Source organism: Hesperophylax consimilis, chromosome 30, assembly GCF_061612785.1.
Source record: "Hesperophylax consimilis isolate HC1 chromosome 30, BYU_Hcon_1.0, whole genome shotgun sequence".
Taxonomy (NCBI): domain Eukaryota; kingdom Metazoa; phylum Arthropoda; class Insecta; order Trichoptera; family Limnephilidae; genus Hesperophylax; species Hesperophylax consimilis.
This window is the reverse complement of record NC_142865.1, coordinates 2,606,371-2,715,955: the sequence shown is the minus strand read 5'-3', so window position 1 is coordinate 2,715,955 and position 109,585 is coordinate 2,606,371. Positions and strand designations below refer to the sequence as shown.

At 35.7% G+C, this 109,585-nt stretch overlaps 1 protein-coding gene across 2 annotated transcripts; it reads left to right on the top strand.

Annotated features, from left to right (window-relative positions):
- Nucleotides 1-14,885: 14,885 nt before the first annotated feature.
- On the top strand, nucleotides 14,886-94,966 carry hppy (MAP4K3-like protein hppy). 2 transcript variants are annotated; one of them, XM_089649628.1, is made up of 21 exons: nucleotides 14,886-15,107; nucleotides 36,011-36,211; nucleotides 38,003-38,109; nucleotides 40,392-40,530; nucleotides 43,306-43,378; nucleotides 44,723-44,913; nucleotides 48,950-49,060; nucleotides 50,508-50,778; nucleotides 51,534-51,645; nucleotides 63,810-63,848; nucleotides 77,282-78,429; nucleotides 79,168-79,319; nucleotides 80,749-80,830; nucleotides 82,134-82,256; nucleotides 84,972-85,115; nucleotides 85,875-85,999; nucleotides 86,939-87,071; nucleotides 88,023-88,138; nucleotides 88,721-88,874; nucleotides 89,585-89,711; nucleotides 90,665-94,966. In XM_089649628.1, exons 1-21 carry the CDS (start codon nucleotides 14,997-14,999, stop codon nucleotides 90,762-90,764), a joined length of 3,759 nt encoding a protein of 1,252 aa, XP_089505754.1. In that variant the 5' UTR covers nucleotides 14,886-14,996; the 3' UTR covers nucleotides 90,765-94,966. The 2 variants fall into 2 exon arrangements, with proteins under 2 accessions (XP_089505754.1, XP_089505755.1); XM_089649629.1 differs by lacking the exon at nucleotides 63,810-63,848.
- The last annotated feature ends 14,619 nt before the right edge of the window (nucleotides 94,967-109,585 follow it).

Sequence of the window (109,585 nt, the reverse complement as noted above, 5' to 3'; positions counted from 1 at the left end):
GGATTGTCTAGGTCATGGCAGCGGGAGCGGGTCAGATCGCGAGAGACACGTTGAGAAAACCTTTAGACCTCTCAAGCCGGACTCTCTCACCTTGCGCCGCAGTGGGAGGGATGGATTCGTTCGTTCGTCACCCACCTGTTTCCTTCGCAGAACTTCCTCTCCTACCTTTTCCTAAAAACATGACTTAAAGGAGCTTGGCAATATCGTGAGGGTGGTATTTGGCTATTCACATCAGGTCACCAAACACGGTTAAAGCCATTTAAAGCAACCTTTCTATTCTGAATAGTGGTTTATTGCTAGGGTGATTCTGAGAGCAACTAACACTTTTTTATGACACTGATACGCTCCTGTATAATACTGTTGGAATACAAAACATCGCGCGTGTGAAATATACATTGTTTTTCCTTATCCGGCGTATAAAGGATCTTCGACTTGTGGTGTAGATTTAGGTCACATAAGTTTTTTGAGCAATGCTTTATTGTTTGTTCAATCCAAGGCCTAATAAAAAGCTTAACGGAGGGAACTGCAAAGTAAGTAGATAGTAGGTAAATGGGGGAGACTAATGGGGTATGTAAATAGCAGCTGACACGCGATTGGAACACGATTCTGTGCCAGCCGCGAGTCGACCCATCCTCCCCGCTTTACTCAATATTCTACTCCTACAGACTCTAACTAACAACCGACATCTTTCAACGTTGGCATAATTTAGGTATAAGCCGAAGGGAATGCAGTGCAATCCCGGGAATGGAATGCAATCCCGGAATTCGGAATCCCGAATCCTGTGCAGGACTTCCGACATGCCGAAGAGCCAAGGATCCAAGGCGCTGATAATAACCTAACACGGCGCCCTTGAGGTTTAACTGGCGCCAAGCGCCGTTTGTTTGACTCAGGGTCGGCACTGATTAAACCGGTTCGCAGCCGAGGGTCTAAAGAGTCGGGTTCGCACACGATCGTCGCGAGTTTAATCCCCTGCTAGCTATGTCTTCCTGCCCGGTGGCATCATATTTGTAAAAACAACATTTACAACTTTTTTTAACGGGAGTGAAAGCAACACTCAAATGTATTGACAGATTATTTTTCAGCTGGGAATATTTTCCTTTCCCGGTATTTTTCAGGATTTCATACAAGTAGATAGATAGATGCCGAGAAACTGACTGATATAAAATATTGTTAATTTATTAATAATCTATTCAAATTATTTGTAATCCGGTTAAAAAAGGACTGCAGGCCCTTAACGAATGAATTGATAAGTTTCCCATTAAACTTTTAGTAAAATACCTGTCTTTAATAATCACATTAATACCATTGAAAGAGTCCAGCGCAAATTTAATAATTTTATGCTTGGAATTCCTTTAGAAACAACAGATTATGATTTCTTATTACATTCATTAAAATTGCTTAAGTTAAGTGATAGAAGAAAAAATTTTGATCTTATATTTTTTGATTCAATTCCATGTACCTACCATTAGATCAAGGTCCTCTAGTATGTATTATTGTGACAATTATACCACAGTCTCAGGATATAACTCAGTTATAAATAGATTGCACACACTTGGGAACTTTTATGCTAAAATCGCAGATACTTTTCATATTCCCCTTGTAAAGTATAAAGATGCACTAATAACACATTTTAACGCCGCTTATTTTAATGAGGTCACTACAAAACAGGCTATTGTCATTGCTTCTTTCTTTGCTGTTATTTTATTTGTTATGTTTTAACTTAATTTAATTCTTTAATTTTTCTCATCAAAATTTAATACTGCACTATGTATATGTAAAAAAATAAAATAAAAACTTTGTATGTAAAATGTACTTGTCCCGTAAATTCTAAATAAATAAAATACGAATGTATCATGTAACATTGTCGGAACACGTGTCCATAAAGATCCGAATATTTCCGCATTTCGTCGTTGTATATTATTAAGGCAAACGCAGGTGCATGAACGCATGTTTCGATATATTGAGAATGTACTAAAATCCGGTTTTGAACCGGATGCTCATTTATGTGCCAAGAAATAGACAAAAAATCTTCAATCCTTAGCGATTCACAAACTGTCCAAGAAAAATATGTTAAAAGGGCTGTTTTTATGATATGTAGGTAGTGGGAAGAGGAAGGAGATGGGGGAGAGGATGGTTGGAAAGTACCTGGCTATTCAGATCTGGTCATCAAACACGGCCAAAGCCATTTCAAGCAACGTTCAATTCTGAATGGTTGCCTTTTTCTAGGGTGTGCTTAGAGTATCTTTCACTCTGGAACGTGCCGCAAATATACTAAACATATATTTTTTAAATAAGTAATTTGTGAAATAACAAAAAAATCAAATAAAATTTACTTGCGCACGCCAGGATTCGAACCCGCACCCTCCAGCTAGTTAGTCGAGAGCCTTACCCCCCGGCAACGGAGGCCGTTAATCCTGTATCCATATTTAGTTTATAAATCCCGGGATGCAAGAGCATTCCCGGGAATGCATTTCCTAATCATGGGGTAGTCTATCTTTCTCAAGGGGTTACGATGTTACAAGTTACCGTAGTCGTAAAAATAAGAATTGAATAACCTCTCTAAATATCTCGAGAATCGATGTCACAAATCAGAAACCATAATTAAAAAAAATAATAATCAAAAACGTGGTAATTTATTGACCACTGACCAAGCCATGGTTTAACTTGCTTGCCCTGGAGTATTATTATTAATTTTCGAGTGATGTGTTTTTTTTTTAGAAATTTAGAAAAAAAAACTTTTAGTAAATATACGAGTATATATTTTTTGTAATAATTTAATGAGTAAATTCTCAAATTTAATAGGGGAATGGAATATAATGGAATTAGCTCAGTGGCAATTAGAGCAAAACCCCGGTTTTCTTTTTCAATTTTTTGTTTGAGAGTCGCTGTCTGTTTGTTCGCTTAGTTCTTCTAAACTACGCAACGAATTTTGATATGGTTTTCACTATCATTTAGAGAATTTCTTTCGGAAGGTTTATATATATAATAAATGCATGTTATATTTATAGAAAGTGGAGAAAAGTCGATTTATTTTAGATTTTCTGGATTCTTAATTCACAACCATACAAATTCTGCCAATTCAAACACAGGCTAGCCTAGTGAGGCGGTATTTGAGAAATCTCAACTAACTGTACTTTTATTTTCTTTTTTACGTTCATCGTATTATTTTTGTATTTTCTGTTAATTTTGTAACCTTAAAAAAAAGTTACAAATTAATGTACATCATAATATGCATTTTTTGTTGTAATGTGCAAACTTTCTATAAAGATATATATTATTATTATTAAACATTGATGTACAGGGTATTCCAATAAGATTTTTTTTTTTTTATAGTGAATACCTCACAAGAGTCCCAACTGCTCCCGTCTGGAGCCAGTGAGACTATGGCATCCCCAATTGGGGGATGTTGTGAGGCTGAAGGTAAGTGGGGAAGGGAAAGAGGAAGGTGGGGAAGTACCTGGCTATTCAGATCTAGTCACTAAACACGGCTAAAGCCATTTGGAGCAACGTTTCAATTCTGAATGGTGGTCTTACACCAGGGCGATACTGGTAGTATCTTCCACTCTGGAACGTGCCGCAAATATACTATATATTATTTTAATTAATTAATTGTGAAATAACACAAATTAATCAAATAAAATTTATTTGCGCACGCCGGGTTCGAACCCGCGACCTTCGGAATGGCAGTCCAATGCGTTACCACTAGACTATGCCGGCCGTCTAAGATGTGTTATTTTGATATTCAATCGTAAAATATCAATGGTTTCGTTGCTTGTGTGGCACGTAGCGCCGTCTTGTTGAAAGTAAACGTTGTCCAGATCAATACCATCCAATTCCGGCCATAAAAAATCATTAATCATCTCTCGATAGCGCAATCCATTCACCGTAACTGTTGCTCTAGCCTCATTTTCTAAAAAGTAAGGTCCAATGACTCCGCCGGATCATAAACCGCACCAAACAGTCACACGTTGAGGATAGAGAGGCTTTTCAACAATAACTCTTGGGTTTTCCGAGCCCCAGATGCGACAATTTTGCTTGTTGACGAAGCCACCGAGGTGGAAATGGGCCTCATCACTCAAGATGATTTGCATTTGATTCACTCAAGTGAATTTTAACAATTTCAATGCGTTGTTGAAGCGTGTATCGTTCCATTTTTATTAATGACGTAGTTTCTACTTGTCAAATGTCAAAAAATTACAGCTTCAAAAGTAACATCTACTGAAATAGCGGACTGTTCAAAATAACACCTTTGGAGTCATTGGACCTTACTTTTTCGAAAATGAGGCTGGAGCAACAGTTACGATGAATGGATTGCGCTATCGTGAGATGATTAATGATTTTTTATGGCCGGAATTGATATATAAAATATAAGTGTAAGTACTTACATAAGTGTCAAAACTCTATGATTCTCTTTGTCCTTACCTCCAGCTCTCTCTTTTTCTGATGGCTCCTCCCACTGGAAGATTGCTGCAGAAGGGTATAACTCTGATCGAAAATTGGAACTGAAATATTGTGACCTCATATGATTACCTAACTATATCGACCAATGAAAAACTCTTAAAGTCTATGGAATAAACTTTCAGAGTTTTTCATTGGTGTATAGTATAATAAGTAGACTCCGAATGAGAATTTTACTGTCTATATATTGGCATATCTATGCTTTTTTCTGACCAATTTTTTTCATACAAAACGCCGAGGATATCGATCTAGTAAGTGGTTTATTTATGGATTGCTGGCTGGTGTGATTGTAGGACGGGAAGGATGGGAATTCAATAATAAAGATCAATGTTACAAAAAACTATATTTATTGTTATATTTAACTATAAACTTAACAATAAGATATACAGGGTGTATCGGCACTAACCCGACAAACTTTAACCAGCTATTCCTTAGCACATTTGGAGTAAAAAATGTTATGTACACTTTGCTGTCCGGTAACATTTTTTTTCTTTTAAAAACAAAAAATAAATAAAATTTCCACACTCCGCTACTGCCCACAGTATAGGGGTAAAATAATTGGCAACGCCGCGCTACTGTCATCTCTTTCACACATATTCTGTCTCAAGTCCCGTGTGGTTCCCGCCACCCCGTCTCGTATCAGTGGTCAGTGCTGTTTTGGGAGTTCGCATGTCATCAAGTTTCTAGTTTCGTTTTTGTTTTGTTATCTAAGTTTTTACTGTTGAAATATGCCCCTCAATTATCCACCTGCCGAGCAAGCAGATATTGTTTTTGTTTATGGATTTTGCAATGGAAATTCACGAGCAGCCGTAAGGGAGTATCGCATGAGGTTTCCTGGAAGACGCGTCCCACACCATGCTACCTTTGTCCAGGTTTGTACCCTATCAATTGTTTATTGAAACTATTTACATTCATTGATAATGCCAAAAAGCGCTTTTGAAATTTAAACTGGGAACATTAAAAACATAACAAGGGGCCACCAACTTTAAAAATGTAAATTGTACTTTAGGTGATTTGTGTTCAGTGGTCACTAAACGGCGTTTTAAAAAGTTAATTAATTTTAATCTCTAATAAATGCATCATTCACTGCAATTGAATTCACTCCCTTTCTCACCATGGGATTATTTAAATTACTTGAATTCAATTTCACCCCTGTGAATCCAAGATATCAACCGTACCTAGTTAAGAAAATTATAATTTAAAACACTTTGTTATACATTTTACTATAAAAAAATGAAATAAATGAAGAGAAAACGTAAGTTTTCTGATATGTGCCTAAAATAAGTGTTCTTTAAAAATAAAATGAGTGAAAAAGCCCGCGATTGTTTATTTGACATTATTACTGAGCTGAATAATAAAAGCAGTTGTTATTTGTTGTTTTGTTTCAGATGTATCAACAATTGCGTGACTGTGGCATCGGACGGATTGAAGGCGCCGGCGGAGGACACAACATCGTTCCTGTGGCAGTTGAGGAGAGAATCCTGAACTTAATTACCGAAGACCCCACGCTGTCCGTGCGTCGGGTCGCTCTGATGATAGGACACAGGGAACACATGGCGGTATGGAGAGTTCTGAAGAAGCACGGGCTCAAACCTTTTCACTATAGGCGCTGCCAAGGCCTCATGGAGAATGACCACTTTTCCAGAGTCGTGTACTGCAGAAGAATGCTGCATAATGTCATAAGAGATGCAGACTTCATGAAAAACATATTGTTTACCGACGAAGCACAGTTCACTAAAACAGGAGTGCTAAATGTGCACAACTTGCACCATTGGGCTGAACAAAACCCCAAGCTTGTTCGGGAGTCGTCGAGCCAGGACAGATTTTCCATCAACATGTGGGCAGGAATCCTGGGAAATCAAATACTCGGTCCAATCGAGTTGCCTCCCAGACTAAATGGACCGATGTATTTGGAGTTCTTACAAGTGCAACTGGGCGAGATTCTGGAAGATGTGAACCTCGAATTACTACGGAGAATGTGGTTCCAGCACGATGGAGCCCCACCACACTATTCGATTGCCGTGCGGAACTACTTGGATGTCGAGTTTCCTGGTCGTTGGATAGGCCGTGGAAGTCCGGCCATTGCTTGGCCACCAAGATCACCCGACCTGACCCCCCTGGATTACTACCTGTGGGGGGCTCTCAAGGAAAAAGTGTATGCTAAGCCAATAGCCTCAAGAGAGCAACTGCTCGAACGAGTGATGGAAGCCGCTGCAGAAATTAAAGCAAATCCTGCAAACTTAAATAATCAAAATATAACAAGACTACACGCTTGCATCGAAAATAATGGTAGTCACTTCGAACAAATGCTCCAATAAAAAAATTAACATAAACTACATGTCCGCATTTTCATTTATTATTTATTGGTAAAATTCTCACAATGTCATTCATTTACACATCAATATTACCTACATATCAATATTTAATAAAATCTGTAGAAGAGTATGCCCGTCGGCATTCAACAAGTTTTTCGACAAGTGTGTCGAAAAGCGTCTTCTCTCTTTCCTACACACTAAATATTAATGGTTAAAAATGAGACGACTGATGCTTGTAAGCGCGCCAATACGTAAAAACAACGAAACTCGAATAAGAATTGCCAGGTGGGTTTTTTAATCGCTTTAATCTGACTTTAAACAATAATTAAACACGTAAAAATTATTTAATATAATATTACAGTACAGTACTTTGAACCTTCGCAATAAATTTATTTGATTTTAAGTTTAGTTTGTAGAACTCCATTTCAATTTAGAGATTTTTTTTATTTTAACAGTCTTATTAAAAAATTTATAAAAACAGTGTGTTTATAAACAAGTTCTGCTAGTTGTAATTATTATTACGCGTGACAGCTGTTTCACCTTCTGACGGCATTATCAAACTTTGGTAAAGCCACTTACAGACGACGTAAGTGATAACTTTCTTTTTTTATTATTCTGGCTTTATTGATTTCCGAGTAAATTGTCGTAAATTATTATTTGCTAATCCCAATATTATTTGCTAATGCTAATAATTAAGTGAAATTTTAAACAATGCAATAATAGGATTATTGCATTGTTAATTTCACTTAATGTCGTTGGTATTTCCAACTGATGACTCAGGGGTTTATTTCCCTGAATAATTAAGTATTTTGGGGTCTAATTATTATGCATTTCATTACATCCGATAATTTAAACAATTTTTATGTTGAATTGGGGTAAGTTTTATGGCTAAGGGAAGGAGTGGAAGGTGAGGAAGTACCTGGATATTCAGATCTGGTCACCAAATACGGCTAGTCATTTCAAGCAACGTTTAAATTCTAAACCTGGATATTCAGATCTGGTCACCAAATACGGCTAGTCATTTCAAGCAACGTTTAAATTCTGAACCTGGATATTCAGATCTGGTCACCAAATACGGCTAGTCATTTCAAGTAACGTTTAAATTCTAAACCTGGATATTCAGATCTGGTCACCAAATACGGCTAGTCATTTCAAGCAACGTTTAAATTCTGAACCTGGATATTCAGATCTGGTCACCAAATACGGCTAGTCATTTCAAGCAACGTTTAAATTCTAAACCTGGATATTCAGATCTGGTCACCAAATACGGCTAGTCATTTCAAGCAACGTTTAAATTCTGAACCTGGATATTCAGATCTGGTCACCAAATACGGCTAGTCATTTCAAGCAACGTTTAAATTCTAAACCTGGATATTCAGATCTGGTCACCAAATACGGCTAGTCATTTCAAGCAACGTTTAAATTCTGAACCTGGATATTCAGATCTGGTCACCAAATACGGCTAGTCATTTCAAGCAACGTTTAAATTCTGAATTAATTAATCAATTACGAAAAAGCGTGGGGTTAAGAATATTTTTTTTAAATTATAGTTGTAATTTATTGTCGATTTTTTAAAAAAATTGCGATATTTTAAATAAAATTTAATAATTATTGTTTAAATAAATTAGCAATCTGGCAGCATTCATTTGCAGGTGGTCAATCCAATGCAGTCATGACGTTTGTGTGAGTGCTTTCCTTTGTCTCAGTGTGTTGCGCAGCAGTTTTATATGAACCGTTTTTTGATTCATCGGGATTGTTTTTAAAACTATACATTCTTTGTACCTTCAAATTAGTGGAAATAAACTTAAGTGTGTCAAGCTGCTCGTTATATTCCGGTAATTCTGGAAGGCTTTTAACATAAGCAATAATATTCATAAATCACATTCCGCGAAGTTGTAAATAACTAAATTTATTAAAAAATATACGTTGTAGGATAGCCTAGCAAGTAACATTTTGACAGAGCACTTACGGTGATTTAAAAAACAACGGCGCTGTTCAAATAATCCAATTATTATTATTGATAAGTACCTAAGTGAGGAAAATTGTTTTTAAAAGTGCTCAGAATTATTGGACTTCGATTATAAATTCAGGAAATCTACTAATTAGTTTCTTAGTTTCAAAATTAGACTATTTAATACGTGAAACGCGTAAGAGGTGAAACCAAAGCATTCCAGAGGTGAAACAATTTAGATACAAAAATAAAACTGATGTGTACAATACAAGAAGACAATCAGTGATTCGCATACGAAAAATGTGAATAATCATTATTGTTAAATAAAATATTTCTTTTCTGGTACTGGATTATGTAATACGGGCTTCGTTCGCAGCAACACGCGAGAGTTGCGATGTTGCTTTCAAATTTTGACAAAGGATAAAACAGTGGTGACATGTGGTGAAAATATGTTTAATTAATTTTTTATTAAAAAAAAACGTTACCGGACAGCAAAGTGCACATAACATTTTTTACTCCAAATGTGCTAAGGAATAGCTGGTTAAAGTTTGTCGGGTTAGTGCCGATACACCCTGTATAATGATTATCTTCAGTCCCTCGTGTCTAGGATGAACGAAGTATGCATGAAGAATGAGTTAATGATGAATGTAAGTAAGTCTAAAGTAATGATGTTTGAAAGAGAGAGTACGAAAACAGTGTGCAATATAGCTGTGAATGAGGAATACTTGGAGCAGGTGGATGAGTTTGTGTATTTAGGAAGCATGTTTACGAGAGATGGGAAGGCTGACAGAGATATTGAAAGAAGGGTAAATGCAGGTAACTCCATTAATGGAGGACTGAACGCAGTTGGCGCTAACAAAACATTGTCCAAAGAAGCGAAGCTAGCAGTCCACAATGGAGTTCTGGTACCTACCCTTATGTATGGAAGTGAGGCATGGAAATGGCAAAGAAAGGATGAAAGTAGATTGAATGCTGTTGAAATGAGATCCCTGAGGCGTATGTGTGGTAAAACCATGTATGATCGTGTGACGAATGTTGAGATCCACAAAGAGTGCAAGGCTGATGTAAGCATAATGAGTAAGATCAAGAAAGGGACGCTTAGATGGTTTGGGCATGTAGAGCGAATGAACGAAGAAAGGAGTGTAAGGAGAATATACAATGCAAATGTGAATGGTAGCAGAAGTCGGGGACGCCCGAGGAAGACATGGCACGACCAAATGAATCAGATACTTGAGTCGGGTCATGTCAAGAGTCAGAATAATAGAAGAGTATGTATGAGACGATGTATGAATGTGAATGAGGCAAGGAGTGTGTGTCAAGACCAAGTTGTCTGGCGGTCTGTCCTCTCTGCCTACCCCTGCGGGAAGCGGCGTGATGGTTAGTTAATTAGTTAACTATAATTACTCGCCTGAAATATCCATACAAATTGAAAATATCTAACGAGTAAATATTGCTTGCGACTAATTATTGCTTATAATAATTTGTTATCCTTTGTGCTATGCATAAAAACCTTGTCTTATAAACGTTAGTTTATCATTAAAAAAATAATAAGTAATAAGATTTATTTTTTTAATTAGCGAGTATCAGATTGAACGCCATGGACTTAATGAGCCTTATTACCTTGTGTGCAACGTCCCCACTAATTTTTTCATTGTGCGTGCGACACATCAACTTATCTGTGCAAGGTATTAAAGAAAGAAAGAGGCCTGTGCCATGAAATAATAAATTACATTTTTATAATATAAATATGTACGATATCTTTATAATATATAAAATTCAGTTTGTGTTTGTTTGCGCTCGCAAAACTCGAATAGTAGTCGATCCGATGGATTCAAAGGTTTGTTTTTATTAGTGTCAGGTGGGTTTAGAGAGGTGGTTTGAATGGTAGGAGAAGTCGGGGACGCCCAAGGAATACTTAACGCAACATATCTGCACTTGAATGAGATATGGAGTTGAATTTAAGTCTATGTAATGTAGTTTTTTAACAGTAACATTGCGGTATACAGTAATGAATAATGGAAGATGTCGGAGACGTAAGAGAAAGACATTAGCAATTGCAAAGCATTGCAATATCCACTTGTGATTTTATAACTAACATATCATCCGAACCCTGACAAACTTCCACAAAACATTGGTTATTTATGAGTGTATTTGCATAAAACAAAAATTTGAGATATGTCTGGAAAATGAAAACATGTGTGAGGACAATTTTTAACAAATGTGCAGCCACACACGTGCACTCCTTAGAGGGAACATTGCTTGCGTGTACCTACGCGTGAGATAATACTGAATGCTCTCTATAATGTTACAAAGGGTGACAGGATAACTCATCAAAATGACAATTCAACACACCTATAAAAAGTGTTATAAGGTTATGAAAAGTGATGAAACAAAAACTAGGTTACATATGTAACTATTTAACCTAGTTTTTGTTTCATCACTTTTAACCCATCGGTGTACCTGCCGCCAAGATTGGGGGGCTGCACTTTTTTTGTATCGGCATATTGCCCGCCCCATTGGGGCGACTAAAACTTTTCCCAAATACTAAGATAGTTAAATAAAATTAAAATCTATCTAAAAGCATTAAAATTGTTTAATTTATTTATTTTATTTATATATTTTTATTTAAGTACATAAAACAGGCATGGTGCCCAAAAATTTACATACATGGATGTTTAAATACATAATAATAACAAATATAGTAACAAAATGAATAAGCTAAATATGCAGAAGTAAATAACAAATAAGAATGGGTAAATGGTAAATACAAATATGTTCATAACGATTTGTTATTGTCACACCTGTACTGGTGAGACATTGATTAAAATGAATAAGCTAAATATGCAGAAGTAAATAACAAATAAGAATGGGTAAATGGTAAATACAAATATGTTCATAACGATTTGTTATTGTCACACCTGTACTGGTGAGACATTGATTAAAATGAATAAGCTAAATATGCAGAAGTAAATAACAAATAAGAATGGGTAAATGGTAAATACAAATATGTTCATAACGATTTGTTATTGTCACACCTGTACTGGTGAGACACTGATTAGGTAGGTACAATGTTGCTTCTCTTTAAATAAAGGGCTTCATCACAATATCAAATACGTTTTTTTTGAAGTGTTTAAATTGGTCATTAAAAATGTCTATTTCATTATTAGAGCCATGTATAATGTTATAATTTCTTAATGTTCGCGGTACAGGGGAAAAATATCCTGTATTTGTGTGGTAGGCTTTAATATAGAAAATGTCTTTCATCCTCCTTGTTGATTTTCTTGATGGTATATTGATGTTAATTGTTTGGTGTATCAACTGATGCATGTATAATTTTGTGTAGAAGCAGTACGTCAGAAAGTTTACGCCTGACCGTCAGTGGGTGTAGTTTATTGTGCAAAATTCGGTCATTATATGTTCCAAATTGACCAGATAAACCTTCACGATAAGCAATTACACGGGTTAGTTTCCTTTGTATGGATTCAATCCTATAATTATGAATCTCATAATTGGGAGACCAAATTGTTGTTGCATATTCGGGGAAATTTGGGGAAATATGGGGTGCAATACTGTACAATCCTTATTAAGTACACACAGATGTCACTAATAAAAATTAGAATTCCGATGGGTTAATGATTTAATATCACCTTTTAAGGTGTGTTGAATTGTCATTTTGAGGAGTTATCATGGAACCGTTACAAACTCTGCTAATAATTATTTCGAAAATTCGCCAATTCAAAGGCTACACAGACTTGGAAATAAGTATACTTCAATCGATATTTACCGCCACCACTAAATAACCAAACTAAAACTCAGTGTATTAGAATATTTGTAACAGATCTATAATCTTCCTGGGGCGTACCAGACTTCTGCTACCATTCACTAACTAAAAAACTAACTAACCATCACGACGGTTCGCCACAGGGGTATGCAGAGAGGACGGACTGCCAAACAACTCGGTCTTGGCACACACTTCTTGTTTCATCCACATTCATACATCGCCTCATACATACTCTTCTATTATTCTGACTCTTTACATGGTCTGACTCAAATATCTGATTCACTTGGTCGTCGTACCATGTCTTCCTCGGGTGTCCCCGACTTCTGCTACGATACATATTTGCATTGTATATTTTCCTTACACTCCTTTCTTCGCTCATTCGCTCTACATACCCAAACCATCTAAGCGACCTTTTCTTGATCTTACTCACTACGCTTACATCAGCCTTGCACTCTTTGCGGATCTGCACATTTATCACACGATCATACATGGTTTTACCTCACATACGCCTCAGGGATCTCATTTCAACAGCATTCAGTCTAATTTCATCCTTTCTTTGCCATTTCCATGCCTCACTTCCATACATCAGGGTAGGTACCAGAACTCCATTATGAACTGCTAGCTTCGCTTCTTTGGACAATTTCTTGTTAGCGCCAACTGCATTCAGTCCTCCATTAATGGAGTTACCTGCATTTACCCTTCTTTCAATATCTCTGTCAGCCTTCCCATCTCTCGTAAACATACTTCCTAAATACACAAACTCATTCACATTAAGTTACTACACATTGCTCTGTAACTACTTTCATACTCGTATTTATCTCACTAGATCGAACCAAAATGATATAAAAAAAACATTCCAAGTCATAAAACCGCATTAGGACAAAGAAACTTAACTTAACATGCAAAAAAACTTCACAACATCCTCCTCACAGATATAAAACGAATAGAGAAGTTTGATTAGTATAAATCAAGAATAAAAATCTGGCTGAAAGAAATTAATGAAGAGACTCTTAAAAAAACACTAACACTAATCGGTAACGATTCGAATTTTGTTTTATTTATAAATCCCCTGATCGCTGGAGTTTCTTTCTAATTTCCCACCATATTTTCCGCGATACTGACAGAATTTCTGGTGTGAGAAGTTGTGAATGGTACATAAACAAACCAATCTCACGAATGGTGGCTTCTCAACTACTCCACTCAAATACAAACTGAACAATGAATTTAGTAATTGAGATTTAAACCTCTGTTTTGCCAAATATAAAATAATAAACACCGAACGCGATCGAAACCAAATAAATCCACTGAAGTTTGACATTTTACGTTTGACGTTTGTAAATAAAAACAATAGGAAGTGTTGCCATATCTTCTAACTATATATATGTAGTTATATTATGACACGAATAAAAATGTTAATATTCGTCTGTTCAAACTCTTAAATCTCCGAAAGTTCTTCGCCGATTGCTTTGAAATTTTGACACAACTTTGCATTTAAAATATTGATTTGTTTTAATATACCAATATAGTATAGATAAGACAGATGAAAACATGCTTTTTGAAAAACAGCGCCATCCGTTGGACGTAAAAGCAACACCATTTTTTTTCTAACTGCACAGACAGACTGAACCACAGAAACGCGTGGCGGGGTACAGCTAGTTTAAAATAAAAATGATGAAAGTAGTTCTTAAGTCTCTTAGTACCTACGCAACTCGTTAAGTAAAACATTTTTTTAAATCTATCAATAACAATTTTTGGCACTATGGGAATTATTTTTTATCCACGAAATTTATTTTTCTCAAATTTTTGTTTTTACCATTTATATCAGATTTTATTTCTTATCTTTGAACGAAATGGAACAATGCCTTCTAACAATTCATAATTTGAGATTGTTTCGAGGCAAAAAGGAATAAAAAAGGAAGAAGAAGTAACATATTTCAGAATAATATGCGGTTAACGCTTGTATAATTATACTGCTATCGTTTTTTATTCTTTTATTTATAAAAAAGACGTGCAAAGCCTCATGGCGCGATTTTTGTTAATATTAATTATTTTTTTCACTGCCTACATTCGTTCCAAAAAAATAAAAACAAATATATTTAATTAACAAAAAATAAGGAGCTGTTTAAATAATACATTGTAATAGTTTTTTAATTAATAATTAAAATTCATGTCTGTCCCTATTTCTGTATATTTACCAGAAATAATACTAATATTAAAAGAATCATAATCATTTTGCAGGCGGCCTCACTTTACAAAATATGTTTTAGGTAGTTACTTATTTTGCAGAAATAAAACGTTAATATCGTTAAGTTGTCTGTCATCTCGATAGCCAACCCGAGAGCGGTATATTTATGTGCCAACCTGACAGGGTGTAAATTATGTCGCGGATGTGGGGCCACTCGTTCTTGTTTTCCTATGTTTCTCGTTCGTTTTGCGCGCAGATAGCCGTCATATTGTGTGTTTAAATGTGTCGTGGGTGAATTGTGTAAATATGGCGCAGAATGCCAGCGTGCTCAGCTCGGACATATCCCGGCGCAATCCACAGGACGAGTATGAACTCATCCAGAGGATTGGCTCAGGCACCTACGGGGATGTTTACAAGGTAAGATGCGACACGGATAACTGTGGCTATCTCATTATCAGGCCCTGACTAAATTAAACAGATCACCATTAATTAGACAACTGGTTGTGGTTCGATTGTCTCAGAGATTTGACATCTTTTTGTTGGGAGTGTCCTATAGGTTCTGCCATGACAGTTTTGTCCTGTTTGACGTTTCGACAACAATTTTGTCTGCCAGTTTTCTGGGTAATTGATATTCCTACAGTGTAACTTTGTAAAGAAATATGACACATTAATCCTTGAGAATACGAGACATGTAATTTGGTTGTAAATTAATTTCACAAAATTTTATGGCAATATAGTCTACATGTTGTCTTCTGGAAGATTTATACTTGCTTGCTTGCTTATAAGATTTATACTTGCAAGTAACATGACCACTAAATACGTAGATACTCTCAGTATAGATGGAATACCATAATTCAAAATCGAAAAAAATTGTGCAATATTTACATAAAAAACTATTATTTTTTTGTGTAACTCCTCACAAGAGCACCCCTGACTTCGCAGTGTAAAGACAAGAGAACTATATCGCCACCCGGTTGGGAAGCGTTGTGAGGCGGGTTAAAGTAGGGGCAGTAGTAAGGGATTTATCAATGCGGGGTTTGGAAGAGGCCCGGATTATATGAAGGAGCAAAAACAGATGCCGGTAGCACATTCCACACGCAAGCCAACATAAACAAAAACAAGTCAAAGAAGTCTACTCAGTTTGTATTCATGTGCACCATTACACAGGGAATCAATGCTGCTAGCTCCTTCAAGCAGGCTCCATTGAAATACCTGTAGAAAACTCAACATGCCCACATTGCATCTGTGCATTAGAGATGGCATTCGGTCTGTTAACAATGGATTGTCAATCAGACAGACCGCTCTTTTTTGCACAGAATCCCATACATCAGGTATTTTGGGGCTCCAGCCCAGAGGTGGCTCCCATATTCAATTTTTGGATATACTTAAGATTTATACAAGACGCCAATTTTTTTATAAGCCCCGTCAATCAGACAGACCGCTCTTTTTTGCACAGAATCCCATACATCAGGTATTTTGGGGCTCCAGCCCAGAGGTGGCTCCCATATTCAATTTTTGGATATACTTAAGATTTATACAAGACGCCAATTTTTTTATAAGCCCCGATACTTGAGCCGATGATGCCAGGGGTAATAACAGAAGAGTATGTATCAGACAATGTATGAATGTAAAAGAAGCAAGGAGGACATCTGACGTAGGCAGAGAGTTAATTATTTTGAAAATAAACAATACTTTATATTTGTATTGTTTTTTAAACAGTCATAATTCTCATTTTGGAAATATTATACTGTACAGTTCGTTGTAAATAATTAATTTTTACATTTTTTTATATACCAGCCCAGGCCTGTGAAAAATCACAGGATATTTTGAAAATGACTTAAATAATTTTAAAATTTTATATTATCAATAGGTGCTTTATCACTGTTTAAATTCTTCGAACAGTTCCTAATTCGAAAATTATACTTAAATTCAAAGCAAATCTGAGGTTTAGTTCATTGAACCAGAGTTATGCAGGCAGACAACTGAAAGGTATTTTTGACTTGCGAATTGAAACAATCTGTCCATTGACACATTTGATAATAACCTGTGAAAATCACAGGATATTATAATTTCAATTTTGAAAAGAGAATTAAAATAATTTTCTATTCAAATATTATTGTATAGGTAGGTACCTACTTTATCGCTTATCTGAATCCTTCACATAATGAGTTCATTAAACCATATTTACGCAGGACAGACACACAACTGAAATTAGTAATTATGTACCCTTCCACCCGTTGCTTGTGTGTGTGTATTTTTTTTAAAAGCATGTTTTATCGTGTCACAGGTGACATCTATATTAATATAGGTATATAAAAACACATGCGTATTCTAATGCAACATTATGTCAAAATTTCAAAGCAATCAATGAAGAAATATGGAGATTTAAGATTGTTAACGAATTAACAATAACATTTTTATTTAAAAAGATTTATGATTTTATCTCATTGTTAAAATAAACATATTTGGCTGATTAGTAGCCGAATGTTCAAATTCTAAGAGTTCCCAGTTCAGCTTCGTGGATTTATTTTACTGCTGGCTAAGTCCTTCATCATTGCACAACATTCTGCTTATAATGATGGTAGTCGAAGGATTTTTTTTTTTTTAAATGTGCAGAGACGGTCTACACATAGTTTCCGTGAGCACTTAGGCCGTAGGCCCATTTTGCTATCTCCCATTTTACCTCAATCCTTTAACAACAACCCAGTCCCTTTAATAAAGTTCACCAGGGTTGTCATTGGGTATGTGGCTATGTCTTCTGGTTCTACTGTATGTTTCCCCAGGTATCTGAGCCTAGTTCCCACCAGGGCAGGACATTGGCACCATAGCTGAATTGGAGTCTCTTCATCCTCTTCACATTTCCTGCATCTATTGGTGTTGTCCACTCCCAATATCTGCATGTGTCTCCTGAGATGGCAGTGTCCCGTTAGTAGTCCTACCAGTTCCCTCAGCGAGTGCACGGTCCATACCGAGTAGTTTCTTGGTTCGTCTAGGGTCTGGTCCTTTGGATTGTCTCATTCCAGGTGCCTTCTCCCATTCTTTGCGGTGCTGGGATTTGACCCACCTATCAATATGTAATTTAGTGTGGCAAGCTGCTACTCCTACGGCCGGCTCGGATCCTACAAGTGGTGCTTTCGCCCCTTTCCTTGCTAGTTCGTCAGCCCGCTCGTTGCCCTCAATACCTCTATATCCTGGTACCCAATTTAGGGTTATTTTATTGATGGTAGCGAGTTCTGTAAGAACAGTCCTGCATTCAAATTCAAATACTGTCAGGTTATTCGTAATCCGAGAATGTTTGTCTTTCTTTAAAAACATAATGTTTTTTAAATGAGCAAGCAGCATTCTGCTGATGCGCTCATGTCTGATTTCACAATGAGTTGAACAGTAATTGAGTTGTTTTAAATTTAAAAATAAGTTAATCCTTTCTTCTCTCCAAACAAGAATCCAATGGAGGTTTGATGTGGTTTATATTAGTAGAATGGATGACATGTTGTGGAAGTTTGTTCCATGCTTCCACTACTCTATATTAGTAGAATGGATGACATGTTGTGGAAGTTTGTTCCATGCATCCACTACTCTATTTACAAGGAAGTGTTTCCTAGGATTGGATGCAAAAGTTTCCACGGAGATTTATATTTTTGTTAGCGGTGAAGATTTCTTGGATGCCTTGAGAACTATAATGTCTATATCAGTAAAATTATAAATGTTTGTTTGTTCAAGATCTTAAATCTCCGAAAGTTCTTCACCTATTGCTTTGGAATTTGACACAACGTTGCATTCCAATACTCGTGTGTTTTTATATACCTATATTATGTTGATGTCACCTGTGAGAGGTAAAAACATGTTTTTTTTTTAAACAGCGTAATACGTTAGACAAACATAGTTTTTTAAAGAAAAGAAAAAAACGCCATCTTTTGGATGTAAAAACAACAGGCGCTTTTTTATAGCTAGTAATAAATAAAAATTTGAAAGTCTCAATTAAGTCCATCTTCATATTGCCGGTCTTTCCAAGCTCTTGGTATTTTTGTAAATCGCTTCTCTCTCTCTCTAATAAATATATAAATTTGGCAAAAGATGGACTCCATATTTGAAAAGCATAAGCCAGGGGAAGGTAGCACATATTTTATAATTATAGTCCGGTGTTAGGTCAAGGAAATTTAATGTTTTAAAGACCCAATCCTGTCTGATTACGTCTAAAAGGGATCCAAATGATAATCTAGTCTCCTTCAACGGAAGCAATCTTCCGAACAGGCCTTCCATTGATATGCTTGGTGTAACTATAAGTGACCAGCTCAGGTAGGGGGGCTCCATCGAAGCCAGAGTAAAGTTGGCCTCTCAGAAGCTGGGCGTACTGTACAGGGCCCGCAGATACTTTAATAGTACACAACTGCTGACCCTGTACAAATCGCAAGTGCGCCCTACTGTCGAATTTGGCAGCCATCTCTGGTCCGGAGCCCCTAAATACCTGAAAAAAACCCTTGACTCTGTGCAGAAACGGGCGGTCCGTTTGATAGATTCCCCAATCTTAACAAACGGACTGCAATCTTTAGAGCACAGGCGTCAGGTAGGTATGCTGTCCTTGTTCTATCGGTATTACAATGGAAGATGCTCTGAGGAACTAGCGTCATTGATCCCTTCGGCACCGGTGCGTAGTCGGGATACACGCCAAACGCGCGCCCAACATTTGTACACGGTTGAAATTTGTCACATGAGAACGGGTCGCTTCTACGATTCGTTCTTAAGTTCAACAGCTCGGCTGTGAAACGAGCTGCCGACCTCTGTGTTTCCTCCCTCCTACAACATGAGACTCTTCAAGACCCATGTTCACTCCTTCCTCTCCACAAAAAGACCCTCCACACAGCATCCCCAAAGATGACATAGGCCCTGAGGGAAATTATTTTCTTCAGGGCCTCCTGTGTGGAGTTAATATAAAAATAAAAAAATTAAAAAAAAAGGAAGGCTCTCCTAATTAAATATGTTATGGAATTAGATCTTTTGAAAATCCCGGCGATTTTTTTATATTGTAAAATGTTTCTAATGAAATTGATACTTTTCTTCAATAGAAACATTTAAAAATATATATTTTATTAAATTTTAAAATGTTTCTTATGAAATTGATACTTTTTTTCATTTACAATAAATATTTTATTATATTGTAAAATGTTTGTAATGAAATAGATTTTTTTTAATAAAACAAACAAGGTTGTGTCAGTTTACAGAAATAAAAATGCCAAATTTGTCATGTCACTAAGAATTTAGACGGATATGATATATTTTTGCAACATGTGCATGTTTATTTGTATAGAAACTTGGGAACACTCATCTTACAAAAGCTGTTAGTATAAATAACTTTCAAATTTGTTTTATAAATATTTTTCATCGAGACCGGTGGTAATAAGTCGTGCAAATTCGCTTTGTGGTGTCATTTTAATTATTTGATAATAAAAAACTTTAACGTCGGCTAAAGAAGGAGTTAGCGCAACACGGCATAACACCCCAAAAACAAACAACAAAAATGCTTTTGGCCGTGAGAATCTAAAAAAAAAAAAAAAACTTTATTATTATTTTTGTGTTAATACCGCACAAAAGTCCCAACTGCTCCCAACCAGTGAGACTATGGCATCCCCAATTTGGGTATGTTGTGAGTTTGAAGGTATTGGTGAGGGGAAGAGGAAGGTGGGGGAGGCTACCATACCTGGCTATTCAGATCTGTTCACCAAATATGGCTAAAGCCATTTACAGCAACGTCTCAATTCTGAATGGTGATCTTACACCAGGGCGATACTAAGAGTATCTTCCACTCTGAAATCCACAAATATACTACATATTATTTTAAATGAATAAATTGCGCGCGCCGGGCTTCGAACCCGCGACCTTCAGATTGCTAGTCTAGAGCCTTACCTCTATTAATTATATTAACATAAACTACTATTTAATCAAAATAATCGACATGTTTTGAAACCGAACGGTTTCTTCGTCAGGATAAAGATGTGCAGTCGATTGCGCTTTATAATAATAATAATATTTGGAAGATTTGTATTGCGCCGTTTTTGTGCAAAATCACCTCAAGGGCAATGATCTATGTTATGACCAACTATATATGGAGATAATATACAGTACCATACTTATCTGGTAGGTTAATTAACATTAACAATTTGTCCCAAATAAGCATTTAACAATGTTTAAGGTACCTAGGTAATTTTTATTTTATTAGTAGAACTTTTTTATATAACGTATGTACGTAACGTATTATATATATTTTCAAGTTCGAATTTAAAAAAATAAATAAATAAATCATAATTTGTTATATTACCTTTAAGTACTCTCGAATTTATTTTGAAACTTTATTAAAATTTCGGGCTGCTGGTTCTCCACCCCTGGTCTATGGGATAAAAGAGAAAAACTTACTATCCGTTTCTGTATCTATCCTTTGTTCTTAACAGGAATATTTTTTGGCAATCATTTTTTTAAACTAATCTCTTCAACTATACTCAATCCATTTATATTTAAGGATGTTTACTTATATGTGCCTAACAATTATACTTTTGAAAGATCCTGTGCACTTTTTTTATATTTAGAAAGCGAGGACTTCTGCCAGACGTTCTATCAGAACTCGCCAATCAACAGAGCGACTCAACTGCATTTTTAACGTCACTTACAGACAGTTCTGCAACTATCTTTTGACATACGTCACATAAAATTAAACAGCCCCCATGATCTTTTACACTTACATTTTATTTATTTATTATTGGATAATTTGTATAGCGCCGCTTTTGTGAGATATCACCTCAGGGGCGCTTACCAGAAGCGGCCCGTGACTGTAATTACCAGCAGTGCATTTCACTTTTAAAATATACCTAGTCTGTAATTTAGGTGGAGCATTTAATGAATGGGAACACCTACTGCAATTCATTCTATCTTCTAAGTTATATTTGTAAAATAACTGATTAAATAATACAAAATTATCTCGAAAATAAAGGACTCTCAATTCATCGTTGAAAATATAGCGAAACCGTTTGATTTCACCGCGAACGAGTTCCAATGTGTTAATGTTGTTGCGTTAACATTGAACATTAGTATTTCTAAGCGAATCCATTCCAAACGCATTGGATTACGCATGATCAAAGTGATGCAAAATTCACTCACCGTCAAAACACTTCGATAATGCACGGATGGGTTATGTATCTGCACTGCTCTAACACGTAATTTGACGTTAAGAGTGTAATCTGTCTCGCTCATGTCACCGTTTCGGCTACTTCGGGCTGTCTCGATACTGCCCGACGCTGTTTTAGTAGTATGGTAAAAGTTGGTTTTGTGCATATCTGGGTATGCACGACCGCTTGCTCTTGGACGGGATTTTTTTACTAGAAGATAGCTCAAATAATGACCTGACGGGAATTACGAATTTCTTATATCGATCACTGGGGCACAGATGTCGTTGTAATTTGTTATGTGGAGATTGAAGACAAGCAGTGCAATGCACAAATGCACGTACCAAGGAACCGCCTCTGGCGCTTACATGTACCTCAAACATGAGAACTTCTCTTAATGTTGTACTACCTACTTGTAAAAGCCCTCTGGGCTCAATAAATAAATAAAAGTAATATATTGGTGCATTTTATTTTTATTTTATTTTATTTTTTTATTTATTTTTATTTTTTTTTTTTTTATAAATTTAATTTAGATTAAATTTGATAATATTATTATTAAGTTCTGCAAGTGTTTTAGTTTTTTATTATTGTGACAGCTGTTTCGGCTTACAAGGCCATTTTCAAACTGTGGTTAGTCCACATTGAGACGACGTTTTTATACTATTTCAAATGTAAATTTTGAAGGTGCATATTTACATTTGAAATAGTATAAAAACGTCGTCTCAATGTGGACTAACCACAGTTTGAAAATGGCCTTGTAAGCCGAAACAGCTGTCACAATAATAAAAAACTAAAACACTTGCAGAACTTAATAATAATATTATCAAATTTAATCTAAATTAAATTTATAAAAAAATTAAATGGAGTTCTACGAATTAAACACAAAAACAATAAAAAAAAAAAAAAATATATTGGTGCATAACCGTTATGGAGAACATGAATAAATGTGAGCACTCCGCATGGAGAACATGAATAAGTGTGAGTACTCCGTATCGAGAACATGAATAAATATGAGCATTCCGCATGGAGAACATGAATAAATGTGAGCACTCCGCAGGTGTAATTCAGCCATCAGGGGTAATGGCATTAGTTTACCAACTGCCCAGAGCCAGTGAAACTATGTCACTCCCGTTAGAATAGAGAATCTTTTGAGGTTGAAGAAAGTGATAGAGGAGGATAAGAAGTGAAAGAGAAAGGTTTAGAATTTGGAATTACCTGGACAAGCAATATGTTGGAATTTTTAACAGTTTAACCTTGGATGTTTGATTTATTTAATACTAACTATCGTTTATCCGGCGTTGCTGGGGGTTATCCTTAAGAGATAGACATATACCATTTTGAACTTTCCTGTAGTCCTTTTTAAGATATACAATTCCGTAGTACATTATTTTGATGTATCTCATGAGGTTTAGCCAGCTTTAGCAATGTAGTGCCCGAAAATATATTTTTACTAGCCGACGTTGCTCGGGATTATCCTTAGGAGATAGACATATACGATTGTAGACTTTTCTGTAGGCCTTTTTAAGATATACAATTCCGTAGTACATTATTTTGATGTATCTCATAAGGTTTAGCCAGCGTTAGCAATGTAAGCACCCGAAAATATTATTTTTACGACTTGATTACAAAACATCGACTTTTCTCTACTTTCTTTAAATATAATCTACATGGATTATATATATAAACCTTCAAAAAGAAATTCTCTAAATGATAGCGAAAACTTTATCAAAATACTTTGCGTAGTTTAGAAGACCTAAGCGTACAAACAGACAGCCGCGAATAGCGACTTTATTTTACGAGATATTATAACTTTTAAAGGTTGCGGGGTGTAGGGGTTGGGTTGAGTTGCTGTGAAATTAAGCAAAATGAAGTCACATCTGAATGAGGCTCTGAACAATATGTAACACTATTGCAGAAACTTTTCACACCAGAGTGCACAAATGCTTGATATACATTTGATGTGTGCTCGCGTGTGAAGTTATGGACTACATAACATCATAGGCCTTGACTGCATTTAGCTGCGTAATATTGTACCCGATGAATATTTCATATTTGAATAATAATATAAGTATTTTCCTTATTATCAGATTAAGATTTTTATTTTTTTTTATTTAAAGAAAGCAAGACAAAAAATACATATTACAGTAAATAATAAAAATAAAAATACAGAAAAAAATAGAAAAGTTCCGATAAACTACTTTTCAGTAGTTTGTCGATGGCAACTTTTCACATAAAAAATATTTAAAAAAGATAAAAACTTATTTTACTTAATGACAACAGTGATAACAATAAAAATAACAATTTGTTTTAAAAATATAAAAACATATACACAACAGTGATAGTATCTACCTATAGTTTGTATTAGACTCTAATACAAACTATTTCTTTCAGCGAGCCAATTTTTCAACATAATATTTGTTTTTACATTTGTACATTTTTTTATTTCAGCAGGTAACATATTTAAGCACCTAGGTATCATGTAGTCCAGTGTTCTTTGTCCATATTTGTTTAAATGCTTAGGTACAATTAGTCCTTCATTTAACGTAAAACGAGTATTGTAAGTGTGGTCCAGTCTATTTATGTATATAGGGCTATTCATATGCTGAAATATAATTTTATACCACAGAATTGATCTTACTGAGAAAATTTTAAGATTCTGATAAAGGTATGGAACATTATGCCTTTGTTCGTATAAACTTTTATGAGCTAATAATTTAACTAGTGAATTTTGAACTGATTGAACATGGTTTATATTTGTTTTACATGAAAGCCCCCAAGCTGTGATTCCATACCTTATAATAGATTCAGCTAGTGATAAATAAATTATTCTAAGTGTACGTATTGGAACATAGAATTTTAATTTATATAATCTATTAACAATAGATCTCAGACGTTCACATACTTTATTTATTTGTAAGTCCCATTTGAAAAAACAATCAATAATAATACCTAAATATACATACTCTGTGACCAGTTCAATATTTTCACATGTACATATTGCAGGAATACCAACATGTAAGCAATTTGAAGTGTGTGTCTTTATTTCAGGTGTAATAATATTTGCCTTAGCATTGATTGGGTGATCTAATATGTATCAATTTAGTTTTTTTGGCATTTATAATTAAACCAGAGTCGTGAGACCATTTCAAAAGTTCAATGTAATCTTTTTGTAATAGTTCAATACATAATTGCAAATCACTGCGAGAAATCACAATTGAATACGACACTTGAATGTTTTGGGCATGAAGATCTGATTTAGAAGTTTTTACTAACCCTTTTAGTGCCATAAATATTTTGTCAAAATATGCTGAAAAAGCCAGTAATAAAGTGCATTTTTATAGATAATTATAGGAGTATCTGGGTCGAAGGCTTGGAATAAACTCCCTCCGGAGCTAAGATCCATAACAAGTCCAACAGAATTCAGGTCTAAACTAAAAACTTACCTTTTTAAGCTGTCATACCCTTAAATTAAATATAACATTCCTGAGAGAAAGTCCAGTTATATTCAATTTTCCAATTATGTCCTAAATCCTGTATCTAAATTTTGCTAATAAACAATTAGATAATGTTAATTAAGTGTTAATCTCAAGTGACCTACCAGGTAAGTATTGTACGGTATATTATCTCCATAAATAGTTATTAATAACATAGATCACTGTATAAATGTATTATAAATTTGTACAGCGCTCTTGAGGTGATTTTGCACAAAAACGGCGCTATACAAGTCATCCAATTATTATTATTATTTAAATTTATATAAAAAAAGTAAAACACTTGCCATTTCTGTTACAATACACTAATTTTCATTAATTTTTCAAAATTATCTTCAGAAGGTTTTCAAACTATGATAAAAAAGCACAGAAATTGAATGCTACATATTTATTGACAAGAAAATTGCAGAAAATATATGGAAAATGTACAAGATTTATTTATAAGAGTGTTTTCCTACACAAACACCGTCCAGTCTTTTTTACACAATGAACAAATCATCTTAGATCATTTCACAGAGCTACTGTCCTTACTGCTGCACCTTGTTACGTAACAGATCTCTCAGACACATTTTAAAATCCCTGCGAAACTAAAAATCAACGCAGAACGAGGCGACGCAGAACGGCGCGCATGCATACTGCGCACCAACGCAAAAGCCCAACGGTTTTATGATCGTCAGCTTACCCTCAGTCTTGAACGCTGCGAATTCGGCTCCGGCCCCCCATCATCGCCCGAGCCTAGCACGCGCACGTTTTGCACGTGTAGACGATTACTACCTTTGTTTCCACTCTACAATGTCTGGAAGTAACACCTCCTAGCAACTCCTGCATTCCCGGGACATCTCATGTAAGCGTGCACCAAACGTTTGCCCTATTATCTGCCTATTTAGAAGCCTGTTACAGACGTCTGCCAGACGAAGCCAATATGAGAAATAGATTTGTTCAATTCAAACAGCCAGGATTAATTTAGGATGTATATTGTGTGCCCTTTTGTGTTATACTATGTGTGTGCTTGTTGACCTGTAAATACACTCATTAATCATTCCCATTTAGGTGTTTCATTTGACGAGAGAGTAGAGTCTTAAATTGTCGAATGTCCCCCGTGTAAAGGCATAATCTGCCAACCCTACCTGAGCTAATAACTAGAGTCCCATGATTCTACCCCTGAAGCTGTACAGCCGGCTCCAAACCCTACGTGGCTCCGTCCATAACACTGGCACATAACGTGGGGCTCCAAACTATTACAACGGTGACCGGGTATGTCATCAAAATGAAAGTTATAACGCAATTTAATGAATAAAAATATAAACGCGAGAACACGACCGTCGTTGACGCGCGCCAATTTGAACTGTCGAAAAGAGCGCTACCGTGTCGCTGGCATTTTTCGCACATCTACCTGTCACAAAGAAGACACTATATACTTGTGAATGATGAATACTTGGAGCAGGTGGATGAGTTTGTGTATTTAGGAAGTATGTTCTAGAGAGATAGGAAGGCTGACAGAGATATTGAAAGAAGGATAAATGCAGAAAACTCCATTAATGGAGGACTGAATGTGGTTGCTGCTAACTAAAAAATTGTCCAAAGAAGCTAACAGTCCATAATGGAGTGCTGGTACCTACTCTGATGTTTGCCAGTGAGGCATGGAACTGGCAGAGGAGGGACGAAAGCTGAAAGAATGCTGTAGAAATGAGATCCCTTAGAGATATGTGTGTGTGGTAAATCACGTGTGAGAAATGTGGAGATTCGCGAAGAATGCAAGGCTGATGTAAGCTTAATGAGTAAGATTAAGAAAAGGACGCTTGGATGGTTTGCGCGTGTAGATCGGATGAACGAGGAAAGGAGTCCAAGGAGAATATATAGTCTGAAACACCCGTGAACGACATGACATGATCAATTGAAACATATGAAACTATTACACGTACACTGGAGTGGTGTGGTTTAATCAACTAACGACAGAGATGAGATTAGAACTGGACTATATAATAAATTTAAAAATAAAATAAACTTCACTACCTTAAATAATTTAGCGAATTAGAATGACGATGACATCTCACTATATTATTTTATATATTATTGTATAAAAAAACTAAAATCTCTTCACTTTATATGTTTTTATGAATTTTTTTATTCTATTTACATATGTATGTTAAGTTTTTATTTTTTTCCTTTTACGCACGAGTTTTAGACTCTTGTAAAGGTAAACATGTTAATTTTTTTTTTAAATATGTTCTTTATGTAAATTTAAACAATTATACTGTATTTTATAAAATAAATAAAACTATAAAAAAAAATATATACATGAGTATGGTCATATCAAGAGTTAGAATAACAGAAGAGTATGTATGAGACGATAATAGTATATATAAATGTGAATGAAGCAGGAGTGCGTGTCGAGACAGATTTGTGTCCTATTTAGCCTACCCCAGCGGAGAAACGGTTTGATCGTTAGCTAATTATGTACTTTCAATGCATTTCATTGGGTATGTATCAAAACAAGTAAAAAAATATCTTTAATTAATTCAAACATTTTGTTTTTAACCACGAGTTTTCATTATTTATCACATAAATAATATTTTAAGTTATCTAAGCGAAACCGGTAGATGTGAAAAATAATAAACACTTGTGGTTAAAAACAAATTGTTTGATTTGATTAAAAATATAACGTATAAACACAAAGTAATCGCTTCCTACGAAAAAAAACAAATCTATTTAAATAAAGAAGAGGCCTGGCTTAAACAAACATTCCTGGGTTACAAATAACCTGACAATATTTGAAAATCTCCACTACCACCACAGTAAGCGGAAAATGTTGCTTGTGTTGTGATGGAGGACTTGGCCAGCCGAGGAATTGAATTTACGCCTGGGTGGGAACCAAATGCGATGTTAACTCAGCCACTGACCGGTTTTATATACAAATCTACAGTTTTATTCCTAGATTGACGAAATTTTGCACACTTGACCTTTAAATAGGAAAATTACTGTCTATATCAGATTTCTAAAAATGCTGGGGACTTCAGCCAGTAACTTATAATGAACAGTTTAACATTTCTCTTAACATGGGATTTAGTAAAACTGCCCGCATCCCCTTCTCATTACGTAACCTTTCCCTTACTGTGCTAATAAAATCCACGCATTCTGGTACTGTGTAGTAAATACACATCTCAAAATAAGCGATTTAATATGGGAAAAATATGAATATTCATAGTTAATCACTTATGTTTATTATATTTTATATCAAAAGTGATGATAATTGTAATTTAATTGCTGAAAACATGAAAAAACCATTGGCAGATGCTAAAAAAATGTGCGAGGAGTCCTTATCTAATGACGGCCCGCGACTGATTGGCGCTCGATGCTATGCGGTCGTAGGTATCGACGGTCTAAATTGAATACAACTGCGGACGTGTGGATTTCTCATATTCCCGCATAGCGAACTAAAGCGGGACATCAATAGCGTGACATTTCCTCCCACACTCTTCACGTAGCAGTGTCACACGGTTGATTGCATTGGTGTATTTGATCCCGATTTTTGACAAAAATCTCTGATTTTTTAATTGAATTTGAAAACTATGTAAAATATTGTTTTTTAATTCAGTGCATAAATGTATAACGGAGGAATACCTAAAATCTGAACCCAGAATTTATTATATTTATAGAGTTAATTAAGTTATTAGAAGCAATGTGTAGTAAATACACACCACCGATAAGGAAAGGTTAAAGCAGAATTTTGATATTACGACCTTTGGAACATTTGACATTCAAAATTAAACGAAAATTATTGAAAATCTGATCTGTAAAACCCAATCAACGTCGGGGACTTCAGCTAGTATCAACCCACTTCTGGCGGGAAGCGTAGTTCTAACTTTTCCATCGGTCCTTCTTGAATGGCGGAAAATGCTTCGCTGTCCAATAATTCTATATGAATATTGTATACCAATCTTTTTGTGCAGGTCCCAACTATAAATATGTATATGTATAAACAATGTGATATAAGTATCCCATTTTCTTATCTTGTCTCGCGTGTCGAAGAATATTCAATCAAAAAGAAACTTGTAGAATGGGTAATAAATCCTCAAACTTTTGCCACTGAATCAATTAATCAAAAGTCAAAACTAATTTTTTTGTAATAAAACATACAGTTTTCACTCATAAAACATCACTAAATGGCCCAAAACTGACTTAAGGCGATGCCATACGTAGTAATGCAAAATCATGTGTTTTTGGTTTGAAAATTTGGTCGCCTAGAAATGTTTCAGATGCTTTAATTAAATACTGCGAGTAGAATACATCTTGGCCTTTGAAATAATTGAGTATTTTTTAGATAAGTCTTTTTATAAGCCCAGAAAAAATAATGTATAAGGCCTATGAAAACTGCTTAAAAGTTCAAAATCTCCTACTTACGAACCCATTTTCGGTTATGATTTTATTGTATAATGTGGCAAATTAAGTTATTTATAAAATTATCGAAAAAAAATTTAATATTTATGCCTGAACATCTACAAAATAAAAAAGGCACTTTTTGGCCATGTTTTTTTCTAGCATAAATCAAAACAGGCAGATGGTGTTAACAGGAATTTAAACCTTATCGCCATCTACGTAAGGGTTGTTATTGATAGCGGCTCAATTTTAAATATTACACTACGTAGTGCATCGCCTTAACTTCAGTTTCTGGAGTTGTATTAGAGTAGTCTTTATTTTCACACAATACTTTTATAGTTGGGGAGTGGTGACTACTACATATATATGTATTTTATAGTTGGGATATGGTGACTACTACATATAATATATATATTTTATAGTTGGGATATGGTGACTACTGCGTATATGTATTATTTATAGTTGGGGTGTGGTGACTACTACATATATATGTATTATATATAGTTGGGGTGTGGTGACTACTATGTATATGTATTATTTATAGTTGGGGTGTGGTGACTACTACATATATATGTATTATATATAGTTGGGGTGTGGTGACTACTATGTATATGTATTATTTATAGTTGGGGTGTGGTGACTACTACGTATATGTATTATTTATAGTTGGGGTGTGGTGACTACTACGTATATGTATTATTTATAGTTGGGGTGTGGTGACTACTACGTATATGTATTATATATAGTTGGTGACTACTACGTATATGTATTATTTATAGTTGGGGTGTTGTGACTACTACGTATATGTATTATTTATAGTTGGGGTGTAGTGTCTATTACGTATATGTATTATTTTCAAAGATATAGCGGTTTAAATCCGTTTTTTTCGAATTGGTCCTAATTTTCGCCCGCTTGAAAATGTGTTATATAAATGTTTCTTTCGTCAAACAATATACACATAAATAGTGTCCACGTTTGGCCCAGAAACAGATATTATTCTGCTTACACAGCTTCTAATTGATGTTTGTAAAGGTGCTTGAATAAAAATTAAATAAATTGTTATTTATCGGCATAAACAATCAACCAATCTACTAAACAATCTTACAGTTGAACGTCACCGAGAACAAATGCATGAACAGATACAAAAAAAAAAAAACAGATTGGAAAAAGAGTTTTGATTAGGTAGTCAGATCTGAACAACTGGGTACTTTACAGCATTTAACATTCCCTCCACACCCTCTGCATCTTTACCTCATACCCCAATTGGGGGTGTCAAAGTCCCACTGGTTCTGGGCAGTTGGATGCCTTATTGACAAGACCTAGGAGTTACCATATCACAAGACTTGAAATAGGAATCGCATATCGATGAGATTGTCAAAAGTGCAATTTTATATAACCAATATCCTGACAATATTTTAAAATCTCCTACTACCACCACAGTAAGCGGAAAATGTTGCTTGTGTTGTGATGGAGGACTACTTAGCCAGCCGAGGAATTGAACACACTACGCCTGAGTGGGACCCAAGCGCGATGTCAACTCGGCCACTGACTGGTCGATAACATATTTAATTAGGACAGATTTCCTTGTCCTAACACTGGATTTGATGTTAAAAATATACAAGAACTAACTAACCATCACGCCGTTTCCACGCAGGGGTAGGCAGAGAGGACGGACCGCCAAACAACTCGGTCTTTGCACACGCTCCTTGCCTCATTCACATTCATACATCGTCTCATACATACTCTTCTATTATTCTGACTCTTGACATGGCCCGACACAAGTATCTGATTCACTTGATCGTGCCATGTCTTCCTCGGGCGTCCCCGACTTCTGCTACCATTCGCATTTGCATCATATATCCTTCTTACACTCCTTTCTTTGCTTATTCGCTCTACATGCCCAAACCATCTAAGTGTCCCTTTCTTAATCTTACTCATTACGCTTACATCCGCCTTGCACTCTTTGCGGATCTCCACATTCCTCACACGATCATACATGATTTACCACACATACGCCTCAGGGATCTCATTTCAACAGCATTCAATCTACTTTCATCCTTTCTCTGCCAGTTCCATGCCTCACTTCCATACATCAGGGTAGGTACCAGCACTCCATTGTGGACTGCTAACTTCGCTTCTTTGGACAATTTTTTGTTAGCGCCAAATGCGTTCAGTCCTCCATTAATGGAGTTACCTGCATTTACCCTTCTTTCAATATCTCTGTCAGCCTTCCCATCTCTCGTAAACATGCTTCCTAAATACACAAACTCATCCACCTGCCCCAAGTATTCCTCATTCACAGCTATATTGCACACTGTTTCCGTACCCTCTCTTTCAAACACCATGACTTTAGACTTACTTACATTCATCATTAACTCATTCTTCATGCATACTTCGTTCATCCTAGACGTTCATGTAGATCATCTATACTATTAGCAATCAGCACCGCATCATCAGCATACAACAGGCAACATACTTTCAGATTACTTAAAAAATATACAATGTAAAGAAATAACAAATCATATGTACGACTTCTCCTGGAATATGCTTTCCAAATGTGGAGTCAATATTTTGCAAAAGATATAGACCTTATAGAGATAGTACAGAGACGATTTACAAAAATACCAAGAGCTTTGAGAGGCCGGTAATATGAAGATAGATTCGAGGAACTAAGATTACCAACATTAAAAGAAAGAAGAAAAACGGGTGCTTGATTGAGACTTCCAAAATTTTATAATAATAATGATATTTGGATGATTTTTATAGTGCCGTTTTTGTGCAAAATCACCTCAAGGGCGCTGTACAAATATATAATACATTTCTACAATGATCTATCTTATTACTGACTATATTTGGAGATAATATACAGTACCGTACTTACCTGGTAGGTCACTTGAGATTAACACTTAATTAACATTAACTAATTGTTTATTAGCGAAATTTAGATACAGCATTTAGGACATAATTGGATAATGGGATTTATTAATTTATTTTACTTATTTATATATGATAATACATTACAACATTTCTTTATATATGGTACATTAAATCACCATACTAGGCGACTGCCTGTTTCATGGTGACCAATGGAATATAGTTATGTGAGGTCTAGTGTGAACATATCAACTAAATATATAAACGTGTTGAAAATAGGAAGGATCGCAGTAGAAAATTTATAATGGAAATAGAGTATATAAAATAGAAAACAGAAAAACGAAAATAAAAAAGAATAAAGAAGAATAAGACATGCTATTATAAAATAACAGAACAGAAAAACGAGAAAAAAAATATATATAAAAAAATAATAAAGAAGAATAAGACAAATACACGGTGTTCGGAAACTCGTAGTACAAGCGGGAAACTGGAGAATCTACACCACATGGGGAACCCAAATAAACATAAAGTTTTTTGATTTGAGCATTTTCATCAAAAAAAAAAAATATTTTTAGGCTATTTCAGGGTTAAAATTTTTTTGTCATTCGATCTGAGACGCCGACGCAACGGATAGGAATTATTATTAGCATAGGTAGGTACTCACAATATGTAGCGATGTTCCGATCTCCAATTCAAACACACAAACACGTCACATAAATTATTTTAAATGTTCACCGTTAACTTCCAAGCACAGTTGGGTCCGTCTGATGATTGATTATTGCACTATTTGAACCATGTCGGAGTTAATTTTTACCTCGTCGAAGGCATCGATGATAAGTCTCAAAATCAAAACATTAAAAACGTACAACTGTTTTCAAACACGTCGAACGCATCGATGATAAATCTTAAAGTATCACTATCAAAACAATAATAACGCGTATTAAAACAGAAAAAAATTTCGACCACAATTCACTTTTATGTTTAAATTAACGAGAAAACTTCTTAAAGCAAAATGCAATGTAAACAATGACATGAATACGGCCACGTGCGGCGACCCATAAACCAAAACTGACCTACCTACTTATGATTTAACAGAAATGTGACATCTGCTTATCGTGGGTCTCTTTCCTTCATCTGTTAGTTGATCCCAGAATACTAGAGAAAGCTATATTTTGCGAATATGTCAGAGATAGGTATGAATTTTAGAACAACAGATGTTTTAACCCTGCAGAGCAGAAATATTTTATGATTACACCGGATTAAATGAAGGGTGATTTCAAAATAATGCTTTAAATCTGGGTTTCTTTATTTGTTTTACTTTTAAAGAGTTTTAATTAGTTGGGTACTTTGATCTTCAGTAATAATTTATAAGAATTTGATCAAAAAAAAAATCAACTTCTGACTCTTTTTTGTTGTTTGTTTTTGGGGTGTTATGCCGTGTTGCGCTAACTCCTTCTTTAGCCGACGTTTCGGACAGCGTTGCAGTGTCCATCATCAGGGCAGATCCGGTAGATCCGAAGATGTGTTGCACTCCACTGCAACGCTGTCCGAAACGTCGGCTAAAGAAGGAGTTAGCGCAACACGGCATAACACCCCAAAAACAAACAACAAAAATGCTTTTGGCCGTGAGAATCTAAAAACTTAACTTCTGACTCGATTTACTCGAAAACGAAAGCTCAAATAAAAAAAATTATACTACAAAATCGGCTCCAAATGTGATGTAGATTCACCAGTTTCCCGCTTGTACCAAGAGTTTCCGGACACCGTGTATAATTGGACTTTCTCTCAGGAATGGTATATTTAATTTAAGGGTATGACAGCTTAATCCCACTGGTTACAGAGCAGTCAGGACTATTGTCAATGACATAAAAATAGATAATTTTTCAGTAAAATTTATTTCTAATACATTTACGATTAATTATTCTCTGTCCACGATAAGAACGACCTGTTGGAGTACCAAATTAGGTTCGTTCTGCGCATACCACCCCCCCGCTCCTTTCCTTCGCCATCGCTCGGCTATCTCCGGCAATCTTCGCTGACAATTCGTTAGTCGTTAGTGCCCGCGCTTAGAGAAATTAACCCATTCAGACTCTGCTATAAAATGGATGTTCAGCCGATATGTCCGAATTCATTATCACCAATTACTAAAAACAAAAAAGGACAGGTAAACATTATTTATGTGTTATTTGTATGACTATTCGATTTACAACAATGCATTTTTATAATTCGAGGATATGGATAGGTAATATATGTATAAAATTTGTGAATGCTGGTGTTGATCGGTTTTTTTATGTTTATAGGTGGTGCACAAACCTCAACGGACAATGATAATAAATATGTATGAAAATATTTTATCTGGTGACCCTGATATCTCACAAACATGTGCCATTCACTTAATTTCTGAGCAAACGGGTATTGGGCTACACACCATCAAATATACGTTATTGCGGTATACAAGAACCGGTCAAAGTTAACAATACCTCCTTGAAAATAAGTGACGTAAGACGACTCATTCAAGAAGGTATGGAAAAAGTTACACCGGAACATTGGAGTTACTTTGTTCGACATATTGTTGTTATCAAAAAAAAATTTGGAATATCGATCACATTGTTGATGAACTCGAGGACAATAATGATAATTCGTTAGCTTTTGAAATTTCAAATAAATCATCTGATGAAATTTTTTTTTTTTTAATGGCATTTTTTTATTTTCAACTTTGGATTGATTTCTTAGCCGATTTGATAAATCTGAGGCCTAATAAAGTACAATATGTATTGTAATACTATCATCATCATTATTTGAATGTATTAAAATGTTTTAATTTTTTATTTTATTTATCGGTAGGAAAATAAATTAAATAATTAATTTGTTAAAAAAGTGGGTCTAAATGTGTTAACGCTCGTCCTTTTAGGAGTGGGGCGAAGGGGCGGAGACATGCGCGTCCACGGGTTGTTCTAATGTTGGACCGAGTATAGATAGTGAAATTACCATCATGAATACAAAGGCTTATCTATTTTTTTTTTGCAATTAAATATAAATCATTAACCTTGACATGTTATATTCTAATTTGTTGTTAAAAGATGCTAGTAAATAATAATTAAGTGTAATATATTTCTATGTACATTATTATGAATTGTAATTCTATTTATATTTTAAGTAATGTATGACTTTGATAAGAACTAAACTCAGTACACAGCTTATCGACCAATCCTTCTAATATTTTTTAATTACTTTATTTATTTACGGCAAATATTTGGTTGCCATTTATGACTGATTAATTTTATGACCCTGTGGCCCAGGGGTAAGTGGACCCATTATTTGTGGCCCAAATCCAGACAAATCAATGGCAAACTAATAAAATTGATTTGATAGTTTATAATGTATGTTTAAATAAATAAAAATAAAAAAAACTTTGCTTTGTTTGCAGGCCAAAAGGTTGCAGTCGAGCGAGCTGGCCGCCATCAAGGTGATAAAGCTGGAGCCGGGTGATGACTTCGCCATCATCCAGCAGGAGATCCTGATGATGAAGGACTGCCGCCACCCCAACGTGATAGCCTACTATGGATCCTATCTGCGACGCGACAAACTCTGGATCTCCATGGAGTACTGCGGTGGGGGCAGTCTGCAGGTAACCTAACCTTACCTAACCTTGCCTAACCCAACCTTACCCAATCCAATCAACAAGCATCCTGGTACTTTATTTTATTTAAAGTGGAGACAGTTTACGGATAGTTCCCGTGAGCACTTTACCTCAATCCTTTAACAACAACCCAGTCCCTTTGATAAAGTTCACCAGGGTTGTCATTGGGTATGTGGCTATGTCTTCTGGTTCTACTGTATGTTTCCCCAGGTATCTGAGCCTAGTTCCCACCTGGGCAGGACATTAGCACTATAGGTGAACTGGAGTCTCTTCATCCTCTTCACATTTCCTGTAACAATTGGTGTTTTCTGCTCCCTACAGCTGCATGTGTCTCCTGAGGTGGCAGTGTCCCATTAATAGTCCTATCAGTTCCCTGAGTTAGTGCACTGTCCATATTGAGTAGTTGCCTGATTCGTCCAGGTTTTGGTCTGTTTATAAGTACATCCTTTGGTTTGTCTCATTCCGGGTGCCCTCTCTCATTCCTTCCAGTGTTATAATGGGAAATATAATGTACAGAAAAGCATACCCTATTATGAATTAGATTCAAAGTTTGGCTTGAATAACTGAAGCTAATTTATTGAAATACTGGGGCTGTACCCTGTTACTCGTTGCTGTGGCTGAGTCTGTCTGTGCAGATAGAGAAACGACAGCGCATGTTGCCTTTACGTCCAACCGATAGCGCTGTTTAAAAAAAAGCATGTTTTTACCTGTCACAGGTGACATCTATATAATATAGGTATATAAAAACACATGCGCATTCTAATGCAACGTTGTGTCAAAATTTCAAAGCAATCCGTGAAGTTTTGAAGCGAACTTTTGGAGATTTAAGATTTTGACAAACGAATATCTACATTTTTATTTATGGGGATTTATAGTGCTAATTTGATATACTATTTTGTCAGTAAATGCATCTTGTTCGTGGTCTAGTCGATAGAATTTGTATATTTGATAGTAAGCAAGTACATATTATCCAGTATCTCTTCTATAAAAATTCAATTCAATTAGTTTATTCCTTTAAAAACATTACAAAATTACATTTTATTTAGTTTTTAAGTACATTTGTAAAATGGTATTACATAATAAATAAGCGGTGTATAAACTATACCAGCATCAATAGAGATTGCCTTTTAAAGGCAGCTTCACCTTCAGCTAAACATGTCGATATCCGAATTAATTCTGTTCAACAGCAAGACTGCTCTCCCCACCGGCATGACCTGCAGGCAAGTTGGTCCTGCAGGCCGGGAGATAAAACAGTCTATGCTGTCGGTGACGGAGATAACCATCAGGAACATAGAGACTAATACTCTCCATGGTAGTCGGATTTACTAACCATCCACGAATCATTTTTGTTGTTTGTTTTTGGGGTGTTATGCCGTGTTGCGCTAACTCCTTCTTTAGCCGACGTTTCGGACAGCGTTGCAGTGTCCATCATCAGGGCAGATCCGGTAGATCCGAAGATCTAAAAACTTACCATCCACGAATCAGTTTGAAGAAGTGGGATACAATATGCACATCTCTTCTGACCCGTAGATGGTTCATACCGAGCATGCCCAAGAGAAAGTCAGTAGGATAGAGCCACGGGTAGTAGCCATACTCCCTCAGGTAGAGGAATCTCAGAAATTTCTTCTGCACTCTCTCCAACATGAGGGAATACTTCACCTAAAAAGTCACCGACCGACCGCCAGTGCAAAATACATACTAATTGTAACACAAATTTTAAACATAATCTTTCACTGACTGAAAGCCAACGTAATTTCATGTTCTGTTGTTTGATTTCAGGATATCTACCACATCACGGGTCCCCTCAGTGAGGTGCAGATAGCCTATATGTGCAGAGAGACCTTGACTGGCCTTTCCTACCTGCATAGTATGGGCAAAATGCACAGGTAAATATATTACATCAACTGAAAATCATGCTAAGTTACATTCTCTGTGACTTGACACTCATCTTGGCTAAAGGCTTACCATTCCATAAGCTCATTCTGGCAAACAGACATGAATCGTAGATTTATTTTATTATTTTATTTATTGGATAATTTGTATAGCGCCGCTTTTGTGAGATACACCTCACGGGCGCTTTACAGGTGATGCAGGTATTAAAACAATATAAATATTACAAAAATAAAGTGAAGTTAAGTTAAGCAAAATGAAGTATAGGAACAGGTGACACGAAGATAGAAGATGGAGACTCTGCAGCAAGAGTCTTAGGTGGTGAAGAAACTGGACCAGCTGCTGCTGCGAGAGAGTCCACCGCGTCCACCAACCGTGCCAGCACGAAGTTCGTCATCCGTCCAGGTATCTGTCTGCTGCTAATAAAGCGCTGACACACTATCCTCTCACAGATACCAGACCAGATATCAAGAAAGAGATGGACAGGCCATAATGAAAATACAGACAAGACCGCTGTACTTCCAAAAATAATTTATCTCCCGTCATACCTCTCACCGCTCGTTCGTATCAGTTCACTCACCGCTTTCTTCAAGATTACTTCCTACTGCGCAACGATGCAACAAACTAATGGCAAATTAAGTTCGCCGCCAGTTTTTTTTTAATGCTTTGAGTGTCATTTTACATAGTGAACCACTAAGTTGCTGAAGAATTAACTGGATGATGCAGAGAATTTTGATCCAAATATATCCATATTTTCTCCTTCGCGCAGTGGTCATTTGTACACACACTTTCATAATCAACGGTCCTTCGATTACACACATAATTACACAATACACACATCACCGTGTGACAATCATTTTGGCGCCATCAGGGTTCGTGCATTTCCTGAATAAACCATAAAATTGGCTGTTTTCGGACTGCCAACGAGAGCTCGCCGAATAACCAGACGCTGCTCAGAAATGCGAAGTTTGCTAAAGTAAGGTAAAGGTTTGCAGTGCAGTCCATTGTGGGACTTTTCTGCGCAGGTTCTAAATGTAAATTTTTTAACCAAACCGCCTACAAATCAGGTTGTGTAGCGATGCAAAAATGAGTGAGGTGGGAAAATTATATCACATTTCTAAAAGTGTCGAACTAAATTTTATTATTTTTTTTTATAATGAGAAACTAATGTTTATAAGACAAGATTTTTTATGCATAGCACAAAGGATAACAAATTATTATAAGCAATAATTAGTCGCCTGAAATATCCATGTAAATTGAAACTATCTCCCGAGTAAAAATAAATGCCGCTGACGGGAATTGAACCCGCACTTTCCGATGTCCGGTCAGGTGCTCTGAACCACTGAGCTATGTCGGCTTATTTCCAACACGCCAAATAATACAATATGTACTAGTACCTCAATCAACAATTACTGCTTATTATATTTTTTCCACCTGTAAACAGCCAACTTTATTTTTGTAGGAAAGGCTTTGTTAGTGCTAAATTTCCCACTAGATGGCGTCGAGACATATTATATCTACATTTGTTGGTGAAATATTTTGACTTGTCAAATACAGGGTTTTCCAATAAGAGGTGTTATTTTGATATTCAATCGTAAAAGATCAATGATTTCGTTGCTTGTGTGGCACGTAGCGCCGTCTTGTTGAAAGTAAACGTTGTCCAGATACCAATACCATCCAATTCCGGCCATGAAAAATCATTAATCATCTCTCGATAGCGCAATCAATAAGGTCCAATGACTCCGCCGGACCATAAACCGCACCAAACAGTCACACGTTGAGGATACAGAGGCTTTTCAACAATAACTCATTGGGTTTTCCGAGCCCCAGATGCGACAATTTTGCTTGTTGACGAAGCCACCGAGGTGGAAATGGGCCTCATCACTCAAGATGATTTGCATTTGATTCACTCAAGTGAATTTTAATAATTTCAATGCGTTGTTGAAGCGTGTATCGTTCCATTTTTATTAATGGCGTAGTTTCTACTTGTCAAATGTCAAAAAATGACAGCTTCAAAAGTAACATCTACCGAAATAGCGGGCTATTCAAAATAACACCTCTTATTGGAAAACCCTGTATTATTATTTTTTTTATAATGATAAACTAACCGCAGAAAGGGAGGGAGTCACGCCTCTTCCTCGCACCGCGAACTTGGCTTATACCCCTTTCACTGGTGGGCTGGTCTATCAATTTTTATGTCTATGCATAGAACGTTGATAGCGGAATTAAAATTTCATTGGAAAGTATATTTGAATGGATTATGTATGTGTATTTGCAGGGATATCAAAGGAGCCAACATTTTGCTGACCGAGTGTGGGGACGTAAAATTGGCCGACTTTGGAGTTTCGGCTCAAATCACCGCCACCATCAACAAGAGGAAATCGTTCATTGGCACTCCCTATTGGATGGCTCCCGAGGTACCCTTTTTATATTTATGAATGATTTAAATGAGTTCCGTTAATTCATAATTCACTGCATCTCAGAAATTCAAATTTTCCTCGTAAATAGAAATTTTCCACCCATCAAATTCAGATTAACGATGTGAATTCGTAGTAATACGTTATATTCTGTTGTGCATCTAAATTTCGCATTGTTTTACCGGTGTGGTCGGCCTGTCAGGTACAGTTGTATGATATTACTCTCTGAAGTCGCCGACGTTGCTCGGACTTTACGCAGAGTATTTCGAAATCAGATGTAATTTTAGACAGTAATTTTCCTCTTGTATTGAACGTTGAGTGTGCAAAATTCATCAAAAAGTTTCGAAATTCTGCTTTAACCCTAGATAATTAAACTGTTTTCATTGTTTCATTGTAACTACACTTTAGTCTAGTGGACTATGCGATAAAAAACTAGAAATAAATCAAAAATATTTAATTAAGACAGGAACTTGTTACATGGCACAAAAGTAAGGTTTATAATGAACAAATTAATATCAAAATATCAGTCTACACAGTGACCACACATGTCAACATTATGTGGACCACAAATAGCCTTTCTAAATCTGGTGCAACGATGTTTGGTCATCCTCCGGTCCTTGGATGGACACAGGTAGCTAATTTTAGGCATGTTTGACGTAGATGGAACTGGAGCTTCTATTGTAGAAGATTCGCCAACATTAACAATAAATATAAGAATGTATGAATGGACGTACCATAAAAATAAAAATTGTTGTTATAACTAAACTTTCGTCCAGCAGACGACGAGACGGTAATAGGGCACGTCCTAGTATGCGTGTGGCCGCAATCGCGTCACGTGCTGCACTGTTTACTCAAATTAGGAAGGTAATGAAAGAGTCAAGGTCGGGGAGCGGGGGGAAGTAGGTGATTTCGAATTTCATCGAGTAGCGCGTCGTCACCTCGACGAGCGATTAGTTATCTAGGGTTAACATCTCCGCATTTTGCACACGGTCATATGTGGTTTTACCAAACGTAGACCTCAGGGATCTCATCTCTGCAGCATTCAGTTTACTTTCATATGTCCTCTGCGTGATTCATGCCTCACTACCATACATCAGTGTTGGTTTCAACACTTCATTGTGGATTGCTAGCTTCGCCTCTTTGGACAATTTTTTTATTTGCGCAAATCGCAATCAATCCTCTATTAACCTTTAGTATGCCGGGGGTAAAATGCTAACCGCCGCCGAACACCGGTTGATACTGTTTTCGAAATACCCGTGTAGTTCCTAGGATAGCTACTTATAACCACTGGAGCGATGGGTGTTCGGTTTTCGAATTGGTCAGTCGATTTAATTAATATGGAAACATATGAATTGCTTACTGTGGTTTATATTAATATCACCATTTATCCCATATTTTTTGGTCCTATATAAATTTAGCACATTATGGCAAGCGATCTCTCAAGACGTTTTACAAACATGCCATAATATGCCAAAAATCATTTGAGTGGATATTCAGAGAAATGTTTTTTTTTTCTCTAATATAATGAAATGTGATGAAGACATACGAAAATATTCTTGAAAGTTATCATATTATTCAACTTAAGAATCATTATTTACAATAAAAATAAGTCATATAAGGCTTTCCTGGAAATAAATACAGTATTGACATGGAAGTCTTGTAACATGAATCATTTGCATAGCTATAAATTAACTGAAAATGACATGTTGGGGCCATTGGAACATGAATTATTTTACAAATGTCCAACTACCACGTTGGCGCCAATTGTAACACAATCAGGTAAACTCATATTCAAATCAAACCACGCTAGGGCGCCATTGTAACGCTAAGAGGTTTAGTGACAGAAAGGATTGCTTTGATATTGAATAAAAAGAAAAACGATGATTAATTACATTTATTCAAATCAAATAGAACAAGAGACTCTCAAATTGACACGATTAACATATTCTCAAGGGGTGTGTGGCAGTCAAAGATTGCAGGCACGGAAGGAATTTTAATGGTAGCAATAAACAGTTAAATATGTGACATTGTGTACAAGATTAATGTCTGACCTGATTCACAGAGATGGGCGCCGTACAGTTCTTAGGAAAGAACTGTAAAATTTGTTAAGATAGACGTGATGACCAGCGATTACTTCAAACTAGCTAAATCTGACATCAGCATCTCCCGTAAATTTTGTCGTCTGGAGCAGTTGCCCAAATCCTTCCCGTTGACTCGACCTCGTTCCAAGGCTGTCCGATTGGTACTGGCGCTCTGGAAAGCGTCAGCCGCGATCCTTCTCAACCAACCATAGACCAAGAGTGCTATAGATTTAGGCGGTCTTTGGATAGAGTTTCGTGAAGTATTCTTAAACAGTAGCGGGGCAAAAGTGAACTGCTATGGTCTGTGATGCACTTTTTTACATAGATAAAATAAACATGTTTGCAGGTGACGAAACGACAAGCTAGAATAATATTAAGATGCATTATTTCCAATTACATTGGAAACAATTACATTTTATTCTAGGAGCATTTTTTAAGGTTCAAAATACCATAACATGGAGGCAAGTGCGGTAAGCTTCTAGGAAATTCCCAGAGGATGTCTTGCACACAAAGGATTGATGGAGTACTGTTCCTGCACTTGCCCTTCTTTCAATATCTGCCTTTCCATCTTTTGTAAACATACTTCCTAAATACACAAACTTATCAACCTGCGCCAAGTAGTCATAAAATATATATTTCTGATAATCTGATGTAAGTAGTAATTCGATTAAAGTGATGTATACAATTGTTTCAGGTTGCAGCTGTAGAAAGGAAAGGTGGCTACAATCAGTTGTGTGATATTTGGGCTTGTGGGATTACTGCTATTGGTGAGTTTGCCTTCATCATTTCCTTGGAACTTCTTTCTTTTATAAATTTATTTTTATTTTATGTTACATCTCACGAGAGCGCTCCATTGGGCAGCATTGTAAGGTGGGTTAAGGTTGTTGGCTGTAACAAGGGATTTATTAATGCCGTTAGCTTGTTCCACGTGAAAGCTGACTTACACAAAAAACAGTCAAAGCAACGACCCATTCTTATGAAGCCAACATCTACTATGATTGAGTGTTCGTTTGTGTCTGTCGAGTTTGACGTGGGTGCTCCGGTGCACAGGGGATCGATAATATTGAAATACGTATAGAACCAATTCAACACGCCTACACTGAGTCTGTGCATTAGACTTCAATCTAACCTAGCAATTGGTCTGTTAACAACGCCCTGATTTGCATAGAATCATATAGATTTATTAGATATTTTGGCTCCAACTCAGAAGTGGCTTTCAAATTCAATTGTTGGACGTACTTGCGATTTGAACAGGATTAGGCATAAGCAATAATTAGTGGCCTGAAATAACCATACAAATTGAAAATATCTCCCTAGTAAAAATAAATGCCGCCGACGGGAATTGAACCCGCATCTTCTGATGTCCGGTCAGGTGCTCTGGACCACTGAACTACGTTGACTTATTCCCAACACGCCAAATAATTCAATATGTACTAGTACTTCATTCAACAATTACTGCTTATTATATTTTTTCACCTGTAAACAACCAACTTTATTTTTGTAGGAAAGGCTTTGTTAGTGCTAAATTTCCCGCTAGATGGCGTCGAGACATTATATCTACATTTGTTGGTGAAATATTTTGACTTGTCAAATATTATTATTTTTTTAATGAAAAACTAATGTTTATAAGAGGTGAGGGTTCAATTCCCATCGGCGGCTTTTAATGTTACTTGGGAAATATTTTCAATTTGTATGGATATTTCAGGTGACTGATATTTTGTGCTATGCATAAAAAATAAACATTGTCTTACAAACATTAGTTTATCATTAAAAAAAAAGGATTAGGCAGTTGGTCACTATTGAAGAACTACTAGCCCTATACAAGATGCCTAGAGTTTTTTGGAAGCCAGATTAACTTCCTCCACAAAAAAACCCTTTTCCATATAATGATTTTGCTTATGAAGTGTTCAAAGTGACCTTAAAATATGATGTAGAATGATTTCCTTTCGTAAAGTAGGTACTAATTTCTGAACCCCATGTGTAAACTAGTTAAAGTAAAAAATAATTTCGGCACTCTTTATATTGTGTTTTTGGACAATTATATGCATTTACAAGAGTTCCACAAGGATCTGATTCAGTACCACCATTATTTTTTACCCGTTGTATTGCAGAACTTGCTGAGCTGCAACCGCCCATGTTTGACTTGCATCCGATGCGTGCGCTATTTCTCATGTCCAAGTCGGGCTTCAAGCCGCCCACGCTGCGCGAGAAGGAGCGTTGGAGCGCCACCTTCCACGCCTTCCTCAAGACGGCGCTCACCAAGAACCCCAAGAAGAGGCCGACGGCTGATAAACTGCTCATGGTTTGTCAACTCCGTTACTTCCTTTGTCTTCTGAACACCTCAACTATGGGTCGAATGAGGAAGAGATCTTGAAGAATGAAGAAGCTAAGATATTGGCGCATTCCTGTTATTCTTAACATTCTATCTAACCACTTGAGCGATAGCTACCCGTATTTGGGTAGACGATTTTTATGAATTACAATGAATATATACGCAATCAGCCAAAATGTTTAGTCACTAGCTTGATTGAGCTTCTATCGAATATCAAAAGATGTCACTAATGTTCTTCGCATGTAATATTCCCAGATAATGTTTTGCACCGTGGCAAATAGCAAATTTAAAATGGCATCTAAATGCCATTTTAAATTCTTTTTATTTTTTAAAATTAAACAATAACTTTGTAAACATCACTTATAGGTAAATACTTAATGTCGACCGGGTTTCACTACAACCGTAGCTTCATCAGGACTGTATAATACTAAACCTAGACATCTAAAATATAAATTAACATGCGTTAATATCACGGTAAGTAGACGGTCTGAGCTACAGTGGAAGAGGTAGGGATAGGTGGGAGATTGAGATGCGAGTGCTCTTTGTCAATAGGGAACAATCTGAGTATAGGGCTTTTATTTAGGTTTATTTGGTTGTTGATGACTTTGCTATTGACGTTTTTGGCTTTCCTTAACTCTAACGCCTCTAAGTTATCCAACCTAAGGCCTATTCCGTTTTTATGCAATAGACTGACGCCAGTGTTTTTGTCAAACGTATGGTTGGTTGATATGAGATGATTTGCGAATTCGGAGAACCCATTACTATTTAAGCATCTCAGGTGTTCTTTGATTCGCGTGTTGATATTACGTGCTGTTTTGCCTATGTAAAACGCGGGACAGTCACTACATTGCAGTGAGTAAATACCTGAATGATTTTTTTTTATTTTTTATTATTTATTGAGTTAGTTTATACATTTGAATATAAACTAATATAAACAAGATCATATTTCATTTTGTAATTTTACATATTTTTACAGTAAATATAACATTTATTTTTAAATACATTCATTCTTCCTTCATTCTTCAGACTTTCAGGCATTTCATCATACATTTTTAGTCCTTTGTACATTAGGCAGTTCTGTGATTTTGTTTTTTTCATATGTGGCAATCTAATCCTATTTACATTTCTGGTTTCGTAATTATGAACATCTCTATTAAAAACAATTTCATCCTTAAAATATTTTGGCATTTGGTTGTTCATGATTTTATGTACAAAAATTAACACATTATATAATAGTCTCTTTTTTATAGAAATCCAATTTAGCTGTTCTCTCATTTGATCTATGCTTGCGTATTTTCCTTTTCCTAGTATACATCTCATAGCTCTATTCTGTATAACATCTAGCTTGTTCAAGTTTCCTTCATTGGCCAAATACAACATAGTAGAGCAATAATCTAAATGTGGAGCAACTATAGTTTTATAAATCAGCTCTGTAGTGTTTCCATTTAGTTTATTTCTTAATCTTCTAAGAAAATTGACTTTTTTAGATACCTTCTTTAGCACATATTCAAAATTTGCTGCGAAAGTTAGTTTTGAATCTAGTATCACACCTAGGTACTTAATTTCATTTACTTTTTCAATTTTTTCGTCATTAATTGTCAATTTTAACTCTGTGTTATGCGTTTTGTTGCCTATTTCCATATATTTTGTTTTGTTGACATTCAGTTTTAATTTGTTTAATTTCAGCCATTTCGCTATATTTTGTAGGTCTTCATTTAATTTATTGATTGCATCTATGTACTCTTTACATGAAATATAGATTAATGTATCGTCTGCAAATAATCTAATTTTGAAATGTTTTATGGTTTTAATTATATCATTAATGTAAATAATGAATAGAATTGGACCTAATACCGACCCTTGTGGAACACCGAGGTTGTTTTCTATCGGTTCTGATTCTGAGCTTTCCACTTTTGTTACCTGTTTTCTTTCATGGAGATATTCTTTGAAAAGATTTAGAGCTACTTAACGGATTTAACGAATTTAACGGATGTTCTTTGTCCTTAACGTTGGTGTAACTGCCCCCATGACCTTTTATGTGACACATGTACTGCAAAATAGTATAACTGCCCCCATGACCTTTTATGTGTCACATGTACCGCAAAATAGTATAACTGCCCCCATGACCTTTTATGTGTCACATGTACTGCAAAATAGTATAACTGCCCCCATGACCTTTTATGTGACACATGTACTGCAAAATAGTATAACTGCCCCCATGACCTTTTATGTGTCACATGTACTGCAAAATGGTATAACTGCCCCCATGACGTTTTATGAGTCACATATACCTCAAATTTATGATCTTCCCCCTTAATATATTGGTGCGTAACCGTTTTATGGAGAACATGAATCTATATGAGATTCGAGACCTTGGCGTAATTTTTGAAGCAAATCTCTCTTTCAAATCCCATATATCTGATATTGTCTCCCGTGCCAACAAAATGCTTGGATTTGTTCTTCGTAATTCAAGATCATTTACCAACGGAATCGCAATCCGAAGAACGTATGAAGCACTTGTTCGCAGTATCTTGGAATATAGCTCCATTATTTGGGCCCCTTCTGAGCAAAACCATATTCTCGAAATAGAAAAAGTACAAAAGAGATTCATGCGTTACCTATATATGAGGGAATATATGTACTACCCTTTCCTGTATCCATCCTTATTCTTAGCAGGAATGCTCGATCTTAATACATTAGAAGCCCGCCGAAAAATATTTTTAGGAAAACATTTTTTTAAGATAATCTCTGGAACTATACATAATCCACCTATTTTGAAAGAGATTAACTTATATGTCCCAGACAAGTATACTCGTGGAAGGTCCCATACCCTTTTTTATGCTCCAAAAGCGAGGACTTCTGCCTATCAGAACGCCCCAGTCAACAGAGCGACTGAACTGCTCAACGAGTCTGCATTGACCATCGACATTTTTAACGTAACCTACAGGCAGTTTAACAATTATCTTTTGACGTATGTCACAAAGTAGTGAAACTGACCTTTTTATGTGTTTTGCTATACTTTTTGTCTAATTTGTAATCTTCTCCATAATGTATTGGTGAATAACCGTTTTACGGAGAACATGAAAAATAAATAAATAAAATAAAATAAAATAAAATATAAATAAAAATAAAAATGTCAATGTTTGTTTGTTGAACATCAGAAATCTCGGAAAGTACTTCACCGATTGCTTTGAAATTTTGACACAACTTTGCATTTGAATAATGTATTTTTATATACCTATATTATATATGTGACCCGTGACAGGTAAAATATTATTTTTTTAAAAACAGCACAATCTGTTGGACGTAAAAGCAACTCGCGCTATTGTTTCTCTTTCTGCACCGACAGACTGAACCACAGCAATGCATGGCGAGGTACAGCTAGTAAATAAATAAATATTATTTATTTTTTGGAATAACTTTATTGAGTAAAACCTCAAATTGTAATATTTAATTATTGAAGACAATATTAGCGATTTTTAAACGAAAATCTGAAACAGAAAAATCAGAAAAGGATACGGTCTTAATATTACAATTTGAGGTTTTACTCAATAAAGTTATTCCAAAAATAAATATTCATCCTAGACTTGCAGAAAAGTCAATAGATGTCGCACATTAAAAATAAAAAGATAGGTTTATCTAAAAAAGACGCTGTCTAGATTGCATTTAGTTCGGGTTGAATCTTGCGATCATACATAAAGATAGTTGCCAATAAATAATGTGCGGTGAAAAAATGAAGACAATGTTGGTAGTTCTTATTCGAAGTATAATACAGTTAAAAGTGACCGAAGCGGATAGGGTCTCATTAGCTCAGTGGTAGAGCGGTGCCCCGGCAAGGCGAGGGTCCTGGGTTCGAGTCCTAGATGTGACCGTATCCTTTTCTGATTTTTCTGTTTCAGATTTTCGTTTAAAAATCGCTAATGTTGTCTTCAATAATGAAATAAATATTATTTATTTTTTAGTATTATTAACTGATGTTATGTTTGTTTTGCTTGTATGTATTCAGCACGCGTTCTTCCAATCAGACATGACCAAGAGGCTGGCCATAGAGTTGCTGCAGAAGGTGTCCAACCCCAGCAGTGTCTTTAACTTCAACGCCGATCCTGACGAAGATGGAGTAAGTCATATTTTCTTCTACTGAATTGATTTCATTCATTCATCTTTTTGCTACCTCTTCAAAATTACCTACGTTTCTATGAGAAGACTCTATCGGTCTATTAGACGCTTCGGCCTTGGCGTACCTAAGTGTGAGTTGCTTGTGAGTAAGATTGTCCCTCACGCAGCTATTTCAAAAATGGATTGCATTTATTGTTATTTAATGAGCAGGCGGTATTCGGCTGATGCATTCATATCTAATTTCCTAAATCAAAACATCACAAATTAAAACATTAATGAGATATATTATAGACATAGACAAATCACACACTTACTTTCACATAATTTGGTTCCTTGGAACGGGCAATTTGCCTAGTTAGGAACCAATAATTTCGACCTGATAAGGTACAATAATCAATAATCACTAAAAATATTTTAATTATATCTTGTATCATATTGTACTGTGTGTAAATCTAAAGAAATAAATAAAATAAAATAATAAATAAATAAAACAATCAGTCTAATTTTGCAATAAGTCAATTCTTTCTTCACAATAAGTCTAATTTCGCAATAAGTCAATCCTTCCTTCACAATAAGTCTATTCGCAATAAGTCAATCCTTTCTTCTCTCCAAATAAGAACCCAATGGATCTTTAAATAGGTTTATACAAGTAGAATGGATGACATGTTGTGGAAGTTTGTTCCATGCTTCCACTACTCTATTTGCAAGGATTGTTTCCTAGGATTAATAATAATAATAATTGGATAATTTGTAGAGCGCCGTTTTTGTGAAAAATCACCTCAAGGGCGCTGTGATTGATTGGATGCAAAAGGTGTTTTGTTCAATTTTGTATTTGTGTCCACAGATATTTGCATTTGTTTTGGTGAACAATTTAAATAACTGCACACAGGAGATCCTGACGGAAATAATTTACATCAGGGCCCATGTCATATTTGGGGATGCTGTGTGGAGGGTCTTTTTGAGGTGAAGAAGAAAGGAAAAAGATGGTCTCGTTTACGGTGACCGGGTATGTCATCAAAATGACAATTCAACACACCTCCAAAAAGTGATATAAAGTAATGAAAAGTGATGAAATTAAATAGGTTACATAGGTAACTATTAAACCTAGTTTTTGTTTCATCACTTTCAATGACTCTATATCACTTTTTAAAGGTGTGTGGAATTTTAGATTTGATGAAATATCATTGAACTCTTGTTTACCATAGTCTTGAAGAGTCCCGTGTTGTAGGAGGGAGGAATCACAGAGGCCGGCAAATCAATCCACAGCCCAGCTGTTGAACTCAAGAACGAGCCGTAAAAACAACCTGTTCATTGAAATGTTGCAACAAGATTCTCAATTATATAAAATTATGATTAAGACATATCTGTGTCCTTTCCATCCTTTACAATTTCCAACAACTTAAACAGTTAAAAATGAGATCATTAATAATTTTTTTCTCTTTTTCCAGACTGTGCCCAATGTCCCCCACCGCATCGCCTCCAAGCTGACGGTAAAATCCCGCGCCGCCGCTGCGTCGTCACAACCGACACCCGCCGGCCAGCAAGCGCGGCCGCGCAGCTTGCACGGCGAGGGGGCCGCCGGTCAGGACGACCCGGCCGGCGCCAGTCGGCCGTCCGGCGTGTTTGACGACTCTCCCATCATCGACCTGGACGCTGATGACGAACTGGAGGAGCAGTGCAGGATCAACGCGGGGGATTCAGATACCATGAAGCGTGCAGGTATTGATTATTATTTTATTTATTAAAGCGGTGATGAAGTATAATTCCCGTGAGCACTCAGGCCATTGGCCCATTGTGCTATCTCCCATTTTACCTCGTTTCTTTGAGTTTGTTTCCTGGTCCCGTGAGGGTCCCTGATTTCCCGTTTATGGATCCTCCAGGGGATTAACTGTAGCACTAAGGGTTTTCCCTGAAGGCTTGGGTTTGCCGAAAGCCCCAAGAGGGAAGAGTCCACCGAGGTAGCCTCAGCTGTCCTCTCCACTCCCTCTAGGTTCCCCAAAGGCCTCTATTTTTTTCTGTTTGAGTGATCCATTTTTGGTCCCACGAATCTAGGGAAATAGAAGGTTCACCCAGCAGAGCCCCGAGTAAATACTCGGAGATGTGACCCTGTACTCGGAGGCATCGTTCGTGACTCTTCCGTCGTTTAGTATTTTCAGTTCCCCAGCATCATTCAAACACCTTGCCTTGGGATGGCTATTGCAAGTCGTGTTTCCACCCCCTGAGCGATGGGTTCGCCACACTCCCTACTCTACAGATTGATTGATGTCAAATAATGTCCGCCATCTTAATATGTACCAACATAAAACACACCCTTTTAAAAAAATCATTGTGTAAAATCGCCCTTAATGATGGTTTGGTCTATTTTCCAAGCAAGCGACTAAGCATAAATTTTTGGTTTTAATTAAAAATTCTGACTGAAAAATTTCTGGCCCCGAACTATTATACATTAGTGCTCTTCATTATTGTGCTTCCAGTGAAGTCCTGCTGTCCGCGGCGCGTCGAGGACACTGGCTGGGACATGCTGGACCTGCTCAGCGACGTGCAGAACACGTGCCCGGTGCCCGCAGACAAACTTCCCAAGGAAAAGTGAGTACCACTAACAGCCTGGGAACATACAATCACATAAACAAACAAACAAGTAAATACCTTCAGCTACGTATACGTACGCGAGCCGAACTGCCGAACTGAAGCTCAACTTATGAGAAAGGAACGAAGCAACAGCAATGGCGCGAACGTCGCTTCCAACTGTTTCGTTCCTTTCGCATAATTCGTGGTTCGACTCGTGTTTCAGTTTGCAAATGTATGTGTAGCATAACACACTTCACAGAACACACACAACACTCCGTAAGGCGACGTGACATTATATAGGATTGTCTATGTGGCATTATTTTCTAATTTATTTAACGGTTTTTTCATTCGCTTTTTCTAAAGCCATTTATTTAAACTCAAAAAAATTATTTTATATATCTGTTTGTTCCCAAAACTGAAAAAATTATCTTGAGGGGTTAAATTAATGCCACGATGCCTAAATGCTTGCCTTTCATCAATGCATTTTCAGTGGAATTAATTAATCTTGAAGATTATGCGCTTTTTTCACTGGACGATTCTGCTTTCATATTTAATACCATTTCGTCTTATCCACATTACCAATATTGGCACACACATACAAGAATTGGGCACACAAGATTACAATTTGTTGCTTTAGCTTAAGGTTAGAAAGACTTGAGGAAACAGTGATAACGGTACAGAGAGGTTCATTTCAATAAAACAAACACAAAAATTATTAATATATTATTTTATTTACTATATACATATATATTTTCACTGTCAAACATATTAAAACTTTTACTCGTGGTATAAATTTAACACTCTCGTTCACTCCCTGTTCACCCGGAATGCGCTGTAAGTCTCAAAGTAATGGTCTATCATGGCAAACTTTCTTATTATTCACTGGCTAACGTGTACCCGGCATTACTCGACTTTTCTCTACTTTCTATAAATATAATACGCATGTATTATATTTATATAAACCTTCCGGAAGACATTCTATAAATGATATTGAAAATCAAAATTCGTTGCGTAGTTAAGAAGAACTAAGTGCACAAACAGACAGAGACAGATAGTGACTTTATTTTAGTATAATAGAGATATCGTATTATATGCTCAGTAGAACCCCGTTGGTTTGAAATCCACGGATCTTCGATAAACAAATTTTGACTTCCCATGTAATTTGACCTTTTGACCGATCACCGTCGCCGCCCTACGTTCATTATTCAGATAATCAAAGTAGTTTCGTAAATATACGACGTGTATTAGTTTATATCGATAAATCGAGGCTGATTACCGGCGCGGCTGGCCTGTCAGAAGAAATTAAGAAGAAACGAATTACGACAGTCAGATTTGTGAAATACGAATAGAGACAATGTATAACCACGTATTTTACGGTGTTTTGTCTCCACATTCATCCTTTCAGATTTTTTCGCACAAATCGAAGTTCACAGACCGAAATAAATTTATATAGAAGATGACATAGGATCACCGAGCTTATAATATTACAATCTGTAAAAGTGTTATCTACACTGATTTGATAGAAAACGGATGTTGAATTGAATCAACGAGGCCGTTTAACGGGAACGGGAACGTTTCAAATGTCAAAATAACAATATATGGCATTGATTGAAAATCAGTAAAAAAAACTGTGACATTATCATTATGGCACTAGCTTAGTCTATTAGGTTATACATAGATGGCACTAACTTTGTCTATTGGGCTACCCATAGATGGCGTTAGCTGTCGAGAATAATGGGATCATAAATAAGGTGAGAAGCTCAAGGTCGGGGTCTGGATTATTCCAACCGCTTGCTAGTCTATTAGGTTACCCGTAGATGGCACTAACTTTGTAAATTAGGTTATTTTACCCATAGATGGCGTTAGCTGTCGAGATTAATAGGATAATAAATAAGGTGAGAAGCTCAAGGTCGGGGTCCGGATTATTCCAACCGCTAGAAGTGTCTAGACAAAGGGTCTAGGCATAATCCAACACTGCAGAAACTACTAGAAGAATCTAGTTCCAGCTAGTGCCCGTAGTTTACCAGCGGTCTCACACAGCTACTACGACCGCCGTCCTAACTATATAAATTGGCCCGACGCAGCGAGTAGTCAGTCTTCAGTCAATTACCTCGCGCGCTTGTAACCTTGACCTAGATATCGCCTGCATTCCACGCTAAATAATATAGTGCCTACTCGTATTTATCCCATAAAATAAACGCGTTATTATTGTGAAGTAATTGCTATTGTGCATTCTTAAATAAACGCTCCAACTGAGTAAAATGAGACTTTTATTTTAGTACACCAAGATAACCACACTTTGATTTTTATTACTATGCGTCCGGTACTTCGTACAGTTCATTTTGCCTTACACTCATTTGCAACTAGATTTATACAAAATGCCGTAATACAATCAATTCCACAAGGACGTATGTGACCATAAACTTATACAGACTGATATACAATTTGATGATTTCAATATGCATGCATACGGTGTGTTTTCCCCTGACATTGCAGAGTACACTTTTCAGACTTTTATGTTTAGTTAATCAATCCATTGAAAAATGTTTTCACAGTAAAATAGTTTATTTTAGGTTATGTTACATCTTTTATCACTTTTTCTCCAAGTCTTTATTATTGTTAGTTTCATCCAGTCATATTTACATCATTTTTGCTTTTTGGTTTGCTTGGGCATCTAATATTATGTATAGTTTTGACAATATCATATTTTCATTTCCTAAAATGTTCTTAACACCAATCATTTTGATTTAATTTTTTTAAATAGGATATTTAAAAAAATTAATTATGTTATACTGCACAGCCAGGTTCTTCTTAACCTTTCTCTATCCCATCTCCTTCCCACGCCCATTTTCTTCAGCATCACAACATACATAGGGTAATTTCACTGTTTTTTTTATTTTCAAAAAAATGTTAAAAAAATATTACGGTAATAAAGGTATTTTTATTTTTACGAATACATTTTATAAAACGATTTAAAATGTGTCATTTTCGATTTGCTGCCAAAACGACTCGTTCGTTTTTATTAGTGAATTCAGTGGCGTTGACGTCACACCTGGCGACGTTGGTGACAGCTGTCTTATCAGAAATTGGCACTTTCTATGTCGTAATGACATTGTAGCCAGTTGGAACTGTTTCGGAATGTGCAGTTTTAGATTGTTTTTGTAATTAATAATTAATCAAGAATGAAAATTTTAAAAATAAATATTTTTTGTTCGATAATCATAAAAATAAACTTTCTATCTTCCACACATTTTTGATGGTATTCATTTTTTATGAAAATACCCCATTGGAGATGCCATAGTCCCACAGGCTTCAGGCCAATTGTTGGCCCTGGGACGCCATGGCTAGAATTGAACAAAAGATTCATTTAAGGATTCGTTATTCGTAATTGCAACATTGCTTGAAACGGCTTTAGAAAATTATAGTGATTTGTTTTTGTGGTATTATGCCGTGTTACGTTAACTCCTTCTTTAGCCAACGTTTCAGACAGCATTGCAGTGTTCATCATCAGGGCAGATGTGTAATCAAGTAATATTTAGCCATGTTTGGTGACCAGATCAGCATCTCAAAGAAGGGAAGTGTATACATTAAAAATTAACGAATATATTAATGTCAATCGGGGAGAGATGAGGCCCTCGTGGGACCTTTAGGTAACCAAGAAAGAGTGGAGAGGAGAGAAGAGGTCACCTCCGTGAACTCTTCCCTTGTGAGGCCTTCAGGGAACCAAAGGGGATTGGAGAGGAGAGATGAGAGCTGGGAAGACACATTGTGGAACCAGAAGATATAGCCGCATATCCAATGACAACCCTGGTGAACTTTATAAAAGGGACCGGGTGACTGTTAATGGAATGAGTTAAAATGGGAGATGAGAGCACAATGGGCCTATGGCCTAAGTGCTCACGGGAACTATATGTAAACCGTCTCCGCTCTGTAAATAAATAAATGTCAACCGGAAATATTTCTAAATAAATCATGAATCTGATCGTTAGAAATAACTCGATGACATAATCTCAGAATACCCCAGGGTTTAAAGAGGTTCTCGTTTGTGTAGCGGTGACTATTGGACTATTGCGGGGTAAGATGAGGCTGCGAGCGTGTGTTTCAAACTATTCCAAACCACTATACCCCCTCCCACTATCCCTCCTGCCTCACAATATTCCCTAACATGGGGATGTCATAATCCCACTGGCTTTGGACCGTTAAAAACTCGTGCACTATCTTTCACTTAACATTTTATGAATATTTTAAGGGCACTTTAGGAATATGTAATACAATTTTGTCATAGAATTCCTGTAGTTTTCTATAATATTGTCTATGTATCCGCCCCATTTGTGTACTAGGTTATAATAGCTTGACACACATAACCCCGCAGTTCGTGGTTTTAGAAAATATGCATTGTTTGTCGGTTCGTTCTTTGGACGACTGCAAAGTTATGTGTGTCAAATTGTATATTGTTATTATTATCTAATTTTATCGATGTCGAATGTTCCAGTATATTATACACATTTAATTGTTTGTTTATAATTGAGAATTTTCGATTGCCTTGAAGTTATAAGAACATTTTTTTTGTTCAATTATTGAAGACAATATTGAAGAATCGCTAATATTGTCTTCAATAATTAAATATTACAATTTGAGGTTTTACTCATTAACTTATTTATAAAAAAATAGAAATATTTTTGTTACTTATAAAAATCAACTTATTGAACAACTTTAAATTTTTTAGAAATATCTATATGTTTATTTCAAGTACATCAAATAATAATTTTTTTCAATAAACTCGCTACGACAATATGATCTAGGGTATTTTCCAATGGATATTTCAAAGCGTAAATTGTTGAAAATAGTTGCGTTAATGCAGAAAATACATTTAGAATAGTTTTACAAATTTCTTAATGCCAGAGCTAAGAGCTTGCTGAGACAAGCCCAGACACATTTAGAAGTATATCAAATAATAAACAATAATACGACGTCTTATCTTTTGAAAGTTGAATGGATATTTAACACCTCCATAAGCCCGTGATTGTAATAATTGTGTTAACCTAGAAATTCCAGACATGAAAGTTGTGCAAAATTTCATGTTGCCAGAGCTCACACCGATAAGCAGATAAAGATGATGAGAAAGGTTAATAAAGAACAATCGAAAATTCTCAGAAAATTAATTTAAATAAAAGTTTTTTCCATTTATTATTTATTCTATAAAAAATAACAAATCTAATAATTATTATAACTTTTTCTGTACATCCTCTGTCCCACTTCAACCCATTGTCTTGTATTATTTTAGAGTGAGACTCCGTGTGAGAGAGTGTGCCATTACCGGCGAACAAATTATGAAAATGAGCCTAAGGTATTCTTGTCATAAAGGTCAATTTTGCTCGATCTCGTATGACCATGAGTTTGATAGTTTTCGTAAGACAACTAATAATAGATTGAATGTAAAAAAAATAATGTATTGTGTTTTGTTTTTGTATGATGAAATAACACTTTTCCTAAGTTGATTGAATTTGTACGATGTAATAAGACTTTTCCCAAGTCGTTTGTTTTTGTTTGAAGTAACACTTTTCCCAATATGATTGTTTTGTATGATGAAATAACAATTTTCTCAAGTTGATGTTTTTTGTATGATGTAATAATACTTTTCCCAAGTTGATTGTTTGTATGACGAAATAACTCTTTTTCCCAAGTTTATTGTTTGTATGACGAAATAACAAGTTTCCCAACTTCTTTATTTTTGTGTGATGAAATAACAATTTTCCCAAGTTGATTGAATTTGTATGATGTAATAAGACTTTTCCGAAGTCGTTTGTTTTTGTTTGAAGTAACACTTTTCCCAATATGATTGTTGTGTATGATGAAATAAAAAAATTTTCAAGTTGATGTTTTTTGTATGATGTAATTATACTTTTCCCAACTTGATTGTTTGTATGACGAAATAACTCTTTTCCCAAGTTTATTGTTTGTATAACGAAGTTACAAGTTTCCCAACTTCTTTATTTTTGTGTGATGAAATAACACTTTTCCCAAATTGATTGAATTTGTATGATGAAATAACACTTTCCCAAGTTGATTGTTATTGTATGATGAAATGACAATTTCCCAAGTTGATTGTTGGTGTGAAGAAATAATACTTTTCCGAAGTAGTTTATTTTTGTGTGATGAAATAACACTTTCCCAAGTTGATAGTTTTTGTATGATGAAATAACACTTTTCCCAAGTTGATTGTTTTTTGTGAAACGAAATAACATTTTTCCCAAGTTGATTGGTTTTTGTAATGAAATAACACTATTCCCAAGTTGATTGATTGTTTTTGTGTGATGAAATAACACTTTTCTTGAGTTTTTTTTGTAAGATGAAATAATGTTATTTTTGTTTGATGAGAAATATCATTTTTTAAAAGATGATTATCTTATTGTAATAATTTTGCAGTACCTACCTATTTAGTTTGACGATTTATTAGTTGGTCGAATCTATTGTTTTTTGTGACAAATTACAGCATGTTTTTATAAAACAAGTTATATAATTTATAACATGTTTTCAGTTGATTGTTTTATATGAAAATTTGAATGTTTGAAGTTGATGGTTTTGTATGACAAATTATAACATGTGTGCCAAGTTATTAGTTTTAACTGTTGTGTCCCAGATTGTTTCTGTTTGCCAGAATGGGTTGTTTTGTTGTTAAATCGTTTAATAATGCGATGATTATTTTTTCTATATATAAAAGAGTGTGATTATGATTAACAACAATTATTTTTGTCCAATTATTTCCAATAACCATAAAGGACTCTGCCCTACAACTTATTATTCCACGACTGTAACCGTATCGACACACGTAAAATAATATTCTCTCTATGAATGAATATGAAACAACGGCCACAAGACCGTTCCGTCACCGACCGACACCGTAGCGTGCCATAACCGGACGGCTAGAATATTTAGCCGGTGGCGATACGCTTCGTGCATTCATAAATACGGGCGTAGAACGCTGTCGATCCGTTGCAGTGGGCATAGTAGCGAGTGTCGTGTTTCTTTTCGTGCCTGATACGTTCATAGCACGGTCGTGGCTTGCTCCGGTTATGTGGGCAGACTCCTTGAGCAATTATTATAATACAGGGTTTTCCAATAAGAGGTGTTATTTTAAATAGCCCGCTATTTCGGTAGATGTTACTTTTGAAGCTGTCATTTTTTGACTTTTGACAAGTAGAAACTACGCCATTAATAAAAATGGAACGATACACGCTTCAACAACGCATTTAAATTATTAAAATTCACTTGAGTGAATCAAATGCAAATCATCTTGAGTGATGAGGCCCATTTCCACCTCGGTGGCTTCGTCAACAAGCAAAATTGTCGCATCTGGGGCTCAAAACCCAAGAGTTATTGTTGAAAAGCCTCTCTATCCTCAACGTGTGACTGTTTGGTGCGGTTTAAATGAGGCTGGAGTAACAGTTACGGTGAATGGATTGCGCTATCGAGAGATGATTAATGATTTTTTATGGCCGGAATTGGATGGATTGATCTGGACAACGTTTACTTTCAACAAGACGGCGCTACGTGCCACACAAGCAACGAAACCATTGATCTTTTACGATTGAATATAAAAATAACACCTCTTATTGGAAAACCCTGTATAATAGCGCAGACCTGAGAAAAATCATGGGATAATTTGAATTCTTTTCAAAGCAGTTCCAATTTTGAAAATTTCAATTAAAATATTAAATTAAAGGTAGGTAATTAATCGCTTGTCTGAATTCTTCACACCATCAGTGCCAATTTTGAAAATGACTCAAATTCAAAAATCCAAATTTATTGAACCCGAGTTACACAAATAGTTACCCAACCGAAATAAGTATTTTTAATTATGTTTGCTTTTGTCCGACAGATTCAGTTTTTATAATGGTTTTTGTCTGATTAACAATTTGATTTTTTTTGTCTGACAAACAATGAATTTAGAAAAAAAAAATTATGTATGTAATTATTAGTGAGCATGTTGCATATATTGTTTTGAATTATTTAATAAATTATAAAAATTTTCCCTTTTTTTTTGCCGTAGCTTTTTTAAAAGTATTATATTGAAAATTTTGTACCCTGTAAGTAGTTTCTGTATATAATTTTGATTATGTTTTTTTATTTACTTTTTGTGTGAATTTCATGTAAGACCAAATAATAATATAACAAAAGTTCATGATGATTTATCCCTGTTGAGACACGATCTGAATAGCTAGGCATTCCATTCTTTCCCTTCCCTGATGAATAATTTACCCACTTCTGTCCTAACTATATATTTGTGGGTAATGGTTAATGCTTGGGGTTCCAGAATAGACAAATTGAAATTAAATACATAGTCAATACTTTAACTATTCCACCAATTGGGTAGTACGCAAAATTACTATCCTCCTTATGTTAGCTTAAATACTTGACATATTATTTTAGTATTTTGCGTATTCCTGCGCAAATACATAAGTTATCATTAATAATTGACTGAATAATTGGGATTTATATTGTTGACGCTCAGTTTTATTTGGTGAAATCCACTGTCTGATATGAGTGAATCCTTTAAATCACTTAACACGCTTAGATGGTTTGGGCATGTAGAGCGAATGAGCGAAGAAAGGAGTGTAAGGAGAATATATTATCCAAATGTGAATGGTAGCAGAAGTCAGGGACGCCCGAGGAAGACATGGCACGACCAAGTGAATCAGATACTCGAGTCGGGCCATGTCAAGAGTCAGAACAATAGAAGAGTATGTATGAGACGATGTATGAATGTGAATGAGGCAAGAAGTGTGTGGTGTGACTGAGTTGTTTGGTGGTCTGTCCTCTCTGCCTACCCCTGCGGAAAACGGCGTGATGGTTAGTTAGTTAGTTAGTTTCTTAGTTAACACACTTACACTGACAAGAATAATAAGACACAACTGAATGAAAGAAGCGAAGCTTGCAGTCCACAATGGAATGTTGGTACTTACCCTGAAGGATGACAATGAGGCATGGAACTGGCAGAGGAAAGATGAAATTCGACTGGATGCTGTATAAATGAGATTCCTGAGGCAGATGTGTGTTAAAATTATGTATGATAAATCATGTTAGGTGAAATGTAGAGGTTTGCAAAGAGTGTAAGGCGTAATAAATTAGAATGAAAAGGGACAATTAGATGGTTTGGGCATGTAGAGCGAATGAACGAAGAAAGGAGTCTAGGAAAATATATGACCCAAATGGGAATGGCAGAAGAAGTCTGGGACACCCGTAAACGACATGACACGATCAAGTGAACCAAATACTTGAGTCGGGACATGTCAAGAGTCAGAATAACAGAACAGTATGTGCCAAGACCGAGTTTTTTTGGCGGTCCGTCATCTCTGCCTACCCTTAAAAGTATAAAAGCTTAAACTAATTCTCAGGGTTGATATTATTTGAGGCGCTGTAATTTCCACAGCAATACCCTCTTGAATTTTTTTTTACTCCAAACTAAATTATTGCTCAATATGAGGAAATGCGGAGAAAATTATGACGCTTTACCGAATCCTGAAGCATGTGCGTAATTATTAGGATTACAATAATTTTAGTATTTTTTGTTTTTACGTTAGAAAAGGTTAATATTTATGCTTATTTTTTACTGCTTCTAATTTTTATTAAGTTTTTGTCTGACGGTTAAAAAGTTTACATGATTGTAGATCAGCGCCATTTTATTTAATTTAATTTGATTGGTCCCTGTTGAACGCTAATTATTGTCCCGTTTCAGCTTTTGATCAGCTGCCAAGCATAACACTGTGACTGTAAAGCTCGACGGTTGATCAGAATTTGATCAAACGATGAAACAGATAGAGAATTGGTGTTTAACAATGCCAATTTTCATGTTTGAATGGTTCCCCTGTTGAACTCTAATTCTCGGCCCGTTTCAGCTTTTGATCAAATTGTAATAATTTTATCAAATGCTGATACAGACCGAGAATCGGCATTTAACGGGCACTGTTAAAATGTAAAAAAAAAAATTATTGATGCCGATCGTCACAAAAATGTAACGGAAGTTGCAATACCCTAACCTTAACCGTTAGATTTTAATTTTTTGTTTTTTGAAAAATTTTTACTAAAACGTAGTTTATGCCGTTTATTTTTGCTTAAGCTTATATAATATTTTTTATTTCATTCTTTGCGATATCGTTCGTTAAACTTTACAATCAACATCACGACGTCCAGACCTAAAAACTGAATCGAAAACCTCCCGAATCAAAGTTAATTATTTTTACCATTATGCTACATTACATCTGTTCATTCTTTAGCAAACATTTCAGACAGTCAGACAGGGTTGTCCATCCTCAGTGCTAAAACAATATTTTCTTCAATCTATAATCTCGTGACTCAAAAGTCAATTGTTTTTATCACTATGCTACAGAGTCTGCTCATTCTTTAGCTAACATTTCAGACAGCCTTTCGTTGTCCATCCTCAGAGCATAACAAAACCTTCCGGGCTACTGAGATTTGCTGCTTGATTCCCATATTATTGAACCTATAACCTTCTGATTTAATGTCTATTATTTTTACCACTGTGCTGCAGAGTATTTATTCTTTAGCAAACATTGGCCCAAGGAAGACATGGTATAAGAGTGGTAGATACTTTTAGTATCACCCCGGTGAAAGACAACCATTCCCAATCGAAATGTTGCTTTAAATGGCTTTTGTCATGTTTTGTGGCCGGATCTGAATATCCAGATGCCTCGCCCACCTTCCTTTTCCTCGTCTCCTTACTCTTCCCACAACCTTCAGCCTCACAATATAAGCCAATTGGGGGTGCCATAGTCTCACTGGCGGTTGACATCAGTTGGACTTTTGTGCTGTACTCACATTAAAAAAGACGATGCATGCATGTAAATGAAGCTAGGAGTGTGTGTCGAGATGGAGTTGTGTCGTTGTCTATCCTCTGCCTACCCCTCCAAGAAAACTGCCTGATGTTTAGTTAGTTAGCTAATATTTCAGACAGCCTTGCAGCATCCGTCTCTGTAGCAGAAAAAATAAAAAATTTAATTATTTATTTATTTATTTGTAAGAAACAAACAGCTTTTACATAATATACAATGACAGATATAAATATACAAGTTAACTGAAGTCAAGCCACAGAAGTTTCTAATACTAAAGTTCATTGGAAATGAAGTTTTAATATCTTAAAATTAATTTTGTGTTAAAGGAAGGGGAGAGGAAGAGGAAAATAGGAAGAGGATAGGAGATGCTCCCGAAACATTCCATACTCTCATATTAATAATCGATCGTACGCATTGCTTCATATCGATATTTCTTTAGGTTATTACCAAAAATGTCAATGCTGTAAAATTTTTTATTATATTGTGCTCATATACGAGAAATGTAATTATTAAATTTAATAATGTATACTACATTTTTAAACTTTCAAGAAGCACTTCACAACAGTATCTGTTAAAATATATCTTTAAACTACAGTGAGATACTGGCACAAACTGTATTTTTTTTTGTAAATTCCGCATTAGAGTCCTAACTGCTGGAGCCAGTGAGATTATGGCATCCCCAATTGGGGTATGTTGTGATGTTGAATGTGGCAGGTTGGGGAAGGATATGAGAAATCGGAAGGTTGGGAATAACCTGGCTAATCAGTTCATTTCAAGCAATATTTCAATTCTCGTTTGTGGTCTTTCACCAGAGCGATACTAAAAGTATGTACCACTCTCATGCCGCAAACACACTATAGATTATTTTGAATTTACAAATTGTGAAATTAACTGAAAATAATCAAATAAAATTTACCTTTGCACGCCGGGATTTAAACACGCTAATTCCGTATTCGTAGCCAAGGATCGTAATCCCTCAACCATGGAGGCCTTTTATAAAGACGCATCAAGTAAAATAAAAATAAAATAAAATAGTTATTTTCGCCACTCAGTTAGCTTTTTTTCGCTCATTAAAATTTTGGCAGGAGTTCATTTATTTTTGTATTTTGTTTGCAAATTTTTTCCAAAATGAATAATGTTAAATTGAGGCGTAGAACTATAACTATTAATCCCAGTTTTAATATCCCAGCGCTATTAATTACTAACATAGTAGCTACTTAATGTAAGATGTATTATATTATTATTGTTTTATTATCTATGGTCTGTCATGTTGTGTTTGAAACATATATGGTCGTTCGATGATTGTCACCTGTGGTTTTTTGTATTTTTTAGGAGTCTGTTACAATATATAGACGAAGAGTTAACTCTAAGGTAATTACTGACTGTTTTTGCGTATTTATTATTATTCTCATTATTTTTTGTTTTTTATCATTTTGTATTTTATGATTTATTTAATCTGTTATTTTGCTGCATGATAGTTAATATTGCCGCATGTCATAAATTTTATGTAAGCATGCATTAAAAAAATTGTTGGATTTTAGCTTGTTTTAAAAATTATGGTCCTTCGAGCCGGATTATAATAAGTTGAAGATATTTGTATGAATAATTTACACCTACAAAAGCAATCATTTGCCTGTGAAGAGGTGGGTACAAATGTAAGCTCCACACATTACTGACATTACAAGATTTGTTTCTTCCACACATTTGAGCACTATCTTATTGTGTTGATGTTCAAAATTTGCTTTTTCGAAATTTTTGCACAATGTTTTATCAATTTTCTTTACGGTTATTGTAAAGTCACTTTTGTAAGGTACACTGATCCAAAAATTCACATTACAACACTCGGACAAAGCACATATATACATATAAAATATATTATAGTGTTTTTTTTTTTGCGCTGCGGTTAAAATTGATCTTGCGAATTCGTATTTAAAGTAAAATTCATCGACAGGTCGTATTTACGTTGTTTTTGATTTTGAGCCAAAATAGATAAAGTTTAGTTGTAAAAATAGGTTAAATGTTAACTGAATGATACTAATTAAATATATGAAAAATGTAAAAAAATAAACAAAAGGAAATAGGTTGAATGTTGTCAACTAAGTGAATAATATAAGTAAAATAGGTTTAACGTCAATTAAATTAAACTAGGTAATATGGGTTTTTTGTCAAATAAATCACAATATATTATCCACTCGAGCGATTTTTGGCAAGTTTGCAAAAACGTTTGAGCGATTGATTGTCATAATGTGCCAAATTTATAGAATATAAAAATATGGGATAGACGGCGAAATCTAGGTGGATTCATTGGCTTTAAACCGCAGTAAGCAGTTCATATGTTTCCATATTAATATTTTGAGGAATAGTATTAATTAAATAATATAATAAATGTATATATATATACCAACAATCGCTCAATATATATATATATAAACAACTCAATAGGGCTGAGAGAAATATATTACATTATGCCAACTAAATGGAGGTAAGAGAAATAGATAAGTCAACTAAATGAAGATAAGTCAAAGGATTAAATATAAATCGAATGAACAAAAGGGGGAGTGGGTTAGACGTCACTTGAAACCAAGGAAAATAGCTCAAATGTTAATTAAATGAAACTAAGGGAAATGTATGTAAATGGAGCCAGGGAGATAAGTTAAATGTCAACTATATACTAGGGTAAATATCAAATAAATGGAGCTAAGGAAATAGGTTCAATGTCAAATAAATGAATCCCGGGAAATGTCAAATAAATGCTGCTAGAGAAATAAGTTAAATGTCAACTAAATGGACCTAGGGAAGTTAGTTAAATGTCAACTAAATGGAGCTAGGGAAATAGGTTAAATGTCAAATAAAAGGAGCTAAGGAAATAGGTTAAATGTCAAGTAAATGGATCTAGGGAAATAGGTTCAATGTCAAATAAATTAATCCTGGGATATGTCAAATAAATGCAGCTAGAGAAATAAGTTAAATGTCAACTATATGGAGCTGGGGAAATGGGTTAAATTTCAACTAAAAGGAGCAAGGGAAATAGGTTAAATGTCAAGTAAATGGAGCTAGGGAAATAGGTTAAATTTCAACTAAATGATGTTGTTAATAACCATAAATCTTTTTTTAAATATATTATCATTTTTGTGTACACATTGAATATACGGGCATTTTGGTGGTATGTATAACAAAGTGGTATATTTAATTGGTTTGGGAACAAATATTGGTTGCATGCAATGTACAAATCATAAATAAACTGTATGACCTAACTAAGTATAGAAATTATGACGTATTGTGTAACTTACCGTGCCATTGAGATAATTTGTAATATTGTATTTTTGAACAGTAGATACATTATATGAGCCATAATTATTGTACGTACTTAGGTAAAATAATGTATCACAGTATTCTCTCAGTTATCCGTCGCTTGATTATCTGACAACTGCTACTATAATCCGCCGTTATTTTTACTAGTTGAAAGCGCAAAATCAAGATCTATAATTTGGCGGTACTCGTATATCAAATTTAGTAGTCCGCCGCGTGCCTGCACTCGAGTGCCAAACTTTCTACATCGACGGGTTTGGTTAACTTACTCTTACACACTCAGTTTAATTTCTCGTCGAATTTAATGTTTCAAAGACCCAATCCTGTCTGATTACGTCTAAAAGGGATCCAAATGATAATCTAGTCTCCTTCAACGGAAGCAATCTTCCAAACAGGCCTTCCATTGATATGCTTGGTGTAACTATAAGTGACCAGCTCAGGTACGGGGGCTCCATCGAAGCCAGAGTAAAGTTGGCCTCTCAGAAGCTGGGCGTACTGTACAGGGCCTGCAGATACTTTAATAGTACACAACTGCTGACCCTGTACAAATCGCAAGTGCGCCCTACTGTCGAATTTGGCAGCCATCTCTGGTCCGGAGCCCCAAAATACCTGAAAAAAACCCTTGACTCTGTGCAAAAACGGGCGGTCCGTTTGATAGATTCCCCAATCTTAACAAACGGACTGCAATCTTTAGAGCACAGGCGTCAGGTAGGTATGCTGTCCTTGTTCTATCGGTATTACAATGGAAGATGCTCTGAGGAACTAGCGTCATTGATCCCTTCAGCACCGGTGCGTAGTCGGGATACACGCCAAACGCGCGCCCATTATTTGTACACGCTTGACATTTGTCACATGAGAACGGGTCGCTTCTACGATTCGTTCTTAAGTTCAACAGCTCGGCTGTGGAACGAACTGCCGGCCTCTGTGTTTCCTCCCTCCTACAACATGGGACTCTTCAAGACCCATGCTCATTCCTTCCTCTCCACAAAAAGACTCTCCACACAGCATCCCCAAAGATGACATAGATATGGCCTCCTGTGTGGAGTTAATATAAAATAAAATAAAACTATTCATTTGGGAGGTTTTGATTTATTGGATAACCAACACCTCTGCCGCAGGTCACCTCAAGTGGTTTGATATGCTTAATGATTTAACAGAAGTGCACAGGTTCATGGGGTGAGGTTTGCCTAGGTCTTGGCAGCTGATGCGTTTGCCTACCTAATGCGTTGCCGGTTGGGTCAGAAGAGACTGGTTGAGAGAGACCTTTTGACGTCTCTAGTCGGATGCTCTTGACCCATCTCCAGTCGTAGAGATGGTTTCATACGTCTCTCACTCCTGGACGCATTAACCCTCAGATTCCTAGCCACCCCTCAAACCTTTTTCCTTCCAGAACATCCTCTCCTTTCTTTCAATAAATAGACCCTCTCCATGGCAACCACGTAAGCCCTGAGAGAATTGTTTTTCCTCAGGGCCTCTTGTGTGAAGCTAATGCAAATGAAGTTATTATACTGCCGTCTAGCCTGCTAGAACTGACCATCTTACCGGTCACCAGTGTTCATTATTGTTGTTTCAAGACATTTCCGTTAGACCCGTGTGTATTCCAGCAACCGTTACCGTTTCTGCCATGTTTCTTATTTGAAAAAGTTAACGAAATGGAGTCTTCTTGCAAGCGTAAACATGACACCTGACTTTAAACAAATGAATTTAAATTTTACGAAAGATCGATCGTGGTTTTTGTTATTTTTATGTAATACCTGTTTAAATTTTTTGCATTTTTTTTGTATTTACACTATAATCCGCCGCTTTCACTAATTGAACGCTTGCCTGTTTTTTCTAGAGGCCGAATAGCGAGAGAGTACTGTTTTTGTACATTAAATAAAGTTTTAGACTCCCGTAGCTTATTTTGAAATTGTAAAGACCATTTTGGTTTTAGTTAGCGGGTGAATTTGACTCGTCGAACAATAGATTAATTAATAAAGTAAATTGTATTTTTTTCACCAGTACAACAGATTCCCCAGTAGATTATAGATGAAAGATTAAAATTACATCTCATTTACCAATTTCCAGGTCACATTTTTAGTAAGGGTATACTTAAAAGAATTCATTTTTAGTAAAGGTATACTTAAATTAATTCATTTTTAGTAAGGGTATACTTAAAAGAATTCATTTTTAGTAAAGGTATACTTAAATTAATTCATTTTTAGTAAGGGTATACTTAAAAGAATTCATAATGTGCTCTTTCATAGATGGCGTTAATTTAATTATTTTAGGAAAAAAAATTTTTTTCAAGTTATGCTTCAAAATAATAATATGAATTATTTGTTTATGCATATACATACGCAATATGAATATGAATAAATGGCCGCACAAAAAATCAATTCTTTCAAGAGAGACATACAAATACAATATTGGATTTAATCACTGATACATTACTGTATCTGCATGCCTTTCTTGAAAGAATTGAGTTTTAATTCAGATAAAACTATTTATTCATATTGCATATGTACATGCGCAAACAAATAATTCATCTTCATATTTTAAAGCATAACTTTAAAAATATTTTTTTTTCCTAAAATAATTAAATTAGCACCATCTATAAAAGAGCAGATTATGAATTCTTTTGAGTGGTAACCGGATAAATCATCACAATGATAATTCATCACATCTTTAAAAAGTTATATAAAGTCATGGAAAGTGATGAAGCAAAAACTTTATTAACTGGGTTACGTAGGTTAGGTTAGGGTAAAAAAAAAAAAAATTCATCGTTTCTAATGACTTCTTTTTAAAAGTGTGTTGAATTGTCACTGTGTTGAGTTATCATGGAACCCTTTTACCCTTAAAGAAAAAACAAAAAATTCTGTCCCAACCGCTCTGTGCCAGTGAGACTATGGCATCCCCAATTTTGGCGTGTTGTAAGACTGAAGGGAGTGGGGATAGAAGGAGATGGGGAGAGTAAGGTTGAGCCGTTAGTATTTCGAAGTAGGTATTGCTAATAATTATGTTTTTCAGTTTAAAAAAAATCAGGTCAGTAAGCAATCGACATATAAACCGAGTGCCGTAAGACCCTGTGCAGAAAATTAAGTTCGCTATAGTATGGTAATGATCTGCAGCGCTGTTCAGTGTAGAACTTTTCTGTACAGGGTCTTAGGGCGTTTAGTTTATGTCGATTGCTTACCGACCCATGGAACGACACGCTAATATCATTTTCTACCATTAATTTGGTGCTCGATTAAATAATGCAAAAAAATATTTAAACTATGATTTCGATTATATGCGAATGAATATAGGTTGATTATTTTACAATTCTATCTCTTCTGAATAATAATGCTTTAGACTTCCGAGGTATATGTTATAATACCTTCTATCCTCTCCCCCAACTCTGCTCAGAAATAAGTAGTTAATGCTATGATTTTTAGTAGTCCAAATACCGTTCATTGGTCATGGATAATGTCTCTTCAATTGGCCAGTGGTTCTCAAATGTATGTTATTTCGAATGATTTGTATAAATACATTACAGTTAACTCTTGACAGGCCAAGATGCCAAACAAAACGTATGTAATCAAGTGGGTCTTCTGACAACCCCATGCAATTTTCTGTCTTATGGGCTTTTAAACTATAAAAATCCCAATTATTAATGGTAACTTATGTATTTGCGCAGAAATACGTAAAATACTAACATAATATGTTAAGTATTTAAGCTAATATAAGGAGGATAGTAATTTTGGGTACTACCTACTCCACTTTGCTGCGGGATAGTTAAAAATGTTACCAGATTAAAATAAGTTTAAAAAAAACTATCTAAATGAGCAGTACTGGTCACCAATGAGTAACAGAATACAACTGTTGAAAAACTCCACACAGACATCTTTGGGGATGCTGTGTGGAGGGTCTTTTTGAGGAAACTAAGCTGTGGACCTAGATCTTGAAGTGACCCACGTTGTAGGAGGGAGGAAACAAAGAAGCCGGCAAATTATTCCACAGCCAAGCCGTTTACACTTGAGTCGAACGAGTCGTAGAAACGACCCGTTATTGGGCACACGTTTGACGTGTTTCTCGACTGTGTCGAAGGAATCAATGGTGCTAGTTCTTCGGAGCATCTTCCATTGAAATAACGGTAGAATAAAAAAATAAATGCTGTAATTTATTTATTAACTAGCTGTCACCCGCCATGGGTAGCTGTGGCTCAGTCTGTCTATGCAGATAGAGAAACAATAGCGCGTGTTGCTTTTACGTGCAACAGATGGCGCTGTGTTTCAAAAAAGCATGTTTTACCTGTAACAGGCCACATCTATAAAATATAGATACCTAAAAACACATGTGTGTTCGAAGGCAACGTTGTGTCAAAATTTCAAAGCAATCAGTGAATCAGAAATTCCATAGATTAAGATTTTGAACAAACATTTTTATTTATATAGATGTTATTATCAGTTCACCTCAATATTGTCAGAAAAATAATGTGTGAATGTGGATGAAGCAAAGTGTGTCAGGATAGAGTTGTGCAACTTTTCATTCTCTGCCTACTCGTGGAAATTGAATATTCTTTTTTTTATTAGACAAATTTTGATTATGCTCATTGAGAAACAATTAAAATTACTTTTTTTCCCCGTAGCAAACAACTGAAGAGAAAAAAAAAATTCATTCATTGAATATTTTCTGCTATAAAATACCAACCATTTTTTTTCATTCATCCATAATCAAAATAAATTTACCAATTAAATCTTTAATGCTTCAAAAATTGAGAGATATCTCTATACATGGTGTCCTGACATCGTGGTACAAGCGGGAAACTGGCAAATCTACATCAAATTTGGAGATATAATTATAAGATATAACTTTTTTGTTTTGCGCTTTCGTTTATTAGTAAATCGAGTTAAAAATTGGTCGCCACGGGGTTAATATAAGCTGTTTAATGTTTTTTTTAAGTATTTTTAGACCCAGTTGTTTCGCAGAAATACATGTGTGACAAAGTAATCAAATGGTCATTTTGCGCCATTTTGTTTTTTTTTTACAGTTGAGAGGTTCCCGTTTAATGCCAATTCTAAGTCAATTGTCGGTTGTTACAATTTGATAGAAAGCTAAATGAAATTAATGAAAGGTACCTTTCAAATGTAAAAAAAAAACATAATGGCGATGACAGAATGGCCATTTGAATTTTTGCAACAATTTAAAAAATATATATTGGTTCTTCATAACTTTATTTGATGTAGATTCACTAGTTTCCCGCTTGTACTGCGAATTTCCAGACACCGTGTATGTTACATAATATGTACGTCTCTCTAGTAGTTAATTTAATAATAAATAAATTATTTAATAGTTCCTCGCAATAACCATTTGAGAACCATTCCAATTCACAAGACACAATTAATTCCAATTTAAATAATATTGTCCTCGCTATAAGAATATTGTAATGTGTACAAGTTGTTATGTCATCGCGGATAGCATTCGAGTTTGTTCCTCTTCCCAAACACATCTCCCGACTTCATCCGTCCAGTCAAATTTATTTGTAAATAATACGGTTCAACGATAAAACAGATCAGTGAAAAAACGGAAGATTGAAGAAAAGAACAAATAAGTAATGCACCTAACCTATTCGTTTATCATGTTCTATTTTTGGGGTATTATGCCGTGTGGCACTTGCTTCTTCTTTAGCCAAAGTTTCGGACAGCGTCACAATGTCCATCATCACGGCAGTTGTGTAGATTGTGTTGAAGTGTGTGTTTATCTATGTTAATAGAAGTGATACCGCTTTGCGCATATTTAGTTAAATTAATGTGGTTTTCGGGTTTCTTTCTTAATTTGACGTGAATACCGCACAAGAGTCCCAACAGCTCCCAACCTTTTGAAGCCAGTGAGACTATGGCATCCCCAATTGGGGTATGTTGTGCGAATTAATGCAGTGGGGAGGGGAAATAGATGGGGAAGTACCTGGCTATTCAGATGTGATCACCAAACACGGCTAAAGCCATTTTAAGCAACGATTCAATTCTGAATAGTGGTCTTACACCAGGGCGATACTGAGGGTATTATCCGCTCTCGAACGTCCAGCAAATATACTATGTATATTGTGAAATAACACAAATTAATCAAATAACATTTATCTGCGCACGCCGATATTTGAACCCATGACCTCTGGATTGCCAGTTGAAAGTCTTACCCCTCGACCATGGTGGCTTTTTACTTTTGATGTAGCCGTCAAGTACTGGATACCAAGAACCTTTTAAACGCCAACATATCCGTAAGGATACCATTATTAAAAAATAATGAGTTTGTGTATTTAGGAAGCAGTTTACGAGAGATGGGAAGGCTCACAGAGATATTGAAAGAAGAGTAAATGCAGGTAACTCCATTAATGGAGGACTGAACGCAGTTGGCGCTGACAAAAAATTGTCCAAAGAAGCGAAGTTAACAGTCCACAATGGAGTGCTGGTACCTACCTTGATTTATGGAAGTGAGGCATGGAACTGGCAAAGAAAGGATGAAAGGAGATTGAATGCTGTTGAAATGAGATCCCTGAGGCGTATGTGTGGTAAAACCATGTTTGATCGTGTGAGGAATGTGGAGATCCGCAAAGAGTGCAAGGCTGATGTAAGCGTAATGAGTAAGATCAAGAAAGGGACGCTTAGATGGTTTGGGCATGTAGAGCGAATGAGCGAAGAAAGGAGTGTAAGGAGAATATACGATGCAAATGTGAATGGTAGCAGAAGTCGGGAACGCCCGAGGAAGACATGGCACGACCAAGTGAATCAGATACTTGAGTCGGGCCATGTCAAGAGTCAGAATAATGGAAGAGTATGTATGAATGTGAATGGGGCAAGAAGTGTGTGCCAAGACCGAGTAGTTTGGCGGTCCGTCCTCTCTACCTACCCCTGCGGGGAAACGGCGTGATGGTTAGTTAGTTTCTCTGAATATAACTAGCTATTCTGGGGTAATTATTTCATAAGTAGTTATGGAAGATAATATACTATTTTTACAAATATACATGGTGTCCGGAAACTCGTAGTACAAGCCGGAAACTGGAGAATGTATACCACACGGGGAACCCAAATAAACATAAAGTTTTTTGATTTTAACATTTTTATAAAAAAAAAAAAAAAAAAAATTTCGGCTATTTCGGGGTTCAAATTTTTTCGTCATTATTTGTTTTACTTTTAAATTTTTAAATAGTTTTAATTAGTTGGGTACTTTGATCTTCAGTAATAATTTATAAGAATTTGATCAAAAAAAAAATCTACTTCTGACTCGATTTACTCGAAAACGAAAGCTCAAATCAAAAAAAATTATACTACAAAATCGACTCCAAATGTGATGTAGATTCACCAGTTTCCCGCTTGTACTACGAGTTTCCGGACACCATGTATAAATGCATTATCTGTAAGTTTGTACAAATTACAAAATCAAAATTGCAAAAAACAAGTTATGAACATAAAATCAGTTGGCACGCAGTGAAAATTTAGCATTGGCGTTCGAGAATTTAATATTATGTATGGGGTTTTTGTGGATTTCAATTGCCTCCCTAATTATTCGTGCTCGGTGCGTTTTGGGTCTTCCCAATGTTCTGTTTTGTCACTGTCATGTTTTATCTAAATACATAATAAACATATTAATACAACTGCAAACATTATTCCTCAGTATTATAGTGGGCTTATTTTTGGGGTATTATGCCGTGTTGCGCTACCTCCTTATTTAGCCAACGTGTCGGACAGCATTGCAGTGTCCATTATCGGAGCAGATGTGGTGAAGAGTGTGTTTATGCATGCTACAATCATAAACACACATCTACATGTGGTATTACTGTCAATTTTAAAATGGTTTTCTGCACATAGTTTCGGTGTAGCCGTCAAATAATATTTATTTATTTTATTGATACATGATTTAGAGCAGAGGTTCCCAAAGTTTTCTATATGGACCCCCAGGGGTCGATATCGTCACGCTGGGGGTCTATGTCAGATAGAAAAAAAATTCCACGAGATTCAAATGGGGGTACATACCCATTAACTCAAGTCAACATTTAGGAGTTCCGTAAATGACACAATAGGCCTAACACAAATATAATAGACTGAGAAATTACTTATTTGATATTTGCATTTTTATATTTCGTAAAGTTGTTAATTGAGGTATATAAATAGAGTCTACGTTCCTTTTCTTGTCAGAATTAATATATTCAAGCAAAACATTGCACATTGGACGATGCGAATTTTCCTAGATCCCCAACTTGTTTTTGAAAAACGTCCAGGGTAATAATGACGTTCAACATTTAAATGCACTTCACACAGGACATTTTGACTGTGGAAATGGAAAGTTCAAGAATCGGATATCATATGACAAGAAGAACTGATCGGAATAATAGCTAACAAAGAACTTAAGGGGCAGTTCTGTAGGGCTAGCTACAGAAAGAAATTCCCGTTGCTTATCCTGCTTCATTTTCATTTGGTGTAATACCTCACAAGGGTGCCCCTGTCTGCACAATGTAAAGACAGAGCAACTATACCGCCACCCGGTTGTTGGGCAGGCAAGGGAAGGGAATATTTTTATTTAAAAAATAAATGATTATCACATGGGACGTTAATAGTTTTAGGAAAATTCAATATTCGGCAGGCAGGGGGTCTACGGAAAAAAATATATTTGGCAAGTGGTCTACGGGGCAAAAAAGTTTGGGAACCTCTGATTTAGAGAGTACATGTGGTTTTTTGTGATATTTCACCCTCCATGCTAGGGATGACCCTGTGTGTTATGGCGGGTGAATTTTACAGTTTGCGGACATAGAAATCTATACATTACTATAATATTAAAAAAATGATGTATTGTATTGGGTTGCAAGAAGAGAATGGAGAAGTTAGAGAATTATAAGAAGATGAAAAATTTGAGAAATTATTAGTAAATAGATCACACTAATTAATTTTGTACATACTATACCGCTAAGTTAGGGAATAAGGATTTATTATGTTTTGTCTGAAAGGTGATTAAATTGATAGAGTGTAGAATGAATGGGTATTGTAGTTGTAATGTATTCCATGTGTAAGGATCCATTTCGTAATTTGTGTTTTAAAGGAATGGGGTTGACTCACGGTTTTTAGGTTTTCAGCACAGACATATGAATATTAATAGACTAGAAATTAAGGATGAGGGGTAAAATCAACTGTTGAAGAACGAAGAGGGTAAAGCTGACTGTGATTCGTCAATAAATCAATCTGATAGTATATAGGCATCTCGCCTTATAATATCACCATTTAGTTCTTAAAAGTAAAATCTGCTTTTGAATGAATAGACATTTTTACATGTGAGCGCAAATTACTCGCCACGTTATGAACAAATTTGCGAAGTCCAAATTCGGCAAAATAAATTTCTTCTTTTTTCAGAGTCGAATATTTCGTTTATGTATTTAGTTAAGACACTTTTATAAATGTTCATAATTTACTTCCCAGCAACCAACCAGCTTTGTGTTTCACGTCGATAGTATATGTTTCTACAACTGATCCATATATGGAATTATATATGGAATGTAATACGACAATTGGGTTTATTCTCTTTTTCACATCTATTTTTACAAGTTTTCATAGCACAAGTCACCATTTTGCCGTGTTATTTCGTAAAATGAACCGATGATGCCTCGACCATAGTTCGCACAAGAATGATGACGTCACATTTTCTAAATTCACTTGAGGCCATACGCGAGCACAGCCGGCTCCAATGGAACCGTTATGGGGAGTGGGGAATAATACGCTTTTAATCACTTAGGGCAGGTCTACTAATATTCATATGTCTATGGTTTTCAGGGATAAGGTTAAAGATTTTAGGAGCTAGGATGAAAAATTGTATTTGAGCTGACGTGGTATGTAGTGAAGGTACTTTGTAGTGACAAGCCAATGATTAACAATGAGAGTCGGTAATTGACTGCTACACCGAAACTAAATGCAGAACACTATTTTAAATTTGACTGTAATATCAGCTTTTGTTTTTTTTTTTACAGTATTACCGCACAAGAGTCCCAACTGCTCCCGTCTGGAGCCAGTGAGACTATGGCATCCCCAATTGGGGTATGTTGTGAGGCTGAGGGTATTGGGGAGAGGAGGGAGATGGGGAAGAGGAAGGTGGGGAAGTACCTGGCTATTCAGATCTGGTCACCAAACACGGCTAAAGCCATTTCAAGCAACGTTTCAATTCTGAATGGTGGTCTTACACCAGGGCGATACTGAGAGTATCTTCCACTCTGGAACGTGCCGCAAATATACTATATATTATTTTAAATTAATTAATTGTGAAATAACACAAATTAATCAAATAAAATTTATTTGCGCACGCCGGGTTCGAACCCGCGACCTTCGGATCTGTAGTCAAAAGCGTATACCACTAGACCACGCCGGCCGTCAGAGGACAAAATCTTTACACATCCGCCCTGATGATTGAACACTGTAATGGTGTCCGAAACATTGGCTAAGGAAGGAGGTAGTGCAACGTGGCATAATACCCCAAAAATAAATCACCATAATACTTTTGGCTGTGTAAATCCCAAATCATACCACCATTCCTCAGTTTTTGCATTTACCACGTTCATGCACTTTTTTGATAATTACATCCTGACAATTTGTGTGTGTTTTTATAACAAGTGTTCATTTCATTCATTATTTAAAACCTTGTTTATTTCACCTACAATAAGTTTTAAAATCCAAATCAAAGTGATTTTATTAAATTTAATAATACATAAAAAAATAAACTAGTAAGTTTGTTAAACACATTTATTTAAAATAAACTAGTAAGTTTGTTAAACACATTTATTTATTCATTTTTTTATGCCGATTAGTGCTTGTTATACCAAGTTTTATTGGACAAATTTCGTTAATGGTGGGGCAAAAGTAATCACCCGATGTTCTTTTGCTGTAATTTTTTTTTAATGATAAGCTTTGGTACTGCTTGTTATTCCGCATTCTTGCGGAGTAAACCGATTTATGTCTTGTCGATTTGTATTCTGCGTTTGTTTACTTCACAAATGTCAAAACCGAATTGACATTTGGCGCCATTTGCAAAAGTTATAGCGTTTTCCAATAGGGTGATTACTTTTGCCCCACCCTGTATTAAGTAATTATTAAATAAATTTAGTTAATATAAAATCATTATTAAATATTAAGTCGGTATTCACAAAATTTTGGTTAATTGTTGATTAAATTTCATGAACTTTAATTAACTATCAAATAAATTTAATTAGTATAAAATAATTTTTATTAAATAAGGACTCCAGTCGGCATAAAAATATGAATAAAACAATAGTTATGTAAATTTTTTTTTTTTTTGTTGAGTTTTGCTTTATTTTTATATTGTTACACCATACAGAGTTTGCTTCCTACAAAAATACAATATAAATGTGGTCGGGGAATTTGTTGTTCAAACGTCTAACAGTTTTCACATTACCACAAGTTTCCTAGCACTGTACACTTTTATCTGCTTAATTAACAGATTTTTTATAACTTCAGTGTTCTGACGATTGTTTTATTTTATTCCAGGGCCACGTTACCACTCACAAACGACTCGGCGCCCATCAAGAGTGATCAACAGTCTGTCAACAGTCTGTTTGATCGCCACCTCTCCCAGTGCATCAAGCTCAAGCACGATTACTTGCACTCTAGTCCCGTCGAGCAGCTGACAACGGCCGGCGATAAATGCAATAGCGCTCGAAACAATGGCTGCAGTAGCGCCTCGCAAATACCCAGAGACGCTTCTAAGTCATCCATATCTAGTGGCGATCGCTTGGCTTCGAGGATGACAAATTATGCCAACGATATCATGTTTGCCGATTCCGGAAGCGATGTTTTAAATTCCCCTTCTGTTTCAAAAGTTAAAACCGTCGAGAATGGCTGTAACTGCGGACAGTGTCCGATCAAAGATCCCAATTCGAATCAAGCTTTCCCGCGTCATTTCGGCGGGGCGGTCCTCAGCGATTTGCAACAATCTGTCTCGGCTAGTGACAAGCGGTGTTCGTGCATCGGATGCAAGCCGTCGCAACCCGTGCGAAGCATCAGTCAAACCGACGAAAACACTTCATCTGGCATTATATTCTGTGATATTTGCAAAAAGCAGAAGATTTCCGTGTCGAATTTCCGTGCGTTGCAGATTGCAAATAGTTTGAATATGTCAGACGGTAAGACGCGGAACAACGAAGCCAATCACAATGATAGTCCGCTTTTCGAAGACGAATTGTGCAAAAGAATAGATCTTTCGTTAAACATGGATAGCGAGATCGATCGAAGGATCCGCAGCGCTTATTCCGTTACAGGATTGCACGGAACTCGAGAAGAAAACGAACGTAGAATCCCGTCGAAGAAGTCGCACAATCGTCACAGTTCCGATTCGGCGTTTGATCGGAATCACTCAAACGGCGATTCCGCGAAGAATTCCGCGTGCATAGATCTCAGTCAGTTTTGCACGTGCGAGTTGGACGGGGACCTGAAGGAGAAAGAGAAGGTGCGGCGGAAGACAGTTTCCTCATCGGTGGATGAGATCTTCAACCTGTCGGATGTGGGGACGGCTGGCAGTCGGGCTTCTAACCCTGCGGAGATCCACGGGAGAGGTCGGGAACGGCTGGAGGGCAGCGGACAGAGGCAGCGGAGCTTGTCCGACAGTCAGAGGGACAAAGCTAAGACTGATAGCAATGGTGAGTTTATTATTGGATCTTTGAGCCCCGGGAACCACTTATTGGATAACACCTCTGCCATAGACCACTCCAAGTGGCAAACTACTTTTTGTGATTTAGCAGGGGTGACCTATTTCATAGGGTGAAGTTTGACCAGGTCTTGGCGGTGGATGCGTTTCTCCAAACTGCTGCTTGGCGGAACAGGTTGGGAGAGGCCAGTTGAGGGAATCCATTTGACTTCTCCAGCTCGATTCTCAACCCATCGCCATTCATTCGTCCGTCACTCCTGGACACACTGATCTCTAGGTTCCTACCCACCCCTCGTACCTTTTTCCTTCCCACCTCCCTTTCCTTAAAAAACCCCTACAAAGCATCCCCAAAGATACGTAGACCCTGAGGGGAAATTATTTTCCTCGGGGCCTCTTGTGAGGATGTAAAAAAAATCTCTTTGCATAACATTTGTTAAGAGTCCTGCATGACAATCTCTCACCAAACCTTACTTAAGAACTCTGACTTCTAATTTTTTTAGTGTAAATACTGCAGGTAAGAAGCGGGACTACGGCATCCTCAATTTAAGTATGTTGTAGAGGATCACCGGACAAATGAACACACGGTAACAAATTATTATAAACATTAATTACTCGCCTGGAATATCCATACAAATTGAAAATATCTCCCCGAGTAAAAATAAATGCCGCCGACTGGAATTGAATTACTCTCAAATGATACTGTAATGAATGTGTAATTTGTTATTGGCAGGAGGAGCAAGCGCCCCCGACGTGGTGTCGCCCCCGGTTCCCCCGCGCAGGTCTCACCGGGGGCACAGGACCCGCGCGCTCACGCCCCCCCGACCCAACACCAACGGCCTGCCCCCCACGCCCAAGGTGCACATGGGGGCGTGCTTCTCCAAGGTAGCTAACACAATCCCTTCTCAAGGTTCACTGTAGAAGCAAGGAAAGCAAAATGCTGAATAGTCCAGTGTTTTTTTTGCAGGTAAGACAAGACAGTAGCTTACTGCTAGCTTCGCATAATGGAGTTCTGGTACCTACCCTCGTGTATGGGCAGTGAGGCCTGAAACTGGCAGAGGAAACTGAATGATGTAGATATGAAATCCCTGAAGCGTATATTTGGTAAAACCATGTACAGGGTGCGGCAGAGAGGACGGACGGTTTTAAAAAAATCATAAAATAGTTAATTTTTACTCAAAAACAAATTTATTGATGGAATCAGGTTCGCGAGGAAATAGCATTTGAGACAGTCAAGTGTGGAAAATCACATCAGGCATGTGGTGGCCGAAATCGTTGATGCAATGCTGGAGGCGTTCTTGGAAGTTCGCGTAGACTCTCTCCAACATCGTTCAACATTTTCAGGAGTTCGAACTGTTCGCGGAGCTCCTCTTGGTCTTCTGTTGATCAGTTCACCACGCCTGCAAAGTGATTCAACCCAATGAAGGATGGTGTTTCGAGAGGGAACAGCTCTATTCCGATGAATGTTGAAGTGGCGACGAAACTCACGCTGTACGACGGTGACTGACTCATTATTTCGGACGGAACAATCATAGGCGAAAACGCGGTGCTCCACCGTCCACGGCTCCATGACGACTACTGGTAAAACAATGCTAGGAACTAACGAGTCAAGCGGCACCCCCCCCCACCTCTCTCGTAGACGGAGGGGGAGAGTACTACCCATCTCAAAAACGTCCGTCCTCTCTGCCGCACCCTGTATGATTGTGTGAGAAATGTGGAGATCCGCAAATAATGCAAGTCTGATATAAGCGTAAGATGTAAGATTAAGAAATGGACGCTCAGATGGTTTGGGCATGTAGAGAGAACAATACAACGCAAATGTGAATGGTACAAGAAGTCAGGGACTCCCGAGAAAGACATGACACAATCAAGTGAATCAGATACTGGATTAGGGCCATATCAAGAGTCGGAAAAATAGAAGAGTATGTATGTGAATATGAGACAAGGAGTGTGTGTCACGACAGAGTTGTTTGGCGGTCCGTCCTCTCTGCCTACTCCTGCGGAAAAGGCGTGATGGTTAGTTAGTTGGATAATATTTGAATTCCTTCGACTAGCATTACTGTTAATGCCAATGACGATAAATGAATGGAGCGTAAAAAACTAAGATATTTGACTAAGGGTATTTGATCTAGCTTAGGAAGGAAATAGAGTTGGAGTTACCTTGGAATTTCGCCTCATGTGAAATCCACAGCTGATCGTTGAAAGTTTCTGGGTTAATTTCTTACATCTTGCTGGGGAGAAAGACAGGCCAAGAATGGAGTTGGCGAGCCAGCTTTTAGAATTTGTAATTTTAAAGAATGTGTAATATTTGCAGGTGTTCAATGGCTGTCCCCTGCGAATACACTGCACTGCCTCCTGGATTCATCCTGACACCAGAGATCAACATGTTCTCATTGGTAAGGTCCCAGAATACAATTAACCAATCAAATTGTTTTCACTCACATCCTCGGTGAGCGATGTAATGCTACGTATACATTTGCGAACCGAAACGAGAGCCAAGCCACGAATTACGGAAAAAGAACAAAGCAACTGCAAGCAGCGTTTCGCGCCTTTTGCGGTTGCTTCGTTCCTTTCCCTTAAGTTGAGGTCCAGCTCGCGTATATTATAGTAGCATTACATCATCCATGCTGGAAATTTTTGCGATGTGATTATAACCTTTATGCTTTGAAAACCTTATAGAAGACAAAATCAGAATTGCTTGCGCTAATAACATGATTAGTTTTTAGGTCTTTACCTAACAACTAATAATAATAATAATAATAATAAGTAACAACTACCTTTGTAGTTGTTACTTTTTATTTCATAAATGTGGCCTCTCTGACTGTGTTGAATACATTTTATATAGGTATGTGCATGTCAAAATTCATTTTCGATCAACGGCAAAAATGAAAATATTTGAATTTTCAAAGTAGTATATACAGGTAAAGTGCATTAACTTCAGAGGTGATTCTACATGATTTTAGAAGTAGAAAATATAAATAACTTTTTTCGAAATTCCAACGTTTTAAGGTAGTTTTTCGGTTAAAAAGTAGAATTTTTTGTATGGGAAAATAAATATTCTTCTATGGAAAAATATTTTAGTATGGGAAAAAAAAAGTATTGAAAAAAGTTATTTATCTTTTTTACTTCTACCATCGTGTAGAATCTCCACCCGAAGTTAGTGCACTTTACCCCCGGACACATTGTATAATAAAGGTAATTATTTTGTTGAAAATGCCTTTTGATTATTGTTTTTCATGTAACATATTATGTACATATTCAGGTTTATGTAGAAATAATAATTTTTATATATTTTTTTAATAATCAGTTTCCATAAATATATTTTTACAGATAATGTTAGCTATTCCGGTAAAAATTTTACAATGTAAACATGAATGATATTTGATTAATAAGATATATTATCCGGTAAACAGAAAAGATTTGCAAAAAAACATAAATCGTAGTTTTTATTCTGATATTTGAGCAAAACCCATCAAGGTAATTTTCGCTCAGTTATCAGCCGACGTTCAATAGGTTAACAGTAACCCGGACCCTTTGATAAAGTTCACCAGGGTTGTCATTGGATATTTGGCTGTCTCCTGGTTCCACAATGTGTCGTCCCAGACATGTTATCCTTGTTCCCATCAGGACGGGACATAAGCAGCACAGGTGATTTGTAGTCTCTTCATCCTCGAAATAAAAGTAATTTGTTATTTGCAGGAGCGGATGAAGGAATCTACACTCTTAACCTGAATGAGTTGCACGAGACGGCCATGGAACAACTCTGTCCTCGGAGAACAGTCTGGATGCATGTCATCAAGGATGTCCTCATGTCTCTCTCTGGTAAAACAATCTCCTCTCTTAGTCGTTATCTCATTGTTGTGTTGTAACATTTACACAAATACATCTCTAATTATTGCTCATATGTAGGGTAGTTCAAGTAAAATAGATGATGTCAAATTATAACATTTATTTGCAAGTGTACAAATTTACGTGAATTCGAAATTAAATATTTATTTATTTATATATATTTTTTTTCATGTTCTCCATGAAACGGTTATACACCAATATATCATGGAGAAGATTACAAATTAAAAAGTTTACAGAGGCAGTTTTACTATTTTGTGACATGTGTTAAAAGATAGTTACTGAATTGTCTGTAGGTGACATTGAAAATGTCAATTGCTAATGCAGAATCGTTAAGCAGTTGAGTCGCTCTGTTTATTGGCGCTTTCTGATAGGCAGAAGTCCTCGCTTTCGGAGCATATAAGAGTGCATGGGATCTCCCTCGAGTATAATTGTTAGGGACATAAAAGTTAACCTCTTTCAACATAGGCGGATTGTGTATTGTACCAGAGATTAACTTAAAGTGTTTGCCTAAAAATATTTTTCTGCCGGCTTCTAATGTATTGAAATCGAGCATTCCTGTTAAGAACAAGGATGGATACAGGAATGGATAGTATGTATATTCCCTCATATACAGGTAACGCATAAACCTTTTTTGTACTTTTTTGTAATACATAATAAAACCTGAAGCGCTTGTAGATTGGAATAATTGCAAAGCATTATTTCGTACATGCAACATTAAATAAACCATAAGAACTGACCTTGTTACATACTATTGGGCGCCATGTAGGTCACGGATTGATCTCACAAAATATAATAAAAACTTAGGACACAATGTCCAGTAACATCTAGCTAGCTAACTCGATCACATGTCGTCCAGAGTTCCACCCATCAATCTCTCAGTAGACCGGTTCCGCCGGCTTCCTGTTGAGCACTTGTTCGTTCGTTCACCGTAAGTAGCGCTGTTTCCTTCTCCACCAAAACGAGCGGTCAATTACAAGTCAACATCAGTTCCTACTTACTGATGAGTCAACATTAGATTCCTGGGGTAGCTATTGAAACTGTTACAGTGTTAAGCGTGATACCCACCGCGAACGTATCTTTGCTAGAACTAACTCATTTGAGTCTTTTTCATACTTTAGTTTCCACCATGAGCGTGTATGAAAGTATGAAAAAGGCTCGTTACGATGCTAACTTAGTACTAGCTTAGCTTCGTTGCCGATGGATACTACGCTTTAGTCTCATTTCTCGAATATTCCCTTCATTATTTTCATTAGGAAGACTGACATACTGTGCGTCAGTAACAAAATCCTTATACCTGTGATTACCCATGTTACAAATCAAAGGTTCCCAATTCTCGAAAAGGTTAAGAACCATATTTTACCCTAGTTGTCGCGGAAATTGTCGACTTCTAACAAGAATTTGCATGTTTATATATATGTTCTACAAAACTTTTGAGTTTATTCAGCCATTCAACGGTATCGGAAATCACTTCATTCAGTACAGATGTGCCTCCGGAAAAATAATAAAAGGGACTTTTATTAACCCCCTACCCTGTTATTTGTATATAATAATAATTGGATAATTTATGTAGCGCCGTTTTTGTGAAAAATCACTTCAAGGACGCCTGTGTGCGAAATGAAGAAAGGGATAACTCGAAATAAGCTCTTCTTACATTATCATTGATATTATCAACACAACATATGCAATGCAACAAAGGTTGCAACATATTACCGTAGTGCATACGTCGTGCTGTGCGCACAAACTGCGCAAGGAACGAGCATTGGCTGGTGGCACGGTGTGTTCCATCGTTTGTCAGTTTTTGGGACGAACACAAAAGGATCTACCTAGATCCCCACACACCTGTGCGCAGTGTATGAAAATGCTTGAAAATGTTGAAGTATGAGTTTGTGCATGCGATGCGTACACATATTTTTTTTTTTTTTTTTTTTTTAAAAGAAAGACAAACATTCCCGGGTTACGAATAACCCAACAATGTTTGAAAATCTCCTACTACCACCACAGAAAGCCGAAAATGTTGCTTGTGTTGTGATGGAGGACTTAGCCAGCCGAGGAATCGAACACGCGACGCTCGGGTGAGACCCAAGCGCTATGCCCACTCAACCACTGACCGGTCAAGCAATATGCAAGCATTGCAACCAAAGATATTAGAAGAACGAGATATGCTATGTTGGCCGCCGGACCGTAGCCGGAGTACTACCTAATTAGGGTACTTTGAACGGTATCGGGACGTGTACGCACAGAAATCTGTTCTATGTATTAGTGCGGATACCTTAGCGCAAGCGAAGGTTTGCAGTAGTATTGGTGAACAAAACCGGCGACACTCGGCAAAACAATTCCACTCAGTACGAACTGCGCATAGCACATCTCGTTCTTCTAATATCTTTGATTGCAACCTTTGTTGCATTTTTTTTTTTTTTTTTCAAAAAAATATTTTTCCACAAAAAGAGTACAAAGGGTATAACTTATAGGTTACATCCTATTTCTGCATGTTGCGTTCTTAATATCTGTATAAGACTTAATGAAATGAGTGCACTCAATCTTTTCACGCTTAAAAGTCCACTTTGATTAATTTTTCATTGTTTTGTATGATGTGTAGTTCGTTAGTTTGTTTTGCACAGTTGTACCTCGAGATTTTACCTTGTCTCCCATCTCTTTTCTGAGAGATATATTTATTTATTAACTTTGCAGGTAAAAGCCAGCAGCTCTACAGGCATGACCTGTTGGCGCTGCAGGGACGCCACGCCAATCGCTTCAGCCTTCGGGTGCAGCGAATGCCCGAGAGACTGGTGCCCAGGAAGTTTGCTCTAACCACGCGGGTACCGGACACCAAAGGTTTGTTCTTGTGAACGAATGCATGCAAATCTTGGAAGTGGAAATTAACAGATAGGCAGATAGGCTTGATGTCGATTACAATGCATTTTATCTACTTTTGATGGCAATCACGCATGCACTCGCGGGCATATATGCATTTCTCTGAAGTCGGATGACATTGCAGCAGTTAATATACAAAGTAAATGCCGGTCCTACCCGATTGGTGTTTGGCGAGGTTGATAGAGTTGCCAACTCCAGTTCCTGTGTAGGAAGGTTCAATCATTTTTAAATGCATTATAGTAAAAGGCTTTCTTTTTTATGGGTTTTTAAGGTTTAATCATTTTGAAATGCATTATAATAAATGTATTACATATAGTAAAAAGGCTTTCTTTTTTACGGGTTTTTAAGGTTCAATAATTGTGAAATGCATTATAATATTGTATTATAGTAAAAAGGCTTTCTTTTTTACGGGTTTTTAAGGTTCAATCATTTTGAAATGCATTATAAATGTATTATAGTAAAAAGGCTTTCTTTTTTTACCGTTTTTTAAGGTTTAATCATTTTGAAATGCATTATAATAAATGCATTACATATAGTAAAAAGGCTTCTTTTTTTACAGGTTTTTAAGGTTCAAAAATTTTGAAATGCATTATAATATAGTATTATAGTAAAAATGCTTTTTTTTTCCGGGTTTTAAGGTTCAATCATTTTGAAATGCATTATAATATTGTATTATAGTAAAAAGGCTTTTTTTTCACGGGTTGAATTTTCTTTGTTCAGGTTGCATAAAGTGCGCTGTGGGCAGGAATCCTTACAATGGATATAAATATCTGTGTGGTGCGACGGTGCAAGGCCTCTTCCTGATGCAGTGGTACGACCCTCTACACAAGTTCATGCTGCTCAAGGTAGGTCTCCTTCGCTCTTACTAACTTCTTGAATTGATAACTTCTTCACAACAAAACATTGTGTCTTTATTTATATTAAAAACTCTCATAATCAGGAACAAGTGTGTAGGACGGCCTGGAGGCCAACGTCCTCTCTATTATGCTCTCAAAGTCTCTATGATTCTGATTCCAAAGCTCACGGTTCCCCGTACCTTTGTACCCGTCGTAGGGGGGCAACCCTGTATACTAGCGACATCTGTTGGATAAGTCTATAACCTCTAAGATCTATCTACACTAGAGCCATATGTGAGTTGTAGCTCGAATTATCATACTTCTGTCAGCTTTGTCAACCTTTCTCTGGGTCAGTCCTAGATGATTTCTCTCAAATTCATAAAGTTGAATTTCTGGATAAATCATCATTTCTATGGGCACTAATATGCAAACATTTTTTTGATAAAAAAAATAGATTTCATATTTATAGGTGTTCGGTTTGCTCAAACAATTTCCTCAGTGCTGAGGTTCAATGCATCATGCTGTGTGGAGAGTTGTTTTGAGGAAAGGAAAGAAAGTGAACATAGGTCTTAGAGTGACTTCTTGTTGTAGGATGTAGAAAACGCAGAACAAGTTGTAGAAACTCACCTTCTCATAATATGACAATTTATGTCGCGTGTGAAGGGATGAATGACGTTAGTTTCTCGAGCACCTTCCATTGAAATATTGGTTGAACAGGGACAGCATTCCCACCTGATGCCTTTGCTGTAAAGTTCGCAATACGTTTGTTAAGATAGGGGAATCAATCATGCCTTCCGCTTCTGCACAGAGTCGAGGGCTTTTGTCAAGTATTTTGGGGCTGCCAAATTCAACAGCGGGGCGCACTTGCGATGTGTACACACTTGTGGCCCTGTAAAGTGCCCAGTACATTAGTGAACATGTTTCGATATGCCTTGCTTTGCCTTCCAGCACCTGGAATGTCCTCTGCCGTCTCCGCTGAAGGTGTTTGAGATGATCATCACTCCGGAGCAAGAGTACCCGCTGGTCTGTGTGGGCGCCAACAGAAAACCCCTGAAGCTGGACCTACTCAATATGAATTCAGGTAACTACTCCGAGGAGTAAGGCTCTCGACTACGAATCCGAAGGTTCCGGGCTCAAATCCTGGAATTTTATATCTTCTTACCTTTTATGACCATTAAATCCATTTGAACGGTCTCAGTCTCTGCCTGTTGTGAAATTGTGATCAGATGTCAAATGTTGGCACCTAGCATCGTGATACCTACACCTTTCCTTTTGATCTCCTTTGTAAAATTATTGTTGCCCATCGACGGGTTAAAGTTCGATTTGACTAATCAGTGCTCGAACTTCACGTTAGGCGCTATTCCTCGAATCAAAGATGGCGTCAAAACATTCCGAGTTTGACAGCTGAGAAGTGAGTCGAATTTTGTTGAATGAATTTGAATGCTTGTATGATCCATCTTGAATTATTTGATTGTGTTCAAAATAAGAAACAATGTATTAATTCGACACGAATCTATCTAAAATGACCTGATAATCAATATAACATAACCAAACAAATGCACACTTCGTGGTGTGCGGACTGTAACGCATGACAGCCGTGGCAGTAGATGGAGTAACTGCAAACATTTTGCGATGTTGCCAGACTATTTCGAGTGTTATCTATCCGGAAGCTCGAAACAATGGTGAAACGGTCGCCGTTGAATAACGAAGTTATTCTGATCTTTAAAGCCAGCCAACTGATAGCTAGTCAGATATTTAGCCCGACATAGTGAAATACCCCCTTAGTGTTTTTATGCCTGTCGGCTAAACTTTTAAAAAAGTATTTCTTGAACAGATAAACAATTTCATTGGCTTGTCTGGGGCCTAGTAGTCATAAGGTCTTAATAGCTCCAAACAGGAGAGGGCTCGAGGTAAAAAAATTGATTCAGGGCCAATGTCATCTTTGGGGAAATTTCAAGGATTTTCTGTTTTGTTGACGGAATGGAGGTAAAACGCAGGATATAATATTTGTATAATTTTTCTCTTTTCCCAGGTGCTTCTTGGTTCCATTCGGACGAGTTGGACCCTAGCAGTGGCACCAACACGGTCATCCCGCGCACGGAAAAACTGCACGGGATCGTGTGCATCAAACAGCTGGAGAAAGATGCTGTGAGTACATATATTATTAACGGAAAGACTTTTCAAATCTGGACCTCAGATTTGTAAAAACTCGCTGGTAATAGCTGCTATTTATTCCCGAATATTGGACTTCAACTGGGCAATTGTGGTTGAATTATTGCAGTAAACTCGACTTTTAATGTATCCGCAGAGAAAGAAGTCAGGGGGGAATCAGGTCTGGACTCCTGGGGTTCATAGAATATCCTGTCAGCGCTATATGAGATTTCCTGCAAAAATCTCATAAACTATCTTGCCAATGACACATTCGACGTTTGGTGTGTCGTGCTGTCTTGTTGAAAGTATGTCCTGCTGTTATAGGCTTCAAATTCTTGCTGTTGGGGGAAGAAAAATTATTGTAACTTTGTTGTGTGCCGGTCAGAATTGACGAACAAAAATGCATGAGTTGCCATTTTTTTAAAACATTCTTTACACAACACTCATGCTGAACATCCAAGAACCGAGTTACCAATCTCCACCACCCACGCACCACTCCCGCATACCGTTCGGACGCCATGGTGATTTTAAAATTGCACGTCTTTCTGGCCCGTCCTGTATATTGATTGTATTTTGCAGGTGTTGGTCTGCTATGATAACCTGGTGGAGATCGTGAATCCGCTGGCTCTGAATGGCGAGGCCAACCGGCAGACGGCTGATCTGATCACCAAGCCCAAGAGGCACCGACAGCTGCTGCCGCGGATAGAGTTCCCCTTCACAATACAGAGCGTCGGTAAGTCGTCATTTATACCTACTATAATTTTTGGAAAGGCAAACATTCCCGAGTTACGAATAACCTGACAATATTTGACGAACTACAAATCCGGAGGTAACTTCAAATCCAATCACAATGAATTAATTAACTGTTGTGTTCGTACAAACAGGTCTCCAACTCGTCTTGGAAGGAGTTTATAATTAAATGGTTCTTTTAGATTAATCAGGGATTTATTAATACTCCACGTATTATAATGGTGTCTCGATAGTCGACCTAACTAGAAGCTGGCTAATTGGAATCTGAAACAGTAAGTTTTTCTGAGAGCCTTCCCACTGGCCCTGGCGACTACTGGCCACTGGCTCCATCTTGCGGACTTCCACGCAAGTTCTATGCACTGCCATCTGTGCGTGCATCTATGAAGCTCTTACTTCCCAACAATAATATATAGCATATTTGCGGCACGTTCCAGAGTGGACGATACTCTAAATATCGTTATGGTGAAAGACCGCCATTCATGCTTGAAATGGCTTTATCTGTGTTTGCTGATCCAATCTGAATAGCCAAGTACTTCCCAACTCGTCACTACATTCAGCTCCACAAGGTTACGCTATAGTCTCACTGGCTCCAGACGGTTTGGAGCAATTGGGACTGAACCAACGATAACTGAGTGGGCACCCGATGCATTTTTAAACTCAGCTACTAACCAATGTTTATCTATCTGTTGACAGTTGTCCTGGCCGACAGTGTTCTGGCGTTCCACACCAACGGAGTTCAAGGTCGCTCGCTCCGAGACGGCTCCATCACGCAGGAGATCAGTGACCCCTCCAAGACATACCGACTTCTCGGCCACGACAAGTAAGTTTACTAACATAGCATGTTATCGCTGTAAAATCTCTGAAAAAAAGTGTAATTTTTAAAGTGAGAACAATCAATGTGAGAATAGTTTGTTTTCAGCGTTAGTTTGTCATAATTTCATGAATAGTGCACTGACTAGCAAAACAAATAGATATTATTTAAAATTAGGAATTCCAGACATTTTTTTATTATTATAACTAACTTAACTCTTTGCACGCAGCCGTATCAATAGTTGATACGGAAACTTTGACAGCCGATATTCCAGCGCTCTTTCGTCATAAATGTATTTCTTGCTCACTTGGACATTCGTAGAACTATCACGATGCTGACATATACAAGAATTTCTCAAAAATAAAATGGTATTTCATAAAAAAAGATCGATAATCAAGTGCGCCTCTTCGCGCCTTTTAGTCCTTTAGTTTACATTTTTGTCAACGGAAGGCGTTAGTACTAGTATGTCATTCACAACTTTTCATAACTAAAAATGATAAGTGCTCATGGTGTCCCACTTGTGTCTATCACCTAAGTACACACACGCCGAGTGAATGGCGGGACAACATTCAAAAGATACGGTACTTGTACTTACGGTGTTTTTATAAACATCTAAGAGTGTTGACACACGAGGATTTGTTTTCATATTGTGGAGAATAATCTGTTCTGTCTATATAGTCCAATAAATCATGCCAGAATGCTATAATTTGACATTTAATTGCGTGCATAGGTATTTGAAAATATGTACCGCGTACGGGTATAGATAAAATGGAGCAAATTAACCTACCGAACCCTCATACCTTTTACCTTCCCAGAACTACCTCTCCTTCCTTTTCTTAAAAAACATCCTCCTCCCAGCATCCTTTCATTAGAATTGTTTCGAAATATTTTTTAAACCTCCTTGTTTTCACAAACCCCGATTTCATTAAATTGTTAATATATTAGTAATTTTTTTTTTCCAGAGTGGTGGCGTTGGAATCACACATTCTGCGGACGGGAACGCTCATGGGAGAGGACGGGAACGATCTGTACATACTAGCCGGACACGAAGCCTCCTACTAAACGACTCCAATAGCTTCTCAAACTATTATAACACCATACATTAATATTACGCGTTCCAAAACTAATAATATAATAATTAACAATTATTGCTCAATATCCATCAAACATTGAAAAGACGACGGCGCTTTGTTTAAACGTTTAAAGTTGTAAAATAAAATATATATGTATTATGATGATATTGTGAATTGGTCGTCCGCCAATCGGATGTGATTGTATATTGTGTATGCTCTTATTATTATAATTCTACTACTTCTTTCTCGTAATTTATTACTTAGGCAGCCATTTTGAAATTCTTTTTAATCTTAGCGTTATTCCGAAATAATAATAATGATAATTACGATTATGGAATGTTTCGAATTTTTTAAAGTATTCCGTATTTGAATTGTAGTGGTTTGAATTTGGAATGCTGTGTTGTAATATATTTTGTTTTTAAAAGTGTTACATTGTAATGAATTTTGAACACAATTCTATGTCTTTGTGAGACAATTCTATGCATTTTTGACATTTTGCCATGAATTAACGATACGGGACTGTGAGTTTACTGCGCAGGTCTATGACTTGGTGTCATAATACTGACTTTGGGACACAAATTCATAGCAATGTGGAAAAAAATTATATAAATGTGTCACAAATCCGTAGCACAGTATCACAAATTCATAGCAATGCGTTACAAATTCATAGCGATGTGTCACAAATTCATAGCAATGTGGAAAAAAATTGTATAAATGTGTCACAAATCCGTAGCACAGTATCACAAATTCATAGCGATGCGTAACAAATTCATAGCGATGCGTAACAAATTCATAGCAATGCGTAACAAATTCATAGTGATGTGTCACAAATTCATAGCAATGTGGAAAAAAATTATATAAATGTGTCACAAATCCGTAGCACAGTATCACAAATTCATAGCAATGCGTAACAAACTCGTAGTAATGTGTCACAAATCCATAAGTGAAGAAGAAGAAACTATGGATTTGTGACACATCACTATGAATTTGTTACGCATCACTATGAATTTGTTACGCATTGCTATAGATTTGTGACACATCACTATGAATTTGTTTCGCATTGCTATAGATTTGTGACACATCACTATGAATTTGTTACGCATTGCTATGGATTTGTGACACATCACTATGAATTTGTTACGCATTGCTATAGATTTGTGACACATCACTATGAATTTGTTACGCATTGCTATGGATTTGTGACACATCACTATGAATTTGTTACGCATTGCTATGGATTTGTGACACATCACTATGAATTTGTTACGCATTGCTATGGATTTGTGACACATCACTATGAATTTGTTACACATTGCTATGGATTTGTGACAAAATACTATAAATTTGTGAAGCAACATACATTTTTCTCTAATGCTAAGATTTTTCCTCGCACTATAAATCAGTGACAATTCTTTATTAATTAAAACAGTGTTTGATACATTGTAATGGATTTACAAACAGTTTTGTGGGTTTATTTAAGACACAGTGTTCTGAATTCAAATAATAGTGTTCTGAATATGAAGAGAAGCGTCTTGTAGATAGAAAATCGTATTAATTAAATGGCGTAGCGCAATTATTATCAAAATGAATTGAATACATAAGGAAGGTGTAAGTTAAATTTAAATATTTGAGTTTTGTTTGTGACTGAAATGAACTTGAGAATTTATCGAAAAAGTGTGTCAAAAATTGAAGAAAATGGTGGTTTTTTATCAATTATTATTATTATTTTAATAGTTAATTAAGTGCGGAAATAATAAAAGGATCAATTAAAACAAAAGGTTAAGCGCATTTAAATGTCGGTTATGTTTGTATATAACATTATATTTAAAATAATTGTAGAGAAAAATTAATTATTCGGAAGTAATATAAAATATATACGCTCTAAAAATTATATTTTAAGCGGCTAAGGACGGTAGTGTTAATATTACAATTTTTTTTTTTAACTTACTCTCAGTATCGCCCTGGTGAATCAAACCTTTTTTAAAATAGCTTAAACTATATACGGGGTTTTCCAATAAGAGGTGTTATTTTGAATAGCCCGCTATTTCGGTAGATGTTACTTTTGAAGCTGTCATTTTTTGACATTTAACAAGTAGAAACTACGCCATTAATAAAAATGGAACGATACACGCTTCAACAACGCATTGAAATTATTAAAATTCCCTTGAGTGAATCAAATGCAAATCATCTTGAGTGATGAGGCCCATTTCCACCTCGGTGGCTTCGTCAACAAGCAAAATTGTCGCATCTGTTTTGTTATTGTTAAAAAGCCTCTTTATCCTCAACGTGTGACTGTTTGGTGCGGTTTATGGTCCGGCGGAGTCATTGGACCTTACTTTTTCGAAAACGAGGCTGGAGCAACAGTTATGGTAAATGGATTGCGCTATCGAGAGATGATTAATGATTTTTTATCGCCGGAATTGGATGGTATTGATCTGGACAACGTTTACTTTCAACAAGACGGCGCTGCGTGCCACACAAGCAACGAAACCATTGATCTTTTAGGATTGAATATCAAAATAACACCTCTTATTGGAAAACCCTGTGCATACAATAATATATATTAAAATGGGAATCTGGCAAGCTGCTGAGCTTTGTTTTTTTTTCATGTAGATGAGATTGATGAAATTTTGCACACTTGACCTCCAAAAAAGAGGGAGGTCACTGTCTACATGAAATTTCGAATAACCACCCCCACCACCTTTTCCCACTCCTTAAAGCAGAATTTTGATACTTCTTGATGAAATTTTGCACACTTAACATTCAATATAAGAGGAAAATTACTGTCTACACCTGATTTCTAAAAGAAGAGGTCGTAAATTCACTTATGTATATTGTTCAACTCAAATAATTTTTATATATTGTATTTTTTGTACTTTTAGCACTCCTGTTCTCAGCCGCGTTTGTAATATTCTAGAAATTGTCTGTAAATGTTGGAAGCATTTTCAACCAGTGATAAAATAAAACATATGTATTTAAATTTAGGCATAACGTGTTGAAGGCGGGTTCAGAATTGTAACGGGTGAAGGAAACTTTTTAAAAGTTTTAAAATCACGAAATAATAATTCTGCTTCTTCATTTGTTTTTATGTATCCTTTATTCTACCGTTTGACATGAAAACACTAAATCAAACATTTACATGGAAGACAGTATATCAAAATGGTAATCAATTTAGAAGTTTTTCATAGAATGGTCAAAATTTGTGAATTTCTACTATAACAAAGAAGTAGATTAGAAAATGAATGCTTTTTTAGAATACTTCACCCATTATGTTTCTGAACTTATCAAAATTAAAATTGAATTATTGCTGTAATAATATAGTTTCAACGAAATTCATGAGAATAATGATAAAGGTGCATAAAAAAAATATCTTAAATACATAAAATTTTTAATTTAAGATTTCACTTATATTTTAAATTAATATGCAATATTACAATAGGAGTGGTGTAACTTTGTTTATACCAATAAAAATATACACAAATTACAAAAAAAAATATATAATTTAATGTGAGCTCAATATTCAAGCAGTTATGTTTATCTATAGACACTGATAACTTTACATTATAAATTCTATTATAATCATTGACATCGGCGGTTCTTCCCTTAGGTCAATTGGTGTTTGACCCCCAAAATTATAGGACAAAAATAATAATCAATTATGTGCATCAAAACAACTGGCCATATTCTTAATTTATTTAAAATGTAACGCGTTTTAAATGCTTTTCTAAAAACCATTTTGCATTTTAAATGCTTTTCTCAATGCATTTTCTATTTTAAATGCTTTTTTGCAACATTCTTCCTACTATCTCCACTCATCTTTTTTTCATAAGCCCCAAATATCAGTCGGTCCTCAACCTCGCTATGAGAGATAATTTACATTTGTCAAGTTGCTTCCTGGTAGGAGCCCTGGCAATTGAGCGATACCATTACAAAAAATACTGATTCAAATACTGAACATGGGGCCATGACGCTGTAATATTAAATGTTAGATAGCAGTTTCTTTGTTTTCAGGTTGGCAACATTAGTCCCGCGCAAATTTTTTGTGGTTTCATAATCTGTAGTCGTGGTGTTTTTGGATTTACCATCATGTAATATGTTTGTTCTTCATTGATGTCCATTATTAAATGACAAAATTGTTTAAAAATTCTATAATTATTTTAATTGTTTGACCTGAGAAACCATTTTGCATTTTCAATGCATTTTGAAAATAGGTATTTTGCTTTTTGCATTTGAAATGCTTTTCTAAAAACCATTTTGCATTTTCAAATGGAAATGTTTTGACTCATTTCCATTTTGCATTTCAAATGGTTTTGGGTACCCATTTTGCACATCTCTGGTCAATTTAAAGAATGTCCACTTTGGCATCTTCTGTCCCTATGCCATAGAATAAACGAGATTGCACATATTTTTCATACTTTTCGTCTAAGTAAAAATTAGGTACCGAAGAAAGCTTAGGGACGCTTAGGTCATGACGGTGAGTGAGACAGCACTATGAATATTATATGTTTTAAAGAGATGGTGACATAAAAATATGTTGGTTTTTCATTTTACACGCTTGTTGTGTGTGGAACAATGGTTGTTTTTCAATTGGATAGTTCGGGAAAGGTTTGGAATAATTCTTTATGTTGTTATCGATTTAGAATGAAGCTGAATAATGAAACAAAACAAAAAACGTAAAAGATCATTGTCAAATATAGAATCAAACTCTTATTTTATTTAAAACTTAATATCTTAAAAATAATTTACCGTAAGTACATGGATTGTGTATTTATTAACAAATTGAAACAGATACATAATAATATATGGGCATTTTTCACAATATAAAATAAAGATTAGTAACACATTTTTTTTCAAATGACCTACCACGACTGCATCCCTAGAGCCGCCTCTGACCATTGAGGAATTTATAAAATGTATTTTCATTTTTCTCTGTCTGAAAATATCTATAAAAAAAAAAACGGCTTCTTAATTTGACCATCAACATTTTTGAATAATACAGAGCCGGTTCTGAGCTGTATGGTGCTTGGGGCTAGGAAAAATCTCATTAGGTGTTAGGCTTTATCTTGGCTCCTTGGTAAGTCGGCGCCTGGAGCGAACCGCTCCAATTGCGCCTGCACAGGGCTGGCCTTCTTTGAACATAACTAGAAACGACTAATTTTACACTTATTATTTTAAATCATTATATTTGATGAGTGGTAGTGAGAATTATGCAGATATTAGCGATGATCAAAGTCGCCCCATATTACGGTTCATTCAGATTATGCTTGACTCCTGAGTTTGACGGTTTGACATAACTCTTTTTTTATCTGTGTTTGAGTTTATTCGTTGTCATTTATTTAACTCTCGGCCTGCGGGAATCATCTAAAGTCATTTCTAGGTTTGAGTCCTCGCTGTACTGCGTACAAGCGTGTTACAGAACTGATTCATTTGTAAAAATTCTGCATTCAATCTTTAGCGACATTTCTAGAAATATGTTCAGTAAATTTATTTGTTTGTCTTGGGTAAGGATTTATAGCGATGCAAACAGGTTTTCCCCTTGAGCTTGTTTAAATCTCCCGTGCCAGTGCAAACGGCCTTGTTCGGCGTGCAGGCGCAATAAACGATTTGTACAATCTCAGATTCTTCTTTGTTTCTAAGGATGCCGATTTTCATATTAGAATGATTTTGATTTTTATGAATTTCGTTTATAAATACTGCCGGCTCTCTAAGAAGATTTTCATTGTATGCCGGTAGCGAAGACGGCGAAACGCACAACCCCGACGCGCGCACACAGACCCTCGTGATGCCGGCTGCACGTCTATTTAATAGGCTAGAGTTATATTTGTTTTTTTGGTGTTATGCCGTGTTGCGCTAACTACTTCTTTAGCCAACGTTTCGGACAACGTTACAGTGTCCTGATGATGTCCAATGTTGTCCGAAACGTTGGCTAAAGAAGGAATTAGTGCAATACGGCATAACACCCCAAAACCAAATAACAAAAAAAAAAAGTTTAATTACAGTTTTAAAAAGTGTTATTGGTCGGCCGAACGAGCTGAAAAAATGTGCCGCGCGGCGGTGATGAACCCCATAAACTTGATCGTAGCCCAAAATTTAAGAAATTATTGTTACCCATTTTACAAAAGTTATATTAAATTCCAAATGCAAAAAAATCATGTTTTACAAAAATGTACCTTTATTGTTATTCTCATTGACTTTTCATCGTAATATTTTTAAAATATCAAAAAATGTGCTTTTATTTATTAATTTATATTTTTAAGTTATTTTTTTAATGCAAAATAAAATAAATGATGTATATAAATATTACATTAGATTTTTTTTCATTCTTTATACTATATTTTGTAAATTTGCTGTTTGTTAGGTAGGTACCTGAAACGTGTTTGAGATATTGACTTCAGGTCACAACACTGTCCTTTCTTCGAAACCATAGACGTACGAAACAGTAGACCTGCTCATGAGGGAAAGGGAAACAAACCAAGTGCGTGGAGCGGGGAAGTGTTGTGATTATTTCCCATTTAAGTGATTTGTCAATAAATTAATCTGAACTGTATAGATTACCTGTGAGTATGAGAATCTTCGAAAATGAAATCTGCTTACACATAACTAGTGCTTTTTGCAATGACGCGCATATTGCTGGTTGCGTAAAAATCCCAAATCGGGTAAACAAAAGTTCTGGTTTGTTTCCAAAATCGAATATTTTGTTACACTTTTACAAATGTGTTATAATTTACTTACATTGTTACGCAACCCGATATGTAGACGGTTTGATTAAAAATGAACATTCAGACCCTGCGCAAAAAAGTCCCACAATGGACTGTGCTGCAAACCGTTGCCTTATTAGGCGAACTTTATTTTCTGCACCGGGTCTGGTTATTTCAATCTGAGCACGTCGGCGGTCTACAAACAACTGATTTTGTTGCTTATTCGTAGCAATCTCGAATCCTCCTGGTTCCAAAAATATGGTCACGTGCTTTGGCTCCAGCTTGTCGAAATGATACCCAGATTTTACACTAAGGCAAGTCTACTCTTTTGTAATATCTATGTTCGAAACGATGCTTTACATTTGCAAACAAACCCTGAAATTTCTCTGAAGTTTCGGAAACTGGAGTAAAGAGCATAGAACACAGACTTCTATTATTAATTTTTTTTTAAATTAAATTTTTTAATTTCGTCTTTTTTTTTTCATTTAATTTTTTTTACTTTTACTTGTCTCTTACATCACTTTTTATGACGTTTTGGCGACCTATATTTGTAAAAAATATAATATTGTATTTTTAAATTAGTATTTTTTATTAATAAATTTCTTAATTTGAAATTAAACAAAAAACGGTTAGATTAGTATTTAGATATTAATTTTAATGAATATATTCCGAATCGCATAAAATTAAATCATTGATAAAAATATGTAAGTAAAATTATATTTGAACAACAAATTAAAAAAACATTATTATTAATTATTTTTGGTACTAGTGTGTTATACATATTTACAGATCTGGGTAACCCAGGCCAGCGTGTTCTCTCACTTTTAAAAGAAATAGCTTGCGTTTTTACAAAATCAAAGAGTGGGAAAAAAAAACACATTTTCCAATGGTGCTTTGTGTTAATTGCTGTGCGTGAAAAATGCAAGAACCTTTTTGTTTGTTTGTAAAAGTTGAACTAAATTGGTAAGCGTCACAAGAACCACAGTCTCAAATCGATGGCTTAGAGTTTTAACATTGTATCTCCATTTTTGATCTGTACTAAAGATAGGCTATTTTTTAGGTTCAAATATTGTATCTCCTAAACCTATTGTTCCATAGAAATAAACATATTAAAATATATGTATTGTAAATCCTTCAAGCAATGTTTTTATGAGCACAGGCATTGTATCTCCTTTACCCTTCAGGTCTCAGGGTTTTCCAATAAGAGGTGTTTTTGATATTCAATCGTAAAAGATCAATGGTTTCGTTGCTTGTGTGGCACATAGCGCCGTCTTGTTGAAAGTAAACGTTGTCCAGATCAATACCATCCAATTCCTATTTCTTAAAGACGCTGTTAGAAGGTTGGAGGATTTTTGTGTTTTCCGCTTTGCGATAAAATCCAACAAATGGAATATTTCTGAACGTATCCGAAAACTAAATATTGTTTTGGAAAGGTGACGAGATATTTGATATGATTTCAAATTTTCTCATAAGAAATAAAAGTTTTAAAAATTGCCCACTTTACCCTTTTTCGTCTAAACACTGTACTAAAATTACTGATAACGAAAAAAGAAAAACACATTTTATTAGAAAATAGATGTACCCCGCCACGTTTTGCTGTGGCTCAGTGTGTCTGTGGAGATAGAGAAACAATAGCGCGTTTAGCTTTTACGTCCTGCAGGTGATGCAAAAAAAGCATGTTTGTCAAACAGATGGCGCTGTTTTAAAAAAGAGCTTGTTTTTACGTGTCACAGATGACATCTATATAATATAGGTATATAAAAACACACGAGTATTCGAATGCAACATTGTGTCAAAATTGGTGAAGGACTTTCGGAGATTTAAGAATTTTTTTGTTCTTTCATATAAAAATGGAACCTCTCGTAACGAACATAATTCGTTCCAGACTCCTACAGGTTATGTAAAACACTCGTTTAGCGAAGTTTTACGTAGATTTTCTCAAATTACTTTGGAACGTTTTGTTCCATAGAGGTGTTATTTTAATTCTTCTGCGGTTAACTTCTATATTTGATTATAAAGCTTGGTGTTTTCTCTTTCTATCGTCGTTAAGATCATATTTCTCACCATGACAGTAAGGGAGATACAAAGATTTCTATGAGACCGTATGTGCTGTTCCTAAAGGTGAACAAATTGACTCTACGGGTACTCTAGCTATTTGTTCATAAAACTGAACAAATTAGCCTGGAGAGGTTAACAATATAATTTATCTTTGTGTTAAACGAAAGACCGTTGCAAAATATTGTATTTAAATCAGTTTTCAAATTATTATAAGCATTAATTACTCGCCTGAAATATCCGTACAAATTGAAAATATCTTTCGAGTAAAAATAAATGCCGCTGACTGGTTTTTACTCAGGAGATATTTTCAATTTGTATGGTTATTTCAGGCGTGTAATTAATGCTTAAAATAATTTGTTGTCCTTTGTGCTATGCATAAAAACCTTATCTTAATACACATTAGTTTATCATTAAAAAATAATAGAACAAGATATAAAATGAAACTAAAAATTTATCACAAAATCTAATTTTCGATGGTTTGCGAAGATTCAATTTAATTTTATGTTTTTATGGAGATATGTACAATGTTGAAACTTTAAGCCTTCGAAACTCATAACTGTATCGGCAATAAGTAATTAATTGCCTACAATATTATACAGGGTTTTCCAATAAGAGATGTTATTTTGATATTCAATCGTAAAAGATCAATGGTTTCGTTGCTTGTGTGGCACGTAGCGCCGTCTTGTTGAAAGTAAACGTTGTCCAGATCAATACCATCCAATTCCGGCCATAAAAAATCATTAATCATCTCTCGATAGCGCAATCCATTCACCGTTACTGTTGCTCCAGCCTCATTTTCGAAAAAGTAAGGTCCAATGACTCCGCCGGACCATAAACCGCATCAAACAGTCACACGTTGAGGATAGAGAGGCTTTTCAACAATAACTCTTGGGTTTTCCGAGCCCCAGATGCGACAATTTTGCTTGTTGACGAAGCCACCGAGGTGGAAATGGGCCTCATCACTCAAGATGATTTGCATTTGATTCACTCAAGTGAATTTTAATAATTTCAATGCGTTGTTGAAGTGTGTATCGTTCCATTTTTATTAATGGCGTAGTTTCTACTTGTCAAATGTCAAAAAATGACAGCTTCAAAAGTAACATCTACCGAAATAGCGGGCTATTCAAAATAACACTTCTTATTGGAAAACCCTGTATTATATTTAGGTTTTGTCTTAAACTGTTTTCCTAAATATGTTCCAATTGGCATTTCCTTTTATATTGTAGCATTATACAGTAGACCGGTAAATAGTAACCGAGTGGTCCAAAGCCTTCGGTTGCCGTTGTAGTTACTCTCAGTATCGCCCCGGTGAAAGATCACCATTCATAATTGAAAAGTTGCTTGAAATGGCTTTAGTCATGTTTGGTGACCAGTTCTGAATGGCCACATACTTCCCAACCTTTCTCTAACCCATCTCCTTCCCTTCCCCACTCTTTTAATCCTGACAACATCCCCCAATTTGGGATGCCAGAGTATCACTGGCTTCAGACGTTGGGTACAGTTGGGAAACGCATGAAAATTTAAAACAAGCCCTTTATCATTGCATAGAAACATTTTCCACTTGTAACAATGGTGGTAGAAGGAATTTAAATATAGCCAGGTTAACTGTGTCCTGGGAATGTTTGTTTTTGTTTTACAGCCATTATACAGGGTGTATCGGCAAGTACCCGACAAACTTTAACCAGCTATTCCTCAGCACATTTGGAGTAAAAAATGTTATGGGCGCTTTGCTGTCCGGTAACATTTTTTTTCCATTAAAAACAAAAATAAATAAAAAATCCACACTCCGTCACTGTCTTTGCATTGTTTCTCGCGTTCAACAGCTGTTATTAGCAAGTGTGTCAAAAAGTGTCCTCGCTCTTTCGTACACACTATATAATAATAGTTAAAAATGAGACGAATGGTGCCGTGCCATTTCGTTGTGATTGTAAAAGCGCGCCAACGTAGGTACGTACGTACATTATTCAACGAAACTCGAACAAAATATTGCCAGACAGGTTTTCAAACTTTGACAAAGGATAAAACATTGGTGACATGTGGTGAAAATATGAAAAATATTTTTTTTATTAAAAAAAAATGTTACTGGACAGCAAAGTGCCCATATCATTTTTTACTCCAAATGTGCTAAGGAATAGCTGGTTAAAGTTTGTCGGGTACGTGCCGATACACCCTGTATATTATACATAGTGTCCAGAAACCGGTGGTTCAAGCAGCAAATTGGTGAATTTAGATCACATTAGTAATAGATTTTAGATTTGAGTTTTTATTTTCGAGAAAATCGATTCTGAATTTTTTAATTCAAATTTGAAAAAAAATTGTTCGCTAGGAGATTAATGTCAGCTTTTCAATTTCTTTTAAAATGCATCGAAGCGTAAACCCTGCTCCAAAATATTTTTTTTACCTTTTGCAGACACCGAAAAAATGGAAATAATATACTTTAAGGGGGTGACAGATTACGCTATATGTTCGAAACATTTTACATATCTCAATTGCTCGCAATACAATCCCTTACAGACCTGTCACACCTAAAAAGATGATGTGTAATAAGTGTGAGCGTGGTGACGAGATGCGCTGTGATCTGCTAACCAGGCTATATTTAAAAATTATTCCACCCTTTCTCCTACCTATAGCAGTGGAAGGGGTCAGAACAATTTACGTAGTGCCGTAATTACGCGTCTGTCGTCTGTCAAAGTGACAGATCCCATACAAAAAATGATATTCCGCAGCAGTTCCCCAATTGATCTGACCTCTCCTGAGGAAGATTATAGCGTAGTGTGTCAGCCCAACATATAATACGTACACGCCATGCCCAATTTATGCGCGCATAATATAGCGTAATGTGTCTTAAGGCCTAGACTGTACTTACAGCCTATCACCACCTCAGTATCAATCTACTAAACAATAGTTTACCACAAAACTAACTTGTCTACAAAACATATTTCGCTCAAAATAATTTATAAATTAGTGCAGTGATTTTTAACTTTTTTTTCTTACCCTCAATCTTCCTAAATATCGAAATGAAATCCCTCACCAAAAATAAATACCACCTTTCAGAATCGAAACGATACTTAAAATGGCTTTAGCCATATTCGGTGACAAGATCGGATTGGCCAGATACTTGCTAACCTTCCTCTCCCAACTCCTTCTCTTCCTCATTTCCTTTAGCATCACAATATACCCATTAGGGTGTTTTTATATTTGTAATTTTTGGTCTAATATAATATAAAACAAATAACATATTTTTCAATAATTCTTTAAATTTGAGGATATTCAGTGTATTATGTTAATAAATTAATTTTTAACATTTTAAAATATGCCATTTTTGATTTGCCGCCAAAACGATATGTTCATTTTTATTAGTTAATACGGCATTGGACACGTTACGCCAGCCAATATTGGTAGGTTCCCGATGATAGCTATCGTCGCAGCCAGTAGCGATATCTACGTCATAGCGAAATTTAAACCGTTTACGAATTGTTTTTTAAAATCAATATTATAACACAGCATTCTCTCACTAATCCGCTACCCCAACAAGCGGGTAAGTATCCAGTTAGTGAAAGCAACAGATTATAGTGCGTACATTCAAAATATGCCAAAAATTAAAACAGGTATTTCGTAAAAACAAACAAACACCGCTACCGATATTTCGTAAAATTTCCATGTTTTGTTTTAATGTTAAGGTATCTTTGAGTACTATCACTGTATTATACTTTTTGTGTAAGAAAATCAGAATCGAAAAAATAATTTATAAAAATCTTCCACACATCTTTAACTGTTTGCCTAGTTTGTGAAAATTACTCATTGGGATGCTATAGTACCACTGACTCTCTACAGTTGGGACTGTTGTGCGGTATTCACATAACACAAAAGATCCAAATCAAAGACTTCTTTTTAAAACTGTACACATAATTGGGAATTCTGAATTCACACTTGCGTCTAGTCAATTATTATATTACGATTCTGAAATTTCAACTTCAAAATATGTATGAACATGAAAACTTCAACGATTCTTTCTGAAAATAACAGATGGCGCCACTTCTGTTTACAACAATGCTAAATTGTAGATTCATTAACTTGTGGAACACAGACAGATGGAAGTCAATAATGGAATCTGGAAGTGTTTCAAGTGCAAGCGAAAGTGTTAAAAAAAATTATACCCTTTCTCATGGCATACAGGTTTAAATCGCATGTCAAAAAATTTCAGCTAGGGCGAAATTCCAAAGCCAGCAGCGCATGAACGGTTTATCTGCAGGAAAAAATTCTTGTCTCTTGCGCACAAACAGTTTTCCAGAGGTTAAGATATTAATAATATCCAATGTACAACCGACTTTGAAGATTACTGTATTTTTTTTAATTATTGCGCTTATTTTTGCTGTTGTCTGTAGTTGAAACACCAATTTATTTTTAATTTAAAATCTTTTTGCATTTATTTTATACAACTTAACCAGTCGAACAATGGCTACCCATATTTTGAAATTATTTTTAAATTTATACAAACAATTATAAAACTAATATTGGTTTAACGATGAAATATAGGTGGATTAATTAAATTTAAACTACAATAAGCAGTTTATATTCGGAGATATATTTTTTTTGAATGAGCGCTGCAAAATGCAAAACTAAATACCTGAAAATCTCCATCACTCAGGCATTTATTTTGTAAATACCCCATCGCTCGAGAGGTAACAACTGTCTTATATTGGAAACAAATTAATAATAGTGAAAAATATATACCCAAATATCTAACATGTACCTTAAATAGAATATTATGATACATAACAAAAATATACGTGTATATATTCACAGATATTTTTTTCTCCGTATAGAAGTTAGAAAAAAAATTAATTATTATAAAATATAGATCTCGAATAAACGTACATAAATATTTTTCCTTTTGAAATTGTAGGTCAAAAAATCTTTCTGTATTAATAATATTACGATTTAATTTGTTTTGAAAAATTTTGTGGAATGAATTTCACATTGTCGCTTCCACAACTTGTTCTTGATGATTTGCTAACTTCTGTGTTTCCTCCCTCCTACAACATGGATCTCTTCAAGACCCAGGTTCACTCCTTCCTTTCCTCAAAAAGACACTCCAAAAAAATTACAAACTTTGATCACCGGGATTTATGTAGACCAATTTTTAAAAATCTCAAACTTCTGACAGTGACGGACATATATATAATGGAGTTATGCCTGTTAGTTCGATCATCTCCAGAAAAGTTCCCACAAAAAAACTCAACACATAAACACGTTACAAGGTTCACAGAAAACTTATTAATCCCAAAAGCAAACAAAACTATATTTCATAAAGGACCACACTACATGGCCATTAAAGTATATAACAACCTTCCACGTAGCATCAAACAAATAACTGACATACTTAAATTTAAATCATCACTAAAAACATTTCTTTTAAACAAATGTTACTACACCTTAAATGAATACCTTTCATAAATTAAATACCTCTGTTTTATTTTTATTTTTTTACATACATTTGTTAACATGTAATTGTTGTGTTATGTAATATAATGTGTATTTGTTGGGTTAGCTGGAAGAAATAGGATGTAACCTATAAGCTATACCCTTTGTACTCTGTATTTTTGTGCAATAAATATTTTTTTGAATTTTAAATATGACAAAGGTGTGGAATTAATGTTGAAAAAAGCTGATTAAAAATTACAGTGAAATTGAAAAAAAAAACCATCATACTATACAATATTCAAATACATCTTTCTCGTCAAAAACAATAATTGGTCATAAGTAAGCTACAAAGGTGTTTCTCAATGAAGTGTATCACTGTCGGAAGTGTATAATATGTACATATGCACCAATACACAAAATATTGAGTATTTTTGCTGGTATAGAGAGAGGATTGAACGTCACAACTATCATCCTGTTGTGATTAACTCGTGGTTGCTTCCGCAAATTTTGTAATAATTTCTAGACAATTTCAAACAATAGATAAAATTATTTAAAAATATTTATCACACTGACTATATAATTCCTAAAAGTATGATTTGTAAGATTTGAAAGAAATCTTGTCGCCGATTTACTTTGGACTCGTAAGCCCCAAACGGGCTGAAAGAACAAAATTGATTTTCTGTTCGAGGAATTGTGAAAATGTTTGATTAATTTCTTCATAAGTAAGGAAGAATGGAGCTCACTTTGGGCCCAATTTTATCGGTTTTACAGTGGCTGAACTAAATACAAACAATTAGAAAAAACTGTTTTTAAATTCTGACAAAAAATAAATAAATTTTGCTCTTGGTATGAGAAGTGAATACTCTTTAGGTATTTTTTTGTACGAAAAACCGTGTTATAATATAATTAATTTATTAAAAAAATAATTTTCTACGTAGGTAATTATGTTACTAATAGTGCTTTTTTTGTCGCATATGCAATTAAACACAAATTTAAATAAATATTATGCAATAGTTTTGCCTGAAATTGCAAAATAACACAAGACACTAATATATTTGAGGAAATTTAAGGTTGGGTTAGTTCAATCTCCGTCGAAATTTGATTGACCGATTTGTGCCATTTTGAACTGTTGAATTGTAAAAGTTTACCATCAAGGAATTATAACAGATGTTGAAGTATCCTAACCTAGAAGAACCAACCAACCAACTCTAATTCCCTTTTCATTACCAAATTCCTTGTTATAAATTACATTATAGAAATTGTGGTGTTTTAAATTTGTTTTTCTTACTGTCAGAATTGTTGATGGCATATTCAATCTTCTCTATGTATATTATATTCATTTGAAATATCAGCGCACTAAAGGTTCTTATCCAAATTGTCAAAGGTGATTATAATTATGATTGTTGGTACCATAGATGATTCGGATTCTGACTGTCAATAATAATGGTGACTCTAGTTCTGATTTGTCAGTAACATTGGTGATTATAATTCAGATTGTCAATAACATTGCTGATTATAATTCTGATTGTCAGTAACTTTGGTGTTTATAATTCTAATTGCCAGTAACATTGGTTATTCTAATTATGATTGCCAGTAAAATTGGTGATAATAATTCAGTTAGTGATTCTAATTATGATTGTCAGTGGTATTGGTGATTATAATTCTGATTGTCATTAACATTTGTGATTCTAATTAGGATTGCCAGTGTAACATTAGTGATTATAATTCAGATAGTCGACACCTAAGATGGTTATTCTAATTATAATTGTCAGTAACATTGGTGATTCTAATTATGATTGCCAGTAAAATTGGTGATAATAATTCAGATAGTGATTCTAATTCTGATTTTCATTAACATTTGTGATTATAATTATGATTGCCATTAACATTAGTGATTATAATTCAGATAGTCAACACCTGTGATGGTTATTCTAATTATAATTGTCAGTAACATTGGTGATTATGATTAATAATGGTCTATTAATGCAATCTCTCAGTTTCTTTAAGTATATCAATTGAATCTCTCAGTTTCGTTGAGTATGTCAGTATGTTTCATTAAATACATCAATTCAAACTGTCAGTTTCATTGAGTACATCAATTGAAACACTCAGTTTCATTGAGTATGTCGTTATGTTTCATTGAGGATATCAATTCAAACTGTCAGTTTCATTGAGTATGTCTTTATGTTTCATTGAGGATGCCAATTCAAACTGTCAGTTTCATTGAGTATGTCTTTATGTTTCATTGAGGATGCCAATTCAAACTGTCAGTTTTAATAAGTTTATCGATAAAAACTGTCAGTTTCACTGAGTATGTCGTTATGTTTCATTGAGGATATCAATTCAAACTGTCAGTTTCATTGAGTTTATAAAAAAACTGTCAGTTTCATTGAGTTTATCAAAAGAAACTCTAATTTTAAATAACCTAATTAACTTCTCAGAACAATTCAAGGTTAACAAAATATGGTAATTTTCAGAGTTTATTCATAACAAATTAAATAATTAATAAAATTGAAATTGCCGGAACAAAAATTCAGCAAAAATATAAAACTATGTTTCTAAATTGTGTTTAAAATTGATTGTTAGTTAAACAAAATCAGATATGTAATACCTGTACTATCAGGTGTATCACTTAAAAATATGTTTAATTTTGAGGAACTTGTAAAAAGCATGTTATTTTTAATGATTTTTTACCAATAATACTTTTACCCTGTATGAATTATTATTACAATTATGGCTTTTTATTTATCTTCTAAGACATGCGAAATGAGTGGCTTGTACATATTGTATGGAATATTATTTCAAAGATGAAATATATATATATATATACTAAATATAAAATTTGTTTTATTTTTAATTACATATACATTTAACAATTCTGTCTGTCCCACTAGAGAAGCTCTCGAACTGCTCGGACTATAAAGCGGCTATGCAATACAAGTAAAGCGTTTGGTGTGTAGGTAGAAGCAAAGGCTAGCCACCGCTCGCTAGTGGTGCAATACTAACAATGGTTAAGAGGAAGGAAGCTACAAGCCAAAAATGTGTATATTCTTGGTGTACCTTATATTGTAGGTAATAGGCAGTAAAATCGCTTGACAAATGGAGTCTAAAAACGTTCGATTTCAATCACAAAACTGGTTTTTATTTATTTTGTAAATAATTTTATAAGAAAGCAAAAAAGTTAATCAAGTGAAACTGTCACAGATAATCTTAGCTATAATACGGTATTTTTTAAAGTTTTTTCCTTTACGCGTTCATACATTTCTATTGAATAAATGTTTTTTTCAGTAGTTTACATTTATATTTTTTATTGAGTAATTTATTCTTTTATTTGTATTCTACTCAAGCGAAGCTACAGGAAAATCTTCAATTTATCTAAAGCATATTTTTGGTATTCATAATGTACACCAATTCGTTATAAAGATTAATCAAAATAGTGATTAAGCTTCGCCTTAATGCGCCCTTGAGGTGATTTTTCACAAAAACGGCGCTCTACAAATTAACCAATTATTATTATTATTATTAATGTCCAACTCTCCTGTTTCTTTCTGTTTAGAACTAAACCACACTCTCTGAAATAATTAATAAACATCTTAATTTTGGTTTTCGGTGCGGGTGAATGCGTGATTTTAAATAGTAATAGGTAAAAATTATTCAAGGTAAAATTATTTCGTAATGGGCGGGTTGTTCACAGTAAATACAGGTTTTCCAATAAGAGGTGTTATTTTGAATAGCCCGCTATTTCGGTAGATGTTACTTTTGAAGCTGTCATTTTTTGACATTTGACAAGTAGAAACTACGCCATTAATAAAAATGGAACGATACACACTTCAACAACGGATTGAAATTATTAAAATTCACTTGAGTGAATCAAATGCAAATCATCTTGAGCGATGAGGCCCATTTCCACCTCGGTGGCTTTGTCAACAAGCAAAATTGTCGCATCTGGGGCTCGGAAAACCCAAGAGTTATTGTTGAAAAGCCTCTCTATCCTCAACGTGTGACTGTTTGGTGCGGTTTATGGTCCGGCAGAGTCATTGGACCTTACTTTTTCGAAAATGACGCTGGAGCAACAGTTACGGTGAATGGATTGCGCTATCGAGAGATGATTAATGATTTTTTATGGCCGGAATTGGATGGTATTGATCTGGACAACGTTTACTTTCAACAAGACGGCGCTACGTGCCACACAAGCAACGAAACCATTGATCTTTTACGATTTAATATCAAAATAACACCTCTTATTGGAAAACCCTATTATCAGCGCTTTGGTTATTCATTGAGCCAGCCCTGATTTCGGTTAATTCTACACAAAACGATTTATTTTATTCCTATAACAGCAAATGAACCAATTACTTCACACAGCCGCTACTGTTTCGCCACAGAGGTCTTCCTCGTTCGTTTAAGTTTTACGACAATTATTATTATTATGTTTTGCGTGTAAAGCCAATGGGGGACGTATGTTAATGCGGCAGGTAATTGCCAAAATCTACAATGCCAGTTTAGTATGCACGGAGAAGTGTGGTTTGATTTGCAACACTATTGATTCGGCTTGAGGTCGTGAGACCGAATGGCACTAAAAGTGGATGAAGGATATTCGACAAAAATCTATAACTTTGGATCGATGACT

Excerpts from the sequence above, each read along its gene's own strand:
- hppy (XM_089649628.1), top strand. The coding sequence starts at position 14,997 with ATGGCGCAGAATGCCAGCGTGCTCAGCTCGGACATATCCCGGCGCAAT. Across the intron at positions 44,914-48,949 it reads CGGCTGATAAACTGCTCATG|CACGCGTTCTTCCAATCAGA; the intron begins GTTTGTCAACTC and ends GTATGTATTCAG. Across the intron at positions 80,831-82,133 it reads AGATCAACATGTTCTCATTG|GAGCGGATGAAGGAATCTAC; the intron begins GTAAGGTCCCAG and ends TGTTATTTGCAG.